The following is a 144,179-nucleotide window of genomic DNA, read 5'->3' on the forward strand; positions in this document are numbered from 1 at the left end:
AAGCAGAGTCAATAATTGCCCTGTCAACACCAGCCCCAGCCATCTACAAAAGATCCTTCCTACCCTTACCATATGAGATGCAAGATTGAGGTGTCCAAGTAGTACCTGAATCAATCTCACCGTAGCATTTTCTTTTCCAGCATCTCCTTCAGAAAAGCTATCACCCCCCATCTTTTGCCCTGCAGCACCCTGGCTTCATTCATCTCGGAATCCATTTCAATACCACAAATTGTCAACACTACAGCTGGCCCAACCATCTTTTTAGGCGACAACGGACCACAGCCTCCTACATCAAGACCTGAAAAGTTTAGAGCACTACCTGACATCATTCTGCAAATACAAGGAGATGATGGACGGAGCACTGAAACTTTTCAGACACTCACCCCAGTCACAGATCTGGGTTGAATCCATCCTCGTTCTTTAGCTCACTTCGCCACCCCAGTTCAGACACAGCTATATGCAAATCAGTCTTGACCCTGTGCCTCATGGGAACAGTCCAGCCCAAACTGCCAGGCCATGTATTTCCTGGACCAGAAACAAGCATCCTGGGACCGGTTACGGGCCAACAGCCCTCATCAGCCAGGCTAGCTTGAATCCAGTGGCAAAGTAAGCAAGGGACCCCCGTCTTGGCATACCCTGCCAACTTAGGGCGAACAAAGCAAACACAAGGAGATAATGGACTGAGCGCTGAAACTTTTCAGACACTCACCCCCAGTCACAGATCTGGGTTGAATTCTACATCCTGTGTCCTCAGAACAATAAAAGCATACATATAATGAGTGACACTCATTATGCTTTGGTCCCTCATAACACAATAAAAAACCCTCTGCAAGTCCCTCAGCAACAAAACAGCATCTTTCTGCTTGGTGTAAAACTGTAGCCAAAATCCCAGGACCTTCACTTTATCTGCCATAAGAGCCCTTCCCCAATTGTCCTTGTCCGTCCTCACCTCTCCCTACCTGAGCTGCCCCAAAACCACCTTGTGCCCCTGACTCCGCCTGGCTGAACCCGTTGGTAACTGCATGTTCTGCCCCACATTTGTAGAAGTTGTGCTGAAATTTGCAGAATTTCATGTTGCAAAAACCTATATTAGAACATTGGAAGCACTACCAAGGACAACAGAGTGCTCCGGGCTTCTAATGGCTGACAGAAGCTCGGAGCATCAACATTCCAATGTTTGCCTTTGTTCACAGGTGTTGCTGTGAACAAAGGCCTCACGGTGCCCCAGGGAATTCAACCCCCTTGGGCTCCGCAAGGCCTTTGCTTTACTATTTAGAACATTCTGCCCTCTCGGGCCAGAATGTTCTAATAGCCTTATAGCCCTTCATAGAAGGCTAAACCGGCCATTAAAGGTCAGAGCCGAAGGCTGGAGAAGGCCTTTAAGGACTGGTATAGCCCACTACGGCAGGCTCTAAGGCTATATTAAAGGCCCAACAGGTCTGGTCTTGCAAAGGTGGCCCTTTATCAAATCCGCTTATGAAAGGGATGGTAAATGATAGAGTATCTGCTAGCTGTAAGTCGTTGGTGCTGGTCTCATAGGCGCAATCCATTGAATTCAGTATCTAATTCTTCCCACTTATGGTTCACATGCTCTGTCAGTCTGGCTCGAAACTCCTCAAACCGATCCTCTAAATATCTTCTGACCTTTCTTAATGACGTCAATGTATATGAATTGTGCAACACTGCACTCTGGAACCTTTCCACAACATACACTGGCATTCATAAGAAAAGCAATGATCTAATTCTAAATTGATCCTGGCACCGAAGGCCTTTTGGATAGCTTTTCTTTTTTGGAATTCCCTTTTGCTTGTAGTTCTGCAAGCAATAACTTGAAAAAGTCAATGTATTCACTCTTCCAAATCTTCGCTTTAGTGACAGCCATCAAGTGGGCACTCAATAGATTTGTCACCTGCATATAAGGCACTTATTTAATGCATAAACTACTCGCTCTCCTTTTAGGGATGCAAGATTTTTCCCTTTCACATCCTCCATCACAACTGGGCCTGGGCGGAGTTCTGCTATGCCGAACTCTGCGAAGTGCGAAGTGCCGAAAAAACTCTGCAGCGCTCCGTGGAGTTCTACAAGCAGTGGGGTGTGGTAATTCATGCTGCTCGTGCCAATTTTTAGCGCAGGGAGTACTCCCATCGTCTTCTTCGGTGTTCAGTGTGTAAGTAAAAAAAAAAAATTGCTGAACACCGAAGAAGACGATGGGAGTACTCTCCCATTAATTAATCTATTTCCCTCTGGACTGGACCTGATTTATAGTCCCTTTGAGGTTTTTGACCATATATTAGGACAAACAACTGAACGATACGTGACCTATACGATGAATACTAATTATATTTAGTCTCCTGCTGTATGGGACCACAGACAGGTTATACCTGAAATGTGGTTAATTCTATTGCGAAGATTTATTGTGCCCTGATGAAGTCATCGGGTGATTGTTTCCCGAGACGAAACACGTGTCGGCTTTCTGGCTACATTATTTGTGATTTCAATCAACTTATCAACAAGAATCATCATTCTTTGAAATCTCTGCAATTGTGATGAAAACTGAAAGAGCAATAAAAGAATTCACTGTTTGAATATATTCTTGGACTGCTTCCTCCCCCCCCCCCCCCCCCCCCCCAATCTTTATTTGTGTTGTGCTCGGGAACAATAATTGTTTATTGCTTATTCATAGAGGATTTTTTGGAACATGGGTTGCCGTTGCCTTATAGTTCCCTGGAGCAATCTGTTATGGGATCTGTTACTAGTGTATTGGCTTTGCGCAAGGTGTAACCTAGACACTCTTCGCAGTCCATTTCTTAGTGATACCATGCCAGACCTCCACTGTGCGTGCGGTGGGCCCCGTGAGGTGAAGTTTGCAGGGGTTCATGTACAGTGCTCTGCTGTACCCTCCGCGATCTGTGCGGAAGTTCGGATCATCATACTCCCCATGAACTCATCTATTAACCGCAACCAGCTGAGACACCTGGTAATAGAGCCGCATATCGGGCAAGGAAATACCTCAGTCATACCACCCCATTGTAAGTTTGATCATGGCTATACGCGGCACCCGTCCCTCCATAGGAGTCCTTGCACATAGGAGTCCTCGCACAACGCTGTCAATACTTGTAAAGTATGCATTGGAGATCACATTGTGAATAATTTGCAGTGCATAGAGGAAGTACAATAGCGCTAGCATCTTGAAAAGCGATGCCCGCCCTAGAAGGGTCAACGGGCGGGTAGGCCAATATTTGGCATCTGATTTCTGACGAATCAAGGGCCCTAGCAGATTGGAATAATAAAATAGAGTCGGATCGGGGTAATGAAGATATCGAGATACTTGAAGCCTTGGGATGCCACAGGTATGTTGTATCCCCTAGGACTATGGGTGGTTCCCCCCACAAGACTTAAAGTTGGGACTTGGTCCAATTAATCGTAGACCCCGAATGACCAATTGGTTTCTTGGCGTTGATTCTGAGATCTGTTGAAGCCCTATTAGTTTATTGTGTACTTAAGTTTCGGTCTTAGGCTTGGGTAAATAACCTTGTATCGAGGAGCCTTCTGAATCTCAAAGGGTTTGTGCAGTCTCTGATGTCAGATGTAAGGGAGTTCCTGAATGTGGGTGTCAGTACTGCAAACCTGCATCCACCTTGGCGCTTCAGTTTGTAAGAGGGTGTGGCCAAATGGTTCATATAGGATGAGCGCAGTTTCAGAGTAGGTATATGCCTTTGAATAAGGTTGGAGATGAATTTTGGGCTTGTGCTGTGCAAGGATTTAAAGATAAGGCAGCCGACTTTGAATGCTGATCGTTGTGTTCCTCATGAGAGAGGGGAGACGTGTTGCCATCTAGGCTGCTGGAAGATCAATCTTGCTGCCTGGTTCTACACCAGTTGCAGTCTTTTAGTGAGATATAATAGAACGCCAAAATATAGAGCGTTGGCATAATCTATATGTGATATGATCATGGCTAGGACTGCATGTATCAATGCATCCCTATTAAGGAGTCTACTGTTCTTCCTGATCTTTCTCAACTGAAGGAAGTAGGTCGAGGTAACTGATCCAATCTGGGTTTTCATGGTCAGGTCGCTGTTAATTATCACCCGAGGCTCTTGGCTGAGGGGGATGGAATGGGGGCAGAGCCCAACTCAGTTGGCCAAAAATGGGAGCTCCATGGCTTCTGAGTGCCCCCTACCCTGCCTTAGGACTAGAAGGCCCACTTTAGTATTTTTGGGCACAGCACACAGGGATGTGTACCACGTTGACTCTTTGGTTTTGTCTGCACCAAGGCACGCAATCCGCAATGGCAGCATGCATGGCCTTGGTGAGGTGATCCTAGAGTGGCACAATTCATGCTGTTACCCTTGGGGTCCCTCTTCAGTGCCAATGCCCTAGGTACCATGGGTACCAAATACTAGGGACTTACAAGGGGTACTGGAGTTGTAACAATTGGGAAACAAAAGGTACAGTTTAGGGAAAGAGCTTCTGGCACAGGGGACCTGGTTGGCAGGGACCCTGTGCACTTCCAGTCGAAATTACATAATTTTCCAGGCGAAACGTGGGGGCTAACCATGTCCAAAGGAGGCACTTTCCTACATTGCTAATCTGCTTTGAGTAATATGCACCACACAGCTCCCCAAAGAATAAGATAATGTTCTGGGGAAACCAGCCACGCTTTCACCATGGTCTGGCTGGCACAGATGTGCCACAGAGTAGCGACAGGGAGCTCATTCACTGTGACTTCCTGAAAGGGACTCTCACCCTCAGGGATCACCTGCTTACCTTCAGGTTCCACTTCCATCTAAGTGACACAACAGCAAGCTAAACTCTATCCTTCTGGGGATAAAGCCACATGGGGTCCTCTGTGGCGCGCCCACCAGCGAGTGGTTTCCTGGTACAGGCAGGGTCTCCTGCTTGTGCCATGACTGGAAACAGTCATAATACCTGGGTTGGTTAAAGGGTGCCCTGGGCCCTCCCAACTTTTGCTCGGAAGGTGTATGAGAATGGTTTCTTTCCAAACTTTTTGGGGGTCATTCAGGAAACTTGTGCTTTAACCTTGCTTTCCCCTCTGTCTACTAAGGAGACCCGAATCACCCTTGCCTTTTTGGACACACTGGTGCTGATCCAGACATCAGCCTCTTTCCCAAGTTGTCTGGGCACCTTGAGCTCGGTATCTTCTAGGTGCTTATACAGCTCTGCAAAACAATTACTTAGAATGTGCTCCTTCATAAACAAACTGTACAGCCAATTATAATCATTCACTTTGCTGCCCTTCATCCAACCATCCAGTGCGTGACTGTAAGAATCCACAAAATCAACCCATTACTGGTGTGGCTGTTTCAGACTATCCCTGAACTTCAGGCAATACTTTTCTGGGGTTAAGCCAAACTCTGTAACAAGGGCTTCCTTCCTGTGGGGTATACATAATCTGGCCAGCCACCTTCACAGCCAATAGGGTATCCTTCCCAATGATTGTCATGTGCTTCCAACAGACTAGCCCCCTGTCCACCTCTGGAACTCTATGCATACGCATGGCCATCTTATATGCTGCAAACCACTTATCAATGTGATACCCCACCAGATAACCAGGCACTACGTTTTTGGAGATGTGGACTCTTAACTTGGTTAGGCACTTCATTGTCGCACTCCTTCGTAACAGGATTCAGAGGACCTCTTGGCCTTCAGGTCTAGCTCTCCCTTTGCATAGCAGTTCCCCTGCGCGTCGGTAGGTGTCGTCTGCGGCTCCGCGTCCGTCGTCTGCGTCGTTGGGGCCGGGATGATGTCGGAGTACTTAGACTCCGCCCTCACGCGCCGACATCAGTTCTTATACATAGCTTTTGCGCGCCAGAAACGGAGAGCTATGATAAAAACCAACACTGGTGCCATGAATCTAGGGCCCTGAAAGGGGATGAACTTAACCCTAGTGATCGGTTCGCAGAACGGGGAGGATGGGTGGGGCGGTAAGGAATCTAATACTAACTACTGTTTCTTACAGATCTATCGTTACCAAAGGTAAGTAACTTGTGCATCTGAAAGAAACAGGTTAGTATTAGATTTGTTACCTTAGAATAGATACCCCAGCAATACCAACCCCGGTGGTGGGTCTGCAAACCAATGATCACACCAGAAAGTCCAGGAGAACGGAACGGCCGAAAAAGCCAGCTCTCCGGACTTGGCTGTCCAGGCAGAAGTGTCTTGCAAACGTGTGCAGCGAGGCCCACGTAGCTGCCGGGGCCCGAGTGGAATGGGCCCTCAGCCCAACAGAAGGCTCCTTTTTAGCCAAAGAGTAGCATACCTTGATGCACAACACGACCCACCGAGAGATGGTCCGGCCGACCTTTCTTAGCACCCACGTAACCAAAAAGAGTTGGTCATCCACCCGGAACTGGCGTGTGCGATCCAAATAGAATGAGCGGTACAAAAGGAGGTGGTGATGGACGGAGCATCTGAACCAATCAAACACTCACACCCAGTCAACAGATCTGGGTTTAATCCATCACAGTTCTTTAGCCCACTCTGCCACCCCAGTTCAGACATGGCCATATGCAAATCAGTCTGACCCTGTGCCTCATGGGAACAATCCAGCCCGAACTGCCAAGCCATGCCTTCCCTGGACCGGAAACAAGCTTCTGAAGACCGGTTTCTGGCATTCCAGCCATCTTCAGCCCAGCTTGCTTGAATCCAGTGGCAAAGTGAGCAAGGGACTCAAGTCTGAGCATACCCTGCCAACTTATGGCGAACAAACGCTCCGTCCATTATCCCCTTTTGTATCGCTTTGTTCGCCCTAAGTTGGCAGGGCATGCTCAGACGTCAGTCCCTTGCTCACTTGGCCACTGGATTCAAGATAGCCTGGCTGATGAGGATTATGAATCCGAAACCGGTCCCAGGATGCTTGTTTCCAGTCCAGGGAAGACATGGCTTGGCAGTTCGGGCTGGACCGTTCCCATGAGGCACAGGGTCAGACTGATTTGCATATAGCCATGTCTGAACTGGGGTGGTGGAGTGAGCTAAAGAATGGTGATGGATTAAACCCAGATCAGTTGACTGGGGGCGAGTGTTTGATTTGCTCAAACGCTCCGTCCACCATCCCCTTTTGTACCGCCAAATAGAACGAGAGCGCACATTTTGGGTCCAGACGTAATGTCATCCAGTTAGCCCATACAGAAATCCTCCAACAAAACGAGTACCTGGTTCACCAGTCCCTGAAAAGTGGGAGGAGCATTCTTCAACACAAAGGGCATCACCATAAACGGATACAGTACTTCTAGCATTGAAAATGCAGTCTTCTCCTTAGTACTTGTTGTTAAAGCGATCTGCTAGTAATCACTGGTCGAATCAAAGGTGCTCTAGTTCTTTGAAGCATCTAACCCTTCCAGTAGCTCATCCGCTCTTGGGATTGGATGTTCATCAGTCTTTATCACCTCATTGAGGGTCTCAGTAGAACGCACACAACCACAAGTCAGTAGACCCTGGCTTTGGGTCTAGTGTTGCAGGACTAGACAATGAACTACAAGATCTCACAGAGACACCGAGGGCCAACATTTTGGCAACTTCTGCCTCAATGCATCGCTGAACCCGATCAGACATTCTGCCCTTCACCGGCAGACTACTTCCTGTGTCTACATCATGCACACAGATGGGTGACAACCCTAGAGCCAGTGAAAAGGAACTAGTAAAATGTCCCAATACCTCCCTACGATCTCTCTGATGCTCAGACGTTAACTCAGGGGGTAGGTGAACCCCTTTCACAGTGCTATACCCCCTGTCACGATGCAACTAGTAAGGAAAAGGCTCACCATCTTCAACTTACTCAGCCATAGCCATGCTATTCACTGGTAATCTCGCCGGAGGTAAGACTGCAACCAATTCACAAGGAACACCCTCTTGGGTTTCCTTGTGGCACCTGTGTCCATTAAGGGCCTAATTAGGAGTGTGGTGGTGCAGGAGTGGATCGCCAGATTACGAGTTTCTTTGTGTCCGGTGGGCTGTTTTTGGCAGTGCCTCTGAAAATAGGCACCGCAATGGGCATGCCAAAAACAGTCCCTGCACTGCATGGACTGTAATGTCCGTCCCATGCAGGAAATGGGGTGCATACGCACGGGGGGGGGCACATGTTGTACCCCCCGCATGCGTCCCCATGCAAATGGGTAACAGGGAGCCCTGTAAAGCCACATTTGTTTCAAGCCCACCTGCCTTTTCATAGAGGAAAACCTCATGACGCCGCTGGTGATCCTGAAACTCGTAATATGCCGCAGCAGCACCACCAGCATATTACTGAGGCCCTGACTGCTGTGCCACTGCTAGGTAATGGCCGTTCCATGGTGGTGCTGCAATGGCGATCCGACCACCCCATGTGTAATGGGGAGGTCGGACTGCAGTTGGGTGGACCGTGCCTGCCACAACCCCGTAAGTCTGGTGCTCCTTAGACCGCAAGACTCGTAATGAGGCCCTATGTAACTTACCTCAAAACTTCTGAACTACTTTGTATTGCCAACAACATTTGTCCTCCAAAGCCCTGGGACAAATTTGTTTTAACACCAACACTTCTTGATCTTCCTGATACCCAGTCAGCGTCGCTCTCTGGTCATAACATTCATTCATCAGCGCTGGGCTAGCCTAAAGGTTTTCCAATGCTTGACTCGCGTATTGCTCCATCAACTTACTCAGGCAAAACACAAAATCCACTACATCCTTCTGTGTAGACTGGCGTCCCTTTTCCACCCTTCTCCAACTAAGGGGAGTGGCCCCGCAAACCAGATGTCAATACAGAAGCTCAAAATGAATGCACACTACCCCTCTTAATGCAGAATCTCTCAGTATACAAACAAGAGACATGTCATGGGAAGATCCTCAGTTCCAATTCCTAAGTCAATGAGTGAGATCTTCCTAAGGTTCCCATTATGCTCTTGTGTTTTATTAAACTGCTTCACCAAACCATTAGTTTGTGGATGTTATTCTGTGGAGATATGGTATGTAATAAAAACTTGCTCCCACATCTTTCCGATGTAAGAAGAGTTGAAGTTTGTTACCCAGTCTGAGATTACCATCCTTGGAAATCCAACCTTAGAACTCTCTTCCGCCCCAGGAGAGCTCTTGCTACCACCCATGCAGTTAGGCTCCTGAGTCACTATTTCTGCATACCTGATGGCATGATCCACCACAACCAAGACCAGCCACTCACAGTCATACAGCATATGACAAAGATTGCACACCTTATGGAGGTCAATCCAAGAGAGCCTTCAATGACACTTGGGATCAAAACTCAATCAGTGGTTTGCTAAGGTTAAGTTTTGGAAAAAAGGAAATTAAGCTGAATGTTACATTTTGGTAGTCTTTTCCATATGACCGTATCAGCCATTCTTCAAAACCAAAGCCAAACTTAATTTATACTCTTCTCAATACACAATCCAGGCGACACCGGCTTGAGTCTTCCTCACTCAATGGATGGTTCTGCATCTATTGCGAGGGGCTTTGTGAGTTTTGGCTCAATGTAGGAGTGAAGCATTCAAAGAAGGACTATAACCAGTGCAACAAAATTAAAACTATGCAGTGTAATTCAGCACATTTTGTGATCTTACTTTTTATTAATTTATCATTAGGTCTCGCCTGACCCAGCACATGCGCGGCTCTGGCAAGACTTTTAGTAAGGGCTTCAGAAAATGCAACAACTGTGGCCTAGAGCTTGCGGTTACGCACGTGCACTTCCGTCATGGCTCATAAAGTGCATCGCTCGCGACGCTCGCGATCACCCTTATGAAAAGGGGAGCCTGTGCTTGAGGTCAGAGGTCTCTAGCCCTCAGTTTGCATTTTACTGTTCCCTACCTGTTTTCTTCAACTCCACCAGACCGCTTGCGGCACTCGCCACTCCCCTGACCACGCCCCTTTCATGACAGGCTTGAAAAAGCAGCTGGTAGCGCCCAGCAGCCATTCCCCTGGCCGTTTTATTCCAGACCTGGGCCAAAGACTCGCCTATTTCCATGAAGCACTTCTGGCCTTAAACGTCCCTGGTAAAACCATGCAATGCACCACCTGGTGCCCTAATACCTTACTGGAACCCGTTACTCCACTGGGCAAATCATGTAATAGAAGTGGGCGCTCACCACCTCACTTGAATCACTCATTGGCCATTAAACCAGTACTTTCTACCATTAAGGGAAAAGGTCACAAGGACTCCTCTCAGTTTAACTTCTCTTTTTTGAATAGCAGATCCTTAGTGAAGCAGTATTCTGTGAATTCTTACTAATGTACCTCATTGAAATAATGGTTGCGACAGAAACTTGGGTTGACCAATGCTCTGGCCCAGATATCATAGCAGCAGGTCATGATATATTTCCACTAGACAGAGAGAAAAAAAAAAAGGTGGAGGGCTAGCAGTGATTTTTTAGTGACCACCTATATGCAATTTCCCCCCCAGTTTTTGGGATAGATTTTGAGGCCGTACAGTTGAACATTGAGCTCACAAAATCACAAACATTTAATGGTATCCTTCTTGGACGTTGCCCGGGACCTAGGTCAATTTTTGCAGACCATATCAGCACTCTCATGGAGTCAAACATTCTTAAATAGGGGACTTTAATTTCCATTTGGAAAAGAAGTTCGACCTGCACTCGGGAAGACTAATAGACAAAATGATAGGGGTTCAAGCTCTCACTAAGAGCCAACAACTCCACCAATCGCATAGGCCACATGCTGGATGGGATCTTTTTTAATAACCCCCCCTTTTAATGACCAGATTACTATGCCATTAACCTGGATGGATCATTTTGCGGTTAACTGGCAAATAGAGACCCAGGGGAAACAATTGAGCATATTAGTGGATCATAACTCATTTTACAGAGATCAAAATGCATCTCAGCACTCATAGATACATGGCTAAGGCCACCAATAGTGTACAGCAAATGGTGTATAGCTACAATGACTGGATTGTAAATGCCTTGGATGGCGTGGCCCCCTTAAAAACAAGCATTGGCATAGCCAATAGGTCTAGCCTTTGGGACCCGCTGCTTAACTAAATGCTTATAAGGTCCCAAAGGAGAGACTTATTGGCTATGCCAATGCTTGCTTTTACATCTGTTAACACTGCCTGTGCAAAGGCTTTGCAGGATTAGTTTCAGTCTAACACCCAAGTGCAGCACTAAGCAACTGAAAGGTGACCAGTCACCATTTGTGATGAGCCTTCCACTCTGTGGCAACCAGTGTTGCTGCACTTTTAGTAACTTTTGTACCATTTGCACTAGAACATTTTTTTGGTGAAAATGTGCAGATGACGGATTATTTAGCAACTCATCGATTATGTGAAAAATGCAGTGGCCAAAGGATCCCATACAGATGATCAATGCTGAAAAACACAACAAGATACATTTGAGTACAACAACCACATGGCAGAATAATGCACAATATATGCACCTAGAACAGATTCATTCTGCAGTGTTGAGGCACCCAGTGACAATCTTTACACAACCACGCCTCAAACCATTGTACAGTGTTCTGTTGCTCTCTGGTGCTATATAAAATGCAAATAAGAAAAGAACTAAAAAATAAACGGATGATGAAATGTTAAACCTTGCTAATCAGAGAGCCTTTTTCATTCCGGCAAGGAGGAGGAATATTTAAAGGAGGAAACTATCTTAGGCACATACAGGAATGATAAAAAAGCTGGTCAATTGTGAGCACCAGGATTCGAGGGGGAGGGTCGGGTATAAAAGAATAAACTTGACCCTTCTTCTAATGCAGAACTCTACAGCTTCATGAGCGCCTTCTCCAGGTTTTGAACTACGGTCCTCTCAAGATAATATCTATGGATTTGTGAGGCGGTGGGCACACTGAAGAATGGCCAAATGACCTATGAAAACCAGTAGGATTATTAGAAGGATCCATCCGGAACATGGAGCCGAGTGATCTTGGCAACACAAGTAGGTCCAAGATCACCTGAAATGGATCATATCCATTAAGTTAGGGTCTTAGTCATCGCTCCAGCATCATTGTGCTGCATAAAGCCTAAGAGAGTTGGGTTCACTGCCGACATTTCTTCGGACCTGCATGAAATAAGTCTAAATCCTAACAAGGTCAAAAGAGCTTTTCCTCCTTTGTGGTAATACACTGAGCACCATTAAACAGGATAATAGTAACAATGTTTATTGATAGCGCTTAGTATTAGCAAAGTTGTGGTGTGAAGCATTCCAGTACCAAAGCAGTACTGTTCAGGAATCTCACACACAAACACTTGAATGTGTGAGATTTTACTAAGGTATACCACACAAAAGGTGCTGGGAGTCAGAGACGGAGTGAGCAATTTTGTCACTTCCAAACCAGCTGCAGGTATCCAAAAGCTATATATAGGTCACCTCACCCCCTTGTTATGGTGGCATGCTTCTTTGTTGGTTACCTACCCACCACAAGGTAGGTGGCAATCTCAACTGCTAGACAGGAGTTCAGATACATTAAACTGAATAATAGCAGGATCCAGAATTATTGTAAGAATATCTTGGGGCATACCTCAAAGGTATTTGTTGGGACACTCTAGATAGGATTAAAACCGTATATTGTAGAGGTCAGGTGAATTTTAATGAATCATTCATCCAATTTCATCTAACCAACATCTTTTGGCCTTCATCCATGCCCCTACGAGTCATCGGCCTCCGTCAAGACTTTAAGTAGTTCAGTATTCTCGCCTATGCTACAAAAAAAGGCAAATCGCTGTTCAACATACTTTGTTCAGATTGGTACCTCCAAAGATATTAAACAAAATGTTCAACAAATAGCTTTCTTAAATTGAAGACAGCACCCTGAGTGGAGTGGACTTGGGGAAACCCCATATAACAATAAATTATCCAAATGCACAGCGGTAGCTCTATTATTGCCACACAGCAAACCTATGTTCATGCATGTGTTTTCACACTCCTCTATTGTTCTCCCCCAACTTTGGCTTACTTTTGTGTTTAGGATAAGAGAGGGTTCTGCCCTACAGTCACTCACAATTGTAGCCCTGACGTTAGAAAAGAGACTCTAAAAGATGAACATCCATTTTAGTTCAACAAGACCTGAAGTGGCAACTGAAAGTAAACGTTGACTAGGTGGACTTATGACAGCAGACATAGACCAAACATTATAGATAATCGTGTGGGTTGCTTACTTTTTTCACATATCTGGTTTATCATGTGCTCCATGTGTATGTCATTTGTTGTTGAGACAAAACAATAACCATTCCCCACATACAGAAATAAAAGTATCAACTAGATGGGTTAATATCAGATTTTATTAGTTTGGCTTTTTGTCAGTTTCATTTGCTTCCTTCTTAGTCAAAGAGTTTCCTTCCTCTTCCTGCGTGTATCTCCTCTGAAGCGTAGCCCTGCTGCGCCTCAAGTTCCTCTATATATCAGCCACCACGACCTTGACTTTGTTTTTTAATTTAGAAATAGTTGCTGCCATGCTGCTCCTATTTCATGACACGCTTCAGCACACTTTATTCCACTTTTTTTTTACCACTCAAAGACTGCTTTGTCTTGGGGCGGTGAATAAATTACAAACTATACTAGAAGGATATCATTGTAGCAAGTGAAGTCCAACCCGTTAAGAGTACAAGTGAAACCTGTAAATAAGAATGTGCATCTTACAGGGGTCTGTCAGTTTGGTGTAGAAGCAATTTTGGGAATGATCTGGAAGCAGTAGATTGATAGTAGGACTGAAAATCTCTAATGCCATATATTGCAAGGCCCACTAAAAATCAGGATAGCGGCTTCCAAACAATGTTATTCTTTACAACAACCATTGATTTTTTGGGTCAAGGCTAAGGATTGTTCATTATTTAGAATATATTGCAATCAACATAAGAGTGTCAAAATAAAGAGAATTAGACTACAGAGGATGAAACACAAAACCAGTTTGTGCAAATAGACAGAATAGAAATTTACACCGTCTAAGAGTACTGAAATTTAGTAAAGAGATAGGGTGCACGTGCTCAGTGTAGAAAAAGGACCCTCAGGCACCAACTAAAAAAGTCGGTAGCCAGTTGTCTTCATTGGGTCCCTAAAGATTGAAAAAGAAACGGAAATGGTGATTAGAAAAGTGCTTTAAAAAGAGTATGGGCTACTCATCAAACAATGATTTTATTGAGAAGGTAGCTCTAACTCTAGTAAAAACAGTGAAAAAACAATGGACTGGTGATTGGTTGAGTTAGTTTGAACCAATAAGTCCTCACTGAAGTGACAAGTAAACATAGATGGTCAACATGTTTCTGCTAAGGAGCCCAGAGTCAGCTCAGCATTCGTCAGGACCAAAACACTCATTCATACTCCTTGGTGGGCACTCACTAAGGTGTCCTAGCCTAAGGTGTAGAAAAGAGAAAAAAATTTTTTTAAGAAACTAATACAACCTGATTAATGTAAAGCTTCCTACGATGGATGAATCTCCAAAAAGTCTTGCCTCATTAAGGGAGACAAATTTTTTTAAAAAGTCCGTTGTCGAACATCATGGGCTGGCGGTGGGGGGAAAACCTTCAGGCTCGGTCAATTTGCTCCGATGCGACTCCCCGCCTGTAAACCTGCTTGGACCACAACCGCCGCCCGCAACAACCATTATTTAGAATAGCCATAACCACACTAAAAAGGAATACACTACTCTACTAAAACTGGGTTCCCTCTTTAAGCCAATAATCCCAGAAAGAAATGTAACAAGAATCCACAGTGTGTTTTTGGAGAATTTCAAGTTTCCTCTAAAGTATTTGTGCCTTCTACCCTCCGAGTGAACAGATTATTCTGAGGTAGACGCATCTCAGCCAGTTCTAAGAACACCACCCAATCTATTAGGTTTAGTAACCAACCAACTCACATCACTCACCCTTATGGCTTAAGAGGTCTGAACTGTAGATTTCCTGCAGGTACACTCAAAGTCAAGGATAGATTATATCAGGATGTAAACTGAGAATTGGGTTACCGTACATGATTTAATAGGGGAACCCAGAGACGTAAATTTGAGTGCCATATTACAGAAGAAGATTGGTGATCTAATTTTAGGTTTATGCCTAGTTCCTCTATCCTCAAGTAAAATAATCAAGAACCAACAGAAAACACCAAGCAGTAGTTGTACCAGGTCTTCTATAGGGGGGAGAAAAAAAAAAGGAGCAGTGGACCACTGGACCCGATCTTTTTGCTCCATGATCCTTATCACTTATGGGTGGCCCCACAAACACTTAATAAACATACAGAGATGGCGTGATTTGTTCACGACAACTGGCTAAAAGCCACTACCTCCATTAAAACAAAGCATACATGGTCATCTAAAACTATCATCCGATTTAAGTGGTGGGCAGAATAGGAAGACTTTTCAGTAAATTGCTCTGCTCCAGGCTGAGGATTACCTTGAAATTATGAGATTGCTGATGGAACTGCCAAACTGATTTCAGACAATCAATACACCTTTGACCTTGGCGAGACACACTTCAATGAATATCAGCAAATCCACTACATTTGCAGAACACCATAGTGGAGTTTTTGGTCTTTGCAAATTTATAAAATAAGACCAGGCAACTGCTGTAGACTAGTAGCTGATCTACAACCAAAGGCTGTGCAGTACAGAACACATACAGACCTCCTTTTCCAACATATTTGCATTGTGTGCCACAAGACCTTACATGTTCCAGTACAACTGAATTATACTCATGAAACATCTTCATCTGCACAGTCAGGTTTAATACCTCAGAAAGCAAGTCAACAATACAAAATGTAAAAATGGCATGTTTTTCCTCTTTTCCCCCAACCTAATAATTAAACATGACAACAAAAATACTTACAGGAAAGGTTGCGGGTGGCAGAAGCTAGACAGAAGTCAGAAAAGGGCTTGGGGAAGGCACAAAGACAGAAGAGGTGGTAGCAGTGCCTGTTCACAAACATGAGTAAAGGGGGTGGGGCCCACGCCTGCTCACACAGGAAGTGGGGATGCAATAATACCTGCTCCCAAAGACACAGGATGACGAGCAAGTATGTTAACAGAGTATGTTCACACTGATACAAGATACAGCAAGAGCAACGCTCACAGAAAATGGATATCTGGAGAGCGACTGCATGCACACTGTATGTCAGGATCAGCTGTTTGCACAAACACTGGATGTACTGAGTGCCTGCTCACACTCTGTATGTTGAGACTGCCGAAACAGACATCGGGTTTTGTAGCAATCTCTGCACAAACAGACACAACAGGGATTTCTGCAGTGCCTGTTTGCACTGATTCAGGATATTGGGAGCACCAGTTCACATGGGCATAGAATCATGGCAGTGGATGCACACTCGAGACACTGGAGGGATGGTACATTGCCTGCCTACACACAAGCAGGGATGTTGGCAGAGCTTTGTCTCGGATGTGCACAGCTGTGAGTTCCTTTTCAAACAGAGGTAAACGCACCTGCTTGCACATATACTACAAGGAAGGTAACAGTACCTGCTTACACAGATATGAGCAATAAGAAACCGCTGCGGGTGGATGTCAGCACACAAACCTGTGGGTGCCTACTTGCACAGGCACATCAGGTATGATCTAATGATCCAATACCTGCTTGTATTGATAAGCAGGATTGTATGTGCACAAAGACATTTTGGAGATTGCTGGAAAACTTGCCTGCAATCAGACATGAGTTCTCATAGATAAAACGTGGGTGGCCAGTGTCTGCCAGCACAGACAGAGCTGAGATGAGCACCTGCTTGCAGAGAACAGTGGGGTGGTGGAACGCCTGCTTTTACAAATAAAGTGTTCATGTGCGGTGCACACAGACACAGTACAGATGGTAGGAATATCTCCTTTTAGACACAGGGAATCATAGGAGGTGCCTGCTGGCACAGGCAGTCCAAGGATAGTAATGCGCCTGCTCAAGCAGGCAAGGGATACAGAAGTCGGCCCTCCTTTTTCCCAAAGTTTCTTTTCCTCCTGAAATAGGGGGCAAACACTTTTGCAGTGTTTTTCTCTTGGTTTGGGATGACGGATCCAGGCTGGCATCACAAGTACATATTCAGCTGCACATCAACATCAATTGTCTTTCTTCTCAGTCTCCTTCTCGGTCTCTTTCTCACTTTCGGTGCCTTCAGAAGGTTCCTTTGGGCTCTCGTCATACCTGTGGACAAGGAAACGGAGAAATCATGTTATTCAAGCCATAAATCTCAAATCTTCTGCATCCGATCTGGGTTGGAGGCACTAGGTGGGAGCACACCACTGTCTGCCAAAAGGAGCCGATCAGGAGAGTGGTTTGGTAGGATTGGAAGGCTCTGCAGTGCACGGCTGAAGGCTTGCACAGCGGATCAGAAACGGACTGGGTATATGCACGGGGCCAGCCCATAGGCCAATCATGCACCAGCAATTCCTGGGCATAGCTGGTTTGAGCGAGTTAGGGTGCATCGCCTGCCCAGGCCATATTCTCTGCCCTAAGACTGCTGCATACCGACAAAAGTCATACAAAGTCCATGCACAGCTTATTTGGGTGGGACAGGGTTCAACATACAGAACCTGCTAGGGTGAGGATAGACGCAGGGTTTTGCCACAGGTTGTTTTTTTTTTGCATGACCAAGGGTAGTGCACATCTGGCATGAACGGAACAAGGCTGAGTGTGGTAGATCATAGAAAAAGAAATTCTACGAAAACCTTTGTTAAATGGTAGGTTGTGGTTACCTTTGCCGACATAAAATTAACATATGTTAATAAAACCCTCTAAAATGTCCTTTAGATAACTACCTATAAAATAGTGTTCTCGTTACAATGCAAAACCTACATAAAGAAAATTCCCCACTTATGGTAAGCTCAGCATGCCATAACTACCTGTGCTGCTCAAGAAAGCATTATGACATCTAAAATGACATCCATCACTTATGGGGGGGGGCAGTCCACAGTGTGTACCACTAGTAGGAGTAGTTAGTTTTGTGGACTTGAGGTTTTGGAGGTAAAAAAAATAAAAATAAAAAAAAGGGACAGGCACATGTACCAAAGAACAAGCTACATACCTACAGTAACAATGTATCTGTAAGAGACATTTATTAGTTATAGATTCCTTATCTTAGAATTACCCCCAGACTTCAGACTGGATCATGGGAATTGTTTTCTTACCAGTAACCCTGTGAGTCGGTAGGTGGCGTCAGTCAACCGCATCCGTCGTGATCCCTGGGATGACGTTGCGGTGTCTACTTAAGACTCCTCCGCCGCAGGCTCACGTCAGTTCGGACACGACTTTCCACGCCAGAAGCGCTGAGCCATGCAATACACTGACCACTGGTGCACAAAACTAGGGTCCTGCAAGGGAGTCCCTATAAGTCAGTTCGCAGAACAGGGAGGATGGGTGGAGTGGGAAGGAATCTATCACTAATATATGTCTCTTACAGATACATCGTTACCGAAGGTAAGTCAGTTGTTCATCTGAAATAGACTTATGAAAGTAAGTACTGTGTATTGGTTTAAAGATTATGATCTAAATAAACTTACCTTTTGACCTTGACCATTAGTTACAGATTCCTTACCTTAGAACAGATACCCCAGCAATACCAACCCCGAAGGTGGGTCTGTGAACTAAGTTCACACCAGGAAGTCCCGGAGAACAGAGGGGCGAAAAAGCTGTCTCTCTGGACTTGGCTGTCCAGGCAGTAATGCTTCGTAAATGTGTGCAAGGATGCCCATGGGGTTGAATGGCAGATGTGAACCAGCGGAACTCCACGTCCCAAAGCAGTAGTAGCTGCCATCGCCCTGGTAGAGTGGTGCGCAGTCCTACTGGTGGTTCCTTTTTAACCAAAGAATAGCATATCTTAATGCGTAGGACAACCCATCGAGAGATGGTACGTTTATGCACTGTCCAACCTTTCTTGGTGCCCACATAACCCACAAATAGTTGCTTGTCCACACGGAAGTCTTTAATGCGGTCAAGGTAGAAGGACAGCGCACGTTTTGGGTCCAGATGGTGGAGTCTCTCGTCTTTGGAAGGGTGTGGGGGGGGGGGGTGTGGGGGGGGGGGGGGGTGGGGGGGGGGGAAGAAGGTGGGCAATATGATGGTCTGACCTATGTGGAAGGAGGTAACCACTTTGGGCAGAAAAGAGGGTCTATTGTGAAGAATCACTTTATCCAGATGGACAGCAAGAAAGGGAGGTTTGGAAGATAAAACCTGAAGCTCACTCACCCTGAGAGCACAGGTGATAGCAAGCAACAAAGCAGTCTTCAAAGTAAAAAGACGAAGAGGACAATTATGTAGTGGCTCAAATGGAGTACACAAAAGATAAGTGAGGGCAAGATTCAAGTCCCACTGGGGCATTACGATAGGAGAAGGAGGAAAGAGAGGAGTAATGCCCTTCAGAAATCTGTTAACAATAGGGGACTTGAAAAGAGAAGACTGATTAGGAAGGCGACAAAAGGTCCAAATGGCTGAAAGATAACCTTTAAGAGTGCCCAGAGCAGAGCTCTGCTGGGCCAACAAAAGAAGGAAGAGGAGAAACTCTGAAAGGGGGCAGAAAGGGAACCCACAGCCTTTACTGTGCACCATGCCACAAATGTATTCTATCTACAGGAGTATACCGTTTTAGTGGAGGGAGGCCTGGCTGATAAGACTATGGGAGGAAGGTCGAAAGCTGTCAACTGTTGCCGCTCCACCTCCATGCAAGGAGGTGGAGCCTGGACAGGTTCGGGTGGAGGATCGTCCTGTGCTGCTGCGACAGAAGATCCTCCCAAAGAGGTTGTCTGATCGGAGGATCGATGGCCATGCTCAAGAGCTCAGGGTACCAGACTTTCTGTGGCCAGTCCAGAGCCACTAGAATGACTTGTGCCTGGTCGCGTTTGATCTTCTTCAAGTCTGGGCAGAAGTGGTACAGGCAAAAAGACGTACAGGAGGACAAAACTCCACTTGTAACAAAAAGAGTTGCTGGTCGAGAGACGCCTTGAAAACTTCAACGCGCAGAACTGCGGACATTGCGAGTTCTCTTCAGTGGCAAATCGATCTAACCAAGGTTCTCCCCACTGCTGAAAAAGACCTTGCACCACCTCAGAGTGAAGACGCCATTCGTGATCCATCAGGCACAGGCGGCTGAGTTCGTCCGCCCTGGTATTCAGGGAACCTGCCAGGTGTTGAACCGCCAGAAATATGCCCTGTTTCACCCATGTCCAAAGGCGAAGAGCCTCCTGACATAGGGTGCACTACCCCACCCCGCCCTGTTTGTTGCAGTACCACATGGCGGTGGTGTGGTCTGTCAACACCTGCACTACTCTTCTTTTGACAGACGGAAAAAATGCCTTCAGTGCAAGACTAATCGCCCAGAGCTCCAGAAAATGCGTAGCCCGGACTCCGTCGGACACCAAAGGCCTTTGATCTCCACCTCGCCCATATGGCTGCCCCATCCCAGGAGTGACGCATCCATCACTACTGTGAACTCTGGTTCGGGAAGGGAGAGGGATCTCGCGTTGACCCAATCCTGGTTCGTGAGCCTCCACTGCAATGGACTTGCAGTCCGCTCCGAGATCTAGACAACATCAATTCCCCTGGTGCTGCGCCCACTGGAACTTCAGGTCCGACTGCAAATCCAGCATATGCCATCTAGCATGATCCACCAGCAGAATGAAGGAGGCCATAAGGCCCAGCAGCCTCAGGGTCATTCTCACCAAAATCAAGGATAGAGGCTGAAACATCGGTATCATAGCCCGAATGTCCCGGACTCGATGCTCGGGAGGATAGGCCCGAAACTGCTCTGTATCCAGAGCTGCTCCGATGAAAAGGAGCTTCTGCAAGGGAATCAGGTGTGACTTCGGCATGTTGATAGTGTACCCCAGCGAATGAAGGAGGTCCGCCGTAGCTTGGATGTGGGGGGCGACAGCCTGGGGCGAGATAGGGGAAGACTGGAACCCCTAATCTGCGCAGATGGGCTGCGACTACAGCCATCACTTTCGTGAACACCCGAGGGGCGCTGGTAAGGCCAAAGGGGAGCACTGTAAACTAAAAATGCTCATGGCCTACCGTGAACCATAGGTTATGCCGCTGGGCAGGCAAGACGGGGATGTGAAAATAAGTGTCCTGCAAGTCCAACGCTACCATTCAGTCTCTAGGGTCGAGGGCAAAGAGGACCTGAGCCAGGCTTAACATTTTGAACTTCTCCTTCTGGAGGAAGCGATTGACGTCCCGGAGGTCCAAGATAGGATGCAGGCCTATGTCCTTCTAGGGGACCAGAAAGTAGTGGGAGCAACAACCACAAGCTACTTCTGGCACAAAGACTCGTTCAATAGCTCCCTTGGCTAAGAGAGCCGTAACTGCCTGACAGCAAAGGGCCAAGTGATCCTCTGACATGCGATGTAGAGTTGGTGGCACGGAGGGAGGGATAGTCTCGAAGGGGAGGGAGTAGCTACTTCAGACTATGTGCAAAACTCACCTGTCAGACTTGATGTTGTGCCAGTGGGGGAGGTGATGGCGAATCCTGCCGCCCACTGGCAACTGGTGGCCCTGAAAAGTCACACTAGGAAGTTTTGGAGGCTGTTGCAGCGGGGGCATTGTTGGACTGGCCTGCTCGCTGACCCCCAGACCAGCAACGCTGGGCCCCATGTCCGTAGCCACGAAAGGCAGACTGCAGGGAGCGAGAAGTTGCTGCAAGGCCCAAGGACCTGGCCATGGCCCTCAAGTCCTTTAAGCACTCGAGCACATGGACCGCAATGTCATTAAACGGGCGACGGCCATCAAAGGGCATGTCCAAAAGTGTGGATTGGACATGCCCAGAGAAGCCAGATGTTCTCAGCCAGCTGTAGCGCCTCAGTGCTACTGACATGGAAAGCATTCTACCCAGCGATTCGGCAGTATCCAGCCCACACTGATATGATGAATTTTGCTGCGTCTCGACCCTCAGCAACAGCGTGGGTGAACACTGCACCAGCCTCCTACGGGCACTGTGGCAGCACTTGCGCAACAGTATCCTACACTATGTGTGTAAACAGCCAAAGAGACATGCGGTGTTCACCGACCGCAGTCCTGAGCTGGCAGAAGATAACATCTTCTTACCAAGGTGGTCCAGCTTCTTGGACTCTATATCTGGGGAGCAGTAGGGAAAGCACCTTTTCAAGATGAGGCTAGGACCACCAAGCTCTCAGGGGTAGGGTATTGGGAGAGCAAAAGTGGGTCGCCCGGGGCTGAGCGGTGGCATCAGCAATCATCCTATCCACAGGAGTCCCTGTGCTGGGCTTGGACCAAGTGCCGAGAAGAATGTCAGTGAAAGCCTCATTAAAAGGCAGCAGGGGCTCCGAAGAGGCTGCTGCCGGCTGAAGCACCTCAGTCAGGTTAGTCCTGACAGCCATTGTAGGAAGCTCAGCCACCCCCCCCCCCCACCCCAACACCACAGCATAGGAAGCTCCCTTCTCCGTAGCCACGGTATGGGGAGACAGCATACCAAGGTCTGAGGAAGTATCCAGACCACTGGCATTATCCAACTTTTCGCGCCAGTCCGGATCCTCAAGTTGGTCTGCTAGAGTGTCAACAGATCCCCTGCCAGTCCTCCTCACCCTCCCCTCTGGCTGCCACTCGGGGCGATAGGGACGCCAGGGATTTACAGCGGTACGAAAGTACCCTCCAGCGCCGGTACAGACGTCGGACGACGCTGGTCCGGCACCGGGTCCACGTCGCTGGTGAGGCTGGGGTAGACGCCGGTTGGGGGCACAACCGGCGTCTGGGGCGTCGTCACTGAAATCAGCACTGGGGAAGGTGCTGTGAGATCAACTGGCGCCGATCCGGACACAGGCATGGATCCATGGGGGCCCTCAGGCACAGAGGCTGGAGCCGCTGACATTGCCCAGCAGAGTCTGCGGGCCCGAAGGCGTGCCAGCGGAGTCAGGCTGCCCAAAAATGCTATGGAGCATTGTAAAAGGCACAAAGTTGTGCAGGGGACGCTACGGCTCCGGGAAAGGGAGGGAAGCGCGGAACCGTCCCAGGAAGCTCCGGAGATGGAGCTGGAGAGTGACAACGCTCTGGGTGTTGCGTCAGCCGACGGACGGGGAGAAGGGGAAAAGCGACGATGCTTCTTAGCCTTCTTTTTGTGCTTCAACTTGCTAGAGGAGTGCGAAGACGTTGAGGAGGAACGGTGAGGATTCCACGACTGGTCCCACGACCTTCCTCTCGACTGGGACCTAGAGCGGCACGGAGCAGACTATCGGCCTCCAAAAGCTTTCGAGACCACTCCTGCAAAGACTTCAGGTTCATGGCCCAGCAGTTGGAGCAGGACTTCGGATCATGGTCGTGCTCCAGGCACCAAAAGGCACATGAGGTGCGGATCGGTAACCAACATCAACTTGTGACAGGAGTCACAGGGTTTGAAGCCGGTCCGACGATGGGACATCCCTCGTGCTACCAGGATTAGAAGACTCAAAAATGACATCGACAAAAGTCGAAAAAGGGTTAGTCAAAAAGTGACCAAGGGGCACACCTTCTCCACGTCTGAGAGGGGTGATGCGGAAAACGCAGTAACCGATGTCAGCACACAGGGTCGTCGTCTAAGTAGACACTGCATCATCATCCCGGCGATCACGACGCCAAACGTGGAGTCGACAGACACCACCTACTGACAAGCAGGGGTACTGCCAAGAAAAAAATTCTCCGGATCTCCGGATCCAGTCGGACGCCTGGGGGTAATTCTAAGGTAAGGAATCTATAACTAATAGTCTATTTCAAATAGGCAATACGCAGCTGCCTTTAAAAAGTTGACATTTATGACATCATTAGATGCAAAGCGTTCCCAGTCCACACTGCGTTTAGCCAAAGTTTGTGCTCAACGGGCTCCGTTGACTAACATTTGCTATATCCACAATTTCACCCCTTTTGTCAGGTTTGGTTACTTGGAAGTTCTTTGAAATTATACAGTGCTGCCTTTAAGCGTTTCTTGTGGTTACTTCTCGTTCACAAACATTACACATTATCCGAAGACTGTGAGAGGATCTAACCATTTTACATCACAACCACCACATCATGTTGAACTAAGTTGGCACTTTGCACGAGGCACTCTGAGCCCATGCATACAGTGGGAAAAAAATGAAACAGTTCTCAGAATTCTAAGAAAACCTGGTGCTAAAGCCAGAAGTGACTGCTGACTCCTAGACAGCGGATAACATTTTTTTATTTTTAATACGAGGGCACCTAGCAAAAATGAGCATTCCTGCTTCAAAGCACATTTTCCCAAGAACATTTTCAGAACATCATTGATCTTCACAGAAACATGCTAAAAAGGGCTGATTGAGCCGGAAACAGGCTTACCACAACACACCCCCTGGACATCTATTTTCACCTGTAGTGGAGGTCACCCCTACCTTGGGAGGCATGCCCTTATTTTATAAGGTCAGAAGAATGCTATACTGGGCTTGGAAGTCAGAGACTGACATGAAACCCCTGGATCGGAAGAATAGGCTTCTCTCAAAACCAGAGATGGGTCTTACCTCCCTGGAAAAAGGAATGGAGTTTTGGACTGCTCTCCTGGTGGGGTGGACAAACTTCTAAACAAAAGCATGGGTTTTCGGGCCCTTTTCGAGGAGCAGATTCAATTAAGACAAACCATCAGTATTCCCTACCTGGACAATGGGAGGAAAAGTGATAGGAGGGAGGGAACAGGCTCCCACCCCTACATGGTGCTGGGGTTGAGTTGCCGACGTCGGCGGGGAGAAGCAGACTTCTGCTGCATGGAGTTAGCGAGGCTGGCTGGAGAGCCGGAAACCGTAGGGAAGTGAGTGAGCCGTGGTGTGTGAGGCAAGATTTCAGTAGAAGATTCATAGCTGCAGAAAAGGAGCGTAGGACAGGAGTCAGACAGAGAAGGGGAGAGAAAGGGTGGACAGAAGGGGCGAGAAAAAGCGAGAAGGAAGAACATGTAAGAACGTTTCTACTTGCAGCCATTTTGCGTTCCACCCCTCCCGTCATTTTTTTTTCTCTGTAGTCACCTTCAGGTTTCATCTCATCCGCTAAGCACACCATTAACAAACTTTCATTGGCGCTGGCCTAAGGGTTAGTAGCCGAAACTTAAATTAATTAATATGGAGAGACAGCATTATTGGTAAAATGTCAATCCACAATAGATCACTTATAGATTTCACCAAACACATATTTACCTGATCTGCATTGCATTGAGGAGCTCCTCTCAAAGCTTTACAACAACTCTGTGTTAAGTTACTTTAGCTAGGATTCTGGGTTCTACGGAAATCTTCTGCACTAAGTTGCTGTAGAGGCAGAACCTGAAAGTCTGGATATTGTCTGAAGCAAGCACTTACCACTTCTGTTATAAAAGTTTAGTGCAAAAATCTGCTGCATGCCACTGTGATTTAGTGGGCACAAGTGATCAACCACAATGCACCAGGCAGCTACTATGAATTAAGCCCAACACCTTATAACTTTCCTTCATGGAGATGTAGTAATGTAAAAGCATAGCATAGAAATGTGGATAGTAAATAAAGTAATCAATGCTTAATTCGATGGATTATTATGTCTGAATAGATATTTATTTTGGGCAGTACAAATGATTTTTCCCAACCAGCACTGGTTAAAGTGGTTGGAAAATGACAGGGGAAAAAGTTCAGAGTCAAACTCGGAACAAGTGCTCATGTTTAAATATGAAAAACCCCAAGTCAATGCCACACCATTTTAATGTTATTCTTTTTGCAGTCACATGCGGCCTTCTGGAAGCTGCTCATTATGTTTCATTCCGTTAAGAGTTGGAAAAAATCCTTCATGTCTTCTTGACAACATCGCTTTCAAAACCTAATATAAATTTGGAGATCTGAAATCAAGGCACTCTCAATAGCCATGTGAAATTTTATTGTGGAATACATAAAATCATGAAAATAATTAGGTAGAATTTGCATACAGCTGCCTACTCCATTGGCTTTGAAAGGATATTTCTTTCATGGTTTTGAAATCACACAATGCCACTTGAGTCTAGATCCACTGGTTAGAGCCAGTCATGATGATTCAGAAGCAGATTTCCCTTTACAGTTCCAGAGAAATCATGATTGAGCTCGGTACCCAACTTTAAAGACCCTTTCCTAGATGGTATATATAAATATTGAGATAAAGTGCAGCTGCAAATGGAAAATCTTGACCACGACTGCCCCTTTGATGCATCTAGGTGCTAGATGAAGGAACTGAAAGACAAGTTTAATCCGCAACTGGTCAAATTAACTATATTCTTAGCGTCCCTAAGAAACTGGACACAGATTCTCTGCACCCTGAAACTGGTTTTTACTTTGACTTGGGTGTGACCACTGTTAGGAGGGGGGGGGTGAGTATAAGAGAATGGGCTTAAAGAATATAGGACTACTTTAACTGAAATCTCAGCAGCCTGTGGTTCAGCATACTGAATGGTCTTTATTAAACCCAGAGACAAAGACAGTGAAATAGTGTGCAGACGTAGAGCAATCCTGTTGCACTGTATTTCTAGGTGTGGCTATTCTTGTTACATTGACAGACATGGAGTAAAGCAGACGAGCCACAGAAATGGGCAACACTGAGAATAAAGATCCTATTGTTCGATGAGTAAGAGCATGTGTTGGACACTGAGTTACTAACAATTCCCATGCTTACTCAAATTACTAACCCCAACCACACTGTACTGCTAATTTTGTAACTGTTGGTGGCCCACTGAGACCGGTGCTTTGGCAAGGCAGCTCACTATGGGCTCTCTAAGGGGCCTCCTACAACAATTTCTCAAAACAACAATAGGGGAAGAGGAGAATGATTGGGATAGGGATAGTTATTTTGCATGATCTGACCTGAAACAGGAAGAGACAGTCGTCCCCCATCTGGAATTCTCAGGAATACAGATTTTTGTACATGTACAAAAGAAAAAGGGCGGATTTGGGGGATGAGTCTTTAGAGGACAGGACAGGATTGGCCTGCTTTGGTGGACTTGTCATATTTGTTTCCATTAAGTAGGGCTTTAAAGAAATGCATTATGTTTTGGCACATGAACATTTTTAATTAAAGTTCAGAGCCTCATCCATGCTTCAATGTTCAAAAAGAAAAATGTAAAAATATATATATATGATTCATTCACACCACCAAGGATTGTATTATCTCTCTCACCGAGACCCTTCACATGTTTTCTACTGCCAATCCCATCTTTCACCCCAAGCCTAACCCAACCCGTAGATCTAACTTTACCATTCACCCTCGATCTAAAACAAGTTTATCAAATCTACGATCTAAAACAAGTTGATGAAATCTAACTCGAACTGTAGCGCTCTCTCTCTTACCTTAACGCTTACCCCATTTATCTACCTTTTTCTCCAAACTTCTCAGTGCTCACTTTGTTTTCTCACTAATTGTTTTTCAAACCAGTTATTTAAAACCACGTATAATTTGAAATGAATTGACGCTATTTATGGACTGAATTGGATAAAGGTCTAGCGCAGTTAGACCCCTTGTATATAGCTTTTTCCTCATTCATCATGTCTCAACATTAAGGTTTAACCTATGTGCAGTTCGTCATTTTAGTCACATGGAGTAATCAACAGAACTTTCCCCAAATTTCATGCATGTCGCAGTTACTAAATAGGTTAGGATAGAAGTGAAAGATGTGTGGCTCTCCCAGGCCACCACAGCCCTAATAGTGCAGGAGGCTTTATGTCAGTATCTCCTTCCATTGCTGCCACTGACTTCCTCCTTGTCCACAACACTGAGGGTGCTCATGGAAGGAAGAGTGCCTCAACTAGAGTAACATCAGAGTCCATCTGGTTAGAGCAGCATTACCAAACAAAAAAACTTCCCAGACACTTACTGAGATGTGGGGCATAACACACATGCTAGGCTATTTTAATGTGGAGGATGCAGTGTGTGTCATCTAATCATTGAGAGTAACAAATTTGTCTATGGCTCCATGGACGTAACCTTGAACAATTTCTCCAACTGTAATACCAACAATGTTGTTTATGCCATTGTATGCCCATGTAATCAGATCTATAGAAGTCAAATAACTCAAAAAGTCAGGGTTCGAATTTGGCAGCAGAGCCGGCTAAGATGCCAAGCACTGAATGAACCACTGGTGGAACACCTTATCAGGCATGGACATACAGAGAAGGACTTGCAATGGAAAGTTATTAACGTGATTCAACCACTACCGCACAGCACAGACATCAACGGAATTCTCAATAAAGAGGAACTAAAGTGGATTCTGCGCACCAAGAGCCTACATACTGGCCTGAACCGCATGGAGGATTGGATAAACCTGATCTAATCCTTGTTTGAACCATGGCTGTTATAATCTTCCTTGGGTCCCTTTTGCATGAGCTTCTATGATCCCCTTCCAATCAAGAATCGGAGCACTTCACCAGGCTATTGATTTCCTGGTTCTATACAGTACTGATAACTATGGACATTGTCATCTGCCAATATATACTGTATACTTTACTCCTGCATACATATGAGACTGTAATCGATTAACCACTGTTGTTTATACATATGCTATCTACTATGGCCATGGTGTTGGTCCCCACTACTGCTGGCAGCATTTTTATCTGTGTATAATTCATTCTACAACCTGGATGTATATAGCCTTTTACATGACCCAGTTTTTGGTAAGTATATTGACTCCGTTTTTCACGTTCCCTCTACTTTTCCTGGGCCAAATACCTTCTGGCTTAGTCCTCCTGTACCTATTGAATTTCACACTTATATCCCTTCTCTCTAATTTCAGAAATGTTTCTAATAACGCCGCCCTTCTTCTATCTCTCGTTGACCCTCGACTGCCCTTATCCTCATTCAATACGGCACCTGCAGATCTCCACACCACTCGTCCTTCAGACACTGTTCTAAGTAGGGCATGCGTTCCTCTGAACGGTCACTCACTTTGGATTCACTGGCACACGCATTTGGCAATCTCCCGGCCAGGAGAGCTTTAAACTACTACCAGGTGGGTGACCTTCCAGGTGGCTTGGCGGAGATGTAATTTTTGTGACTCGCTTGCCATCGTCTTACTTTCCTCCTTTTCCCAAGTGCCCCTCCTACCGCCTCATTCAACGTGGACCACAGGGCACTTCGAGCAGGACATGGTTTCTTGACTTCCTTTCATTGTCACAGACACATTGGTTGTTTGTAAGTGGCTCTATTTTATTTTCACCCACCGTGGTTTCTACATCTAATTGCTTCCTGAGTCTAACCTCTGGGTCCTCTCCGAGATTGGACTTGCTCACCGAGGATCACTTAACACGGATCGCCTTCACACACACCAGGTCATCGTACCCAGGTCAGTTTCCTCTGGCTCCACCACCGAGCCACTTCACACGCAGTAGAGTACCTTGCCCTTCTATTGCGACGGCCGCAGCACTGTTTTACACCTGTTCATGTTCATGATAGCACTTATGTAGTCAGCACATATAAATCACTGCAGTACCATGCAGATCCGGCCTTGTATTGCGCGCTGACCACCGTGGTCCTTTTGGTCACTCTTCTGTCCATGATAAAGGCATGTTTTATATTTATATTTCACCACTCAACCGTCCCTTCCCTCACCCAGTTTCCTTTTTTCCTCCACCTCTCCTTGCCTCAATTCAGGCTCTCTCAGGCATTTTAAACCTTTAGCCCTAATGATCATCCCCCTCCATTTCAAGTAGGGATCGAAACGTCGTTGAAACCCACACCGTGACTCGTTATGTATGAAGATTTATGTGGAGCACAAGTTGTTTTTTCGCATTGTGACTGTTCTAAACATGTATCGTTAATGTCAGAACTTGAAGCAAATGCCTGAGGTCTGGAAATCGGTTGATTTCCATACCCCGCCACATTACCCACTGGATTGTTAATGTATTTGTTCCTTTTTAATGTATGTTTAAATAAATACAATCTTTTAAATTTGCATATACTAACACAGCTCTAATTGTAGTTCTGTGCTAATACTCTTATGTTGTCTGGTAGGGACCTAGGTCTCTTTCAATAATCAACTATAGTTCTAGTACAAAAATGATGGGCCATTTGCCTCACACTCCTTAGTCTGTTGTGAGTTACTCCCAGCATCCTAGGTAATAAATCCTGCTCTCAGCAACTTCACTTCACACAAGGCAGAACTGTTCATCTGCTGTTGACTGAATCTGGAAAATGGGGTGGCCGTTGTGAGATGGTTGAACAGGCTACGCTACAGTGCCACATTCAAGGGTCCTCTAGACGATCCTCTGGTTCATTCCTTTTTTCAGGGTCGCCACTGGCCGTAGCTGGTTTTGCCAGGGCACAGGCAGTTGGCAAACTAAAGTCTTCACTGGAGAGCACAAAAGTAATGGCCGTTCTGACCCCAGGCTGGGAACACCTCGCAATTAAATACATTTAACCCCAGGTTACGATTATTCCCTGAAAACAGTATTAATGTTTTCCATGAGTGCAAGTAGAAGACTTGCACACTAAAGAATCCTTGTTACAGATAATTACCAGCTTCCTTAAGCACCCACAACCAATGACTAAACAAAAGAAAATGTGCAGGAACTCCATTACCCAGGACCCAAGTCAAATAGCTTTGACTGCTCTGGCTTCAAAGACCATGCTAGAAGGAACCTTAAAAAAAACGAGTGGTTGAGCACTGGTGCACATATCGGCCCATGACTTCCATTAACATCCTTCTACGTATGCCATGCAGAGATGTGGACAAATATAAAAAACAAATGCAAGCAAACACGAAATACACAGCACACAATCATCCACTGTACAAAACACGACACCTGCAGGTATTCAAATTGCACTGTTTGGAATGAGTCTTACCTGAACATATCTGCGATTTCACCTTTCACAAGCGCCACCAGCAAGGGAAAACCAATACAGGCAGGAACCAGGTAGAGGAGAGCTGGCTGTGAGAACAAAGCCAAGAATGGATTAATGGATAATAAAGTACTATCAGAAACCAGCATCCGCAAAGCACAGGTGAAGCATTCATAATAGTTAATGACACACTCAGCCACTAATATGTTTTCTTTCAGGATAGCATCATGACACAACGGGGTAGGGGAAGAGTGTCTGCCTAGGAAAGGAAGGATTTCTATTGTGCTTCACTTTTACATATCTTCACACTGGCTTCAGCTGTCAAGCACAGATTAGCGACACAAATGGCTATAACAACAGAGAGGCCATACCTGTGCATGCTTGAAGGTGTGCATGACGAAGATGGTCAAGCCCAGTCCAAAGATATAAGCCAGGAAGCTGGTATAGAAGTAGGTGTGGGAATTCTTCTTCAGACTATGGAGAAAGGCAAATAGGCTTAGCTTCGAAACCATATATGGAGTTATACAGAAAAAGTAACAATGGCTTCAGATGACACAGGAATCCCATTTCCGCATTGTAGCCTCACCAAAATACATACCGATGCTCAGCTTTCAGAAATTGTTCACCCAATCATTCTCTTTGGATCACCACTGTCCTAATGTGCACAGCTATGTGGGCTGAAGTGGATCTGGGAGCCAGTGACTCCAGTATCACCTCTCCAGCATTCTTCCAGATCTAAAACTGGTTAAGCATTAAAACCCTGGTAAATCTGCATGTTCTTCCAGTTACCTTGGAAAACTGCTATTTTTGTATTCACTCCAGCACACATGTAGCTGTACATAACACAGGAGATAAGTAAACTTTTCCACCCATGTTTTTTACTTGCCTTTATGTGCCAAATCTTAAAACTCTTGTGTGAAGTTAAACAGGCTCACAACACGCACACCAGAAAAGTCTTGGCTAAACGTAAATATCTCAACACTTACCAAGATCATGGACTGAAGGATAAGGTGCTTTAAACTATAATATTTCTGTTTTCACCTTTATTGCTACAGTGCACTCACTAATCAAGCGCAGACGTAGCACCACAGCACCCGGACCACAGACGCACTGAGGAAGACGTGGGCAGTTACAAATCTCCACCCCAGTCCCACCACTACACCCGTGCCTAACTCGCAGCCCTGCTGCAACTCTGAGTCCACTGTGACCAGTCCACTTAAACTATTCCTTCGCTTCCAGAACTCTCATCAAAACCTCTATAGGCTAGGGCTCAATACAAATAATACAGCCTCATCAACATTCCTTCTTCATCCCTGCCCCAATTTACCTGACATCAAAGCGCAGAAGGAGGGCAATGAAGATCCCTGTTAAGGAAGCAAAAGAAAAAGCTTTTAAAAAAACACAACAAGACAACAGTAGGCAGGACAGAGTGCATGAACATAAAACTAAGACAGCTGCCTCCCAAGCCTCTGCGCATGTGAAGTTTGGAAAGAATCTTCATGACAAATAAAGTTAAAGCACTTGTTCCCAGGCAAAAGGCCTATTAGTTCAAGTATATTCCGCAATGACTGAAACATTCCACCATGTATTCATGGAGCAAACATGACTGGCATCCAACTAGCGTGGTGTTTAGAAGCAAAACAGAATTTTGCTTCTAATAGGAGAAACCCAGCAGTATTTGCCTATTGAGCACAAAATCATTAAATTCAGAATTCCATTAATGTGAACCAAATTTAAATAAAATAAAGCTCAGACATTTGGATGTCATAAATTGAATAAATTGCCATCTGTTATTTATGGTTAAATATTTTAATTATATAAATTGTGCTGGGAGGAAAGAAGAATAAGAGATATGCGAGCAAAAATTATACAGGAGTGCTTGTCACTGGAATTAAAATAAAAGAGGGTTCACCTTCGGTATGAAGAGACTTCTTTTGGTACTGTTCATCTAGTCAGCAAACAGAAGTCTACTACCAAACACGACTTGACTACTACAAAATGCTTTTTGGTACAAGTACGGTTCTTTTTTTTTTTTTTTTTTTGTTTCCTCATATACCATTATGGAATTCTTGAAAGGAACTTAGGCAGCTCAAACAGAAAGAGGTCAAACCTGTCCGGCCCTGATGTGAAATGACCAAATTCGGAAGAAACAAAGCCCGGTCCCTCAAGTTGCCACTGCTTCCCCAATCCACTCCTGTTCACGCCGTAACTGGCACCCAGGGCCGGCTCTAGGCTCATGGTGGCCCTGTGCAGGGAGCGTAGGTGGGGGCCCCGGAAGAGGGGGTCCGGACGGGGCGGAGCTCAGGAAGATGTTTTAATAATAATACGTCGGCACTGGGGTAAGGGTAGTCCCAGTTGCAAGAGAACACTTTCCTCCGGTGTGTCTAGCAACTAGGCCTCCACCCCCCACAAGCGCGGTGGCACAGCGGGATGGTTATTGTCCCCCTGTTTAGCTCCCTGGCAGTATTAACACTTTCTGCAGATAACCAACCCTCACACCTCCTCCAGCCCTTTATGAGCTGTTAAGAGGCACTTAAGGAGAGGGAGGGGCTGCAGCTAGAGGAGCTGGGGCATCTATTGAGATGCAGGCAGCCCTGAATGTGGATGTCTGTGCAAATTATTAGGTGCCTCGCAAATTTGCTTTCTGCCCAGGGCCCCCAGAATCCTTGAACCGACCCTGTAATGATTTAATGCAGCAGATATTCTTGGAAGTAGTGTTTTGGGCTAGGCAAAAAATGAATACACATACTTAAGACTACTGCCCTTTTAGAAGCTCAGCTCTACCAGGGCATGAAAATGCATGATGGATTTGTGGATATTCTGCAAAATAGACAAAACTCTGGGACCTGTAAGGAGAACCGATACACACGTAAAGGAATGAGACTGCATTATGCGTTCAGAAAGAGTTTGATGAGCAACACTGTTAGCACAAGCACCACTTTAAATATCGGGTGTTCCCGCAGATCCCAAAATAAATGAAGTTATTCCTGCCCTACATTACACATACCTGGGTGGAATCAGGGCTCCCGTGACCAGACCTCTGTTTTGAACAGAAGTAAGCACATGGTTTGCAGTTCATACCAGTGTCTCATTGGCTCTCAGTGACCCTCTGTCTAAATAAATTCACTGCCCCGAACTCCCCGGGGTCTCGCGCCTAGGAGTCTGGGAGCAGACCACCTCTATCTGCTGTCTCGGCCCTGGATCAAATAAGGAAGCCGGCTGCAGCGTGGGCCTGCATTGATACTGTGATTAGATCAGAAGATACTCTCTCCACAAAAACGAACATAGCTGCCAAGGTTTCAGATTGCTATGTGTGACATTTATATAATTTTGGTGCAATTATAAGTGACATTTCAACGACTATTAGTGACACACACTGTCTCCCGAGCAAAATCAAACAATTAAGACGATGGAAACATATATATATATAAACAATTACAACCATTTGAACAACGAGAAACTCTAAGCAGATCTTAAAAGAGTGAGTTCTGGTACCTGCAGGTCTGTGGGTTGATGCAGGGCTATAGCGGTTTCCGGGTCATAAGAACATAACATGAACTGTTATAAATCGTTTCTTCCACATTTATCTAGCAAGAATTGCTTTTCATTTATATCACTCAACAACACTAATGCAGGTTAGCATTTTGAGTGCTATAGTGCTTCGGGATTGTGAATTCAAAAGCTGAAACGCTAAATATAATACAGAACTTGCTTTAAATTAATTTAGAAAACAGCCACTGTACTTGGCACTTATTCAAGCAAAACACCAGCATTTTCCTCGTAAAGCTCAAGGTTAGCACATCTCAGTATCCACGTTACAATATTAACTACTTGTGAAGAAATTCTCTTACCATCATGCAGGTATGCTTCATGTCAAGTGCCCGCTAACGACCCTGGACACCTTCAGAAGTAGAAGATTAGTTGCCGAGCTCCTAAACCCTTTTAACCAAATGCTGAACTTTCTGGCTGCGCTCCATATTTACAGGCCGCAACTTTGGTCTGCAAGGCTGGCTGAAGGCAGGCTTAGGCTGCGAGCTACTGCGGAGGTCGTGGCAATTAGAGTTTGCCGCCCGGCCCGCCTCCTGTGATAACATCCAGGCCTGCCCGCAGTCCTGTCATGCTTGAGGTCTGACATGGCTTAGCCATGACTGTCATGGCTGTCAACGTGCCCAGTAGCATGTAGAGGTATTTCAGCCAATTCTGGTTTTTCAGCCATTGGCAGTAAGCGTTCTCTGTCCTACATGTTCATATTGCCTAGAACAGGTCAAAGAAAACAGAGTACGGTTTGCTGAAAAAACAGGATGGATTAAAAGTTTCTAGAATGACTTGAGCAACTGACAGCTACACTTGGGTAGCACAAGGAGATACAAGGATTATAATCATAAACTGTCTTTATATAGTGCGGACGACCCCTGACGAGGCTTTGAAGCGTTTAACGTTGACATTTTCCTTTGGTGTATGTATGCAGTGTCGGACTGGATATGGCGTAACTGCCAGAACACCCAACTATGGAGCTAGGCAACCAGGTTCGAGTCTCGGTGTTGACTCAACATCCTGTGATTTGGGGCAAATGACGTAATCTCCCCGTGCCTACCGAAAAACGCATGTGTCCTTGTGTGATGTACCTGGGCTCATGTAAAGCGCTCCAATACCATCGGGTGGATTTCTTGCTATATTAAAATGCAAAAAAGAATAAAAAATAGGACTGAGCCAAAAAAAAGTGTCCTCCATTAACAAATCAGCTAACAAACATTTATCAGATTTGCAAATCAGGGCAGTTGTAAAGACAAGCTGCATTAGTGATGTATAAGGTGTGGGAGACTGCGACTCAACCAGAAACAGCCACAAAGCCAGCCCATGCACTGATGTGTGAGCCCAGACCTTCTGGCACTGCCATTTTGCCCTAACGGCCAGTACGAGCCTGTATGTACGTTTGTATACATGTATTGTATTGTAATTGCATTTATAAAGCGCTTACTACCCCTGACGAGGCGGAAACCCATAAAGGATTAGTCGTGAGTTAGACTAGTGAAATGTGAAAGTTATTTGAGCGATGGATATGCGAGTCTATTATTTGTATAGCACGGACCTGGCCTAAAGGGTAGAGTGAAGCTGCACAGGTGCAAAATCAAATGTACTGTGTATACTGCTTGTGGAAATAGTGCGCCTTCAACTGTGCAAAGCTTGGGGGGGGGGTTGTCTCATATGATGTGGTGCTCTACACTTCTGACAGGACCCCAAGAATCCTGCATCCGGATCCAGCACCACCCACCCTGTGATCCTGGGCAGTTTACAAATCTACCTAAATCTCTTCTGCTGCGAAGTTGGAGCTCTTCAAAATGTCTGAAGTGCTTTATAAAATGCTGTTTACATTAATTCATCATAACAAGGAGCCGCGTCACTTCCTTTCATAGCCCCTCGAGAAAATGGGGGGCCGGTCTTCAAGACTTATCTCTAAATGACGTTAGTCCGACGTTGCAGCGGTTTTTTCCACGTTCCTTCTTATCTAGAGCACATATTCGGAAGTCATTTCGAATGAGAAGGAAGGGCATGGGATTGAGGCAGTCTGACCATTATCTTCATTCAGCAGCAAGCAGACTAAAGTCAGACATCTAAACTTAAGCAGTCTGGCTGTTTGTGGAATTGCCAGGAGATGTTGATTTTAGAATTTCCGAGAAAAAAAAATCTCGAAAACAATCTGCCCCAAATGTGAGACGGATGCATACAGGCGGCTGTCGACGGCTGTTTCTGATCTTTGAACGCGTTCAGAGGGAACGTATAAAGTCAGATTCTGGGTTGAACTGTCCTTTAACGTAATCTGGTTTATGCCTGTGGACCAAGCTGCATTCATGGTTTCGGGGCATTTGTGGTCTTTTCCTTTACTGTGCTTATTAGCGCCTCTAAAGCTGTATTTTGTGGGCACCATGTGTGCTGCAGGCCCTGCCCGAGTCATCTTGTAAACACACGCGGACACCTCACAGGCAACACGGCACAGCTCGCGCTCACAAGTGGGCGGGGTCTGCGAGATGGCCTGTGCATTTTCATTAATATTGAGCTTGTTAACATTAGGTTCATCTCAGCACTAGCTCATCATAATCCGTTTTCTCTTCCGGGAAATGCGAATGTAAGACATATTATCTTAAAAAGGGCTTGGAGCCTGCTTATTGCTTACCAGTTGTGTGCCCCATGGATGTAGGGGCATCCAGTGTCAGACGGTCTGTCCTGGCGGCCTCTGATTTACTAAATCCGTCTTCTGCTGCGGTAAAATACTGAATTCAGGGAAGGTGGGTAGGGGTTAGTAACAACAGCTGGTATGCAGCCACGAGGTGGTCCGGACCGGTGCGAACTCACGGCCGCCTCTGTAATTAACTGCAGTGCTCCCTCCGGGCATGATTATGTGCACGATTACGTGCCGCGCTGCCCCACAAACTAGCCAGCCGCCTTTATTTCTAACACCCAAAACGAATTCTCCTGGCGCCCAGGCAGCAAGCAGGATATGACGCCCCCCCACAATGACGTCAAATTGACAGGAAGAGCTGCGCCGCGGCCGTTGTAATGTTGAAACATTGTTGCAGTTGTGCTAATGCTGCGTTAGAGCAGCTGCAAACCTCAATCCTGCTGGAGCAACGTGTGTAAACCACAGCCAGGCAGTGCTGCCACAGGCTCTCACTTTTAGTCACTGCTTAAAACAACAACGCTCACGCGTCGCTGCCATTGCCCGGAGGCCGCCAAATCCTGTCAGGGGGCCGCCGTTGTCGTGGCGGCCCCTGGGGTTTGGCGGCCCTGTGCAGGTGCACACTTTGCACATGCCTAGGGCCGGCCCTGCTGGCACCCATCGTGACCTGGGAGATAAAGGGACCGGCAGGGCTCAGGATAAATCATAGGAAACCGGGTTTACCTGTCTTGCCATGCCACCAGGGGCTTCCAGATCTTATCAATGCTTGTGGGATCGCATGCCATATCTGATTTGCTGGTGAGAACAACGTGTTTAAGGCAATTAGAAAAGGAAGGAGGTAATGGATCCTTCCAAGCTCTGCATATTTCGCGTCTGGCAAGAAGTATAACATAGAAAATTAACCTTGTATTAAGATCATTTATGTTATAGGCAGCTACCAAGCCAAAACGAATAGTACTAGTAGTTATACCTATCGATATTTGGAGGACTTCTTCCAGGAAACCCTGAACCAAATTCCAATAATTCCTTATTTCTGGGCAAGCAGCCAGCATATGCACATCGTCGGCGGCCAAAAATCTGCATCTCGGGCAATAATATTCTAGATTGGAGAATTTCATAAGTTTATTGGGAGATATGTATGCCCTATACATGGTATATAAATGGTTCCGTTTTAGAGTGGCCGGCTTAACCACAGCCTGCAAGATGGTGAATGAATCAGTCCATAAACCCACAGAAATTTCATTATCTAGTGTTGGTGTATTATTCCACAGTTTTTGTAACTCAGGTTCGGAGATGTTCTCAGCTTCTAGCATAGCTTTATACCAGTACGAAATTTGATTTTTCCACCTATCTCTTCTGAATATCAAGTCAAATTTAGGGTTGGGTTTATTAAGATTCCAGGGTTTGGTTACCCACCATCTGGACAGCTGATGATATTTAAACCTCGTGAGGGTTCCTCCAGTCAGACTGTATAATGCATCCCAGCTAAGAAGCTGTGAATCTTCCTGTAGATCCCCCCAACACTCCAGCCCAGCCGCCCTAAGAGGACGAGATAACTGGTCTTGGAGGCAGGCCGGAGTTCCAGGTGATTCCCAAATCGGAGCCTGCTCTGCAAAGTAAGGAATATCAAGTTTCTGCCTCACAAAGACCCAATTTCTTATAGCTGTCCCCAGAATCTTAAGTCTTATTTTTTTAAAGAATTTAGGATCCCCATACTTAAAATGGAAATGTGATTGGCCCTGTGGTACCTCCTCCAATAGCGCTAAAAATAACAAACCTAAAGACGTTGCCTCTATCTTTCCGGCCAGAAATCTAAAGTTTTTAAAGTGAAACGCGTGACAGTACACGAGTAAATCGGGGAAAGCCAAACCTCCTGCTCTTAAAGTCCTCCTGAGCTTTTTCCAGGATAACCTTGACGCTTTTGAATTCCAAATAAAGGAACCTAGTTTCCCTTGCAGTTTTTTAATCGATAAAGCATGAAAAGATAAGGGGATAGAGTTAAATAAGAAAGTGAGTTTAGGAAGGATAATCATCTTAATCAGATTGACCCTCCAAAAGATGTTTAAAGGGAGGGATGACCATCTTTGCAGAAGGGCACAAACATCCCTGGATACTTTATCCAGGTTAATTTTAGTGATATCCTCAATCTTATGGGCCAACAGGACCCCTAAGTACCTCATTTTTAACTTGGCTCCCGCTGTGCTCACCTCTTGGTTCCACTCCATAATCTCGGTTTTATCTTTGTTTATGGAGTAACCGGAAACCTCACCAAATTTTTCAGCTAAAGATACCATTCTAGGTAGGGCAACCCCCGGATCTGAGGTATACATAAGAAGATCATCCGCGTATAATGCAAATTTCAATTCTAAATTATAAATCTTAAAGGGTTTAAATGCCAAATCAGATCTAAGTAAACAAACAAAAGGCTCCATATATAAATCAAACAACAAAGGAGACAATGGACAGCCCTGCCTAGTCCCGCGAGCAATTGGTACCCACTTAGTTAAGAGGCCATTAATTAATATTTTTGCGCGAGGGGAGCAATATAGAGACCTCATAGTGGTTATGAAGTTACTAGGAAAACCAAAAGCAGACAAAACCCTCCATAGATATAGCCAATCCACCTGATCAAACGCCTTGGCGGCATCTACTGCCGCCAAGGTTAAAGGGAGCTTCTTACTGACGGCAACGTCTATTGCTGCGATTACCTGAAATGTCAGCTCATTTAGCTGTCTATCTGGTATGAAGCCCCGTTGATCTTGATGGATAATTGTTTTAGCTGTTTTGGCCAATCTTGCTGCCAGCACCCCAGTAAAAACCTTATAATCGGTATTTAACAGCGAGATTGGCCTGTAAGATTCAATTCTTGAGGGGTCCTTATTTGGTTTTGGGATTAAGGTTACAGTAGCCTCTGCCCTGGAATCTGGGGCGCTCTCCCCTGCTATAAAGATTTTATTACATAAAATTGTGAGGACAGGGACTATTTGATCTATTGTTATCCTATAGATCTCTACAGGAAGTCTGTCGGGACCAGCTGCCTTCCCTTTCACCATTCTCATCAGCTGGATTCTAACCTCACCTTCTTTTATTTCTGAAGAGAGGAAGATCTTGTTCTCTTCGGACAAACAGGGAAGCCGTATTTTGCTGAGCCAGTCTTCTAACAGCTGGGGAGATTGATGTACTTTGGCGGTATATAACGTTTGGAAAAAAGATTCAGCCTCCTCCCTAATTTGCCCATCATCGCTTGAGATTATACCAGAAGATCCCAGGTGTAAACTGGTACAAGTACGGTTCTCATTACAATAAGAATTGAAGAGCAAGACGCAGTTTCCACCTCAAAAATGTGAACAATGTAAAAATGAAGAGTGGAACACAATATGATTAAAGTCCTACTATAAAAACACGCACACATTAGGAAGGGGCAGATTTTATTGTGCAATTAAATTTTCGCCATCGGCCCACAGAAGTCTGTCGTACAGTCAGTTTTGCTATGCCTTGATGGGTGCACTTAATATTTAAGGAAGGCCGTGAGTGGCCCAGGTGCAGGCAGAAATGGGTGCGGAGGGTTTACATGGCCAGCATAAACTTCCTGTTGAACTGCATCTGAATGAGCCAATGCTTGAGGGTCCCAGCAGGAAGCAGTCATAATGCAACAAGTATGCGAGAATCAGACGGGCAAGTGAAGGTGACAGGGGTGGAACTAAAACGGCCTCTGGGTAACAAACTCCCTGCTCATTGCTATCACAATCTGAACACCTCGAACAGGCACGACCGCTGACGTACTGATTCGGAGTAAAGTGCTCAGTTCGGATCTCTGTACAAACAAGCATTGGTGCATTATTTGCAAATCTGAGTCACGTGATAATAAACCCTCACTGTCTACATGCCCGCACCAACCCAGGTGCAACCTGCCAAAATGTATCAGAGAAAAGGGGCCAGGATTAGGGAACTGTGCTGAATTCGAGATTATAAATACAGATTTCAGATAGTATGCCACATTTCAAGCCAAATACTAGAAATAGGTGAGATATACCTATCCCTGAAAATACCTCTCTCCGGGCTAATTGTTTGAGTGCGGCAAATACTTCACTTTTTACGCGACCACGGGATGGGAGCACAAGCACTTCATGCGCCAACGCGGGATACAAATCTTGCTGCACTTGAGCTGTGTAGTTAACTGGCAACGTTGACGATTACCATGTAATGAGCATCATTACAGTGCGATTCAGCCTAAGTCTCAAGGGCTGATGGCCCTTGGTCCACTGTCTACAATGGACACTCGCTTTATTTTTTTCTGTGGCGTACTTTTATTGTTTGGTACAGTATCACTCTCATTGTACAGGGTGATTACAAGCAGACGCGTGTGAGCTCTCAAACACGTTTACTTGAATGCCCCCAAATATTTATTTAAAAAAAGAAAAATAAGAAGGAGGTGGCACAAGAGACTTGCTGTTCGCAAGTGCGAGCGTGGGGTGAGTGGGTGGTCTGCTTGGGAAACCTCACTGAAGGCAATGCAGCTCCAAACTACTACCAAGGATACATCCATCCCCCCCACCAATCACTGAGCGGGACATTTCAGTCAGCTCAGCTGTCTCTTAGAGAGGGTTCCTTCTGATGGCCAGAAAGCGCAGGTAAGACAGGGTTCCTGCCTGTTCTGGGTGTCATTGGCTGACAGCCTCCCTTTTGCTCTCTAGTATTCATTCTAGATACGTCTGACACCCATAGAGAAAATACCGCCCACTGTTCGTCCCACCGACGAACCCAAAACACAGCCCTAGAGAACGACTCACAAGAGTTGGGACATAGCGCCCTCGTGAGGGGGCGTGCATATTACAATATGTTAAAGATTTACAGTAAAAATAAAGAGGCTGCTGAGGCCAGAGGTAGACCGGACTACAATGTGGGCCAGGTCGGAGGGCAATTTTTGGTGAACGGACAAAGTTGTATGCTATGGTGTCGTTTCTGAAAATCTAAAAGTGCCAGTTCATTGTAGACTGATGACACAGCTTAAAGCCGGTAATACTGAAGGGCACGTGAATCTATTACAGACACACTGAAGGAGCACCACCATAGTCTGCCTCTGGGTGATCAACATACCTGGAATCACTATATCACCGAGCCCCAACATGGCGAAGTTATTCGCCAGCAGCCCCTTCTCCAGCAAGTCCTGGGGGAAAACCACTGGAAGAGAGAGAAAGCACAACCATTAACAGAGGGAGGAACAGTGACAGGGCAGAGAGAGAGGGATAAGCAATGCAAGAGGAAAGGGACAGAGCAAAGAGGTGTGAAGGGATGGGCAGGACAAGAGGGGAGAGACAGAACAGGTGTGAAGGGATGGGCAGGGCAAGAGGAAGGAGACAACATAAAGAGGCGTGAAGACATGGACAGCATAAGAGGAAAGGGGCACAACAAAGAGTGGTGAATGGATGGGCAAGACAAGAGGAAAGGGACAGAACAAAGAGGGGTGAAGAGATGGGCAGGAAAAGAGGAAAGGGACAGAACAAAGAGGTGTGAAGGGATGGGCAGGACAAGTGGAAAAGGGCAAGAACAGAGGTCAGAAGGGATGGGCAGGACACGAGCAAATGGACAGAACAAAGGTGAGAAGGGATGGATAGGACAAGAGGAAGGGGACAGAACAGAGGTGTGAAGGGATGGGCAGGAAAAGAGGAAAGAACAAAGAGGTCAGTTGGGATGGGCAGTACAATACGAAAGAGAGAACAAAGGCGTGAAGGGATGGGCAGAAGAGGAACGAGCAAAGGTGTGAAGGGATGGGCAGGACGAGTAAATGGACAGAACACAGAGGTGAGAAGGGCTGCGCAGGTCAAGAGGAAAGAGAACACAGAGGCGTGAAGGGATGGGTAAGACAAGAGCGAAGGGACAGAACAAAGAGGTGAGAAGGGATGGGCTGTACAATAGGAGAGTGGCAGAACAAAGGTGTGGAGGTGTGGGCAGGACAAGAGTAAAGAGTACAATGAGAGCAGTGCAGTGATGGGCAGGAGAAGAGGCAATGGAAAGAACAAAGAGGTGTGATAGGATGGGCAAAACAAAAGGAAAGCAACAAAGCATGATGAGGCGTTCAGGACTAAACAAGGCAGGGAAGGTACAGCAGAGCAGATGAAGGGCGAGATGAGATGGACAAGGCACAACGAGACTGAAGGACAAGGGCAATGTTTATTTGATGGGCAAAGTGGACAAAGAGTGATGTAGGGGGGCCACTGACAGAATGGGAAGAAGGAAAGAAAATATCTAGGAGTGGGTCTAATTGATATTAAAGACACTGGTGGAAACAGACAACAAGCACTTTCAATGCAATAGGTCTCGCTTTTGAGAGCGTTTAAGCGATTGGCATTGTAAATGACAATGCCTATTATTCATGAGTTTTAAACCAAACATATATAAAAACACAATGTTATTTTTAATGCCAATAGCTCAAACTCTCGCAAATGCGAGAGCACTTTAATTTTGGCCAAGGCCATTTATTTAGATGCTGCTCACGGTATTCAGATTACAGTGAGCAGCTTCTAAACAAAGGGGCACAGACAATATTCAAGTGAAAGCGCATATGGTGCGCTTTCACACAAAGTAAAAATAAATTAATTAAGAAATGTTGTGCGCGGCCACTGAAGTGAAAGTGGCCCACGCTATTAATTAATTAAGCGCAGCCGCTTAACTGAAAGCGGACTGCGCCGTAAATCAAATAAGTGAATAAGTGTGCCCTTATAGTTAAAGCAGACCACATAGTAATTTAAATAGATACAGTAGTAGGCGTGTTGCGATGTCATGTGTGGAATAGGGGAAGAGCATTAAGGTAAATAGTGCTCACCAACTTATAAAGCAGAGCATGTCACACCAGTAAAAGGTCAAGTCCTTATGGGAGGTAACTAAAGGAGACTAGGCGGTACCAAGGAGGGACTAACAAGCTGCATAATAAATCGGAAGCCAGCTTTCCCGAAGGACAATGGCACAAGCCAATTCAAAAAATGGATGGAGTGGGCGGGGCTTATAGTGCATAGCCTAATATAGCATGCCTTGCAGAGCAAGCAGTGGACAAGCGCTGCCGCTAGGCTCGACCTAAAAAGTGAGAAAGAAGAGGGTACCGAAATTGAATCAAAGAAACAAAAAGTAAAATATGCATTGACAAAGCCAACTCATCTGGCTTGTGTGTGAAGAGCTCTGCTGAGTTGCCTCAGGCGAACAGTCTTCAGTGGGATGGTGCTGGGTGAGTGCGCCCAGCATGGCTAGAAATCTCTAGTGTTAAGCCCCTGCGAGGGCTGAAGAAGCTCTTGCCTCATCACCAAAACTACAAGTAAAGTTAATGGCAGTGAAACCATTTGCAAAATGCTATGACTTCTTATTGATTACATAAGCACTCAGTTGTAACTACATGCTAGTGAAGAGCAAGGAGTGAAGGTGAGGATTGACAAACGGGTGAGAGGAGTCTACACAGGAATCAAGGAAGATGTCAAGTCAAGTCAAATGGATTTATATAGCGCGCTACATACCCAGAGGGTCTCAAGGCGCTTGAGGAAGGGTGGGGGGATTAATTGTCAAATATCCAAGTTTTCAGTTGCTTTCTGAATGCTAGATGGTTCTGAGTGAGACGAAGGTGAGTGGGGAGTGAGTTCCAGGTTTTAGCAGCCAGGTAGGAGAAGGATCTACCTCCCATGGTGGTTTTATTGATGCGAGGAACGGTAGCAAGGGCTTGGTTGGAGGAACGTAGCTGGCGGGGGGGGGGGGGGGGGGGGGGGTGGGGGGTGTAGAAGGAAAGTCGAGTGTTGAGGCAATCGGGTCCGAGTTCGTAAAGTGATTTGTGTGCGTGGGTTAAGAGGCGGAAAGTAATCCTCTTATTGACGGGGAGCCAGTGGAGTTTTTTCAGGTGATTGGAGATGTGGTCTTTATGTGGGATGTCAAGTATGAGTCGGGCTGATGCGTTCTGGATGCGTTGGAGTTTTTTCTGGAGTTTTGCGGTGGTGCCGGCGTATAGGGTGTTTCCATAGTCCAGGCGGCTTGTAACCAGTGCATGGGTGATCGTTTTTCTGGTTTCGGTGGGGATCCAGCAAAATGTTTTTTTGAGCATGCGAAGAATGTTGAAGCAAGATGATGAGACGGCGCTGACCTGTCTGGACATCGAGAGTGAGGAGTCTAAAATGACGCCTAAGTTCCGTGCGTGATCCGTCGGGATGGGTGCTTTTCCAAGAGCCTCTGGCCACCAGGAGTCATCCCAGGCAGAGTATTTTGCACCAGAGTAAGATGTCAAAAGAGGATTCCCAAAGGGAACAGGACAGAGGAGCCAATGAAACAAAAGAGGCTCGGTTAGGGCAGAGGACAGTCACTGGAAAGGTTCAGTGAGGGAAAGAGGCCATCTGGATAGGCAACAGAGAAGCCTAGCCAGGTGAAGTGATCAGATGAGAGAAAGTCCAAGTTATTAGACAGCAAGGATGAAAAAGAAGTAGGGAGTCAAACACTGGCATGCGAAGCGGAGGCCAAGCATAGGTACAGGGGTGGGGAGCATGGGGAAGAAAATATATACTTACATTTTATTGGTGCCTCAAATGATTTAGCAACAGTGACCATGACGTTTGTCCCAAACACCTAAGAAATGATTTAACAGATTGTTACAAATCAAAAAACACAAAGTTCCTCATTCACATATAAACACTTCCTATTGCTGTTCTTCTGCCCATCACCGTATCTCATGTTACTCTTATCAACCCAGTGGTGCTCCAAGCATCATGTGACTTCGGCTTCACTAACTCAAGGAGGAAGTCTGGACAGCAAAGGAGGTCACGACTTTGGTAAGTGGAGTATAGTTATAGCGGTTATGGTGAATAGCGTGGAAAAGACTTGCACACAGAAACACTAGACTGTTTTATATTCAGTGTTTTTGACAGTCACTTTAATGTGGAATTATTTATCCTCAACCAATTGACAACACCCAGAAGCTCGCATCAGGGATTCAAGGAGCTTTACATCTGCCAGAATTCATGAACAAGAACCACATATAGGCTGAATTAGACTTGCTTGCCCCTAAAGCCTGTGCCAGCTGGGAGCAATAACTAACCCCCTCCAAATTCTAGATCTGAGCAAGATTTGCCACAATCTTTATTTGTGCATTTTTTTTTTATATACAACACTATCATGTCTCCTGATAGCAACTCGTACCCAATTTGAGTAAAAAAAAAAAAAAAAAAAAGGTCATTAAGGGATAAAAAAAAAATCTTTAAAAAAAAAGAGAAGCGAAATCGAAAGAACTGAAAATCAATAGGTCACAAGCACCAATTTGCAGAAGATCTCAAAGTATAGCTGTTTCGCCGAGATTTTGACAGACATGACATAGCACCAGTAACCTCTGTCACAAGCAACTTGAAAAATGTAATATTCTTCAAAGTATTCATACGCAGATAACAGTTTTGTAGCCTGTTCATGAAATCACCCCTGTTCTATAAATCTCAAAGATACAGAAATGTAGGGTTCTCCTGTTCATATCAATTTTCGATATTTTGGATCGCAGTATATTCCGTAGAACGCCAAAGGTAAAATACAATTTGCTTTTGGAAAAGAAATCAAAAAGAAAATTGCTAGTACCAGAACAAAGGCTATCCCTAACTGACCTCAATTAAGAATGCGAGTCACTCCTTTGTGGACATGCGAAACAATTCAATTTGAACAATAGGTCAGATAGCTGAGCAGCAAGCATATGCGAGAAAAGCTTTAGTCTAAAAAGGCACACTCAAAAACATCACAAAAGATATACATTCACAATTCTTCCAATCACTAGCACAGAATAAATCTATTCCACCCATTAACCTATTCTATCAAATATGCCAATGAGTTCAGACCTGCTCCTGGATAAGTATGTGTCTTTTATGGGGAACCTTGACTTGACGGTTAATTTATCGAAGTCATATGTGATGGTAGTGGGCCCCAAGTCAACTAAAAGCAAGACCTTCAAGGTCACAAATTTTACTTTGGGCAAAGTTAAGGCTGTTCTCTTACTTGGCGGTCTTATTTGATGCTAACATTTGTTGGAAACCTCTGGTGCAGGCAAAAAGAGCAGAGTTTATCAGATCTACAGGTGGTTTTTAATTTGGCACAGAGGGTTTGCTCTAGCGTGCAGAGGAACCTGCTTAAAATATATCAGGCTAAGTACATCTCCCAGATACGATACAGCAGCGAGGTATGAGGGTATGCCAAGCTGGACCGAATCCAATCTGCCGAAAATAATTTTCTTTACAGATTGGTACAGGCCCCACACTCCACTCCAGCTTTCTATGTACAGGTGGAGCTTGAGCTTGGGCTTGTCCACACGTCCGATTTGATATCCCTTAGTCCGCGCCTGTATTGGATTAAGATTTGGAGCAGGGCGGTATTGTTAAATTGAATGATTTTAGCAGACTGTTTGGCTCTTGATCGGTCACACAGAATATCATGGATGGTCCATGTTAAAGCAGCTTTTTATCATATTGGTAGGTCAGATATTTTTGATGATCCCTCCGCTCGCTCAGAGCGGTAGCAAGGGCATTTCAAAAGGCTGTTCTAAGAACATTCACTCCTAGAGAGAGAGAAAAACTAGAGCTCCAGAAAACTTCAATTCGGTCCACATGCTGCTAACAACTAAGCAGGGATATGAGCTGTATCTTCCCACGGTCTGCTCACAGCACAATAGGTTTTTAGTGGCCAGATTCAACCAACTGCATTTTTTTCGGCTTCTCCTCCGGGGTGGACATGGCCTGAGGCAAGAGAACCCTGCGGTTTGCAAAAAAATGCCTCCGCAGGATATGCTGCATTTTACCATGTTTTGTTCTTACTATAGATGGCTAAGGAAGCAATTTTTAATCACTTTGCTGAAATCCCGGATTTTAATGAAGTTAGACCTGCCTTGATGCATCTACAGATGCGCCCAACAGATCAGGTCACCTTCACTGTCCTATCCTTTTTATGAGCAGCTTGGGCGTCTAGAACATAGAGATTTTATTATTTGCCTTATTACTCACTATTTATTATGTAATTCTATTTGTGATTTTATTCTCTCTCGATAGTAAAGTTTTGGTTTGCACTCTTTCCCTTTAGGATGATTGCATCACTTGAAATCAAAACTTTATGATGTACTCAATCCCTCAATATTAGGCACCTTATTAACCTAAATTGATCATGGAGTCATTAAAAATTGTGTTCACATAGAGTGGTTTTGTAATGAATATGCACTTTATGAAGGTTATTTATTGCAGCCTGGTACATTTTTATAGATTTTAAGGGATGGTACTTGTATTTGTATAACCTTGTATTTATAGAATATGCGTTAGTATCATATACTACACTGTAATGGATTATGCATTTTATCTGATGTTTGTGTGATATTTTCTGGCCAAAATTGACTGAATAAAGATATTTATCTATCTAAATCTATTCCACCCATCAGCTTGTTTTATCAAATATGCCTATGGATGCACGGATATACATCTGCGTTTGATAATTCAGATCCGCAACACATTCAGTTTAAAAAAAAAATACAAAAATGTTCAGAGATTAAAATTCCTACTCCTTCTCACAAAAAAAAAATCAAAAAAAAAAAATCAGGCAAGGAGGATCAGAGCATGTTAACAGTGCTTAGTGTGTCGGCCAAGATCAGATTTAGCTGCACTCAGTTAAAACACTGGCACGCAATATGTATTTACTAATATATTATGAAAGGCATGGAATTGCCTACATGCATTTAGATCCAAGTGTGTAATATTTAACAATTTTATATGGAGGTCCTGCATGCCAGAGTATTGGTTTTTTTTTTACAGAGAACTCGAATTGTACAAAATACTATAACACTTTTCCATCGTGAGATTCTTCTAATGCATTTGTAATAACGTTTCAGATATTCCTTTTAAACAATTGTTGTTTATTGTTTGCAAACTAGAGCTCAATTATGAGATAGGATGTGGAGAACTCCAAAGTCACCCCTGCCTCCTTGGCACGCCTCCCCAACGTCTAGTAGTCTAGACCTAGCCCCTCTGTTAAAGTCTGTCAACAACATTGCCCCAAATCCCTCCAGCACTACAGCTTTCATTGTCAATCGGTCGCGTCTAAGAGGGATTTGCTGGGATGAAGGGAGGGAGGGGCAGTATAGGAAAATCCTCAGGCTGCTGCATAAATTACCGTTTGTACTGAACACATTCCAATTCCTATAGGGAATAAACACTGCAAAATAAGAAAGCAGTTTTTCGGTGGGAGAGTACTTCTAAAAGTAGATGTTTGGCGTACAAGAATTCACCCAGTATCGGGGGAGGGGTGGGGGGCACATTAGTAAATACACATTACAACCAATCTCCTAGCAGACTAGGTGCAGAACAAACCACCAGAAAGGCCTAGGAGAGACACTAAGGCATAATAGCCCTCAAAACACAAGCACATATGAACATTTTGTGACCTAAAGCACATAGAAGTAGGTCAATAGATCGACTTCATGGGGCTTCATTTACACCCACATTCTAGGCTGTGATAATTTCACTCAAAACGAAAAACAACTGATTTGGCTCAGACTCAGCTGATGTTTGTGAGTCAACATGTTTTCAAAGCGGATAGGTGAACTGGAGAACAGCACCCACTTCACAGCATGCACAAAATTAGGTAAACAGCTTTTACAACGAAACTTTTACAACGCACTACCATTACAACGCACTACCATTACAACGCGGTCATTACAACGCAAACCATTACAACGCATTGTGCTCTAGGATAGGGAATAAGTTTAATTTTCTATCCAACACCTTCCCTAGTGTCCACGGGGACTGGAGTTTGAATAGAAAATTAAACTTTTCACTATCCAGCACCTCTAAGCGCTATGCGTTGTAAAGGTATGCAATGTAAAAACCGCGTTGTAACGGCAGGCGTTGTAATAACCTGCGTTGTAACATCATACATCCACAAAATTAAGCTCACCTCCCTCTCGTGGTGAGACCACAAAGCATTTACACCATCAACTGTGTCCCCACATGCTAAGTTCCAAAAGGCCCTAGGTATGATGTTGAGGATTTCTTCCCGCACCAGTTTTATGTGTAGTTAGAGGCCTCACCCAGAACACATCATACACAAAAAGTCCGCCAAGCAGTATGCAGCCTGTGCTGACGTTGTTCAGGTGCAGCAGCTCCACGCCATTGAGTGCAAACGCCAGGCCGAAGAGGTTATTTGCTATCCAATGCTGAAAAACAGAGAAGTCATCATGAGCTTACAATGAAAGAAAATGACACATGAAGGATTTGCATACATCGGCCTGTGTGGTCACCAACAGTCTCAGGCAGAGGGCCCCATCCACACATCAGCAATAAGTCTCAACCAACAAATTCTTTATTTAGAATCAGTAAAATAAGAGGCATCCCTCTTCTACAAAGATCTACAGCTGCCCAGAGGTAGACATTAGAGGCTTCCACAGAGCATTAGAATATTGGAGTAGAAGCGTAAGCGTACCGAGAAACACACTTCCATTCTTGAAAATTCTAGTGCAGAGATCATAAAAGGAGGAATCCTTTCATAGCAACGGTAGAACAGTTGCAACCCATCCCTAGAACTACACAATTCATCTGAAGTCTCACTGCCTAAAGTGGAAGTCCTCTACATCTGACCAGAGTACTGAAAAGATGGATTTGGCCAATAGGCCCCGAAAGGCCAACGATACGTGACCAATCAACAATTCACCTGCTACTCAGAGTGACTAAAAACCAAGACTGCTCACACCCAAAAACACAATCAACCTTTACTCTGGTGCAACAGCCAAAACACTCATAAAATTCAGCAACAACCAATACACAATGACTACTTCAAACACAATTTGTAACTAAAAACCACATACATGCATTTAACTAAAAAAGGTTCAGGGTTAAAATGGGACAACAGGAAGTAAGAAAAGGAAAGAATAAATAAATAACATCGGTATTTCAGGTCTTTCAGGTGCAAAGATTGACAGGATGAAAGAACGCATAATTCAGACATACCTATTTTTTGCAAATACTATTGAATCTGGGCGTCCAATACACTCTCATACACTTACCTTCTTTAGCATGTACCAGACCCCGACAATGCTGCTGAGGGCTACGCATACAAGGTCCTTGGTATCAAATTCATAGTTCAGAATTTCTGCAAAACAAAAATGATTTGTTTCAATTTGGAAACCATCTCCATTGCTCTCAAACAGGAAGCAACATGAAATTTCTGTAAAAAACTGCAAACTACGTTGCAGTAAGCAAAGAAGAGGAAATTAGCTGGAAGACTAACCAACAAAAAGATTATACCCAGTAAGACACTTCCAGGCAAAAATAATAAAACTAACAGTCAATAGCTGGCATTGCAATGGCTGGATTCTGTTATCCGGTGGACCCATCGGCTAACCAAACCAACCAACCAGCCAGCCAAAAAGCTAAGGAGAGCGAGGAAGCAAAAAAGTAATGAGGAAACAAATGTCCCCTGGTAGTGAGGCAGTGAAACCACACAGGTACTAAGCTAAGAGTGAAGAAAAGCGAAGACAACAGAATATGGGAACTATGACAAATAAGGCGATAATTCTTTTTGGTGTTTTGTGGGCCTTCTGATAGAAGTAGTCCATCACGCGGACTGGATCAATAGCAAATTGGGTCGAGTGACAATTTGTTTTCTGACTGGTGAGGACGAGTCCTGTGCAGAGGTAGGTTGTCTGACTTCATTCGATTATAGAGTGAATGCCCTGTTCAAGGTCCCGGATCTATAACAGCGGCGAGCCCTTAAAAGCAGTAATAAACTACCATATTATTCACTACAAAAAAAAACAAGAATGTTCTTATTCGTCAGGCAAACATAATCAATTGCTGGCCTCCCCACCAAAGACCTTCCTGCATCATTCTTATTCTTAAGGACAGAAAGGACACTGGGCTGGGTATCTACTCATGGTCGCTCAACACCAGAAAACCTAAATAATTGAGGTTAAGTGAGATGTTTTGCAGCACTTTCCATGGGACACTCACACTTGAGGGTGGCATCAGTTTGTGGTTTTTGTGTGCAAAGTTCAGATTTTGATCCATGTGGGGAAGTTTTAACATTTGGCAGCAGGCTATAATGGGAGGGTTTTAAGGCTGTGGGGGCTAGGCACCATCTTAGGTACGAAGTTAAGCTTCAATGTGCATTATTTGCATGAGCCAGCCATGTCTCACACTCCTTGTAATCTATCAGGTATCCTGTGTTGCTAAAAGATGGAATCCAGGAGCAGAGTGTTTAAATGTTTACTCAAAAAACATGATGCTTAGGATACCTATTGTTGCCCAGAAAATAGACGTTTGGTGCGAGAGGGTAAACGGCTGTACTCATTACTTACTAGTTTCTGCAGCACTGAATGTCATCTCATGAATACTTCAGAGTGTGGTGCAGATTAGAACACAGGTTTAGTAATTTAGGGTAGCTGGAATCAAACCAAATGAGTTGCATAACTGCTATCGATCAGTTCTCTCACTCACTCATAAGCATATTGTAAATCTTTATCCAATCACAGTTTTACAGAGTATATATTGTTTTAAGTTTTTTCTGAAATTAAGGTGATTAAGTTTAGTGGTCAAGACAGCAATCAAAGAAATTAAGAGTTTGGACCTCGCCTTTCAGTGATCTGCCTTCATGTTTAGTCGTCTGCAGGCCCATTGTTTTACAGGTTGGCTGATTGTAGGCGTTTGTGAAGGGTCTTGAGGGGAGCCAGGTTTTAAAGATTTGTGCCCTTTGGATGGTACAGAACATCTTGGAAGTTATCCTCAACTCTACCAGAAGTCAGTGGAGAGCTTTTAGGGGGGTGGTAATACAATATCGACTTTTAAATATCATCCTCCAACAATACTTACTGCAAGAAATTGACTTGCACAAAATTGGCAAGCAGTGCTTCAAGTTAGATGAACAGCGTTTGGGGGTATGGGGTCTCCTAAAGGGGCATGGTCAAAATAGTATAACTAGGAATCGTTTACAAGAGGCATGACCTATGCAATTAAGGGCGTGGCTTAAAACATGTTAAATAAAATCCTGTGCTTTACAAAGTGCGCCACGTGAACAGTATTTGGGTGCTTATTGAGTTTTCTGTTATTGCATCCAGCCATATCACACAGAAACGAATGTGCCAGAAAACAAGCCAGACCTATTGGCTTTGCCATGCATATTAACAATAGCAGATAAACCAGTAACAACGATTTTGTTGTGAATAATTAGAAGTGAAAATGTTTTAAATCTGAAAATGTGAGACAGAGGAGGTGGAAGGGGTCTTCGGAGTATCAGCGACTCATGTTCGCCCCGGCACATCTTTTTCATCCGCAGTCCCTCACTCGGTTAGTCACTTAGCTTAGCATTCGATGAAAGCCTTTGCTGGTTTTGGGTTGGGTTAGTTGAGCCATCAATTAAAGTCATCTATGAACAAAGTTTTATTTTGTTGGCCATTAGGCATAAGGCCAAATAAAGAATTGTGCTCTCCCGTGACTCACTCCGTTCCATTATATTGATAACCAAGTGCATTTTACCACTACTGTTTTTTGTTACCACTCGAAAAAGTCGCGAAGACTTAAAAGTAGCAGTCAAAAGTCCAGAAAACATTAACCAAACAGTACAATATCAGCAAGGAAAAAAGGGGGTGGGTGCTGGGGTCAGATATACACTGGGAATGGTTTCAAAGAGCCAAGAGAGAAGGACAGACGCTCAGACATACCTTCTTTGTTCTCCCCCGTTCCCTGTACAAAAAGCAGGTGGTATTGTTTATTGGGAAAGTTCTCTGGAAAAAATCTGGTCATGATAGGGCTGAAAAGAAAAGGGTGTGGAAAAAGCAAAAGAGAGTGGATCAGCAGACCAAAACCTGTATAAAATGAACAATGACGTTTATGCAGCATTTTTATCAAACATGTTCGATTGCATACTGGTGTGAAAAAGGATTTATGACAACTAAATTTTACTCATTTTATCAATCATGGGAGGAGAGAATGCTAAGCAAGCAAGTCGAACCGGTGGCCTGCAGGCTGCACACACACTAGCTTATCTCTCCAAGTAATCCTATGAGGTGCTTTCTAATCTACTTCCAGGAGGTCGTGGCTGACCATGAATCCTCCTTTGAAGCTAGGAACCTTGAGTTCATCCCTCTGTGCTTAAAGACATGGTGAGTGCTGTCTTGTCTGACTGTGCGACTGAAATTTTACTGCAAGTGATCACACCGACCGAAGCACAATCCAACTGAGACATCTGGGAACCAACACAAAACACAATTGTGTTGTTCATGCTTACTTACACAAAGTCTCCCAACAGGAAGCCCCAGATTGCAAAACTGCTGAAAGCGGTTACCTGATGGTGTGTGATAAGGCAAGGATGCCCAGGATGAAGAAATACATGGAGAGGAGGAGGTTGATGTACTCTTGGGAAAATATCTGAAATGAGAAGAAAATATCCATATTAATCAAGACGTCAAATGGGGTACTCATACCACAGGGCCATTCTCTTGCTGTAGTGCCATTGCTTACCTTGAAGAAGAGATAGAGTCCAAAAAGGGTGCAACTGGCAATAATGGGAAATCTGGCAGCATCCCGACTTGTGATAGTCTCTGGCATGTCTGCGGGGTTCTGCATGGAAAGTAAATTAGGCATTAAAATGTATACATCATACTTTACACACACATCAGCTAAATTCACTCATGCAACCCTAGACCAGAAGCCTTCAGGCCGTGGGGTTGGGGCATCGGACACATACCCAACCCCAGCCTACAGAACCGTAGTCAGCTCCTGAGGCAAAGCAGAGAGCACAAGCGCAAAGCTCCGAGATAAGCATACTGATCCCCAAAAGACAGTAACCAGATTTAACCACAGCAACAAGATCTATACAACATTACACAGTACACTGCAGATCCTGCTGTAAAACCGGTGTTTCATTATCACACCTCTGCATCTGGTGGACCCTTCAGTCACTTCGTTTTAAACCTTTGCAAAGATGTTTCATGCTACCCAGAACTTTGTGGGCATACTCCCTCCAAAGAGCAATTGTAGCAGTTTCCACAACTTTCATCCCTTAACGGTCCTGCAACATTTTGCCCCCATAAATCGTTGCTGAAAAGGTTCCAACTGAAATATTTACTTGTGCAGCCGGTCACCACCATCAGCCAAAAAAGCGAAGGAGGACCAAATCAATTGTCGGAATGTTTAGAACAAAAAGAAAACAAACCTGTGTAGGCCGAATTTCAGAATATAGACATATGTCACAAATAATATCTAGAACTGCTATCAAACACATGTTGGCGTCAAGAGATGAGAGAAACAGAAAAAGTAGATGTTAGATGTTGTGCCCCCTATTAGAGAGGAATATCTCAAAAAATGGGAAACCAAAAAGACCCTTGTAGGCTTAGGCAATTAAATAAGCAGGTAGCTGTGCCTACAAGGGATTGGTTCACATATATATATTTACAGCAATTGAGAAATTACAATCAGGTAAGCTCTATTAAAGTCGCTTCCAGTTGGATTACTCCGAAAACTATTTTGTTAAATTATCAATGAATCAAACATTATTATAGAAATACGGAGATGAGAACAACATGGGTGTAGGTATTCTGAAACTGAGTTTTATATTGATAAAAAAAACATTAGTTGTAAAGGGTACAAAATCAATAAATCAACACAATGTAGCCAGAAGTAAAACATTACACAGGGTTAAATAATCTTCATAGTTAGTTACAGTTGTGAACACCCTTTCACAAAGTATTTATAGGCAATCTGAAGAGTTAACACAATACCAAAATTGCCTGTAGTTCAATAAAATAAGGAATAGGTGTAAAAGTATTAGAGAGAGCAGTCAGGTATCTTAAGTCTACACTGGCCAAAATCCAAGAGTGCTAAAGAAGTTAGGTGTAATTTCTTTCCTGACAAAAGGTGCTTCCATTAATTACAATATTTCCTATTGAATGGATAGGAATATGAAAACGTGAGACACACGAAAGCCCATTGAGATCCTCTTGCACATGTATGTTAGGGTAGGGAAGGAACACATTCGCAGTCAGCTGACTGCATCAAAATAATTTCTTTAAGCCTTCCCACAAAAACACAGAAGGTACAGTGGCTAGTGATGCATTGGTACAATGAATCACGGTCTACCCCCCCCTTGATTCCTGGTTTATGCACTCGTGGGAATACCACTTCCTCCTTAGAGTACTGCAGTTACTAGGCCAGCCACTCAAATACTGTGCTTCTTACCATCTTCTTCCACATCACTTTAGTAGAAGTCCTAAGCAAAAGAGTACAGATGGAGTAATTACGATTGCGTCTTCCTCTCTACACTTCAATATAAATCTTGCTTGGTCTGAGGTTTACTCTAAATTCTCCATGATCCAGAAGTGTGCGTACTAAATAGGTCTTCCCATGTTACACTGCTTTCAATCACACACATAGGTTACATCACTTCATCTCAAAACTGCTGCTGTCCTTGGTTTGGATGGTAAGAAAGTAATGTACATTCCAATCATGGGTAAGCATGTACAACGCACCACCCCAACATGCATGCAAACACATCAAGCAGGAATGGTCCAAAATCTAAGTACACACATGTGCGCACTCAAAACAATAAGCAAACGTACTTGGCACAAGATGTTTTACTCGACAGACATCCGACATTTACAACGCAGTGTACATTAAAGAGCTCCTCCTTAAACATATCTAACATTGGATACGCACCACTGAAGTAGATGCATCCCACAGATAACATTTTGATCTTGAAGGAAACAAAAAAAATCTTTAACAGCTCTTTTGTGCATGTTGCCATCGCTGTGACTGTTTACTCTCCATCTCGAGCACTGTACTAGAAACTTACTTAAGGATACACAAAATGGATGGTCTCCCGTAGCACTAAGTAGAGAGTATCTACAGGTCCACGCCTCTTTTTTAGCATACACAAAAGAAATCTCGAGTTGTCTAACAAACTGCCAAAGTTTTAGGATGATGATGGTCTACAGTGGAGAGGAGGTTTCAGAAGGAGCTTAACTTGTAGACTTTAGACCTCAGTCTAAGATCACCACACTGAAAATTCTTATAAGAGCCTGCTGATTATGGACCACCAAGTTCTGCAGGCCAACAGTTAGCTAAGCAGTGGACAAATCTTTGGGTCGGATTCATTCATAATAAGTGGATGGAAAAGTGCCACAATGCACAGGAAACAAAGAAGTAGTCTGGCGCGATCCCTCTCGTTACTCATCCCTGTCAATATTTTCTCTGGCCCTCCATCTTGAACGGGCCACCTCCCACCATACCCATCTGGGATTGTTCCCTCTACTTCACCTCATTCTTTCTCCTAGCCGGACTTGCCTGCAGCCCTTATATTGTTTACCACACTGCATTAATAAGTTGACATTTAGAAAGATTTTTTTTAAAGGAACAGCCTTAGATAGTGATATTACACTGTGTTTCTCCTTTCTCCAATCATTCCACAGTCACGTAGATTATCTGGTAAAGGTCATGTTAAATAAAGTAATCTTCTCCAATGGAAACAAATTGGTCACTTTCCTGAAATTCACACGTTACCAAAGTTTTAAAGGGCCTCAATAATTAAATTAAAGTGTAAAGCTCTTCATCCCTTATGGCATCAAGACGTTTATCTTAAGAAAGACGAGTTAGATTGTAGGACCTGGGGCATATACAACTATTTAGAGTAACTTTGGCGGTGGAAGCGTGCTGGGGCAGTGGGCCTTAAACTTTTGAGGACACCCCCACATAATTATTACAACCCGGGGACCCCACTGAATCATGTTTGGAATCCGTGCACATGGCCTGAGCATTTTTGAATATTTCAACCGCACAACAATGCACATAAAAAAATCAAACACACAAATAATGAAATATTTTATTTGATTCCCAATTTTTTTATTTTATTTATTTAGATGAGAAGGCAGGAGCGTTTCGAAATTCAATTGAGGAAATTTATTGTCCTTCCTATATTCCGTTGTTCCTACAATCAGAGGATACTAACTTTATTTTTGCCTCCAATTTCAAATCCCTTCAGATTTACAGAATGTTTTAAAAAATAGAATTTTACATTATACTTCTTTAGTTATATACACGTTGTCTGTTAATATTATTTAATTTTAGAAGCATTCAGCGACACCCACCGAGGAGGCTTCACAAACCCTCTGGGTCCCCGTCCCAAAGGTTAAGAACCACTGTCCTAGCGGATTGTGCAACGGATTTCCAATATGATGCTTTCTCCAACAAACTGTCATTGATATAAGACGTGAGTAGAAGCTGTGCTTCATAATCATAGGTTACTGGGCTTCTAGGGTACAACACAATCCAAGGGGAAGAATTACAGTTACCCAATCCCATACATTGTTCATGCAAGGATAGAACTAGAATGTATGCAAACCTGTGGCAAGCAGGGTTTCCCCTAATGGGCTTGTCATACCAGTCTTCAGAGCGCTAAACAGGAAACAGCGTCTATGACTTCTGTTCCTCCTAGCATCAAACTATAAGAGATAGGCCAGCTGGGTAAAACAAGAGAATGCATGCAGATTATTCAAGAAATAATTTACCCTCTGTGATCACTGGTTAGAACCTGTGAAGAAAGAGTAGGCAGGGCAGACTGCAAAGCCTCGAAAGGCCGACAGGCTGCTGAGGTGGAGATCTTGAAGACTTACAGTCGTCTACTCTAGTCGAAGATTAGAAGGACAATAATGAACATATAGAAGCTGTCAACGAGCTACCAATTAAAATACTTAAAGATTCATTATTTGAGAAGAAAGGTGGAGAGGGCTGCAGGGGGATAAGATAGACAAATGACCAAAGAAAATGCCAGTAGTTTTGATATATGTATAGTAAAAGTACTAGCATACACGCATCAAAAATATTTCTAAACAGAAGATAAAAAAGAAATTACAAATGGATGCTAAAAAAAATGAACAAAAAAAAGTATTGCTTTATTTTCTCCAATATACATTTTGTCAGCGACTAAGCCTCTCCCCAGGACTGCTGGGCTAATTGCCCACTGATTTCAAATGTATGTTAGCACCCCATGTATTCTAAAGACGGAACTAAGGGCGCTGCCAACAGAACTAGTATTGGCAAAGACAAATCACGCCATTGAGATCTTTTGGGTCTACCAATTACTTTGATTCATGATGAGCAACGTTGGTCAAGGCAAACAAGGAGCATGGGAGCAGGGCAAAGGGAGAAGAAGCACATTCGGGTGGAAGCAGCAAGAAGGGTGGGCGAGAGGCACACAAGGGAGACCGTGAGGGTGAAGAGAGCAACAACATGGAGCAGTGGCTTGGGGTGGGATCACCCGGGCGTAAGACACCAGCATGAAGTGTAGGCGGAAAGAAGTACACACAGGCAGCAACATGTAGTACATGGGGCATGGGGGGGGGGTTAGAAAAGCACACATGCACTCTCATGGATTACTGATGCAAAAAAAAAAATGTTTTGAATGCAGTAGTTCCAAGAGCGAGCAGTAGAAGGAACACAAGAAGTGACTATACTCTGGGGGACAAACAAGATGGACAAGGCATGTCATCAAATATGAAGCAAGCAAATGAGAGTGGCAATAAAGCCAACCAATGGTAAGCAATGGGCAGGCTTTAGGCCCACTGTATGTTCTTTATAAGTTGACTATTAGTTTTTAACATTCAGCTTGTGCTGTCTTGTAGGCTTGACCTAAAAAAAAAAGGTGAAAACACTCATGTCAGCTGATGCAAGATGTAATGGAAATGTTTTAAGCCAATGCTGAAGGTTACAGAGAAAATAAAACAAATGACTGAAGGAGACTAGCCCAAAACTCCCAACAGAAGTTTAGAATACAATCTGTCCACAATGAATGGAGCAAGTGGCATAGGTGTAAAACCTAATAAAAACAGGGACAGAAAAGCAAAAGACAAAACGCAGGTTGTGAACAGAAAAAAAAAGTATAGGAATGAGTGAAATGAATAAGGGGTAAACTAAACTACGAGTGGGGGCAGATAAAAAGAAGAGGAAAGGAAAAGAGGGGTTGGGGAGAAGAAAGATGGGAGCCAAAGAGGAGCAAAAAGGAACAAGAGAGGTAAGCAAAAAAACAACAACAACAAAAAATAGAGGGGGTGGAATAAATTGGACCAAAAAAATAAGTCAAAATGACGAATCAACAGGCGAGAAAATATAGGGTAAAAGACAGCTGAGGTGTTCCTGTGGGCAGTAGACAAGCACAGGGTTGTAAATCTACTAACAGAAAGCGTGTAGTTGGGATGTAAAGGAAGGCCGAATGTGCATGGGCTGGTCTGAGTTGAGAAAGAGAAGGGCAGGTTGAGGAGTGGAGATGGTACTTTTATACATATGCTCTGTTCACGATATTGGGATGCTTAAGCAAAGTGTATGGCACACCTCACCCCCCCCCAAACACATCAACACACAAGCACAGTGCCTGAAAAGAGGCTAATGGTGTGGAAACCGCATGTCAAAATGCCAGTCCACCATGTCAAATTGGACATCTCCTCCTACCCCTGCTATATGTTCTGATCACGACATGTATGCAGAAACATACCACTGATGCCAGAAGACGGTGCAAAATGACCCAACTCTCCCCTGCACATACTGATGCAGGGTCCGTATCCTTTAGGGCAGTGATATTCAAACGACGGCCCGGGCTGCTGTTTACTCGACTCAACAATAACATTTCAAGAAATGCTAAATAAACCAACAAGATCATCGAAATCAGGGGTGGCTCCTCTGTTAAGGCGGAGGAACGTTGTCCCACTGCTTTATTTAAAGCAGTGCAATTGAAAAAAAAAATAATGATAATAACAGAAGTTATAATTTTATTTTTACTATTCCAGATGTGCCCAGGTTAGGGGAGAACAGGTGTGGGCTCCCCGCTTCACCGGCAGGAAGAGTGGCTAATGCTGCACCTAAAGCGCGCATGACTGTTTGATCGACCGTCTCTGGAGGCCAAACAGTCATGTACACTTTGCATGTACTCTTCAGTGAGAAGTGAGAAGAGGTGTGGCGCCGCGGCTAGGGCGACTGACTCCAGAATCTGGGGATCACGGTTCGATCCCCGGCACCGGCGGTAGATTAGCCCAGCACCATGTGACTCTGGGCAATAGCTTGCTTAATCTTCCCGACGGCCCCCAGCGCCTAGAGACCCTTAAGGGTGATTGTGCGCTTTACAAATGTGGATTATTATTCTCCATCCAGGCAGTATTACAACCTGGATGGAGAACATGCCCAGGCTCCCACCCCCTCTCTGAGAGTCGAACCACAACGCTTAGACCAAATCAGCAGAGTTGTGATTGGCTAGGGGAGTCTGGATGCCTGGGTGCTTCTTGTTTCTGGTTCCTGTGAGGAGAGGTGGCATTTGGCAACAGCGACCAGCAAGTACGTTTGCTTTTTTATATATTTCCTAACCCCCAACCTGCCCCCGCGAGTCACCTACCAGCCGCCACTGATTTAAACAAGCATTTACAATGCAATGGTTTCGCCTTTGGAAAAGTTAGAGCTATTGGCATTGTAAATGACAACATTTGTATTTATGTGTTGGTTTTGGAAACGGATAAATAAATGGCATTGTCATATACAATGGCAATAGCTTAATCTCTCGCAAATGTGAGACCTATTGCATTTGCACCCACAGATACACACAGAGTCACACACACACACACAGAGCCAGCCGCGCGCACGCACACACACTCACAGAGCCAGCCGCGCACACACACAGAGCCAGCCGCGAACACACACACACACAGCCAGCCGCGCGCACACACACACAGCCAGCCGCGCGCACACACACACAGCCAGCCGCGCGCGCACACACACACACAGCCAGCCGCGCGCGCACACACACACACAGCCAGCCGCGCGCGCACACACACACAGCCAGCCGCGCGCACACACACACACACAGCCAGCCGCGCGCACACACACACAGAGCCAGCCGCGCGCACACACACAGAGCCAGCCGCGCGCACACACACAGAGCCAGCCGCGCGCACACACACACAGCCAGCCGCGCGCACACACACACACACAGCCAGCCGCGCGCACACACACACACACACACACACAGCCAGCCGCACACACACACACACAGCTGCACACACACACACAGCTGCACACACACACACACACAGCCGCACACACACACAGCCAGCCGCACACACACAGCCAGCCGCACACACACAGCCAGCCGCACACACACAGCCAGCCGCACACACAGCCAGCCGCACACACACAGCCAGCCGCACACACACACACAGCCAGCCGCACACACACACACACAGCCAGCCGCACACACACAGCCAGCCGCACACACACAGCCAGCCGCACACACACAGCCAGCCGCACACACACAGCCAGCCACACACACACAGCCAGCCGCACACACACACACACACAGCCAGCCGCACACACACACACACACAGCCAGCCGCACACACACACACACACACACAGCCAGCCGCACACACACACACACAGCCAGCCGCACACACAGCCAGCCGCACATATATGCCCTTGCATTCTGGCCAATGTATAGCTTTCAAAAATTTAAAAACTTTTATCAAAGTATGCTTGGAAACCATACTCCTAGCAAACTTATAAGTATTTCTTTTTCACATGAGCAAATATACATGGTCCAAGATTTTAATCCTAAGAGGTAGGCTCAGCCTTTCTTTACAAGATTGATAACATGAGTGCCATTGATTGGGAAACAATAACCCAAGAGACCCCAGGGTGAAAGTGCCCCATCAAGAAATACAGGTGTATAAACATGCTATGTTATCTTATATTTGCTGATGCGGAAATCTGTGCGAATGCAAATTCATCCTTTCTACATCCCCTTTACACCCTCCCCCCCCCCCCCCCCAACCTGTGAATTTATTTTTTTACTCCTCCTCTCTACGGGAGTAAACTTTCAACCTTTTTTATTGTGGGAGAAGAGTAAAGAGGAGTTGGTGAAAACCCTTCAACGTAGAAGTTAGTGTGAACAGACTCAAAGGAATAGTACTCTGGATCTACTGCATAGTCAGTGAGGCTATCAAAGCTTTGATATATTGAGGATGCTGCCATAGTTTGTCACCTCACTACTTGGCACCAGCAGGGGCAAGCGGATGTTTTTTTTTTTTTTACAGTATCTGTAGTTTTCTGGCAAATTGCGGTCCACGGGCAGGTGGATATATTATAAAATTCCACACCCCTGAAAAAGGAAGCGAAAACAAAATAGAGGAAAACAGTAATAGAGAAAGAAAGCATGGACTAAAAAGGAATTAGTAGGAGTATGATAAAAGGACTGAAAGAAGAGGCATGAGATGGTACCAAGACTAAGCAGTCTTAGGTGTTCAGCAACCCCGGAATTCTGCAGCAATCGTGGCGTGAGCTAGGAAAAACTTTGGGCCCTGTATTTAAAAGTTTGCAAATTCAGCACTCGAGTGTTGTGCTCCAAGCATCTCCAATAGGTGTGCATCAACAATCGCCACAGGTGGGCTGGGAAGCGCAATGGATTCAAGCGGTCAATGGGTATTGCAGTTTGCCCAGTTCTATACCATAAGGCATTACCCTTTCAAAGTCATCTAATTGACCATCCCAAGACTGCTTGGGCGCAGACACATCAGCAAGAGTGCGTTTGCATCCACATAGAGATGCAAAAATACAGAAAGTATCTGTACAGTGGTAGCCGAATGGTACATCTCTCGGAGCTATGCATATATAGTGCTGGTAAAGTAGTATTTAAGGTTCTTACTCAGGGAAAGCCCTGCAGTGGAATCTACGGAGCACTCTAGGCACTGACCCTTTTGTTGGTTTAGTGACCATGCAAGTAATGAATTACCAATAATGTTGGTGCACAATTTAGTGTACAATAATTAAGTATTTGCATTTCTTCAGATTTCATATTTTCTCCAGAATAGATGCTTTGTGCTTTACAGTGATATTGCAATCACTTTGTTGACACGAAGGTGTTCCCCGTGTGCCCAATGACACAGTAATGAGTCTAGTGCGTACTGCTATTAGCAAAATCTATATCCGGCGTTATGATACAAAGGGTAAAAGGCATATTGTTATCTTTTCGTACATTCTTATCAAGGTAGCAAAAGTGACTACATAACACAGCCGTCGCTTATTTAGGAACTTAAAAAAGGAAAATTCAAAATGACTTGTATTACCTCGTCTAAAACTCATGTACCGACTGAGAGTTGAACAACATATTTGCATCATTCTCATGGCTATTAACAGGCCAATGCCTGAGAGTGGCTCTTTGTCAGTCTTCTTTCCAGTCTACAGCACTCGGCATGCTGGGACATGTAGTTTCACTTTCCACATAGCGCAGGTATGAATCTGCAAGTCCCAGTGTGTTTTTAGTCCTGTTGACTTAAAAATCAGAACACAATGCGATAAATGCGCAAGATACAGAAAGGAGGCACAAAAGGTATTAAAAATCGACAGTCAGTGCAAGGACCGGGTAGAAGCGAAACGCCTTTATTCAATTAAGCCTGGAGACACAATCAAGGCTCCCTTAATTAACATCACGCTGGAGGTCAGGCCCTGCAGATGGGGGTAACATTTGATAGGCAAACTACTAGAATGTTATGTATAGCAAAAAAAAGGTCCGGATTATGACAAAAGTGTGCGTTATCTGCAGAAAAATGCGCGTCACTTCTTGGTTTTAAAATAGGAAGTCGAATACTCCGACTTCGCTATCCTTAACCAATCCAACTCCTGACTCTTAAAAAAAAGTTTGAGGGCGACAGGTTCAATCTCTCGCTCTGCTTTGGGATTCTTCCGATTGTAGGGGTGAGAAACTCAAGGGGGCAGTAATGATGAGAAGAGACAACAACCTGGACATTCTTTCTTCATTTCACTCGGGGGATCTTATTCCAGCCTATTGAGTATTAACTCCTCTCCGCGAGCCAAAACACATCGCTTCCATGCGCCATATTGTGCATTGAAACAACTTCAAGAGTCCTGGCAAGACCGTGCTTTGTTGACGTGTGGTTAGAGGCGGGCGTTCGATTAAGGTTTTACAACGTAGCACGGCAATATTGCCTCTAGGCGCTACATTATGCAGCACAACATTGCCTCTGATTAGTTTTTTCTGGCTCGTAAAAATAATAGTGGGAGGAGGGGGTAGGTGGGAAGGAATGCATGAATGGTGTAGGGGACTGCCGCTTGAATTAACTGCACAATGCGAAATCCGTTTTGTTGAGCTGTCGTATTCTAGTGCCTTACAAGCTGTACCAGTGAAGCAAGTATTGAGTGAATGAAATAATGAACAGTCACCTGCCTTATATAGAACATTGTAATTGTCCCATGGCGCTACACTGTACCAAATGGCAGATGGGACAGCGCATGCCTGAGGACGTGTATTGGAGATGTTGAAAAAATGAATGAATGACTGAAAAAATGAAGGACTTCTACAGCACAACACCTAAAACTGTGAAAACTCTAGCGATACATTGTTCGAAAAATGACAGGAGTCTAGAAACATGTCTACCGTGGTGTATTGACTTAACAAAACTAATTAAGTAAAACACATCAACACAACGATTTGCAAGAGAAATGGTGTGATGGTATGTAGCGCCGCAGAGTGGGTGGAATGCTGCCTTATTGGCTCCGGAGTGCGGAATCAGTAAACAAATGAATGAATTCGAAGACTTGCATGGCACAAGACCCCAGACTGAATCCCGTCCAAGTGCCACTCTGCCCAGGGCTATAACTTTAGCATGCAGAGAGTTGTGCCGTGCTAATGTTGTTTGAGGGACTGAGGCAGACACGGGTGGAGAACGACCATTCAGAAAGAGAAAGATTGTATAGCAAGAAATCACCTCTAGGTGCTACATCGTTCTGTTCCGCAAGGGCAAGGTGTGGTAGATGGTGTCCTCCTGGCAGGGCGCGTGAATACATTAATGGGAGCACCACTGGGCGCTACATTACACGGTGGGACAAGCGCAAGGACCGAGTACAATATGTCCTCGCCCTTTGACGGGATGAGAGAAGGACGCATCGAATGAATGATTGAATGTGGACATCTGTACAGCACGATACTGAACGGCCTCGAGGTGCTAGACGGGCAGTATGGCCACTGAAGAGTTTCGATTGGTCAGAATATTGCCCATTGGCATGTGGACAGAATTGCATGCTGGACAAGTGAACTACTGAATGAAGAGGCTCGACTATCACATCAGCGCCACATGCCGAGGCGTCTCTGGGCGCTACATTGTATTTTAGGACCACTTGGGTGTCACGGGATCATGCCGTGTTAGCTCGGGGGTGGAGGCAGGCTTTCCGACGTAATGTGCGGATTAATGAGCACATTTGTATGTCACAGTGCCACGAATGAAGTGGAACTGTATTCGTTGTCTAGTGCCTGCATGCTGCAAATTCCATGCGAGCCGAGGGCTATTTGTTTATTTTCTTATCTCATGATGGAGCAAACTTAGATAAAGCACTATATCCAGAGAGTCATTTCTAGGCGCGAACACGGATGCACCATAGGAGTCGACATCACCCTCTACAGCTCGGAAGGGAGCTAATCCAACCTGAAGCAGAGCGCGCTCTTCATATGACACGGGTGTGAATCGCGTCTAGGCGCTAGGAACGGTCACCAGTAATGCGAGTTTCAAACATTTTGTATCTGTATATATATATATATATATTGCACATACCGCACATTCAGTAGATAGCGGCAGGCGAGGACGTACAGCATAAAAGGCACAGAAAAGCAAGTAGTAAATAATACTAACACGTAGCGCTGACTGTGATTAGAAACACCTCTGTTCGCCCTTTCATTGTGAAATAAAAACGCCTCTGTGCGCCCTTTCATTTTAAAAGGCGACACAACTGCGACCGTAGCCTGGGGTCTTCAATGTCATCTTGCTTCGTGCGTTGCTGGGTCTGCTTCTAAAGGCCCCAACCCCACGAATCTCTTAATTTCAGTGTTTCCCACTGTGTTTTGTGAAAAGTGCACCTTTCCTGCTCTCCTCCCCTTGGAGGGTGCAGCCTAGAAAGAGAAGACACGCATGCCGTATAATACGCCTGGTTGCATTCAGCCCTGATGTATATATACCATATGCTTTGAAAAATAGGCCACCGTTAAGTGCTCATCTATACATCTCCAGCTCTCCCTATAAATTGTTCATGATGTTTTTAACCGTAAATGCGCAGATTTTCACGCGTGCATAGCACCCGGGTTTGGGTTGTTTCTTAAGTGCTCGCAGCTTTAGTGACACGATAACAAACAGCGATGACCTTACTCGCTTGCCGAAGATCACACGTTGGGGTCACGCGAGAAGCCTGCATCAAAAATGAAGTTCATGGGTTCAAAACTCTCAACTTTACTCTCAATCGACTTCTTAGACAGGCAGTTTTAGGGCAGCCTTTCATCTTTTCAAGGCTGATGAAGCGAGGATCATTGGGCGGGAGAGGACGAGGGGGGCGGGAAAGGACACGGACGTCGGGAGGGAGGCGGGAAACGTGGGGACGGCGGGAGGAGGGACACAAGGCAGGACAGCAGCACGCACGGCCCGGCCGGACCAGACTAGGGGGCGTTCCCGGCGTCGCGTGACGTCGCCAAAGCCAAAGAATCTCGGGAACGCCCCCGTGTCTGGTCCGGCATTGATGGACAGGCCCCTCGTCCAATGGCTAGGCTCCATTTATGGAGCTAGCCAATGGGACGGGGGGGCGTGTTCCATAGTGCTTACTATACTCAATAGATTTCTCTGGAGGCGGAGCCTGCTCCGCCCCCCCAGCGAAACCTAAAAAGGAAGCAACTAGGGTGTCCTGCACCGCTAAAGTTTAGAAATACCTTCCTCATTTTTAAAGACATCTTGCAGCAAAAGGGTAAAAGTATGATATAGTCTATTCAAAATACATAAAGTGTATTTCATTAACAATGCAGAACCCTTTCATCTTAGTACAGCAGAGATCAGTACGTTGAAAAGTATTTTTTAAGTGATAATTATCAAACATGAATTTAGAAACATTCGTTCTTCCCCACCCGAACAATGCCAATAGTGAACCAAGAGGTAAGTCAGTTGTTATCTCTTTGGTAGCCTGGATTTCTATGATACATACATGAACAGGAATCAAACACAGAAGGTTTTAGAACACATCCTGAAGTTATGTATGTGATAATGAATAAAAAATGAGATACAGTGAAATAAAACAAATGCCTAAAATCACACTATTTGATTAAGTGGAGAAGCCGGGAATAATCCCAAACTTTGTTTCACATTGTGCAAATCAGAGACAAGTTGTATATGCTTTGCCTCCCCTACACCCACCTTGCCACAATCCCCCTCCCTCCTTTGCCCCGCCCAGCCCCCATCCTGCTGGCATCATTGCGGCCCTCGGCTTCATCACAGACCAAGCGTTGTGGCCCCTGGGAAAAGGTTTGCGAGTGCCCATGCTTTAGGGTGAGTGCGGACAGTACTGGCCCGTTTACTGTAGAGGGTACTTTGCCCTGCTAATCTAAGGAATGCACAGTAGGGTTCATCTGAGAATTCAAAGCGGACGGACACTGTAGCCATATAGTGCACAGTCCCAGCTTCCAATGAAAACATAGGGGCAGATGTTTACTGTCGCTTCAGTAGTCCACAGTCAAATCTTTCATGAGTCAGCTCTGGCCAAAGCGCGTACACAAACATTACTGAAGAGTTGGCACTTCACTGGAGGTCAGAACGCCAGTGAATGCAGGAAAGCGGCAGCCATGTTCAGATAGCAGCGTGGGGAGTAACTGCCACATGTAGAACCCCCTGCGCGGGCACAGCACACTGCCCCGTCTCCAGGCTCCTTTAGAGCCCCGCACACACCCTCCCTTCCAACACTTCATGTCCTCCCTAACAATATTCGGGAAAAACGGAACAAACACCAACAGTAAAGCAATCAACAGAAAGTGACATAAGCAATGCAAGCACAACAGGACAAAAACAGTATGACACTATATAGATCACGGCAAGTAATGCAAATGCGTCAGATGGGGCCTGTTTCTTCTGGAAGGACCATGCAATAGTTCATCCACAACCCTTCCCTTATCTGCCCCAATGCCTCTTTCCATTCTCTCTTTCTCACCAAAACAGGTATGGTGTACTCGTACAACCGTCTGCTGCACCACACCTCTCATCCACAGAAAGCACCTACTCGGGTTGCCACCTTCAAACGTGAGCACAAAGGTTTGTCTGCACACGTTCACGTCACTGACTAACGCCAATGATGCTGTGCCACGCCTAAGGTCAGGCTCGACACTGAACCAAGACAGCCAGCACTGCCTCTCGCAACGACCGTGGGAACGTTTACAGAATATGGTCGTTAATCGTTTCCAACTGTGTAGTCCTAATACTGTGCCAGGGGATACAACACAGCATCACAAACTATGACCTGTTTATACGTTAGTGCATTCCTAATACTGTGCTCGACCAGAGCACAAGCATCAAGCAGTGGCTGTGAAATGTTATGGAAAATTGTCGATTTTTTACACTATGTAGTTAGGGTATAATACTGTGCCTGGTCATAAAACACAGCATTACTAAATAACAGTGGAATATTTAAATAATAAGGAATATTTTGAGGGCTGTACAACACTCATCGAGCAATGGCTGCGAAACGTTTAATGACTATCGTTATATATATTTTTTTAAGTGCTAGATTATTCAACAAATGCAAACACCAATTGATTGAGCGAATGCTGAACAATGTCAAACATTCCCCCACAGTACAGCGATCTGGGTCTAAAGCCATCGTTTTTTTGCCCACAATGCCATCCAGTTCAGAGGCATATGCAATTTAGTCTTGACCCTGCTCCCCCTGGGAACAGTCCAGCCCAAAATGCCAAGCCAGGTCCTCCCTGGACCAGAAACAAGCATCCTGGGACCGGTTTCGGGGTATCACCCCTCCTCACCAGGCTAGCTCGAATCCAGTGGTGCAGTGAGCCCGGGAGCCAAGCCTGGGCATACCCATCCCACTTGGGGTGACAAATGCAAAAAGAACAATTGATAGACGGAATGCTGAACAATGTAAAGCATTCAACCCCAAATTGGAGTGGCATAGGGAGCAAAAGAACGATGGATTAAACCTAGATCTCTTGACTGGGGGTGAGTGGTTGGAAAGGCTTAGCACTCCGTCCATCGTCTTGTTGTGTTTGATTATTCAACGAGGCACCGAGCAATGTTAATAGAATACGGCCATGTAAGAAACTAGATTATTATTCCCCACTTCAAGAATAACAAACCTGCTCATGGTGAACCCTCAAATTCACTAAAGTAACCTTACCTCAACCGCCTGGTTGCTATGGCAGTGTAGACCGGCGTATCTGTGTGATGAGTAAATAGTTTATGCAGTACCAAAACAGAAATGAAGTCAAAATGTAAAAACAATAAAATAATCCCAAACAGAAACAATGCTACAGTCTCGCCTTTGCAAACGTTAGAGCTATTGGCATTGTAAATGACAACATTTTTATTTATGTGTTGGTTTTGAAAACAGATAAATAAATGGCATTGTCATTTACAATGCCAATAGCTTAATCTCTTCCAAATGCGAGACCTATTGCATTTACACACACACACACACACCCACAGAGAGCCACTCACACAGAGCCACACACACACAGAGCCACACACACACACACACACACACACAGAGCCACACACACACACACACACAGAGCCACACACACACACAGAGCCACACACAGAGCCACACACAGAGCCACACACAGAGCCACACACAGAGCCACACACAGAGCCACACACAGAGCCACACACACAGAGCCACACACACACAGAGCCACACACACACAGAGCCACACACACAGAGCCACACACACACACACAGAGCAACACACACACACAGAGCAACACACACAGCGCCACACACACACACACACACACACACACACACACAGCCACACACACAGCCACACACACACACAGCCACACACACAGCCACACACACACACAGAGCCCCAGAGCATAATTCAAGAGCCAATGCCGTTTTAACATTACTTGTGAAGAATCATCCGGGGCACTGTGGAGGCACTGACAGCTCCCACCTATCTTGACAGGACACTCTCCACCCTTCCTGACTGGTCACTTTCCACCCACCTTGTTATGCCACTTTCAATCCATTGTGATGCAACACCACCCATCGTGGCAAGTCACTTGTCAGGCGACCCTCTATCATTCACTTTCAGCTTTTCCAGACTGATTGCGTCCACCCGTCCTGACAAGTTACTCTGAGACTCTCCTGACAGCTGCTGTCTTCCAGTCGTCGTGACAGCATGCACCCATCCTGACAGGACGGCTCCCCCTGCAAAGTGCCCGCAGCACTCACTCCTCTCAGTGCTGGGGCAGGGGGCATAGCTCCTAGAAGCGGCGGGCAGCACTGTAAGAGAAGGCATGTACTCATCAGGAGCAGGGCGGCCGCCAGGGGCAGCAGCAGGGGGGGCGGCGGCTGTCCATGCCGGGGCAGGAGGCTGGGTGCTGCTTGAGGCGCTGCTGCCAGACGGGGAGTTCTTCTGTGCGCTGCCTCTCACTGCCCCTCCTTCTCCTCTCCTAGCCCTCCCTCCTTAATTCCCGGTAGCCGCTAAAGCTTCCTGAGCCTAGGTGCGGAGGTAGCGGTCGGGCTCCCTGCCAGTGCGCCGTGCACAGAAGCCCGGGGCACAGGCAGAGCTCGAGCCGGGCACAGGCAGAGCTCAAGCCGGGCACAGGCAGAGCTCAAGCCGGGCACAGGCTGCGCGCACGAGAGGGGGCTCAACGCCACAGGGGGGGGCGCTGAATAGCGGAGCGCGTGGAGGTACTGATGCTGTGCAGCGAGGGGGCACACTGGAGACACTGCGCGCTCGAGGGCAGAGACTCCGAGCTGAGAGGGGCGGGGGCGTTGGGGTTGTTAAAAGGAGTGAGCAGTGGATCACCCCCAAACAGGATGGGAGACACTTTGTGGGGTTAGAGTGTGTGGGGCAGCTCTGTTAGAGATAAAGTGTGGGGGCAGCTCTTTTGGGGATAGAGAGGGGGAGAGGCAGCTCTGCATGAACTGAGAGGGAGTGTGTGTGAAAATATAGAGGAGTGAGCAGTGGAACACCCACAAACAGGAAGGGCGACACTTTGGTGTTATAGTGAATGGGGTGGGGGGCAGCTCTGTTAGTGATAAAGTGTGTGGGGGCAGCTCTTTTGGGGATAGAGAGGTGGAGAGGCAGCTCTGCATGGAGTGAGCAGAGACCAGGGAGAGTGTGCAAATATAGAGAGGAAGCGGGTGTAAAAGGGAAAGTACACAAGGAAGCAGAGTGGGCCGAACACCTGACTGTGTGAGGTAATGAACCTGAGGAATGCACACGTCTGCGTGACGTAAGGGACGCCGGCGGCGCCATGAACCGCGCACAGTAGGAGCTCGCGGTACAGTGTACACAGAGCGCACGAGACAGGCCACAGGGGAGAGTGAGAGATTCGATGCAGATTGGTGCGCGAGGAAATGCACGAGCGCGCTCTGCTAGATGCGGAGAAGTGCACAGCATGCAAACGTTAGAATATGAAGGATGTGCACAAGAGGTGCCGCACATAAGAGATGCTTGAAGAAACACACAGGACGAGTGAGAGTAATTATAAAAGGCAGCATGAGGTAAGGCACAGAAGGTGCACACCTCAGAGGAATTATAAAGGACTGCACGAGGGAAGGCACAGAAAGTGCATGCCATGTACATGGATGGATGTGCATGAGACAGCACATGGGGATATACACACTTCTGAATTAGGGAGTTCCAGCATGGTGCAAGGGTGCATAGAGCCCGATAATATATCAGCGTGGTGCAGGGATCAGACTGTCTCGATCAGCACGGCGTTACAGAAAAAAACAAGCGTTGCCTTTTGTCTTTTAGCTCCGTCCTTTTCACCCTGGGCTCCCGGACTTCCTGCTGGGGTAAAAGGTTCCTTTTTTTTTTTTTTAAACCTTTATTGTGCATTTTAAGCGTACAAATACGGGCCCACAACCATACAGGCCGGCCTAGAAAGCAGTCAGCAGCACAACAAGTAAGAATAGATCAACCCAACGATCCCAAAGAAAACCCAAGTAATAAGTATCCAAGACGTGACTCAAATAAAGCGGGACCGCTAGGCACAGGAGAAATTAGGTTAATTTTTTTTAAAGCAGCAAAGGATAATAATCATCAGGATAGTTGCACAACATAACAGTACATGTTGGCCATTGCCCGCCCCCGGACTCAGTACACCCAAATCCACTAAAGTGACAATATCAACAGCGGAGAGAATAGGTATCACTACCCCGAAGCACCTGAGTGACCCAAAGGAAAAGAAAGAAAAGGAACCAATAAAGAACGAAAGAAATAAGGCCCATAGAAACTGAAACTTAAACAAAATCCCTACCCCCAGCCCCCCACCCTGCACGTATGCGGAGGCTACGGCCTACCCCCCCCCCCCCCCAACAACGTGCCTGTCGCCCACAAACCGAACCCGAAATTTAGAACAGAAAAGGGAAAAAGAGAAGAAAAAGAAAAAAACGTGATACACATAAGACCGAAGGAGGGCCAACGGATATTCCCAAAACTACCATCACATATCACTCCGGCCGCCCGATCCCAGACCCCGCGACCAATACAATACCCATGTTTGATATCCCCGGCAGTCCATCAGTGTTCCAGCAGTACAAGTGAAAACAGTCCTAACATGATGAGAGGCACATTCAACCCTGTCCGATGCGAAGCGGCGACGTAGTCCAGCCTCATAGCAGACATCTTGAAGGAGGCGAGCGAGCCAAGTATCCAGATCCGAGTGGGGTGATTACCAATAAAATCCGTCCGATACACGGCCATGTAGATATCAGTGACACAAGAAGGGACAGTGTATAACAAAGATCCTCGAGAAGTAACAAGCCCAGTCAATAGGAGCCGCGTCAGGATGGGGAAGCAAGTCATTCCGGGGACCTCAGGAAGGGTAGCTAAACATGGCGCCTGGCCACGTAGTTCCAGCCACATCGCACCTCCAGAAACTATAGTTCGCCCCAAGGATAGTAGAGCTGGCACCTCGACAACAGTAGGATCACGCACCCTCAGTGTGTCGATAGCAGCCTGAGAGGAGGAACAACCAAAGGCAGAAGCAGAGTGTGGCAGAGTGTCCTGCTCCCGGAGGCATCCATGATCAAGCAATGGTGTCGCAGTTGAAATCACATCCAGCCGGTCTTCCAATACACGGGTAGCAGTACGTAGAGCCACTCTTAGAGCAACTAGGGCGCCCAAAACGTCAGCGATCAGCACTGGTGCATCGGGGAGAGCGGATTCAGCAGTCCCCTACACGTAAGGTGAACAAATGCGGCACTGTCTCAGAAGCCGTCCACCATCTCCATTCGCAGCCAGCTAGGCACCGCGCAGACACGAGCCATGGCACAACCAGGCTTGAGGCACAGGGGAAGCACATTCCATGTGCGCAAAGTATCAGCGTGACGTGGGCAGACAGCAGTGTCGTCAGTAGCAGCTCAGGGTCCGCTGTCCCAAGAACGGAGAGCAAGCTGTAAAATGGCGCCCAGCCCGGCTCGTTGAGAGACAAAGTATCCAGCAAAGTCGTCTCCGAGTGAAGGACACGATACAATGTGTTCCCCGCATCGGCGGGGCGCGAGCCCGTGAAGTGATGAGACAGGTTGCAAGGAGCAGGACGAGCCTCACGCCGTCGTGTCCGATCCGCAGGTTCTGGTGGCTGTTAGTATGAACAGGGCCGGCCTCAGTCCGAGAACAAAGACCCGGCAACCGCCGCGCAGCGCCAGGAGGAGGCGGAGACGTTCCGGTAGTCTCACTGCCGGGATCGAGGAAGAAAACACACCGATAGATCCGGGGTCGCCTCCCGGTTCCGCCAACGTTACTCAATAGCAGGATAGGCAACAGGATAGAACGGAAAACGGGAGAAAGGCGAGAGGGTCAGCGGAGCCGAGGAATCAGGCGGCCATCATGGTTGCTGGTTACGCTCCTCCCCCGGTAAAAGGTTCCTTAACCACTTGGCTGCTAAGGTACAATTACTCTGGTGTTGTAATTTCCATTGAAATCAATGGAAAGTCCATGACGAGTTACCCTTGTCATTAGCGGCGAAGAGGTTAATCCTCTTTATGTGGCCATCTGGACCCATAAAGAAGATAAGAAACCTTTTACTTCAGCAGTAAGTCAAGGAACCCAATCTGAAAAGGACGGGGCTTAAAGAGAAAGAAGAATGTCACTAGGAAAACTTCTCCAATGGCTGGCCACCGTTTAGGAGGCCAGCCAATGGAGAAGATGGGCAGGGCTTAACCTTGCTAGTGATATTCTCTCTCTCTCTCTCATTAAATGTCGACAGCGAGACTGCGCAAGCGCAGCCATCGCAGGCTGAGACCTAAAAATAGTAAAATGTTATAAACAAAATTACAAAAATCAAACATGGGCAACAAGAGAAAGTTTTTTAAACATTTTTTTATTTAGGAAAGCAACAAAAAAGCAAGGAACCAGTGATATACTATGGTCGCTGTCGACCAGGACCTATGTGAAATTTCAAGATGACTGCGATGAAGCGCGAGTCAAATGCAACAACCAGGTTAGTTCCAGTGAAAGATTTTACCTTCTAATTTTAGTCTTTATGTCCCAATCAACCACAGGACTACACTTCTAAAGCTATCAAGCACATCAGGGGAAGCATTTAGAGACTCACAAGTTGACAAGCAAAGGCCAGGAACCAGGCCCAGTTCCCAATGTTCAGATGAGTACTTCCAGTAAGAGGCCTCTTATAGCTTTTTTCTCCCTGTAGCCACTCAGCAAGTCAATGAATTCTTCCTCTGAGCCCACTGCTTTCTCCTGGGTACAAGAAAGAGCAGGGCCAGTCCTTAAGGGGTCCAGTCTGCTTCTGATCTTCTGCAAATCCAGGAAGTGTTCTTAAGTGGGTGCCTGGAAAGTGTTTGCAGGAAATGTGGGACGAAAATGAATGTTTGCACCTGGGTGGTTCTACTTCTTATTCAGTACCAGCAACTCGTTCCGCCGGTGGTCATGACAGAGGCGGCCTTACCACCTTAGTAAATCTAGGTCTTAATTGTAGAGTAGAGGTTCTGAAGTCTAATTTGAAGACCATTCTGAGTATTCTTTTTGATTTACCAATAAGCGTAGATTGCTTTTTATAAATTTTTACAAGGCAGTCATGATGAAGTATGAGCCGGATGCTGACACCAGTCTCAAAGTATTTATTGATGACGTCTTTCAATCTGAATCCCCATTTCCTGTGACCATGCTAGCTGGGGATTTTAATTTGCATCCTTGTTATTCATGCCCAAATGAGCACTCATTTGTTAACCAGGTGCATTTTAAACATACTCACCAAGGTGATACTGCTAACAGTTTAATTTCTGAGTTTAACCTGATGAACTTAATGGATCTTAATAAGGAGAACCAGACTGAGAGAACACCAACATTTAAGGGGGGGGGGTGATGGTAGCTCTGAAATTGATTATATTTTTGTCTCTCTCCATCTATCCTCAGTTCTTTCAGAATTTAAAGTATTAAGGCACAGCCTGAGTGATCATAATCCCCTGAATGCTGTTTTTCACTGGGATAAAACAAAAAATCTATTGGAGAAGTATCTTTATATAGGGAGACAATCATTACGATTTATCAGGGACGAAGGGTGAGGTGGGCCTCTACTGTTATCTCAGTTTTTGAACAAAATGTGGTTTCCACTTGTCAAGCTGATTTTTATTCCCGTTTGTCTGAAGAAGAGTCAGTTCAGGGTATCATGAAGTCCTTTCTAAACATTAGCAGGTTTGTTAAACAGTGCTTTGTAGAGCAGGTGCACTCCCTGTGATCTGTGAAGAAAGATGGTTTGATGGATGTTGCTCCAAAGCACACAAGGATCTTTGGACCTTTTTGCATGTGACACCCAGGAGAAGGTCAAAAGAGCTAGGGATGCATATGGATTGGCCTGTAAGGATCGTAAAGCCCATCTCAAAGAGGAGGCCTGGGACAAGTTACTAACCTCTAGCGAGACAGTACCGCCTTTTGCAGAGTGGTTAACTGTCCTCTTTTTTAGCAATGATCATCTCTCTAACCAGGCTTGTATTATCACATCACAAGCCTGGGTTGATCACTTTAAGGCCATCTATAGCTCTGGAGTTGAGGATGGGGAATTGAAGGATACAATGAGTAATCCGCATATTGTTTTCACCTGAGGTCATAGCAGCTATTTCTCGACTACCATCAAACAAAGCACCTGGGCCTAAGGGGGTGCCAGGGGATCTTTTTAAAACTGATATAGACTTGTGGACTCCCTTGCTAATGATGCATTCAAACTCAGTAGTCAACTGACTTCTTTCACTAGCTTGATCTCAATCAATAATAGTCCCTGTTTTTAAAAAGAGCAACAGCTCAGACCCAGCTAGTTTCAGGCCAGTTTCTCCGATTGACTCAGGAGGTGAAAATGATTAGTCAGATCTTACTAGACCGTCTCTCAGACTGGGGGGGAGGAGAGAGGCTTTTTATCTGACCTACAGTAGGGCTACATGTCAGGACATCTGAACCTTTACCTACTGATTTGTAAGTACAGTAAGGTCATGAAGGGGGGGGAACTATTTGGCCTTCAAGGACCTTAGCTCTGCCTTCGACAGAGTCATTCATTCAAAACTATGGTCATTGATAGCTCAGATGGGAGTAGACTCTGCATTAATTAATTTTCTGTATGATTTGCACAAAGATCTCTCTGCTAGTGTTAGGTATGGCTCTAACGTGAAATTCACTGAGCACTTTAAACTGTGGCGTGGGGTTCGTCAAGGCTGTATTTTAGCAGCGTTTTTATTTATTTTTAATATTAACTAAATAGAACAAGCTTTGTCAGACCTGGGTGTGGATGTCCCCAAAGTAGGAGGCCGTTCTACACCGACCCTGCTTTACACAGATGACACAGTTTTAACTGCTCGAACAGCCAAGGGTTTACAAAAACTTCTTAACCTTTTTATCTATTTTATGAACAGACTTGACCTTACTACCAACCTCTCGAAATAACATTTAATGAAGTTTGGTCCGCCCAATACGAAAAACTATAAAAATTTGTAGTAGATGGACACCACGTCAGTCAGGTAGATAAGTTCAGATATTTAGTGGTCCAGATGGACTCTGGTCTAATATGGTACCCACTTATAACTCAGAATGTGAGGTCCTTCAATAGAGCCACGTTTAGCATTGGCGATTTCTCACGCCGGCTTGGGCGCACCCACATTAAATCGGTCTTGGAAATTTTGAGGGCTAAATGCATCCTACTAGCGAGTTATGGCAGTGGAATTTGGGGCTATGGCCCAGTCGCCTCGATTCAAGTAGCAGAAAACAATTTTTAAGGGGCCTACTGGGAGTCCCACAAAGTGTACCATATGAAATCGTCAAAGAAGAACTGTGATTAGGTTACATTATCAGCAAGATCCGACTTTGCCCCTTAAAACTTAGGCTATCAATTTGGACATAGGAGGAGCTTGGTTTTAATAGATTAATATTGCAGGATTGTTTAAAATTGGACAGGCCCTTTCGGATCCCTTTGGCTGGCTTATATCTCCCATAATATGATGTCTTTAGGGAGGCCCGAATTATATGCTAATCCCAGCAGCATAGTTAGCTCTGATCACAAATGGGTTGCAGCAGCATTAATGGAAAGATGGCAGCAGACCGGGAGGTTTCTGCAATATTGAAACTCTTAGCTCGACATGCGATCTTAGTGAAAACGGTTAGTAATTTAGAACACTATTTGACTTTGAACAGGACACGTCATCAGCGACACATTGATTTTTTTGGGTTTGAATCTATTTCCGCATTTAATTTTTTTAAATCATGGTTGTGTTAAGGATTTGGAATTGCCCTATGTGACTGTGACAATGTCTCAGTCAATGATACATTACACATTGTTATGATCTGTTCAAAATATAATACCCTATGATATAAGTTTTTGTGACTAATTTTAAGAATCAATGAATTTTACTCAAGTCAGTTAGGCTTTACTGTATTTACAGTTTTTAAATTCACCCAAAGTTTGTTATCTTTCAGAGGTTCTAAAGCAAGTGTGACTATGTGGATGCCAATTTTTGTTCTTTTTAACTGATCTGTCTTTATTTCTAAAATAGAATAAAGATTATGGCTGACTAACTGGGGAGCCTTGAGGCACCACATTTATGCCTGACACAAGCTAATGGGTAGTGGTGACCCCTGAGCACTCACTAACCAATAAGGTAAAAGGTCCCTGAGCCAACCCTAGCCACTCTTTTCAGTTGTTCCAGTTGGCCTTACTGCAAATAGGCTGAAAATACCATGTGCCAGTGCATTTTCAAGATGGCAAAAGCCTTCGGCCACTCTAAACTTGGGCTCTAAGGGTTGCATCTGTGTGGGAGTGTCGTAAGGAAATAATCAATGTCCTCGTGCATCTAACACTAAAAACCAGTTTAAAGCAGGCACTATACCTAAAACAAAACCAAAGAACAGCCAGACAGGCTATACACAAGAATTGTCTTGGCATCCTCTTCTCTCCCTTTCTAGTGTGCCCTAAGTGTTGCATGTGGCTTAACAGATCTGTCAAGCATGGTGTGGTGTCACATAATGCCCACAGCCCCAGTCTGAACATTTTGTGATGTTCAGGAGTCACCTGTGCCCATTCAGGGTAGCCTATTGTTAGTTTCGGGGAGCGGGGTCATGCCACATGTCATTCACACCTATTCAAGGCTGGGAGCTGGCAGAGGTTTATGCTTATTAGCAGCCTAACAGGCCAGACAGGTAAAGGGAACCTTTCCAAAACGAATTTTTCCTTAACATGTATTAAAAATTAGAACACAAGAATTGGATTTTTTTATAACAATTAAAACTAGTGATCCCATTATTTTTCTTGCTGGCTCCATTCCCGAGATAGCATATTAGTATTTTAATCTGTCCTTTGGTTTTCTTCCTCGGGGGAAGGTAGCAGTAATCTTCTATGTGTCTATTTTTAAATACCATGCACCCTACATTGAAGGCTACCAGGCTTACACAAGCTGAACATAAATTTAACCGCATCGCTGCGGCGGTTATTTTTCCCATACGCTGCTTTTTTCTAAAAGCCGCGTAAGATGACGAGCTCAGCTCGTCATCCGCACACGCCCCCCGTGGCTGATGACGAGCTGAGCTCGTCATCAGCATCGAAGGGCTTAAGAGGGCATTTTTACCAGTCAAAGGGTTATTTAAACAGGTTGCACTGCAGGTTTTACACTGCGGCAGCAAGGCTACTAAAAGGTAGGACTAAAGCCATGTTTCTACAGTTACTACAGTGGATGGCACAGCAAGTGCTCTCTCTCCTCAAGCAGAATTTAACTTCTAGGTCCTAGATACACTTTCTGCACCATATACTGGGGGCTTACAGGCATGTTAAATGTGCCAATTAGGAATAAGTCAATTCAACTATGTTTAAAGGGGGAGCAATGGCACTTCATTTCTGGTTAGCAGGGGTAAAGTGCATAGAGTTCTAAAGCCAGCACAAATATAGGTTCCAGCAAAAGAAGAAAAATCTGGGGTGACTATGTAGAAAAGCAAGATTTCCTACCGGCTTATAACATTGTGCAAGAGTTAACTGATGCCTAGTATTGTGTCTAGTTAGGCAACACAACATAAAGCAATAACTGAAATATTTATAGAATATTGTTTAGCAGGTGCACTTCATGCCTATTATTGTGCAAGGCCTACAGACACATCAAACAAGGACGGACATGTAAACATAATATTGCTTAAGTGTAATTTATGCATGCTATGGAACAAGTCATCGACATTTCACAAAGCAATGACTGTACTTTGTATCCAGTAGACACAGAGGTTTGCTATAGTAGCATATGTTTCCTTTCCAATACAATGACACTTATAGGCCTAGTGACACCACGAATAAGTCCAGCATATACCAGGACCACAAACCAGCAAAAATGTACAGCTCATTTTATTTCAAAAGGAAACTTTGGAAAACCTGGGAAATGTGTAGACGAGTGGCCTGCTCCCATGAGGATATTAACAAATAATATAAATAGTATTCTTGTATTTACATTTTTACCCTATTACAGTACATTCTACTGTTTACACAAACATCTCTGAGTTCAGCAGAAGAAAAATACATTTGTGATGAAAACAGGTGGGGGTGGGGTGGATGTATTTCTGCTAAGTACTTGTTATACACTAACAATATCTGAAGAAGAAAAGTATCAAAGACTTAAGGCCGTTCACTAATTTGAAGGATCTACGACTAGAAGCGCTGCGCTCCTCTTGTGGGGTAAATATTACTTGACAATGTATTTTGACAACTATTAAGTCTTTCATTTTATTTCAATAGTTTGTAATACAAGACATACACTGATACAGAATTGACACTCACCTCCACTTCGTAAACATTAACCTAAGTTATAGCCCCAACTCTGCTTTTCGAAAACTAAGAATTAAGACTCATAAGGGGTGTGTTTTTGCGAGGGGTTAAACACTTAAATAAGGTCAATATAAAAAGCTGTAAACACACTCCAAACGTCTATTTGCACAAGTACATTAAAATCAGTGTTTGGTCTTAACCGGTTCGTCCACATTTCCTTGCCAAATTGAGACATTAAATCCAAAACAGTGGAATTCTAGACCTGTTCGTGAATATTGTTTCAAAATGGAGATGATGGTGTAAAGTGACTTTTGGCGTCACATTACATTTCACAGCAAGACAGATATCAGCAACGTTTTAGAATGCATGTTGCTGGCGAATGATAGAGGTTCAAGACAACCGTTTTTCCCATAGCTGGGAAACCCCTTTAAGGATTTTTTTTTTTACAGAACTGCAGCGGATCAAAACCACAGGAAAAGCATGGGGGGGGGGGCAATAAGAAAATAAGCAAATGCACTAGATATCAAAACGCGAGGAATACATGACATTTGAGCTATGTTTCTTTTTGCAGATGGCTTTAGCAAACAACTAGGATCAAAAGCACCACAATTCTGAGACATATTCTGCCCATATTGGCGCCTCGGTCCAGTCTGCTTAATTTTCAAATACGCGTCTTTGCTACTCTCTCTGGCCAGTCTCTAAATCTCGCTCATCAGGCCCTCGTGTATCTCCCCAACCTTCTCTTTTCTTCAAGAATGACCCCTTTCCGACCTCTTTCTCCTTTGGCTAATATATGTTCATCCTTCCCATCCCCCCAGACTACAGTATTATGGATGATCTTCCGTCCATGGCCCTTATTTCGTCCTGATGCTCTGTGTCCGTCCTCGTCTCTCGAACTCAGCCCATTGTTTCTTCCTTTGTGTCTCCAATTGGTCCTAGCATCCCAATCCTTGGCTTGCCCCTTCATTTATATCCTGCACCCACATGGCCAGTCCACTCTCTTCCCACGTACACCATACCCCTTTCTAAGCTCCATACCTTGCTCTTGGCGCAGGTCACGCTCCGCAGGGCTCCGTAGAAGATGGGCAGCAGCGCCATGATCATCAGGCTCCCGTAGGCCAGCGCCGTCCCCTCGGGGGAGGCCGGCAGCCGGGCAGATGCGTTGGAAGCTGTGGGGTCCGAGTCGTTGATCAGGGATGGGGGAGGCTCTACCTCTGCCATGGCTGCAGGTTCGTGGGGCTGCGGGGGTTCAGGGAGGGCGGTCTGAAGGGAAGGTGCAGCGCCGGGGCTGCGTGGAGCTCTGTAGGAGGGCTCCGGGCAGGGAAGAGACTGCTCTGCCAAGCTCCGATGCTTTTTGGTACCGGTAAGGCCACGTTACCTAAACAACTAGGAAGTGACGTCCCTCCCGGATGAAGCACCGCGCACGCTCCACTTTGTCCTTAGCAACGGGTGGCAACGAAGGCGGGCCCGGTAACTAAGGAAGTGCATGTAGATGCAAACCAGTCTTACTGCACTTTTGAAAGGAGTCTGGTAAACGTGCCTAACCTCAAAGACAGACTGTACAGTAAAACCTTCATTTTATAAACCACAAGAAGTTTCGAAATTGAGATTGGAATTAACAGGTTGAACTGCCTTCTCGCTCGCACCAGGTTGAATGACACACCTGTTCTCGGGGGCGGGAGGGGGTGAGGTAAGGAACATCTGGTAATTTACCTCGTCACTAAAGTTAAATTGAAACATATATTCTCCCCAATTGCCTTTTTTTATTCGCTATATTTCCATTCTAATTGTAAATTATGCATGCAGTTTCAAGTTTAGTGCGGTTTTTAGCAGGCTCTAAAGATAGACACAACGACACCTTCCCACTACCTGTACCACAATAAATTGTTCTACAAACAAACTCTTCTGCACTCTCAATACAGCTCATCCTTATCTGTCACCAATCCTTTGCATACACTCCCTTTTACCGCCCAGCCCTTCCTTCCTCCTCTCCTCTCTCGAACACTCCTTTCACCATCTATAGACGTCTATGGTTTTGCATAACTGTATTTCAATCTGTCTACTCGTCAGTTTAACATCAAGGGCACACCTCATCCTTTCCCCATTAACGGCTTATCCTAAACCTTACTACCTAAACCATATTAATCTACTTCTAGTCACAAAATTGGCAGTGGACGTTTGCATGCATTCCAATAGACCCGATTCAGATGGGTTAATCCAGATTTTAGGAGCCAAACGTGGTTTTATTTTAGCTGTCTCCCTACCTCTTTAAAAATGTGATGTTTGCGTTTTCAGAGAGCACAAAAATAATTAAATAAAAAGTACTCTTCTACCCTAGTATCACTAATCTTGGGTTCTGGAGTAGCATGCTACCCACGCAAAGTACTTCAGTGCCTCACCAGGGGCAGTAAGCTCTATATAAATGCAAATGCAATTACATTTGCAATATGTCAACTAAACCGTGCTTAGGTGTGTAACCTGACCAGCGCTCTTTTGTAAAGATCGACAAGAAATTCAGGAACATCCAGTATTTTTCCCCATTTGAATTATAAGCTTAAAATGGCAACTATCATAAAGAATCACTTTAAACAATTTAGTATTAATGATCTTGTAGTAATTGAACCGAACACAGGATCAGGATAAGTCGAGTTTAATGGTAACTACATGGTCGTGGAGCCAGTAGGCAGATGCTCTACCAGGCTCAGCAGCCCAAGACCAACAGACAAGCATAAGCATTCTACAGCACTAAGCAACAGTCAAAGTTCTGTAGATAACATATAAAATATTCTACTATAGAACATTCTACACATTCCTACACACCTTCCCTTCTTCTAAAAAAAAAAATAAAAAAAATAAATAAATAAAAAAATATATACCTGAAACAAGCAGGTTTTGCACAAGATCTGGCACTCCTAATAATAACACTAGGTAACAAATTTTGTTGGATACATGAACCTGAAACATTAGAGTTTGGAACCACATTTGACAAATCATTAAGATTATGAGAAGCATTACAACCATGCACAACATTGGACACTTTGGACAAATCCCACCAATACCCACCCTCAACCTGAACAGTATTCTCATACATTATAATAATGTGGAGTGGTTTGCAAAATTTGCTTTCCCATTTCTTTGCATAGACTGTAGACTTGATTTTGACAAAATCGCCAACATCAAGATACGACAACTTAACACTTTTCTTGGCGTCAAACTCTTCCTTTTGTTTACACTGGGTCTCAAAAACATTTTCTTTAACCAGAGACATCAGTTTATCGACACTAGCCTCAGATCTCAAAACTTTTGACATCCACCCAGGTCTAAAAGTGGTGTTCGCCTGCCTTCCCCTCATGAGCACAAAATGTGCAACCTTAGTGGAGAAGTGAGGAGTGGTCCTGTAGAACCAAATCATGTAATTGAGGGCACGCACTACATCGTGATTCCCAGCTCTAGCCCATTTGACACACTCCCCAACAACACGATTCATTCTCTCAAAAAGTGCATTTGTCTGGGGATGATAGAGTGAGTTTCTCACATGTTTGACACCTGAAGACTGCAGGAAAAACTGAAATTCCCTGCTCACAAATTGCTTGCGATTATCAGAAATAATTATTCCGGAAACCCTTCCCTCAAGAACACATCTGTGAGAAAATCAATGATGACTTTAGTATTAGCATCCTTGACAAGTCTTATCTCAGGCGACTTGGAAGCGTAATTCATAAGAACTAGGATGTACTTATTCTGTCCCCATAAAACATCATATGGTCCCTGGACGTCAATCCGCACATTAACCCATGGACCATCAGGACATTCAAAAGGAAGTAAAAGAGGAGTGAACACTTTCAGACTCTTGTCCGAGGCATTACAAACGCAAAACTCACGGACCATGTTCTCCACGTCAGCCTCCATGCACAGCCACCAAAAGGTATCACAAATGCGACGTTTGGTAAGTGTGGCACCCAGGTGTCCTTCATGAGCATTTTTCATAATGTTTAACCTGAGGGCAGACGGATGAATGAGCTTTTCACCTCTCAACAATAAACCATCCTCTAAGGAGATTTCACTCTCAACCTTGCAAAAGGGTTACAACAAAGGAGAGAGAACCTTTTCACATGGCCAACCTTTCATTACCAATTCACCAACATCTTGGAGAACAGAATTGACAAGGAATACAGACCTCCATTCTTCTTCAGAACACACCCTGAGTTCAGGAATATCTAAAGTGGCAACCCAACAATCCTCACAGTCCTTGTCAACAAGATCTTAAGTTTAATTTCCTCTTGCTCATTACTACCAACTGGAATTCGAGACTGAAAATCTGCCCTGAAATTTTTCCCCCCAGAAATGTGCTTGACATCAAACTGATATTGTAACAGTCTAGTAACCATTCTTAGAATCCTGGGTGTACAGCACTTACTCATGTTGTCACCTAGAATGTCCACAAGATGTTCGTGGTCAGTGAGGAGCAAAAAGCGCCTACCGCAAACATGGGGGGAAACCTGCTCTGTGGCCCAACAACAAGCCAAATGTTCCTTTTCAATAACTGAGTATTAATGTTCGACTGCTCTCAACACTCTAGAGGCAAAACCAATTGTTTGTTCCACACCATCCACAGTTTGAGTCAATGTTGCCCCCAAACTGACCTGGCTGGCTTCGACAGTAATAAAGCATCTATGAGCAGGATCAAAGGGCTTGAGAGCTTTACAATCCCTCAACAGGGACTTAATACATTCCAAAGTATTCACACATTCATTACCCCATTCAAACAGCACACCTTTTTCTAGGAGAGCACTTATAGGGCGAACAATGGTGACGAAATCAGGGATGAACCTGGAATAATATTCACAAAGTCCTAATAAGGATTTCACTCCACACTTGTCAGAAGGGGAAGGAGCATTGATTATGGCTTCCAGTAAGCCCAGTTTAGGGCTCACTCCCTCCCGAGACACAACATGTCCCAGGTATTCCATCTTATCACAAGCAAACTCGCACTTCTCAGATTTCAGGACTACACCGTGATCCCTGAATAAGGACAAGACTTTGTGAATCATGAGTTTTAGTGTCCTCCCCAAAAACCAAGACATCATCTTGAAATACTAGGACGGAATCTAAGTCTTTAAGAATATTGTTCATGACCCTTTGGAAAACAGAGGCCGCAGACGCTAACCCAAAAGGCATGCAGCGGTACTGAAAAGTACCCAAGGAGGACACGAAAGCAGTGAGGTGCCTAGATTCAGGATGGAGCTCAACCTGATGGTATGCACTGGCAAGGTCAAGTTAGGAATGCACTTAGCACCCTTGGTGGCAGCAAACAGATCACATATTTTAGGTAGAGGGTGTGAATCGACCCATATTTTAGGTAGAGGGTGTGAATCGACCTATATTTCCTTGTTAAGGGATCCCAAGCCAACACAGACCCTGAGTTGGCCATTTTTCTTGCAGGCCACGACCAAGAGAGAAAGCCACAAGGAGGATTCAGCAGCTTGATTGACCCCCTTGGCACACAGATCCTTGAGTTCTTTCTCTAGGTCAGACCTAACACTATAAGGTACTCCTCTGAGTTTGTGCTTGCCAGGTGTAGCACCATCCTTGACCACAATTTTGTGTTTGAACCCTTTGATTATTCCTAGCTGTTCCCCGAATACAGAGGGAAATTTAGCTTTCCAAGTCTATTTGGTATCATAACCGCATTCCACCACCAACACTTGTTCAAGGGTACCAGGTCTTAAGATCATACCGAACAGACCCTGGTGAAACCAGCCAAGGATATTTAGACCCTTGACTGCAACATAAATCTTTCCCATGGTGCGCCTTCCTTTGAACAACATATCTTGCTCGAAAAATCCAAGTAAATCAATCTTGCGCCCTTCATAGGACACAAGGGCTCGATCAGGAGGAGACAAATCTATAGCATCACCCCAGGTTTCTTCAAATAACTTTTTAGTTATAATTGTTATGCGAGCACTTGAGTCAACAAGCAAAGAAAGAACCTTTTCCCCAACAGTATTCTCGACAATGGGGTCCAAACACATTGGGGATCACCCTCAGTGGCTTTAGTAAGGGAACTGACATGTTTATTTGCACCATACAAGGCAAATTCATGCTCTTCACAAATCACTGATATGACTTCGAAGTCACTCTCACAATCAGAATCAACAATGGACACAACCGTTTTTTTGGAGTTCCTTCTTTTGAGACTGACCTTGGCAAAATGTCCTACTCTCTTGCAATAATTGCATGTGACAGTAATGGCAGGACACCTACTATTCTTTTCATGTGGAGGATTACCACATCTCAGGCATATATTAGGATTAATACCTTCATGCTTGACCAGTTTGGGAAAAACCGTTGTACTAAAATTCTTGGCCTTAATCGGTGATTTACTAGTATTAACCACATTAACACTTTCATTAACCATATCATTACTTCTGCCATCGAGTTCTTTCAAAGAGACCATAGATATGTCTCATCTAGAGTAGGATCACCTAAACTTAAAAGGTTTTGTGTAATGTTTTTGTCTTTGCATTGACAGAGAAATTGGTCTCTTATGAGCTGATCTGTGAAATTTTCAAATTTGCAGACCGCTTCCAATCTCCTCAAGACTGATATGTAAGAGTCCACATCTTCATCATCTGTTTGTTTTCTCTTGAAAAATGTATGTCTTAAAACCATGAGACTGGGCTGTTTGTCGAATCTATTTCTCAATTTCAAAACAGTCTAGCGATACTCGTCCATGCCATCACCTTCTTGAGGAGACAAATTAGGTAAATGCTTGTAGATAGATCTCCTTTCAAACCCTAGTGAGTGAAGAAGAAGAAATTTTCTCCTGTCAGCACTATATCTGGTTGCCCCTATGGCTCCCAGGTAAGTTTCAAATGCATCACACCAGGGTTCCCATCGACCCGGGGGTTCACCTAAAGTGTCTAAAAATGCAGTAGGTGGGGAGACTGCTTGCATGATGCACATGCTGTAAATAGACTGAAATAGAACTAAAATAGAGAAGAGAAAAAACACAATAGTACACAATGCAAGAGAAGGATGGTGTGTGTATCACTATGTGACACACAAAAGAGAGGAAAATAAGTACCTTCAAAGTTGAGCTGGCTGTTATAGTCACAAGTTGTCCTTGTTTCTTAAAGGACAACTTGTGTGTTCCGCGCGCCTGCCCTCGTGCGCTATTGTCATGTGACACGTCACTTATCCTGGAGTTCTCGTTCGAACTCTGCTGCTCTGTAAGTGGCAGTTACTGCGGGGATACCAGGATGAGCGGTCGTGGGTTGTTGTGCTAAATATCACGCATGTAGCTAATAAAAGTGTTCAAACCTAACCCTGCTGAAGAACCATCATTTTATCGAAAGAACCCTCATTCTACATTTGGCGACGATACTGACGAAAGAACCTTCTCTTGCCACCTATGTTACCACGGGAAATCGGAAACTAAAGAACTCACAAGGTAAATCATTTTTCTTACTTTGAGCTGCGCATTTAAAAATCCTGGTATCCCACTCATCACAACCCACCGACTGACTCCAAAGCTCATTGTAAACACCTTCAAGCAACTTACTCTAAGCAACGTTAAGAACAGTAACTGGGAAAACTATGAGAGACCTTTTTACATGAACCTAACTTAGGATTTCGCACTGCCGCCTTAACGCTGACCACTTCATTTATCGCTATAACTCAAGTATACAGTTTTCTTTAAATTGCCTCCCGTTTGTCTCCAACTGCTCATTCACAGAGTTTGAGCACTTCTGTCCTTGCTGCCTGCACAATTAAAAAAACATTACGCTACTCTTTTCACATTGTTAATACCTGATCAGTGTACAAGATCAGCCCATTGGACTTCAACATAGCGTTTTGTTCACGAGGGGACACACCACATGTGACCTTATCCTCCTTCCAAGAGCGAATACCACAGTAAATGTAAATTTATGTATGTAAATGTATAGGCATTTAAATAGCGCACTACTTACCCGGAGGGTCCCAAGGCGCTTCGACCGCTGCGAAACCCTTCCTGGCTTCCCTGAGAGATGGTCCCTTAATGGGTATCTCCAGGGTGAGACCAGGCATCCCCGGCGGTCTGGTGGGGCCGTTAGTGAAGATGAGGCAAGCTAATGCCCAGAGTTGCCGAGTGTGAACGCTGATCAGAGTGGGCACCGAGGCGAGAGAATTATCGAGTCCGCTGACCCTGGTCCAGAAACCTGCCGCGCCGGGAATCGAACCCTGGTCCCGGGCCGTCCTCTGCTCTCGGGTCTGCCGCCTCTAACCAGTGAGCCACACTACTTCTTGTTTGTGGTGCAGTAACTTTTGGCATATGATATACGTATTCGAGCACCGGAGTCTGAGTTTACACATTGTGTGGTGGGCGTGGGCACTTTATTTTGGTGTTGTGGTGTCTGTCTGCTGTTGCACTTTGGCAGTTGGACCGCTTACTTTCAAACATTCCACAAGTCTCACATGTCAGCGCACACAGCGTTACCTTTTTCATGCTGCCTGCTTCATCCCACTGTGACGATTCGACTCTGCGTCACTACATCTGTAAGGATATATTTGGAGCCTGATTCTGCCGTGAGCCATCCTCCTCTACGTCCTTCAACGTGCCCTCATTTTGTTTTTCTCTGCAACTCTGCCCTGGAACTACGCTGTATAGTGAACTTCATCTTTCACCGTGTGTGGCGCCAACCACGTTTTGCCAATCACGCATTGCGTTGAAGTTACTGTGAACTATTTTCTTAAATTTTTCTTCTGCTCTACATCAACTGTGATCCTCCCTGAGGCACATATGACTGTTTTCAGCGCTCACCGATCCGTTTATGGATGTCTCCTAACAACCGTTGTCTTCAGCTACAACATAAGACACTGTTATCCAGCAGACAGGCTGAATTATCCAGCAAGACCACGGTGACCACTTTATTTATTTTAATTTATTATTTTTGGGAAACAGTATTTCTTCTATACTTTGCAATCCGTATAATTCTATTGAGAAAGCCTAATTGTTCATGGGAATCATATCAAATTATTTCTTACCACAATCTTATTTAGGATTTTTCAATGGGAGTGATATTTTTAGCAGTTTTATTTAAAGATCGGTATTTTCTCAATTTTTTAACGTTCATATTTGAAATAAGTCATTTCATGAAGTGCATGCTCAGTTTTTCTGTTTAGGATTGGTGTAATTCTACGGGGTTACATTATTCTATGAGGCATTGTTTACCATATGCTACACCCAGTTTTACAGTAATATTACAGTTACGTTATTTTATATGGTGTACATTTACCCTAATTTATTTCCTGTTTTACAGTTTGCATATAATGTTTATTACCATGTGGTTTGTACAACACACCTAAATATACTCATACACATTTTTGTTTTCTTCAGTGGGCCATGCCCACACTTCATATGTACCTTTTGTTTTGTTCAGTGTGCCATGTTCACACTTCATATGTACATTTTGTTTTGTTCAGTGTGCCATGTTCACACTTCGTATGTACATTTTGTTTTGTTCAGTGTGCCATGTTCACACCTCATACGTACATTCTGTTTTGTGCAGTGTGCCATGTTGACACTTTATATGTGCATTTTGTGTTGTTCAGTGTGCCATGTTCACATTTCACACGCACATTTTGTTTTGTTCAGTGTGCCATGTACACACTTCATATGTTCATTTTGTGTTGTTCAGTGTGCCATGTACACACTTCATATGTACTTTACACCTCATCTGTGCATTTTACACATTGTTTCTTGGTGCACTAGTAGTTTGATCGTTCCACCCTCAGTGGATTCATCACTTACAATGTATTCTACTATTTACAGGTAGTTTGACCATTCCAAGCCTCTGTGGATTCATCAATTTCATTGATCGTTCCACTCTCTTGTGGATTCGTCACTTAAAGCTTCATATTTAATACACTTTACTTCACAGTGTTTCAGTTAAACTATGTTTCTTACTACTGCTTAACACCACTTCATTGTGCTTGTTCTGTTCATGCCAGTCCTCCACTCTTTCATTGCTTCTTGCACTCTTTTCATCTTATCACTCCTTCAACATATTGCCTCAACCCTGTACTTTACTCTTGTCAGCCTGGCCAGCTCTCATTATGTTTGTACTTAGGTTGTTGTTTTATTTTATTTGTGTGAGGGAGTGGGTGCTTATCTTTTGTGAGAAAAATGCATGAGTTGGTTGTTTTATCTTTCTTGCTTTTCTTCTTTCATTTTCATAAACTCTTTTTATTCTCATGTGCAACTTCTGTTCTATTGCTCTTTTCTGTTCTCATTTCATTGCATTTGTCTGCTCTGTGCTTTTAGTTAAATTTGACTTTTGCACTGCTTGCTAATAATTAAGGCTCCCGGTTTTCCGTTTAAATGGATTTTTACATATAAATACAGACGGAAAAATATTTTTTTCCGTCTGTATTTATACATAGAAACGGAATAATACAACCAAATTGGATTCTGAGAATTGTTCGATCTGTGCTGCAGCCCAGGGATGCCTCCCCACGCCCCTCGTCCTGATTGCCCTGTATGCCTGGCCAATTTAACACCTGCTGGGGCCATTAATCTTTGTTAGGCGCGGGAAAACATTTCCTAAGACCTCTTGCCTCTGACCTGCCCCCACAGCCCTGATGACGTGCCTGTTACATTCTTTTAGCAAATCAGCTGATCACTCATCAGCTCCGCAGCTTCACCTCTGTAGTGAGCGGAGCAGTCTGTTTAAGTCACAGTAAAGTGAAAAGGTGGGGGTGGAGGTGAACTTGCATTTCACGGTTTGCACCTCTACGCAGTTCAACTTTAAGGAGGCGGGGGATGGTGTTAGCAGCGCGAGTACTTCGCACAAATGTAGGACTGGCAGAAATGAATGTGACCCAAAAAGGTCACAAAGTCCGGTGGCATTAACACATTAGGGAAATTAGGCAGCATTCGCTTCGGGATACCTTCAGGCCTTAAAGTGAAATTCTAAATGTGTTTATTATGGCCTGTGAGTGTTTTCAATATTGTAACACAGCAGCAGCTGACACTAATATTACTTCAAGTAATCTCTGCAACACCTTCCCATTTCACATATGCAGGTCCTGTTTTGATCGAATAGAAATGTTTTTTGTGAAAGTTGTATGAAACACACACAACATTGGTCTTCCAAATGTCTATGTTAGACTCTCACACATTGTATTGTGTTTATTTAATTTAGAGCATATATACATATAGCTAAACCAATAAAAAACTGTGCACTGCCTATTTAAATAAATGTGGAAAAATACTAGTTGCAGCATCCTTTTTTGTTTGAGACAAAAATAAATGCGGATATATACAGATAAAATGACAAAAAAATAAATATGGATAAATACAGACGGAAATGTTAAAAAAATAAATACCATAAAACCGGGAGCCCTACTAATAATGCTCTTTTTCTTTTCTGTAAAAAAAGAGGGTGATGTTATAGTCACAAGTTTTCCTTGTTTCTTAAAGGACAACTTGTGTGTTCCGCGCGCCTGCCCTCGGGCGCTATTGTTATGTGAAACGTCACTTATCCTGGAGTTCTCGTTCGAACTCTGCTGCTCTGTAAGTGGCAGTTACTGCTTGGATACCAGGATGAGCGGTCGTAGGTTGTTGTGCTATATATCACGCATGTAGCTAATAAAGGTGTTCAAACCTAACTCTGCTGAAGAAACATTATTTTATCGAAAGAACCCTCACTCTACACTGGCGTGGTGGAGAAGTGACAAGTGTGTCGTCGAAAAGTAAGAAACAGGATGTGTGTATCACCAAGTGACACACAACACAATTAAAAAAAAATCGAAGTCGATCCCACAAAGATCTGGCGATGCTGTGGGTTTGGAGAAAGAAATTCCCCAAACAAAGATGGCCGCCAGACCGTGATGTGATGTGATGAAGTGATGCGGCATGGTGTTGTGTGACGTAACGCAACGCCGTGATGCAGAGAAGAGGAGAAGCTGAGGGATGAAGAGCTCTAGGTTGCTAAGTCCGTAGTTGCCAGGTAAGGAAAAATGCCTGAGAATGCCTTAATTGCGGTTTAAAAGATGCTGTGCGTCAGGCAGGGTAAGCGCGAGGACTTTCGTGGTGCGTTGGGCTCGAGGAGCGAGCATGAGAAACAAAGTAATGTTTCCCAAAGAAAGGCAAATATATGGGGTAATATAAGCTGAGCCAAACAATGCAGAGGTGCGCTGCTGAATAGCAAAGAGAAAGAGTCACTCGGTGGCTAAAGATGGAAATGCTAGCGCCCTACCGTAGAATATGAGTCCACGCACTAGAAGAGACCACTCCAAAAGATTTATCTGTAGGGTCCACACAAGGGGAGGCGCCGCTCCACACGATGAGTGTGTTGGTGTGGGAAGTAACAGCTTGGATAGGTAGAGACTTCTTGCTTCTTTGAAGAACAGGAAGCTCTTCGCAAGATAGGTGACAAAGTGAAGGTTGTTGCACGCAGGGTGTGAACATGCAGTTTTCCAGCTCGTCGCCAAATTTCTGTAGTTATTAAGCCAGCCACAGGATCGGTATCAGTTGAGATTAATGGTAACTACATGGTCGTGGAGCCAGTAGGCAGAGGCTCCACCAGGCTCAGCAGCCCAAGACCAAGAGGCAAGCATAAACGTTCTACATCACTAAGCAACAGGCAAAGTTCTGTAGATAACATAGAAAACATTCTACTATAAAACATGCTACACATTAATACAGATTTCCAAAAGATTATTACAGTAAAATAAAAGGGCAAATCGTGCTACAAAAGAATACAGAGAATTACAATAATAATAATAATCTTTATTGTATATGGTTATTTAAAAACTTTTAGAAATATGAAAAAAGGGGCATCCATATTAAAAAAGTACAAATAATTTTGTAATAAAAACAAGTTTAAGGTGAATACATAAAATACCAGATAATTTTCAAGCCCCTTCAGGTACTAGCAGCATTATAATTGCGTTTAACAAGTCTGTGCAAGAGCTGAGAGATTCTTAGTCGTCGACCAGAGAAAACAATCCATATTATATAAATTGACTGAACACATTATAAAACAGGTTATTATTATGTGCGTAAAATCCCAATCTGTTATCAAAAAGCCTTCAAAATGCATGCAGCAGTATGCTTATATGTAACCACTCTGAAAGGAAAGCAGGGGGTCAGTGGTGTAGTTGGCCTGGTCACTACGTTTGCCACCCCATGGCGGCCGCACTGAAAGGGGGAGGAGCTATTGCTCCTTTTTGTATGACACCCAGCGGCGGCCGATTGAAGAGCGTGGGGGTGGGAGTGGATTGCCACCCGGGATGGCAGGTAAGAGTGGGTGAGGCCGCCGCCCCCCCAAAACTTGTGCTGCCTGGGGGGACCACCCCATCTTGCTACACCACTGCAGGGCATTATGTAAAAGATAGTTGTTTTACAGGCTGGACTTACTGGATGGCCACCTAAAGACCTGAACCTTTTGTATGCCTGATGAATACATTTAGTCAAACAGATATTTCGGGCCTTGTTTTGGGGCTTAATACTGCTGTAATGCTCTTCTGACAGGTTCAGACTCCCAATTGGTTCTACTCAGCCCTAACACTTAATTTACGCGAATCCATCATCACTGGGCAGATGTACAGTATGCGTTCCAAGGATTTGCCGAACATGCCAAAGCCCCTACATTTGGTTTCTTGTGTTGGACGGCACCAGCAGGCTAAATGTTTCAAAAAGAGCCACTCACGCAGTCTTAGAGCCATGATTCTTAGTTTTAAGTGCAAGGAGTATGTGCAAACAAGGTATGAGGATGGAGAACCTGGCTGGTATGAGTTATTTACCGCCCAAGCGTGCTTGCGTTTGGCTAAGATTGCTCTGTCTGCGTTATAGGAACAAAGATGGATACGTTTCTTTATACTTGATTTGAAAGCCTTTTGATTTGAATTTAAGTTCCACAGTTGATTCGCAGTCAATTGTTGCACACAATAATTTAAGAGAATGTAAATAAATACTTCTCTAGCTAATATCCCATGAGAAAGGAGGCAATATTTGGCCCTGCTGTGTTCAGTCCAGTTCCTGACAGTTGAAAAGGCAGCAGCACCTGCAATACATGGTGATTCAGCGCTTTGATTGAAAAACTGTCTCACAAACGCTACCTATCACCTCAATACTCACCATTAATCATCAAACACTTATACAGGCCCATAACACCAATGAGACAAATTCTGAGCAGCTAAATCAGGTGATCTGATTAATCAAACTATTCACAATATATTTACATTATTATATACAACTGCAGTTTATCTTTCTTTACCATGGATTCAAACATTTATTATTCATTAATCAAACCACTTAAGGCGATTGGATCAACTGATGGAAACTAGACCATGAATAAACAAGACCAGCTTGTCTTTTCAAATCTAATTTTATTAACTTTATTTTTCATAAGGAAAAAGCATATACGTTTTAGAATCTTTATTTTATAAGCAAATAAGAAAGCAGCATTTTAATAAGGAAATAAATTATAAACTGACATCTTCAAAGTAGGTTCAGAACTATGAAATATTAGCAGAATAACAGTTTCCATTCCCTAAGTCTATTTCCCTGACTATTTCACTCTTTACCTAAAAGGAAAGAATTATTTAAAGTCTGCTGTCCTTACATGCGCCAAAGGTCCATCAGCATGTCACGTCATTCAGGAATCGGAAAGTAAGAGTTTTTTTCCCTGCTCATTGTGTCAGGTTTTATACCTTTTTCTCTAGCTAACCTTTCTACATTTTACATTCTTCTATGAAAATCCGAGCTTTTCATTGGCTGTCCTGTGTCAGTCCACGATAAAATTATTAGGTCATCTCCGACTCTTGACCAAGTCCAGGCTTCACATAAGCCCTATTGTCTTTTACTTCCACGTTTTTCAGTTTCCTCAAGAAAGTAACTTTTCCTCGAGTTTGAACGTTCACTTCCTAACCTTGGCAGACAAATCAAGTTCCTGTCCTTGGGCCATCTCTCCATGAGCACGTTCAACGCGACCAAAGAACTGCTTTTTAATTCACAATGACAATGCAGCAAAAATCTTCTCAGTTGCGCATGTGTAAAGAGTTCACTCTGGACAAGCTTTTGCGTCTGCAGCTCTGTCAGCCATATTTTCTGAACCATCTTTAGGCCTCACTTTGGAAACTATTATTAAACAAACACAAGACATCAATTAATTAAAGAATTGAAACCCATTCTGTTACCCTCCCCCTTTACTAATTAATCCTGTTAATTATGTTACCTAGCAAAGCACATACAGGCAGCATTATAATTACTTTTCCTTTTCGAACTGCACGAACTCCACGAGCTTTTCATCACAAAAAGACATAACATAAGCACATAAAATAAGCACATGCCATTATCTTAACTGCCGCATTTAATACTGACAAAGGCAATAGACAAGGTTAGTTTATTATTTTCTTTTGCGTTTGCAACATAAAAGCACATTAGTTTATCCCACTTAAACTAAGTTGATTAATAATTTCACCACAAATTTATTAATCTGATTACTTTGCTATGAGAGATTAACTTCACAAGTTTGAACAAAATCTTGTTCTTCACCTTGCTCCATCAACTCCCTCATCTGGTGATTTCTAAATCACCAAATAATACCCAACATTTTTAAATTTTCAACCCTTGAACATGTTTTGGACTTTCTTAATATTAGTATTTCTAGACTTTAGATTCACCTGATTTTCTGCATTTCTCATATTGAGTTCTACAAAACTCTTCTAATTCTATTTCTTTTTCTTTTCTCAGTTTGCAAATTCTTTTCTTTTCTATTACATGTTTTCTTCTCTTGTGTATCATGCAACTAATTTTTAACAAAAGTATTAATATAGCTATGATTATTAAAGGAAAAACTATGTTACCTATAATTGAACTACCAATCCCTTGAAACCAGTATTTAATTACTGCAATTCTTTTTCTTAAACTTTCTGAAAAACTCTCATCTTCTAAAGGTTCTATTTCACTATGCAACTCAGTTATGTTCTTTATATACATTTCTATATTCTGACTTTTATCAGGTATGTAAGTACAGCAATGTTGAACGTGCAAAATTCCACAGACTCCACCCTCTTTTACCAGCAAAATGTCTAGTGCAAGACGATTCTGCATCACCATAGTTCTCATAGCAATAAGTTCTGTGTTCACTAATTGAAATCCACTTGCAGTGTCTGTTGATAATCTATCAACAATTGTGGACATTTTTCTAATTTTGTTTGCATTCAGGGTTATTCCTACCATAGGTATTAATGCACCAAATATATCTCCCAATATTTCTGTAAAGCTTTCCCTTCTAAATCTATTCAAATGATTGCTAATCTCGAACGAACCTTTTGCATTTCTATTGACATGAACATTTTTTGGAAAAACTAAACCTACAAAGCACGTCCCATACCAGTGGTCTGGGAGATTGTAATAAGCTTTATTTCCACAAATAAAATAAATTCCAGGGAAAATTGGATCTTTGCCTCCTTTAAATCCCCAACCCCCTATAATACGGTAAGTGTCTTCACATTGACTTGCACCTACAAAATAATTATCAAACAAACTATTATCTCTTCTTATACAACATTTTCCACTAAAAGGTTTATCTATATGAATTGCAACATTTTCATTTCTATCATTAAGTTTTTCATCTTCCATCTGCCAAAATTTTGACTTAGTAGGTTTTAACATCTCATTTCGCTTGTAAATTGCCCTTCTCTCTTCCACCATATTTAAGAACGACTTCTGTTCTCAATTTACATGTTAAATTATTTCTAAAAGCATACTCATAAGTGAGTTCACTAGTTGTTAGGAAAAATCCCCTCATCTGTTTAGCTTGTTTCACTTTATTCAAACTATCTACAACTTTTAAATTTGCAAAAATTTCATCAAAATCAGAATAATAGTATTCCAAACGTCCAGTCTTATAAAACAAACTAGCTATTACACTACATTTTATACCATAAGTAAGAGGAAGCATATTATATGTAACAATTTCAGACACAGAAGTAGGTAATTTCACACAGATGTAACAGTCCTTTGTATCCATCATCCTTAACATATTCAGAAAAAAGTCTTGAAAAGGTATTGCTAGAAAAATCTCCCACAGATCTATCTTGATGAATCTCTGGTTTATGTACAATATTTTTTTTAGTCTTATCAATTTTGTCATGATTATCTCACATTTTACTAATTTTACTAGTTATGTTAGCTTTATACATCTCTTTATCTATTCCAAAAGGAAAAATGACAGCTAAAATTAACCAAACTAAAATGATCAAAATTACACATATTGAAGACAATTTGCAACATCTTTTGAGAATTGAGCATATCGAATTATTATTAGTATAAGGCATCTTTACTTTCAATCAAAAGCCTTAAAAGAAAAAGAAACAAATGAAAAATTACTAAATATACTCCCCTCTTTTTTTTCAGATAACTTTATTTACTAACAGGTTTTCTACGACCTTATGTCATACATCAATGTGTTTTCCAGCTAACACAATTTCTTCGACCTTGTGTCACCTAACACAATTTCTTCAACCTTGTGTCACCTAATGAACAAAATCAATCATTATCACAATCATCATCTAAATTTCTTTGACTACTATTTACTTCTTCTACTGGTGGTATTATTATGTAGGTCCACTCAGGTGATTTGTACTTCTGATTTGGCTTTATTATTCTTTTTGCTCTGCTGTTGATCACTTCTATTTTCTTTCCTGCTTGTTTTTCTTATTTAAGTCTTCTTCTTTTTGACTTGTGATCTCATTCACCTGTTCCTTTGCTTTATTCACTAATTTAAATTTCAGGCCTTCATTTTCATTTGGCCAATTATCTCCTTTTCTTGTTAACCTCCTTTTTGGTTCCGCTAAATGATACTCCACTCTCCAAGCTCTTTTCCTTGATCTTTTCAATTTTGATTCATCTCCACTGTCATCTGTTTTACTTTCTGTGTTATCAGTTGATTCATTAATAATCAGTTTTATTGTGCGCTGGGACGCTCCCGGGCAGCCATGCGCTATAGAAATCCCAAATTCATTCATTCAAATTCATTCATTGTGTCAGATTCTTCTTCAGATTCAGGTACTTCTTTACTCGGCAGTTTCACTTTGTTAGGAACAGCATCCTTATAGTTGGTACTCGGAATTTCTTCTTCTTCTTCTTCTTCAATTACTTCCAATTCACCAGTTTCAGAATCTTCGTTCCTTCTTCCAAAGTTTCCAATCTGCTTTTCAATACTCTCCTGATCTTGATCTTGAATTACTTCTTGTTCAGTTTCTATTTCTGCTTCCTGATCTAGCAGATCTTTGTCATTTTCTTCTTCAGAATCTTGTTTCTTCATTCAATGCCTCATTCGCATTTGAATCTTCCAGATGTCGACTTTCTTGTCGATCTTCAGAATCTGGATTTCTTTCAGGCTCTTCTTCGGAATCTGAATCAGCTGTTGTTTCACCTTCGTCGGGATTCTCAGGTGCTGGCACACGTATGGTATGGCTAGCATGAATCCATCTCTTCAATCCCCTACACTTTACTGCATTGTCATGACCAATATCACCTGTCTTGCCTTCTGCTACCTTGGTACTAGGCAATTTCTTCTTCGATGTACCTTTATCCTTACCCAGTCTCCTGGTAACAGATCATGAGCTTGTTTTTTCTCTTTTGTAAATACTTCAGTTCCTACCTGATGGAACACAGAAGTCACCACGTCAGATAGATTTTTGCAGTAATCCATAATGACGTTATCATTAATGCTCAACAGTTTATCAACTGGAACAAATGCTTGCCTCATGACCCTGCCCATTAGTATTTCGTGAGGGCTCAATCCTGTTTTTCTATCTGGAATGCTTCTCAAAGACATCAATACAAGTGGAAGTGCATCTGTCCACTTCATTCCTGTTGCTAAACACATTTTAGCTAGCCTGTTTTTTATTGTACCATTTACTTGCTCAACAACACCTGATGCTTCTGGTCTGTAAGCACAATGTAATTTTTGCTTTATATCCAGTGCTTCACAAATCAATTTCAGCAATCTGTTTTCAAAATGTGTGCCGCGATCTGTCTCGATCGACACTGGAAATCCATACCTTGGTATGATTTCTCTCAAAAGCAATTTTGCCACAGTAATTGAATCATTGTGACGTGTTGGAAATGCTTCCACCCATCTTGAAAACAGATTATCACCAAGACATATCTGAGTTTGTTGTGAGGTGGCATGTCAATGAAATCAAGCTGTATTCTGGTAAATGGACCACCCTCCCGTCCTATGGTTCCCATGCTAACAACAGTTTTTAGGTCTCGCCTGTCGATGCGCATGCGCATCGAGCAAGCAAGACTATGGGGGCTTATCCACTCTTTGTCCAACTTGCAAGGAATCGTGGCGATTCCTTGCAGTGCCCGTGACTTTTAAGCTCAATGCGCATGTGCATTGAGCTTAAAAGCGCGTGCACATGCCCCCAGCCGCCTGCCTTGCCTACTCTGCCGCCCCCTCACTTCTTGATTGCACGGCCGCTAGGCCGTGCCTCCCCTACTCTCCTCCTCCTACTCTCCTCCCCTCGCCGTCTTTTCCCGCACTCCTCCCACACCCCCGCTCCGCCCCCTCCCCTGCCTGCCATGTCATTGCCAAAAATACGTGCTCTTTGCTGATGCCTCGTCGTTTGTATTATCATGCGGGAAAAAAAAATGGTTGCTGATCGATCTCCCTCGGGTTTAGAATATTTAAATTAAACAACTACTGCAAATCGTCTACAATGGTGTTAGAGCGTCTACACTACTGATCTCTAGGCGCAATCTAGCCCCGCACTATATACAGCTTAGTGGTGTTGTGTGCGAAAAAGATACATAATGAATTTTTTTTTCATAAAAGCGGTGGCCGGGGCGTGATTAATTCCAATAGGACCAAACGCGTTCCTGTCTACATTAAGCGCATACCGCATGCATCTATCTAGTTATACCCTCCCGGGTTGGCATCTTACAACCAAACGCCCCTCGCCGTCTGTTCCCGCACTCCTCCCACACCCCCGCTCCGCCCCCTCCCCTGCCTGCCATGTCATTGCCAAAAATACAAAAATACGTGCTCTTTGCTGATGCCTCGTCGTTTGTATTATCATGCGGGAAAAAAAAATGGTTGCTGATCGATCTCCCTCGGGTTTAGAATATTTAAATTAAACAACTACTGCAAATCGTCTACAACGGTGTTAGAGCGTCTACACTACTGATCTCTAGGCGCAATCTAGCCCCGCACTAAATACAGCTTAGTGGTGTCGTGTGCGAAAAAGATACATAATGAATTTTTTTTTCATAAAAGCGGTGGCCGGGGCGTGATTAATTCCAATAGGACCAAACGCGTTCCTGTCTACATTAAGCGCATACCGCACGCATCTATCTAGTTATACCCTCCCGGGTTGGCATCTTACAACCAAACGCCCCTCGCCGTCTGTTCCCGCACTCCTCCCACACCCCCGCTCCGCCCCCTCCCCTGCCTGCCATGTCATTGCCAAAAATACGTGCTCTTTGCTGATGCCTCGTCGTTTGTATTATCATGCGGGAAAAAAAATGGTTGCTGATCGATCTCCCTCGGGTTTAGAATATTTAAATTAAACAACTACTGCAAATCGTCTACAATGGTGTTAGAGCGTCTACACTACTGATCTCTAGGCGCAATCTAGCCCCGCACTATATACAGCTTAGTGGTGTCATGTGCGAAAAAGATACATAATGATTTTTTTTTTCATAAAAGCGGTGGCCGGGGCGTGATTAATTCCAATAGGACCAAACGCGTTCCTGTCTACATTAAGCGCATACCGCACGCATCTATCTAGTTATACCCTCCCGGGTTGGCATCTTACAACCAAACGCCCCTCGCCGTCTGTTCCCGCACTCCTCCCACACCCCCGCTCTGCCCCCGCCCCTGCCTGCCATGTCATTGCCAAAAATACAAAAATACGTGCTCTTTGCTGATGCCTCGTCGTTTGTATTATCATGCGGGAAAAAAAAATGGTTGCTGATCGATCTCCCTCGGGTTTAGAATATTTAAATTAAACAACTACTGCAAATCGTCTACAACGGTGTTAGAGCGTCTACACTACTGATCTCTAGGCGCAATCTAGCCCCGCACTATATACAGCTTAGTGGTGTCGTGTGCGAAAAAGATACATAATGAATTTTTTTTTCATAAAAGCGGTGGCCAGGGCGTGATTAATTCCAATAGGACCAAACGCGTTCCTGTCTACATTAAGCGCATACCGCACGCATCTATCTAGTTATACCCTCCCGGGTTGGCATCTTACAACCAAACGCCCCTCGCCGTCTGTTCCCGCACTCCTCCCACACCCCCGCTCCGCCCCCTCCCCTGCCTGCCATGTCATTGCCAAAAATACAAAAATACGTGCTCTTTGCTGATGCCTCGTCGTTTGTATTATCATGCGGGAAAAAAAAATGGTTGCTGATCGATCTCCCTCGGGTTTAGAATATTTAAATTAAACAACTACTGCAAATCGTCTACAACGGTGTTAGAGCGTCTACACTACTGATCTCTAGGCGCAATCTAGCCCCGCACTATATACAGCTTAGTGGTGTCATGTGCGAAAAAGATACATAATGAATTTTTTTTTCATAAAAGCGGTGGCCGGGGCGTGATTAATTCCAATAGGACCAAACGCGTTCCTGTCTACATTAAGCGCATACCGCACGCATCTATCTAGTTATACCCTCCCGGGTTGGCATCTTACAACCAAACGGGGAAAAAACAACAACATGAACACCGCGTGGTAGTAGCGTACCTTGGATTAGATGGACGGCCTCCCTGTCATCATTCGTCGGTACAGCTTCCGGATATGGATGGTTACCATAACCGAGGTCGCGGTTAAAAGGGCCCGTCTTCGGGGTCAGAGGTCAAGTATCCCCGACTCCTATAAGTTGCTAACATTTTGCTCTCTAATTCCAGATTATATAATAAGACGGAGAAACAATGCTTCCCTTTCAGTTGTAAATAAATTTGTCCTTAGTTTGGAGGCATTATATGAATTAATTTTTCTCGAGGAAAAACTACACCCTCTGCATAACAACACCTCTCACACCCTCACTCACCCTCACACACACTCATACTGACGCAACGTCACACACCCGAAGCCTCACACCCCCTCACTCACACTCACCCTCACACCCCCTAACCCGCACAGCCCCTAACGCTCACACCCCCTAACGCTCACACCCCCTAACGCTCACACCCCCTAACCCTCACCCCCTAACCCTCACCCCACACCCTCACCCCCTCACCCTCACCCCTCACCCTCACCCTCATCCCCTCACCCTCACCCCCCCACCCTCACCCTCCACCCTCACTCACCCTCAACCCCTCACCCTCACACCCTCAACCCTTCACCCTCAACCTCTCACTCACCCTCACTCACCCTCAACACCTCAGCCTCACCCTCACCCTCACTCACCCTCAACCCCCCACACTCACTCACCCTCACCCTCACTCACCCTCAACTCCTCACCCTCACTCACACTCACCCTCACCCACACTCACCCTCCCTCAACCCCTCACCCTCACTCACCCTCACCCTCAAACCTTCACCCTTCAGCTTTAAGAAATGTTTATGGCTTTTTGTATTTGTAATTCTTTAGCATTGGCTACAGGAAACAAAAAAGCTAAACATTTACAAAAAAAACCCATAAACAATTCTAAAAGCACTAACTCTAATGGTGCGAGACCTATTGCATTTCCAATGCTTGTTCTGTTTGGGTTAATCTGTTGGCAGATAAGACATCTTTGACAAAAGGATTCTGCAATTATTCAGAATTTTGGATTGTACCATATTTGCCTAAATAATCTGATCATTGAATCTCTTCCAATATGTCCTGGACCATCGTACATGCGTGCCATGTCAGAAATCATACTATCTGGCATTACTGCTCTGTCATCTCTGTAGACCCAAACCTCATCTTCTTCTCTTTGTCTGCATCCTGCTTTTAACCATGTGTCTTTCTCCTCATCACTCGCCTCATCTTGCAGCTGTTTTACTCCTTGCCAAGTCTCAACTACAGATAGTAGCATAAGTAGTTCAAAACATGTTAATTTTCTTTTTTCCGATTAACTGACACATTATGTTTTGCACAAAATGTTTCTATTGAATCAGCATATGAGTTTCCTTTTGTTATGTAATCCTCTCCTTTCTTATATGCTGTGCATTTTACTACTGCAATTTTTTCTGGTAACTGAATTCCATCAATTAATCTTTTGATTAGCTGAGCATTTCTTATTGGTGATCCTGCAGAAGTTAAATATCCTCTTTGAGACCAGAGCAGGCCATAGTCATGGACTACACCATAAGCATATTGACTATCAGTTTTTTTGCTCTTTTCCCAATTCACATGCACAATTCAAAGCAATTAATTCTGCTACTTGAGCTGAACGAATTCCTTTGAGACTGGAAGCTTCAATCACATCTGCAACTGTACACACCGAATACGCTGCACTTAGAACACCTTCATCTGTTCTTAAGCATGAACCATCAACAAACAAAACATAATCTGATTCAGATAATGGGGCATCATTAATGTCTTGTCTTGGTTTAGTGCAATATTCTAATACATCCAGGCATTCATGATCAACCTCATCTCTGATTTCTGTTTCAGTAGTGTCAGGTAATAATGTGGAAGGATTTAAATTCACACATCTCACAATTGAAACATTATCTGATCCAAGAATAACCTTTTCATATTTTGTTAACCTATTGTTTGTCAAATGTTGTGTTTTGCTTCTAGTGAGGAGAATTTCAACTGAGTGTGGCACATATACTTTTACTGGAAATCCCATTATTATTCCTTCACTTTGTTCCATACTTACACTTGTTGCAGCTACTGCTTTTAAGCAACCTGGTAATGCTTTTGCAACAGGGTCAAGAACAGCTGAGAAATATGCTATTTGCTTTCTCAGTTTTCCATGTCTTTGAATCAGAACTGATAATGCACATCCTTCTCTTTCACTGCAATACAGCTCAAATTCTTTTTCATAATCAGGCATTTCCAATGCTGGAGCTTCACACAAACTTTTCTTTAACTGTTCAAAAGCTTCTAATTCAGTTTTTGTTAGGCTATTCGGGTCTTTTATGTCTGCTTTTGTCAGTCTCTGCAGTGGTTTTGTGATTACTGAAAATCCACTAATCCATTGGCGACAATAACCTACGATTGCTAGAAACATTCTAACCTGTCTCTGTGTTTTTGGAGGTTGCATTGCTTGAATCATTTTTATTCTTTCTGTTGTCACTTGTCTGATTCCCTTTGCAATTCTGTGACCAAGATATTTTACTTCTTGTTTCCAAAACTGTAATTTCGCAAGAGATACTTTATGTCCTTCATCTGCTAGATGATTTAAAAGAGTAATGGTATTTGTTACACAATTATCTCTTGTTTTTGCAGCCACAAGGAGATCATCAATATACTACACTAACGTAGATTTTCCAGGTAAATCTAGATTTTCCAATGATTTCTTTAAAAACTGATTAAAAATGGATGGACTTTCGGTTTACCCTTGAGGGATTCTACACCATGCTAGAATACGCTCTTTGAACCGGAACGCAAAACTTCGTTGGCTTTCTGGATGCAATGGAACAGTAAAGAATGTGTTACATAAATCAATAACTGTATACCATTCTGCATCATGCGGAATCTGATATAAAATTACCGCTGGATTTGGTACAACTGGGCAACATGGGACAACAATTTTATTAACCTTTCTCAGGTCCTGAACAATTCTGAAAGTTCCGTTTGGCTTTTTAATTCCCATAATCGGTGAATTACATGGGCTACTCTCAATTTCTTTTAGAACACCTTGTTTTATGAATTTATCTATTACAGGAGTTACCCCTTCAATAACTTCTGCTTTCATTTTATACTGAGGAATGTTTGGATAATCTGCTCCTTGTTTTACCGATATTTGTACTGGGTCTACATTTTTCATCAAACCCATTTCATCTCCAGTGAAATCCTAATTTTTACATTCACTGTGTCTTTTAATTCTTCAGGTAAATTATTCTTATCAAACACAGGAAATAATTTACTTTCTTCTGCCTCAACCATTGACATTGTTAATTTGTAAAGCCCATCTTCTTCTGGAGTCTGAAGCTCTATACCATCCGGTGAGCAATATATTGCACAGTTCATTTTACAAAGAATATCCCTACCTAATAGATTTACAGGACTGCTATCACAAACTACAAATCTATGCATGTCTTTAAATTAATTTACCTATTTCAACTTCAACTGGTTCAGTTAGATCTGTTTTTATTTTATGATTTGCTACACCTACTACTTGGATCTTTTCTCCAGAGAGAGTAAGGTTTTCTATTTCCACTGATCTAACAGTAGAACGGGTAGCACCTGTATCCACTAGGAAAGTAATTTCTACATCATTCACTTTACCATTTACAAATGGACCAGATTGATCTCCCTCAAGAGTGGCTCCAAGCACACACTTTTCCTCCTCTCTCAGGCACCGTCAGAAGTAATCCTCAGATTCACTCCCTCCATCTTCTTTCAACCAATATTGTTGAGACACATACGACACATTCACTCTTGGTGATCTGTTTACCTGTTCACCTCTGCTGAATCCTGTTTCTGCACTGTATCTCTGCAAATTTACACAGTTTGGAAGTGGCGGTTGTGGTAACTGACTTTGCTGATTCACTACCTGTCGCTGTAGCTGTTGCTGCTCATTTATCTCATTCTGCATCTGTGGATTTAATAATGTATTTTTTAAATAAGTTCTGGGCGGATTCTTACACTCGCGCTTCCAGTGTCCAATTTCGCCACAATTAAAACATGGGAGTTTCTGTTTTAATTCTTCTATATTTCCCATCAATTTTGGTTTATCATAATTACCTTTAAATTTCCCTTGGTTCTGATCAACATTTTTATTTCCTAAAGTTGCTATTTGTTGTTCAGCCACTTTCACCTGTGCCCACATTGCTTTTTCTTTCAGCTTCTTTTGTTTAGCTTCTATTTCATCACTGCAGTATTTTGTTTTTCTCAAAATATCATCTACTGTGTGTGACTGCCAACCAACTATTCCAGTTCTTACCATTTCACTAATTTCAAGTCTCAAGCCATATACAAATCTGCATATAAAATGGCTCATGTCCTTTTCACTTAAATGTTCATAACCACTGTATTGTTTAAATACCAGCAGTAATCTTTTATAAAATGAATGTACTGATTATTTTGACTCTTGAATTGTTCTATCTATTTTAACTCAATCTATCTCTTTTGGGGGAATCTTGTTTTTCAAAAACACAAATACTTGTTCATACTTTCTCATTACCTCTGGAGAAGGAGCACCTGTTACTTTATCTCGTTCATATTCTTCTCTAGGCCAACCTATAGTAGTTTTACATTCTGTCCAAAGGTCTGATGGGACAACTATGTCAAATAATCCATCAAGATCAACCCACAAAACTTTTGAAACTTTCACAAATCTTTCTACCTGTCGATACCATTCTACAGGTTTTTCTCTTAATCGGGGAAAATCATTTGTAAACAGTAAAATGTCCTGTCTTGTCCATGGGACATGCACATATCCTCCTCCTGCTATTTCTCGCATTGGAATCTCATTTGCTACTTTTTCTTTTTCTCTGACTGGAAAAGCTAAACTTGTTCTGTCTTCATCTCTTTTCTTTGTCCATTTTGCTCTCCATTTACTTAATTCACCCAATTTTCTCAAAATGACAATCAAATCTTTTATATGAGTAATTCTTCCTGTGGTATTCATATTTTCAATGTCTTTTTCAGAGAAATCCACTCTATAATTTTTCTGCAAATTTTTCTGTTTACTTAAATCTACTTCTAATTCAAGAGACATATCTTCTAATTGATCATATTTGTTTTTCGTTTTCCATGTTATGCTTTTGCACATAAATAATAATTCATCATCCTGATATGCTTTCAAACTGTCATTTCCGATTGTACCAATTATTAATTCCTCTAAATCTGCTTTCAATTTTCCAACATCAAGTAATTTACATTCTGGGGTTTGTGTTAAATCTATTTTACTCAGACTCTTTTCTGGAGTTCCAGAGTCAGAATCTGCACCAGTTGGAGTTTTACATGACAAACTTTGATTAAAAGTTAAGTCTGGTATCATTATTTTATCTCGATGTATTTCAGACAAGTCTGAATAAAATTTTTCAGTCACTTTCTGTATTTCTGAATTTAATGGAACAGTTAAAGCTGAATGCCTAATTTCCTTTTGATCAAATACTGGAAGAACAGGTCCAATCGTTACAGGCACTGTTACTACTTCCATGCTTTTAGTTAACTGCTGTATTAATTCATTCGCAGAACGAATATATTCTGAAGTATCTGGTAATTCCTCATATCTTTCTGTTTTATTTCCATTTCTTGGGGTTTCATTTCTTTGAACTGGAGTTTCAGTAAAATTACTATTTTCTCCTGATATATTTGAATTACATCCTGTTTCTACTCTTTCAGGTGTTTTTCTATTATTCAGGTTTATTTCAGGAGATGTCTCATCAATTATTTCTCTTTGTGGGGCACTTGGAGAAGTCCATGTACAAACTGGTTGATAAGGTGGCGGTTTTTTAGTATAAATTTCTTCTAATACCGCATCTTCTGAATCACTTTCTTCACTAATATTATTTTTCTTTTGGGAATGCTTTTTTCCAGTTACCTCATCAATTAATCTCACTGGGTACAAGCCATCACACATGTCTGCACTTCTCCATCGACGCATCCTATCTTGATGTGTTTCTCTATCAAGACCTAATCTTGTTCCCTTTGGTATTCCTCTACTCTCTCGTTCTAATTCATGCATTTCGTCTTCCATTCAACTAAAGCTTCAAATTGAGTAGGTCTAGGCCTTGGTACAAGTTTCATCATTCTTTCACTTAAATTTTTCAAAACCGCTATGTTAAATGATCCGTCTTCTGACCATGCTAACACACCATCATTTTCAGTATACTTCATCCAATTCTCAATCCAAAGACCAGTATGATAACCATATTCACCCAACATAGAAGCTGCTGGTGTTTTATACTTATGAATTAATCTCCCACCTCGCGTTGAAATTTTCTTGTCAGGTTTAATTTTGTTTTTCAATTTCTGAAACCATGAGAGCTTCTTTTTCTCCTTCATGTAATAATAATCCATATTTTTAAACAATTTCCCTTACTTCGGAAAAGATCGTAACAACTTCCTTGTTATTCCGCAACACCAACCAATCCGTGCGCGAAACTAAATATTAAACAAATCAGGTTAAGCTTCGTCACTATTCTGCTCAACCAATAGAATTGCTTTTTTTTTTAGGACGAACCAATCAGCTGTAAGCTTGCCTAGTCACATGGACCAATCTGTGCGTGAATATTGTGACGTATGTTAACCAATCACAGCGCGACTCTTGTGACGAATGCTACTGCTGCAGCTACTCTGTCTCTCACTTCGCTCCTTAAACTGACCCCTCCTTTACAAACATTTTTCACAATGCCATATTTACAAAACTTTTAATTGAATTCAGTTAATAACTTCACAAAAACAAACCATTTGACTGTTTCGCTAAAATAAAGTGATAGCTTTCCCAAACATTCAAGTATTCTTTTTACGTGAAATAGACAACGCTGTTTTCACAGAATATTTAAATTCGTCGATAAAGTAAGGCTATTTTACCCTTTTAGCAGGTAATAACGAACTTGTTTCTCTCTAAATGCACATACAGAGATTTTTACACCTCCTTAGAGACAATTTAGAGTTTCACTCGATCGTACATTACAAATTCATTTATGCACATTCATACGGAAAAATCCCTAACCATGCATACAAAAATTTTTAGTAGGACTTTAACCTACACATAAAAATTCTCATTCGCCAGTAAGTAGACGACGCTTCCTTACCCTTCACTCAAGCAAACAGGACAGAAGTCCCAATACTCAAAAGCTACGATTTCATAGACAATCCTCACTATGCATTCTACCTTGCACACCTAAAATCCCTAAACTTGTGTTGTACGACCACAACACTTGTGATATACGACGATACCACTATTTTGAAACAGAACAAATGAACTGTGTAACTTCACCTGTCACACTACTCATGCCGGCACAAATCAGGAATTTTCACACTGCTGGAAAAAACCTTTCGACTACATATAACAACTGAACAAACTTAACATGTTTTAGACATTAATCCTATATGTTACCATGTAACATGCTAGTTACCATAGTAACCGTACCTCTGATTCCAAATAATTGATCCAGCGCTCTGATTGAAAAACTGTCTCACAAACGCTACCTATCACCTCAATACTCACCATTAATCATCAAACACTTATACAGGCCCATAACACCAATGAGACAAATTTTGAGCAGCTGAATCAGGTGGTCTGATTAATCAAACTATTCACAATATATTTACATTATTATATACAACTGCAGTTTATCTTTCTTTACCATGGATTCAAACATTTATTATTCATTAATCAAACCACTTAAGACGATTGGATCAACTGATGGAAACTAGACCATGAATAAACAAGACCAGCTTGTCTTTTCAAATCTAATATTATTAACTTTATTTTTCATAAGGAAAAAGCATATACGTTTTAGAATCTTTATTTTATAAGCTGTTAGACCCGGCTTCCTGGGCACCAGGGCACTCAGGGGTAACTGCGCTCCAATCGCATCAACTGGAGTGTTCCGTCACTGGTGTCCTGGGGCCTCAGTACTAAGGGACCCAAAACTGGATAACCAAATACTCCTCTCCAGCACTTGACTCTCTCAGGGTAGCGAGAAGAGCAGTCCAAGGCTTACTCAAGGAGGTGAGGTGGGGTTAGACATTCAGAATACAGTGTAAACCGTACTACCAGCTGATAAACTCAATGTCCAGTCAGTGCTTTACTTTTTATAAAAGAAAAGTACTTTAATACACATAAGATAATTATTCTACACATAAAACTAGGATAAACAGTGAAAACCAGAAGTCTCTACAACCCTCTGGGGCAGAGTTCTGACCCCAAACAGTATTATAGCGCACTATAAAAACACAGTTAACATGAAAACACACAGTAAGCATTGCATATTACAGATCATGTTACACAGGGCTGTTCTCATTCACTAGAGCCTTGATACCAAACTTTGTATTGAAAGGATATAGTTTCAGCATATGATGTGAAGTCAAATGTACGTGATCAGCCCCATAACCCCCCACCCAAAGCAACAGAAGTGCCCTCCCATTGTGAGTGAGGACACCGCCCTAGTGGTGTCAGGGATCTGATCAGAGGTGCCGGATGTCTTGGCACAGTTTACTGGAATCCCACTAGTCCAGTAGTCACTGGCTAGCTGAAGAAGGGTAGTGGCTGGGCAGAGTGCCAGTTCACCCTGATACCCTCAGAGTTCACAAAAAGAAAGGTGGGGGCTGCTTCACTGGCCTCTATTCCCAGTTACTGCTTGTACAGGCTCCCACAGCGCAAGGGAGGAGCCTAGAGGGGATTTGACCTCACCTTCAAAGACTAGAATCAAGCATCCTCCTCTCTCTGGCTCTCGTCATGTGCTGCAAGCTTCTTTCCACCAGCCTCTGTGATGTGCTGTAAGCTTCCTCTCCACACTGGGTGATGTGCCACAAGCTTCCTTCCCACACCTTGGGCAGCTGTCTGTAATTTCCTTGGTCCAAAGCGAATGCTCCTCCAAGCCTCACAAACAGCTCGTCCTTAATGATGCTGTTGCCTTCCTTCCAGACCGCAGTGAACTGTCTTATCTCCTGTCTTCACACTGCGGGGTCCGTGCCTGGCTATCTTCTCTGTCATAGACCAGTCTTTGAACAACAGCTGACCACTCAGGCCAGACTTTTATCACCTCTGATTGATAGGCTCATCCAATCAGAGGGTCTGCCGCTCTCTGCATTCTGAATACACCTCCAATCACAGACCATTCACCGAGTGTTCAATGCATGGGTAAAGCATGTAGCAGGTCCTGTTCTGGTATCAGGCTGTGCAACCCTCTAGAGAGGAATTTTAATTAACTCCAGCCCAGGAGGCCCTGAACAGTGGGGGAGGGTCATCTCCACACAGTTAGTGCAGCTAACCCCAGATAAGAGCTGAGTGTCTCCCCCAGCCCACCAGGCCTTTCCAAGGAAATAGGGAGGGGCGCGGGGGAGCTGGGATGTCCAGCAGAACAGCTCGCATTCCTCACACTGGCTCAAATCCCCATTCTTCCCCTGTACACCTATGGGCTCTCAAACACACATCAGTCAGACAAAGGCAACAGGCCCACATGCATGGCAAACTGCACAGACTTGGTCAGGAGGGTGCCTAGGGACTCACCCCTCCTGACTATAGATTTATTGCTGCCACCACTGTCAGTCTACCACAGCCTTAATAGAGAGGGCAGTAGCCACTCTCTGAAAAATAGAGGTGCACTAGGCATGCTCCCTCGACCTCAGAGCCAAGCTCTAGGGTTTCAATCCATGTGAACAGGGAGACCCTCAGTGGACATGTATGATTGTCATGCTCACTGAGGTAGGATCTAGAAACTATACAGTAGCTTTTGAGTGACTTGCCTGGAGATTAGCATAAGGCAGGGGAAGCACTCTCTCCAGAGACATGCAGGAGACTTCCCGTCCCAACAGAAGCAAATAAGAAAGCAGCATTTTAATAAGGAAATGAATTATAAACTGACATCTTCAAAGTAGGTTCAGAACTATGAAATATTAGCAGAATAACAGTTTTCATTCCCTAAGTCTATTTCCCTGACCATTTCTCTCTTTACCTAAAAGGAAAGAATTATTTAAAGTCTGCTGTCCTTACATGCGCCAAAGGTCCATCAGCATGTCACGTCATTCAGGAATCGGAAAGTAAGAGTTTTTTTCCCTGCTCATTGTGTCAGGTTTTATACCTTTTTCTCTAGCTAAACTTTCTACATTTTACATTCTTCTATGAAAATCCGAGCTTTTCATTGGCTGTCCTGTGTCAGTCCACGATAAAATTATTAGGTCATCTCCGACTCTTGACCAAGTCCAGGCTTGACATAAGCCCTATTGTCTTTTACTTCCACGTTTTTCAGTTTCCTCAAGAAAGTAACTTTTCCTCGAGTTTGGAACGTTCACTTCCTAACCTTGGCAGACAAATCAAGTTCCTGTCCATGGGCCATCTCTCCATGAGCACCTTCAACGTGACCAAAGAACTGCTTTTTAATTCACAATGACAATGCAGCAAAAATCTTCTCAGCTGCGCATGTGTAAAGAGTTCGCTCTGGACAAGCTTTTGAGTCTGCAGCTCTGTCAGCCATATTTTCTGAACCATCTTTAGGCCTCACTTTGGAAACTATTATTAAACAAACACAAGACATCAATTAATTAAAGAATTGAGACCCATTCTGTTACCCTCCCCCTTTACTAATTAATCCTGTTAATTATGTTACCTAGCAAAGCACATACAGGCAGCATTATAATTACTTTTCCTTTTCGAACTGCACAAACTCCATGAGCTTTTTATCACAAAAAGACATAACATAAGCACATAAAATAAGCACATGCCATTATCTTAACTACCGCATTTAATACTGACAAAGACAATAGACAAGGTTAGTTTATTATTTTCTTTTGCGTTTGCAACATAAAAGCACATTAGTTTATCCCGCGTGTAATGATGAATGTATTCTTAAACTAAGTTGATTAATAATTTCACCACAAACTTATTAATCTGATTACTTTGTTATGAGAGATTAACTTCACAAGTTTGAACAAAATCTTGTTCTTCACCTTGCTTCATCAATGGTCGACCTCATGCAGTACCTTCAACACAGCAGCACTCTTCTGCTCTACATGGAGATAATGACATATTGTGTGCATTTAATTTTATCTTTTCTGGTCAGATGTAGGTCAGGTTTATTTAATAGAAACTGTTTGTTGTATATGGCATCCACTGGTAGCCTTCATCATGAAGAACCAGATCGGTATCCGGTTATTCACTACAGTGACGTTGCAACAGTGGTTAACAAACATGGTTACCACTGTTGTGACGTCACGCAATGGAGAGCTTGCTTCGCTATTGTTCCACTGCCTTGTTTGGGCCTTCAGAGACCCGAAAGCAACAGTGGAATGACAATGTCGCCCACCTTCTTCCTCCTCTTCTGGATCTCCATATATAGGCAGGAGAATAGGGGCGGCGTTGTGCCTGCATTAGTTACCTTCTTACCTGTCAGCGCTGGTTCCGACAGACCCTATCTCAAAGAGCCTCTGTCAGTGCTGTGCCAGGTCTCTCTTCTCAAAATGAGAGTGGAGAGCACAACTTTCGGCTGGGAGTGTGTGGGATAACGTAATGATGTGATGGTGGGGGAGAGAGTCTGTCGCAGGAGGCCAGTGTAGTACGCTGTAAGTATCCTTTTTGTATTGTACCTTAAATATTAGAGTGTTCATCTTAGAATTCAGTTATGTCATTCAGAACCTTTCTAGTGTCAGATATTACCTGACCAGCTACCTTCTTACAGCTCTTGCTGTGGGCTCCTTTATCTACTTTACTCACGAATAAATGTAGAAGCTTTTATCTGCAATCAAGCTTGCCTCGGGCGTCTTTATGTTCTCCACTACACATTGGTACCAGGAGAGGGGTTTTTCAAGTTTTGCTGGCTGCATTATTAATTTTGTAAGGAGCCCACCGGACCGATCCTTCAATTATTTCTACGATCCTGTTTACGGACTTCTAACTACTGAAAATAAGGTCGGTCATAATGTTTCTTCAGTTCTGCTCACAGATTTATATATTTTCTTGATCTACTCCCTTTGGGAACTGTTAACTGTTGAAGAGAGCAATTTTTAAACGTCTCTTACTTGTCTCGCTCCTTCCATTCCATTCTTTCTTTGTGGAGTCTTGCCGATCCATCCTTCTAACCACACGACCTTTGTCACAGCCAAGGATCCAATGCATGCTGGGAAGACGTTGTGACGTCATGCGTCATCAGCTGCCATTTTGGATCGAATTGTGGCCAATTCAAGTACTGTTATCGCATCAGCAAATTACTTCACTACGAAGAACTCTATCGGAACTGTCATCGCATCGGTAAATTACTTCACTACAAAGAATTTCATCAGTAACTGTGAGTCAGATTGATATCATTTTACAGTGAATTTCATCGGTGATTCGCACACCTTTTACTTTTATTTTATATATAATTACTCAGTGCGAATTATTTCACCAGAGACTTGTTTCACTTTGGGACATCTTATCGGTGATTCGTAAACCATTAATATCTCATATAAAATACTCATTGCAGATTATTTTCCCGGTGATTTGCACACCATCATATCCTACTAATTGCTCAGTGCAGATTTTTTTACGGTGACTTGCACACCACTGTACTGCCGACGTTAATAATTCTTGTTTGTTTTCTTTAGTTTTCTCAGAAATTTTCTCTTGAGAAATAATTTTTTTGCATTCTCCTTCAGCATTTTGAGAGTCTTTTACAATATCAGTTCTCATATGCGTAGTGTGCTATAATTTTGCATAAGCTTGTGCATACTTATTTCAATGTTTAATATACAGTATTTCATGTAATTAATTAATTAATTATTCATATTTCTTTTCAAGTTCACATCATGGCTTCAAGTCAGGGAGTCATCCAGCTGTCACCCTTTTTACAAAAACCTGGCAAACCTGAATTAAAATGGTCTGAATGGCTGAGAGATTTTGAGAATTATCTCACAGCCATTGATGCAGACGGCTACACACCTTAAAGGAAAATGGCACTATTAGTAAATCATCTTGGCACAGCTGGCCGTAGAGTTTTTGAAAACTTACCACACTATCCACCTCCTATAGAAGAAAATGCCACATGGAATGTTTTCATCGTAGCAAAATTACGTATGGGTAAACAATATTCAGATGCTACAAGTGTTTTATTGGAAAGATTTAATTTTGCCATGTGTAAACAATCTCCAGAAAAATCAGTAGAAGATTACATAGCGTCACTCAGAGTTTTAGCCGAAAAATGTGATTTTGGTGCTAATGTAGATATATACATAAGAGATCAATTTGTCTTCTACTGTCACTTTAAGAAAATACGAGGTCTTCTTACTTCCATTAAGCCTACCTTGGTTGAAACCATTGATATTGCCAAAAGTATTCAAAGATCTATAGTTACTTCCAAAGTTCTTTTCACTCCTGCCATCCAAGCTGCTGCTATCCCTAACCAATCCTCTGGTTCTACTAATGTCAGTTTAATTTCAGTTGAAAATTCTATTTGTGCCATAAATACAAAGCCTACATACAATACTGTTAATACCAAACAAACATTTACTAGGAAACCTTATAGGAATCCACCACAGAGAACTCAACCATTCTGTTTCAGATGTGGTTCTAAAGCTCATATAGGAAACAATCCTAACTGCCCTGCTTTAGGGAAAAATGCACTAAATGTTCAGACATTTTCAAGGTTTATGTAGAAGTGTTAGACACGGATGATGCTCAAGACTGTACTTCTCAATTCTCGAATTTTATAGTCACTGTTGAAGTTCCTGATTGTGATGACAAACCTATTAAGGGGCCCTTAACTGACATTTCTATTAATGGTATAACTATTTTAGCAAGGGCAGATTCAGGAGCTCCTGTAACTATTTTAGCAGACATCACATTTTATAAATTTTGGCCTACTACATTCAATCTACTTGCACCCGACATAAATCCTAAAGCAGTCGGAGAACAAGATATTGATCTCATCTGCTATTTTTGGGATATTTTGGAGTGTTTGGGAAGATACATTAGAACTAAGATTTATGGGGCTATCAAAGGTAGAGATATCATTGGTTGGGAAGACCTTGCTAGATTAGGCATTATTTTACGACCTGGACAAGACCCACCAATAATTTTAGGTAACTTGCCGTCTTCCATTTTAGCTATTGATCAACCTGTTAACAATATTGGGAGCCTAACTAAACTTTATCCTGTTGTATTCCAAGATGTGGTCGGCACAGTCAAAGGTTATGAACACAAAATAATTTTGAAAGAGAATGCCGTTCCTATAATAAACAAGGTCAGACCAGTACCACTGAGTGTTAGAGATGACTTAAAAGCATTACTCAATAACCGTCAGTCTCAAGGTATCATTCCTCCAATAGATTCCTCACAATGGATTTCTCCGGTAGTTTTACGGAAGAAAAGCAACGGGGATTTAAGGCTCTGTGTGGATCTAAGATCTTTGAATCAAAATAACCTGGTTGATTGTCACCCTTTACCCCTTATACAGGAAATGTTAGCTAACATTGGGAAGTTAAAAAAGGTTTCCACCATAGACCTCCACTCTGCCTTTTATCAAATTCCACTTTCTCATGACTGCCAAGCACTTACTGCTTTTGTAACACCATTTGGTGCATTCAAATACCTTAAACTTCCTTTTGGCCTCGCATCTGCTGCAAGTGTTTTCCAAAAGGTTATGGACAGTTTTTTTTGCGAATTCACTCAAGTACAGGCTTTTCAAGATGACATTTTAATTCACACTGAGACAGAAGAACATTTACACATACTCAACAAGGTTCTTAAAACCTTGCAGGATAAATTTATGACAGTTAAAGCTAACAAATGCAAACTACTTGTTAATGAGGTTGAATATTTGGGCCACACTATATCCAACAAAGGCATTAAACCTACATTTTCCAACATAGAAGCTATTCAAAATGCTCCACACCCTTATGATAAAGATTCATTAAGGTCCTTCTTAGGACTTTGTGAATATTATGCCAGATTTGTACCTGGTTATGCACAACTTGTACAACCATTAAGAGATCTGCTTAAAAAAGGCGTAACATTTGAATGGAATGACACTTTAAGGGATGTATTTAGTAAAATAAAATCACTTGTCATTAGTGCTCCTGCATTACAACCTTTTGTTTCTAATGCCAAGTCATTTGTATCTGTAGATACTAGTCAGAAGGGTCTAGGAGCAGTATTTGGTCAGTGGGTTGATGACAAAGAAAATACCATCGCCTTACAATTGAACGAGAAGCTCTGGCCATTGTTTGGGCAGTCAAGAAATTCAAGACCTATATTTGGGGCAATCAATGTGATATATTTACAGATCATAAATCCTTGGTATCTTTACTTTCTGGGAATGGATTAGGTAAGTCTTCAGCAAGGTTAGTAAGACTTCTGTCAAAATCACAAGAATATAATCTTATTGTTAAATATGTTCAAGGAGGAAAAAACATCTGTGTGAATTGTCTTTCTCGCATTCCGTTACCTGATTGCACTGAAGGTGAAACTGATGTTAACAAAGATTTTGTAGTTGGTATTATCAATGTGATTTCCAAGTTCCAAGGTACCATATCACAAGGAGAGTGGTTATCAGTTATAGAAGCAGATGAAACTCTCAAACAAGTGGAGAAGTTTATTAAAAGTAAATGGCCTAATAGCAAAAACTCAAGTAATGAAATTAAACAATTTCCTCAAATAAGCGAACAAATGTCTTTCGAAAATGGTATTTGCATCAAGAATGGGTTATTTGTACCTCCCACATCCCTTAAAGAAAAAATTATTAACATCTGGCATGAAGGTCACTTGGGTATCTCTGCGATCTGCAAAAGAATTAAAGACATTTATTGGTGGCCAGGAATTGATAAATAGGTTGCTACTTTCATTGACAAATGTCCCAGTTGTGTAGTTTCAGATAAACACTGGAAAACTCCCAAAAAACCTTTACGGACAGTTCCATTCCCAGATTCCCCTTGGGAAAAAATTTCATTGGATTTTTGAGGGCCATTCAACCTCCACCTTCAGACAAAAGATACTGTTTGGTGGCCATTAATGATTACTCTAAATGGATATATTATTCTTTTGTGTAAGCTGCTAATTCATCCATTGTATTTTCGTTTCTCCAAAGGTTGTTCAATATTGAAGTTACCCCTAATTGTATTATTACTGATAATGGCCAACATTTCCTATCTGAATCAGTCACCAATTTTATGGTAAGTCATGAAATTAAACACTGTCAAGTTACACTATATAGTCCTTCTTCTAATGGACTTGTTGAAAGACTTCACTTTCAGTGTAATGGCGTCAGTCCGCCATGTGCGCGATCATCATTACATTGACAAAAAATACCTCTGGTGGTAGCTGAAGCTCTTCTCCACCTCCCAAGGCAAACAAAATAAAAAGGAAATCCCTCTGCTGTTTACAGCAGTGGGATTTTGTGGTGGTGTTCCGAGGACGTAACGATTACGTCCTTAGCACACCAGCAACACACCGAGGACGAGGACATAAACATTACTTCCTCGCTACCGAACCAGTTAAGTAATCCCTCATAGCTCTTGGCAGCTATTTTCTGTTTTATTTTCATACACACTTTCAATCACTTTTGTCACTTCATCAAAGAAGGAGTTCAAACTGCTTTAGCAGTTAATGCTGATGTAGGTGGTTTCCTGCAAGAGAAATTTGGGCCTATTTAACAACACCTCACTCAACTACTGGGGTTTTGCCTTTTAAAGCTCTTAGAGGCAGGGAAGCTAGAACCAAACTTGTACCCAAATGTTTTTCTAATTTAGTGACTGGTTCTTAATTAATCAATAAGAGAAATACCCTACTAGATACACATGTCATCAAGGGTAAAGTTACTTACAAACAACTTACAATAGTTTTTATGGTTCATTCTGCCCTAACATCAAGACTAATGATTGGGTTCTTATCAAAAAAACCATATAAAATCTCTAAAGGTCAATCTAAGTTTGCATTACCTGTTCGGGTTATCAGAGTCACCAAATCCTCTGTTCAATAAGAGAATAAAGGTTGGTCGAATAAAAACAACGTTGTAAAAGTTAGAGATAATCAGGTAAACATTTTCAATGAAGTTTATGCCAATAGAATGGATGAAAATTATAAAGATTTTACTTTTTGGACCTGGTTTTGATATTTACAATCATTCTAATGACTCTCATTTTATTGATCATTCACAACAATCCACTAATGTTTCTCCTAGGTGTTCTGTTACTCCATGTGCCATACCATCTGTACGTGATCATTGCAATTGCAGAATACCTGTTGGATTTAACGATTATGTATTATATTAATTGTTTTGTTATAAGGGGGGCATGTAGTATGCTGTAAGTATCCTTTGGTATTGTACCTTTAAATATTAGAGTGTTCATCTTAGAATTCTGGGCGGATCTTATGGAAGCGAGCACGGGCAGGGATGCCAGAGGTTTTTGGAACCTTATAAGATCTAGGAATAGGCCAGACAGCACCCTGATAACGTGTAATATCCCAGCCCAGAACTGGTTCAACCATTTCTTGTCCCTCTATACCCCTATTGAAGTGGCTTCTCATACCACCTTTTCCCTAGCTGACTGTATAGGGGATACTGAGGGTGCTCCCTTCACTGCTAGAGAGGTGGAAGGTGTAATTGAATCATTGGTGCCCCTAAAAGCAGCTGGGCCCGATGGGATACCGGGCGACCTGCTACGCACAAACCCCAAGGAGTGGTGGAAGCGGGTTTCGTTACTGCTCAAAGCTATCAATAGCGGTGCGCCTGTACCTGAATCCTGGAAGGGGGCGGAGGTTGTCCCGATATTCAAAAAGGGGTGTCGGGACAACCCCGCCAACTATAGGCCCATAAGTCTCATCGACTCATCACAAAAAGTGGCGATTTTGGGGAGTGTGCTTCAGTGGGTGGACGACAATAACATCTTGTCGGACTTCCAAGCTGGATTTCGCTCTGGAACTGGGACCATTGAACAGGCGTTTAGACTGGCTCTCTTGTACTGGAAGGTGGTGGTGCTGGGCAAAGGCAGTCTGTATTTGGCCTTTATAGACCTTAAGACTGCCTTTGACCTGGTACCAAGGGAGGAGTTGTGGAAGGTTTTGTTAGAACTGGGGCTGCCTCCGTATATCCTATCCCTCCTTGTGAGACTACACGCTGGCAATTTTGCGCAGGTGCGATGGGGCACGAATGGTGAAAAAACTAACAGGATCCCTGTGGGAAGGGGCGTCTGCCAGGGATGTGTGCTAGCTCCCACTCTGTTCTCTCTCTAGGTGAACGGAGTGGTTGAGCATCTGTTAAGAAATCCCTCGGATGCTCCGTCCCTGGCGGGCAAACGGATCCCAACATTGCTCTTTGCAGATGATACCCTTCTTATCTCAAATACCCCCATGGGCCGCCAGAGTCTCCTAAATAGCTTTCAGGAGTTCTGCTCATTAAGGGGATTGGTAATCAATACTGAAAAAATCAAGTATTTGATTATAAATCCGCCTAATAAACCTGGGCGTCCCCCGGCTTTGAATTCTGTCCCATTGGAGAGGGTATCCGAGTTCGATTATCCGGGCCTCCGCCTCAACGACTCATTGAGCTGGACCCCACACATCCAAAAAATGCTCCTTAGTCATAAAAGGGTGGGTGGTGTATTACTTAAGGAGCAACGCTCCTCCACAAGTAAACCTATCGCCCAAGTTGTGGAGATATACAAAGCCAGAGGGGTTAGTTCTGCCTTGTACGGGGCGGAGTTGTGGGGCACTTGCAACCTGGACGCACTAGCAAAATCGGAGAGCAAATTTCTGAAAGATCTGATGGCTCTCCCGCTGAGTACACCTACAGTACCCGTGCTATTGGACCTAGGTTGCAGATCGATTAAGGACCAAGCCCAACTCCGCCCCTTGCTTCTTTGGACTCGGTTGTGGCGGGTGCCCGAATTAGCCTCCTATGCAGAGGCGCTATCAGAGGTCAAGGCCATGGAAGGCTGGTTCAGGATTAAATAGTTGAGGGATGTAAAATGGCTATTAGTGGAGTCAGGGCTTGGTGACGCGTGGGCATCGAGAACTGCCCCACCTAAAGCCATGATAAAGAAATTGTATTGGAATTGGGTCTCTTCTAAACTATCTTCAGATCCACGTCATTGTAATTCCACTGTAGCCTTTGTGAGGATTAAAGATGTGGTGGCTTATGAACCTTATCTAGATATGATCTCCATCCCTTTTGACCGGGCCCTGTATTTTAAGTTCAGAGTGGGGACCCTACCTGTAGGTGAACTAATTGCCCAATGGAAATCCTCTCACCAGATCTCCCCCTTTTGTGCGTGTTGTCCCACTCGAGTAGAGTCGGTAGCCCACATTCTTTTCGAATGTCCGGATTACTGTGCACCTAGGAGGCGCTGGCTCAAACTCTTATGTAGACTTTTAGGCACCCGCCAGCACACAGTGGCACTACGCATTCTAATGTCTGACACATCCGCTTTGGTTGTTGCGGTGTTTCAACATTTTTAAAGTGGACATGGTTGATTTGTGTAAGAAGGCTGTCCCTGTCAATTTAATTCTTGTTTTAACTGTTTTAACATTTTATTCCCTTTTTTTCCTTTTTGTGTAATTAGGAAGTGATTGCTGTAAATGTTGTGTTTTATAATTGTTGAACAAGCTTTTATGATATTTTTATATCGAAATAAAGCCTATAAATCAATCAGAATTCTGTTATGTCATTCAGAACCTTTCTAGTGTCAGATATTACCTGACCAGCTACCTTCTTACAGCTCTTGCTGTGGGCTCCTTTATCTACTTTACTCACGAATAAATGTAGAAGCTTTTATCTGCAATCAAGCTTGCCTCGGTCGTCTTTGTGTTCCCCACTACAGCGAGGGAATTATTTTAAAGTTTGGATAGAGGGGGACTCTGGAGAGGGTGACATGGGTGGGTAGCAGGAGTTCAAGAATTTTGTTTGGTCGACTTTGGTCGAAGAGGGGGGTGGGGTAGAGGTATTTACAGAAGGTGGTGTGGGTGGTGCCTGAAGCCAAGGTGTTTTTTTTAAATGATTTGGAGATGGGCAGAAGAGGGTATTTCCAGAAAGTGGTGGGGTGGATGTCCGGAGGCCAGGTATTTATTTTTCAAAATTTGGGAAGGAGGTGGGTATATGTTAAGGGTGGTGGGCATCAGAAAGACAGTTTTTAAAAAAAACTATTTTTTGCTTGTTACATATGGTTCCCCCGTTACTCTTCTACCCCTCGGTGAAAAACATCCCTTTATTCACAGTTACCCATCTACAATTCTATGTTTTGTATGGCTTTCACTAAGAGCTACTCTTGTGAATGTCAGATTCTCAATAAGGTTATTCACTTCTAGGACATGGCAACAGTGGAAAACAAAAGTTGTTTCCCACTGCTGCTGTGTCATAAAGGAATTTTAAGCTGGACTGGCTAGACTTTTAAAGAGGATGTCAGTGTTGTGCTGGCTCCAGCACAGCTTTAGGAGAGAAGAGGGTGAGAAGGCATAGAGGATGGTTGTCGTGGTTGGAGGGAGGCTAGTTCTTTTTCATTTGGAACAGGCAAGAGAGGCTATTGTGCATGATTCCCCCGTTACTCCTCTGCTCCTGCCTGGAAGATGAAACCAAGGCAGATGATATTGTGGACCAAGCATAAAATAGCTTTATAGATGAATAAAAATATAATAATAGAGAGCTATTTTAAAACTCTGGGTTGTGAGCAACATCATAGAAGATTCAATCTTCACTCTTGTTGTCTATTGATGTCACTCCCTCTCTTAAAAACATTCCATTATGTTTTGTTGCCCATCTATAACTCTATATATTATCAGATTTGTTTCACACTAATTTTGAGATTTTTAAACCATTTTTCCAATGTCACACAATGTGGAAACATTGGTGTGAATGGTTATGTGAAAGTCCTTCTTGTGACATCATCAAATGTGTTAAAACTTTAGAGGTGTAATTTATTTACCAAAACCTGTCCATCTGAGGTAAATGCAAAAAGAACAATTGATGGACAGAATGCAGAACAATGGCATACATTCACCCCAGTACAGAGATCTGGGCCTAAATCCCTGAGGCACAGGGTCAGACTGATTTGCATATGGCCATGTCTGAACTGGGGTGGTGGAGTGAGCTAAAGAATGATGATGGATTAAACCCAGATTAGTTGATTGGGGGTGAGTGTTTGATGTGCTCAAACGCTCCGTCCATCATCCCCTTTGGTATCGCTTTGTTCGCCCTAAGTTGGCAGGGTGTGCCCAGACGAGGGTCCCTTTCTCACTTTGCCACTGGATTCAAGATAGCCTGGCTGATGAGGGTTATGAACCCGAAACCGGTTCCAGGATTCTTGTTTCCGGTCCTGGGAAGACATGGCTTGGCAGTTCGGGCTGGACTAGACACAGGGTCAGACTGATTTGCATATGGCCATGTCTGAACTGGGGTGGTGGAATGAGCTTAAGAATGATGATGGATGAAACCCAGATCAGTTACCCAGAACAGTGATTTGCTCAAATGCTCCGTCCATCATCCCCCAGGTGTCTAGTTCTCAGAAATGTCTGGGTTTGGTAGATTTCCCTAGATAGCCACCAACCCGTGACCAAAAATTCTGGTGCCCCCTATCTATCACAAAACAACCTGTTTTTGCAAGGGGGGTCACCTGCATTTTTTGCCCCAGGATCGGGGGCCATCCAAGGAAACCTACCAAATCCAGACATTTCTGAAAACTAGATATCCAGGAGAGTCCAAAGAGGTGTTGCTTGCATGGATCCCCCAATGTTTTTTTACCCAGAATCGCCTGCAAACCTTAAATGTAGCTAAAGAAAATCATGTTTTCCACAAATTTGGGTGGGAAAGTTGTGGGATCATCGAGCCCGAACAAACTTCCTACCACCTAGCGTTCCCCCAGGTCTTCCGATAACAATGGTACCTCTCTTGTGGGTGGGCCAAGGGCCAGCGACAGGGAAGGGCTCAAAACTTATTGTAGTGGCATCAAAAATGATCAATCACAAAACAGTCTGGTTCAAAAGTGGGTCACCTGCGTTTTTGGTCCCGGACTCGTAGGCTATCTAGGAAAACCTACTAAACCCAGACAGTTCTGAAAACTAGCCTCCCAGAGGAGTCCAGGGAGGTGTGGCTTGTGTGAATCCCCCAAGGTTTTCTTACCCAGAATCCCCTGCAAACCTCAAAGTTTGCTAAAAAAAATCTAATTTTCCTCAGGTTTCTGTGTGGGAAAGTGGTGGGATCACTGGTTCGATACAAATTTCCTACCACCCAGTGTTCCCCCAGGACTCCCAATAAAAATAGTACCTCACTTGTGTGGGTGGGCCAAAAGCCTGATACAGAGAAGGGCCCAAAACATATTGTGGAGACATCAATATTATCTATCACAAAACTACCTGGTTTTGCAAGGGGGCATCTGCGTTTTTGGTCCCTGGCTCGACGGCTGTCTTGGGAAAGCTAGCAAATCCAGACATTTCTGAAAGCTAGACACCCAGAGGAATCCAAGGATGTGTAGCTTGCGTGGGTCCCTCAACTTCTTCTTACAAGGAATCTCCAACAAATCTCAAATTTAGCTAAAAAATCAAATATTTCTCACATTTGTGTGTGGGAGCAACATGCCCGCACAGATTTCCTACCACCTAGCATTCCCCTCGGTCTCCTGAGTAAAATGATACCTCAGGTGTGTGGGAGACCCAAGGGCCTGCAACTGGGAAAGGCCAAAAACGTAGAGATTGAGGGCATAGCACAGCAAGCTATAAGCGCTATATTTCTTTTAATATACACTATTAGGCTGATTCTGCATTTGTCACTGACACAAGTGAGGTATTATTTTTATCAGGAGACCAAGGGGAACTCTGGATGGTAGGAAATGTGTGCCGGCATGGTGATCTCATACAAAAACGTGAGGAAAATGTGATTTTTTTTAGCAACATTTGAGATTTGCGGGGATTCTGGTTAAGAAAACATTGGGCGATCCACGCAAACCATACATCCCTAGACTCCCCCTGAGGTCTAGTCTTCAGAAATCTCTGGGATTTGTAGGTTTCCTTAGATGGCCGCCGAGCCCAGGACCAACGACGCAGGTGCCCCTGTTTCAAAACCAGGTCTTTTTGTGATAGATAATTTTAATGTCTCCATGATACGTTTTGGGTCCCTCCTTGTCACGGGCACTTGGTCCATACAAGTGAGGTACCATTTTTATTGGGAGACCTGGAGTAACGCTGTGTGGTAGGAAATTTGTGTCAGCCCAGTGATCCCACAACTTTCTCACACAGAAATATGAGGAAAATGTAAAACAATGTTTGCAAATTTTGAGGTTTGCAGGAGATTCTGAGTAAGTAAACTTTGGGGGATCCACGTAAGACACACCTCCCTGGACTCCCTGGGTGTCTAGTTTTCAGAAATGTCTGGATTTGGTGGGTTTCCCTAGATGGCATCCAAGCCCGGGACCAAAAAGGCAGGTGCCACCTTTTCAAAACCAGGTAATTTTGTGATACACAATTTTGATGTCTTCACAGTACATTTTGGGTCTCTTCCTGTTGCGGGCAATTAGCCCACCCCTACCAGTGAGGTACCATTTTTATCGGAAGACCCGGAGGGATGCTGGGTGGTAGGAAATTAGTGTCAGCCCAGCGATCCCACAACTTTCCCACACAGATATGTGAGGTTAATGTAATTTGTTTTACCAAAATTTGAGGTTTGCAGAGGATTCTGGGTAGGAGACCATTGAGGGATTCACACAAGCCACACCTCCCTGGATTCCCCTGGGTGTCTAGTGTTCCAAAATGACTCGGTTTGGTAGGTTTCCCTAGATGTCTGTCGAGCCCAGGACCAAAAACGCAGATGACCCCCTTGAAAAATGATGTCTTTTTGTGATCGATAATTTTGGAGTCTCAACAGTAGGTTTTGGGCCATTTCCTGTCACAGGCACTAGGTCTGCCACACAAGTGAGGTACCATTTTTATTTGGAAACTTGGAAGAATGCTGGATGGTTGGAATTTTTTGTCTCCCCACAGATTCCAGAACTTTCCGACATAGAAATGTGAGAAAAATGTGGTTATGTTGACAAAGTTTGAGGTTTGCAAGGGATTCTGGGTAACAGAACCTGGAGAGAGCCATGCAGGTCTCCTCGTTCTGGATTCTCCTGCGTGTCTATTTTTCTAAAATAAAATGTACAGGTTTGCTAGGTATCCCTACGTGCCGGCTGAGCTAGTGTCCAAAATCCACAGCTAGGCACATTGCGAAAAATGGGTCAGTTTTCTTTGGAAAAAAGTATGTGTCCACGTTGCCTTTTGGGCCGCTTCCTGTCAAGGGCACTTGTCCTATCCACATAAGTGAGGTACTATTTTTATTGGGAAACTTGGGGAAATGCTGGGTGGGAGGAGGTTTGAGGCTCCCTGCAGATTTTTGCACTTTCCATCACAGAAATGTGGGGAAAATGTGTTTTTTTCACAAAGTGTGAGGTTTGTAGGGATTTTGGGTAACAGAACCTGGGGAGAGCCATAAAAAAATCACCCATCCTGGATTCCCCTAAGTGTCTAGTTTTAAAAAAAAGCACAGGTTTGCTAGGTTTCCCTAGGTGCCAGCCGAGCTAGGCCCCAAAATCCACAACTAGGCACATTGCAAAAAGGGTCCGTTTTTGTGGAAAAATGTAACGTGTCCCTGTTGCGTTTTGAGCCGTTTCCTGTCACAGGCACTAGGCCCACCCGCACAAGTGAGGTACCATTTTTATTGGGAGACTTGGGGAAACTCTGAATGGGTGGCTTTACTCAGATTCCACTACTTTCCATCACAGAATTGTGAGGACATTTTTTATTTTTGGGACAAAGTTTGAGGTTTGCATGGAATCTTGGGTAGCAGAACCTGGTGAGAGCCACACAAGTCACCCCACCCTGGATTCCCCTGTGTGTCTAGGTTTAAAACATTTAGAGGTTTGTTAGGTTTCCTTAGGTGCTGGCAGAGCTAGGGCCCAAAATCCACAGCTAGGCACATTGCAAAAAAAGTTATGTTTTCTGTGGAAACATGCGATGTGTCCATGTTGCGTTTTGGGCCGTTTCCTGTTGCTGAACAAGGCCTACCCACACAAGTGAGGTACCATTTGTATCAGGATACTTGGGGGAATACTGGGTGGGTGTGGCTTCCTGCAAATTCCAGAACTTTCCATCACAGAAATGTGAGGAAAATGTGATTTTTCTTTTTATAAATTTGGAGGTTTGCATGGGATTCTGGGTAACATAACCTGGTGAAAGCTGCAAAAGACACTACATCCTCGATTCCCCTGAGTGTCTAATTTTAAAAAATGTACAGGTTTGCTAGGACTCCTTAGGTGCTGGCTAAGATTTGGCCTAAAATCCACAGGTAGGCACTTTGCAAAAAAAAGGGGCAGTTTTCTGTGGAAAAATGTGATGTATCCACATTGCGTTTTGGGCCGTTTCCTATCACAGAACTAGGCCTACCCACACAAGGGAGGTACCATTTGTATCAGGATACTTGGGGGAATGCTGGGTCTGTGGCGGTTTGTGGCTCCCCGCAAATTCCAGAACTTTCCATCACAGAAATGCGAGGAAAATGTGATTTTTCTTTTTACAAATTTGGAGGTTTGCAAGGGATTCTGGGTAACATAACCTGGTGAAAGCTGCAAATGTCACTACATCCTGGATTCCCCCGAGTGTCTAATTTTTAAAAATGCACAGGTTTGCTAGGTCTCCTTAAGTGCTGGCTAAGATTTGGCCTAAAATCCACAGGTAGGCACTTTGCAAAAAAAGGGTCAGTTTTCTGTGGAAAATTGTGACGCATCCACATTGCGATTTGGGCCGTTTCCTGTCACGGGCACTAGGACTACCCACTGAAGTGAGGTACCATTTTTATCGGAAGACTTGGGGAATGCTGGGTGGGTGGGAGTTTATGGCTTCCTGCAGATTCCAGAACTTTCCAACATAGAAATGTGAGAAAAAAGTTTGTGATTATGTTTACAAATTTCGAGGTTTGCAAGTGATTCTGTGTAACAGAGCCTGGTGAGAGACACACAAGTGACCTGATCCTGGATTCCCCTGGGTGTCTAGTTTTACAAAATGTACAGGTTTGCTAGGTCTCTTTAAGTGCCCCTTGAGCTAGGGCTCAAAATCCACAGCTAGGCACATTGTACACAAAGAGTCAGTTTTCAGTGGAAAAATGTGATGTGTCCATGTTGCGTTTTGACCAATTTCCTGTCGCGGACACTAGGCCTACCCACACAAGTGAGGTACTGTTTTTATTGAGAGACTTAGGGGAATACAGAATAGTAGAACAAGTGTTTTTACCAGTTGTCTTTCTATGCACTTCTGCCTTCCAAATATAAGACAGTGTTTAAGAGATGTGCACATAACCACTGCTTCTAAACTCCATATCTTGTTCCCTTTTCCTAAATACGTAGGTTTCCTTGATGCCTATTTTTCACTAATTATATTTTACCAAATGAATTGCTGTATACCCGGTACACAATGAAAAACCATTGCAAGGTGCAGCTCAGTGTTTGGCTCTGGGTATCTCGGGTTCTCAGTAAACTTACACACCTGATATATCCCCACAACCATAAGGGTCGGCAGACGTAGCGGTATATTGTTTAAAAAAATCTAGCATAGTTAGAAGAAGTTACAGGTGAAAATGTAGGCACAAATGGCTGTTTTTTCAACTCAATTTCAATATTATTTTATTTCAACTTCTACTTTCTATAGGAAAACCTTGAAGGGTCTACACAAATGCCCCTTGCTGAATTCAAAATGTTGTCTTCTTTTCAGAAATGTTTAGCTTTCAGGGATTCATTATTGGTTTCACAGTCATATCTACCACTAAATGGACGGAGGTTGAAAGCACAAAAAATAGGAAAAATAGGCTATGTCCCAGTAAAACGCCAAAACTGTGTAGAAAATTTGGGTTTTCTGACAAACCTCTTCCTGTTCCTGAAAGCTGGGAAGATGGTGATTTTAGCACCACAAACCCTTTGTTGATACCATTTGCAGGGAAATACCCAGATGCCGTAGTCTGCAGCACTTTTTCCCATAAAACCAAAAATATAGCTATATTTTGCATAATTTCTCGGTTCCCTCCAGGGGAATCCACAAACACTGGGTATCCTTAGAATCCTCAGGATGTTGGAAGAAAAGGATGCAAATTTGGCCTGGATACCTTATGTGGACAAAAAGGTATGAGGGCCTAAGTGTGAACTCCCCCAAATAGCCAAAAAAGGGCATGGCACAGGGGGTGAAAGGCCTGACAGCGAAGGAGTTAAGAAGATCTGTATTCCAGTATTTTAGATTCCAACATTTGGGCAGTTCGCAAGTGTCACACATCTTGTGTTAGACTAACGCATGTTGGAAAATTTCCCACATCTCCACAAGGTGTTAGATTTCACACATAATCAGCTGAACATGGATGAAAGCATATTCTTTTAGACATTATTTCTTTTAATAAGTATTTTTATTTTGTTTTGAGAATAAAACAACACATCAAACAGAGCATGAATACACAATAGACAATGAATGACATTCCACACTGGCCGTGTGGGGCAGTTATAAGAGCAAAATATCTGTCGCAATTGAATCTGCAAAGGGGGTTGAGCAGCATGGGCGCACAAAGAAGTAGGGTCCCAGTTATATTGCCCAGAATTTAGCTATATCCCGTTTGGCCACTACCAACCCCAAGTTGGCTAGTACAAGTTTGCGTCGCGGGATGTCTACGTCTGTCGGAATTCCCAAAAGGAGAAACCTTGGCTCCAGCTCTATTTGGACTTCCAGTATGTGATTGAGCTCCCCCACAATCATCCGCCAATAGGCCTCTTTTAGACATCATTGTCTCTGTGTGCGCCACCCCACAGCTGCCATATTCAACCAATCCGAAGGGTTGTTACACCATTGCTATGATAGGGCATGTAGGTTCTCACCCCTTGTGAGTGCCCTGATCCTGAGTAATCATTCTCACCTTCTCATACCTGGAAATGAGAGAGGGAGGTGTGTAAGCTGCCCACTGCTTAACGTACGTCTTCTGATAATGGTGTGGAATGGTGTAGTCAGTTTAAGGCAAGGCTAACTGCTCAGATCCTAACTGACTCGGCGTTACTACAACATGCCAACATACCAGATTCAGGTGGGATACTGACAATTGTTTAAGCCACGAATGGCTTACTTTTAGCAGTCTGCCACCTAATATTGCCTCGGTTTCAGTAGAAGTCAATGGGGAAAATATGTTCCTCCGATTTCTTTTCATAATCTTCCACTTTCCCATTTTAGAATGTTATGTTGCTATGACACACTGGACTGGGGGGCGGGGACATAAAAATCATTTAAAAAAAACAAGTATAAATAAATAAAATATAACTTACCTGGTCTGACGGCCGCCTCTTTGCTCCCAATTCTCGTGTCCTTGTCAGGAGCCTGCTGCACACTGCCTAGGCTCCCAATCCCAGCGCTGCTCACATGCTGGGAATGCTATTCCCAGCACGTGAGCAGCGATGGGATTGGTCTGAGCACCTCGATTAGGTTCTCAGACATAGACAGGCCGGACTGGCCATAGCGGGCACCGGGCAATCCCCCGGTGCGCCGCACGGGTGGGGGCCGGTATTGGGCCCTTAGGGCCGTTTTTGTTACAGGGCCGTTTTTGTTACAGGGCCCTATACCAAAATCGACCAAAAACCCGCCCCGGCAAAGAGCTCGGCAGCACTACCAACCCCTTCCCCCCCGCCCCCTCCCCTTCCCGAGTGGGGAAGGGGGGGCCGGCCGAGCACTTTGCCAGGGCTGGTTGTGGTTCCCAGTCCAGCCCTGGATATAGACTGCGAACCTGTGTTGGTTTCTCCACCCAGCTGTACACCACAGCTCGCTCGGTGGAGAAAGGCTAAGTGCGCATGACTGCTTGCCCAGCCCCAGAGCGCCGGCCAAACCGTCATGAGCACTTGGCAGTTCCCATCACTCTCTCCCTCCTCCCTGGTGCTACAGCTCCAGGCTGGGAAGCCACGCCCTGCCTCGGCTCGCAGCCTGCAAGGCTAAAAATACAATTATAATAAATATGTTTTATTATCATTTTATTTTTGTCCTTTGCCTCTGCTGGCTTTCAGTGGGGAGGGGGAACGCTCCTCCGCGATGACGGTGGAGCCGCCCCTGGGAGTAACCCTGACTGTAAGACCCAGCCCTTGGCACTGACAGACAGCACAGCACATCTTTGTGTACTCTGTCATATAGCATGAGGTGTTCATGACAGGGTTGCATTTCTGTTCACTCAGACACTGTGAAGTGTTCAGTCAGAGGGACATTAATTTATCAGTCTTACACCATGCATCTGGCAGCCCATTGGAGGAGCTCTTCCCTTGCCTGTGCTGACTCCCTCCTCTGAGGCAGAGCCTCGCGCAGCTGGGCCACCACCTGGATCGAGATGTTTAATCATCGCAAAACCTAAGGGGCTGATAAAGCATGTCAAGGCAATTCTGGCCAAGACTGAAAATAGAGATAAAAATATCAGCAGAAGTACCCATTTTATTGTGGAATTTTTTCCCTATAGGGAAAGATTATGTGAAGACTTTTTCTGCATTTTATATTTAGCTCAATCTATTACATAGCAAACATTTCCTTTAATCTTTTTTTTTTAGTTATATATACCGTGAACTAGACCCTAGACATGGGTATCAGAGCGCTTTACATGAGCACCAGGTACGTTACACAAGGACACATTCATTAGGTCTCGTTCGAGACCTATTGTTATTAAGTCGGCTCTCAAGGGACGTAGACAGGGGCACGCGCGGCGATTTCACAGCGTTGACACGCATGCCCCGCCCCCTGGAGCTGTGCACATCTCCAGATTGCCAGCCATGCCTCTCTCAGTCACGTGCGCGCGCACAACCACACACACGCAAGCACACACACTCTCACACACACAGGCGCACCCCCCAACCTGCTCACACACACACAGTCACACACGCACATCCATACACTCCAAGTGCCCATCTCTGTCTCGCTAGCCTGATGCACCAAAAAACACGTCCCCCCTACTCACCGGGCTGACTCAGGACTCCCCCGCTGCTCTCCAGGCCGGTCTTTCCTCCTCAGGTGTGTGTCAGCGGCTCAGGCTTGGCAGCAGGCGGGGCTCTCCATGATCACGCACCGCAAATCTTCCGCTGGCTTCGCAGATGACGAGTTTCCTAGACGTCCAATGTGCACGCTCACGGTACACGGAACCACGCACAGCGTGACTGAGTGTGTGCCCGTACAGCTGAGGCGCATGCTTGCACGATCACGACATTATCCTTCGCTCGCTCCCTCCCTTCAGCAGGGCCGCACTGGGAAGGCAGGCACTGAGCGATGATGGGTATTAGGGTGGTTAGTTGTGTTTTTAGGTGCTCCGTTACAGCCCACGGCTACCGTTGTTTCCTTCATGTTGCTGGAGCAGTAGGAGCTCGGTGTTTTTTCTGACCCCTTCCCTTGTCACCTCGGCCCCAATGTCTTCCAGGCCTTGGTGGATGAGCGGTGTGTTTGCCTAGGCCTGCTGCAACAACACCTTTCCCAAAGGAACAGGCGTGCTTTCTCTTCCGTTTGTTTTCCATGCGACGTTGTCCGTGCCCTATTTACTCCCTCCCCCCCTTGTCCGTGATCTCTTTACTCCCTCCCCCTTGTCCGTGATCTCTTTACTCCCTCCCCCCCTTGTCCGTTATCTCTTTACTCCCGCCCGTTGTCCGTGATCTCTTCACTCCCGCCTCCCTCCCATTGTCCCTGCTGTCTTTACTCCCGCCCCCCACCCGTTGTCCGTGATCTCTTCACTCCCGCCCCCCATCCGTTGTCCGTGATCTCTTTACTCCCGCCTGTTGCCCGTGCACGTCACGTGGTCTGCAGCATGACCCTGGGACGGGGCTGCAAATACAACAGTGGCACCTGGTACTGTCACTGCCAGTGCTGATGGAGGGAGAGGACAGGAAGGACCCTTGCTCATGTGAAGGTCATGTGAATGGCATGTTAGCACAGACAGGAAATACAGAGTGTGAGCTGAGCCTCCAGCTGAAATGGGCGGGACCAACAAAGGTAAGTGACAGGCGTCCAGGCTGACATTGTATAAAGTATATAAAGTGTTGAAATTAATTGAAAGTCTATATAAACCACCTCCCTCCATGAGAACATAACATATCATAACATTACATAACATAACATAGCATAACATTACATGACATAACATAGCATAACATACCATAGCATATCATACATTTATCAATCGCGCATTCATCCCCTGGGACATCTTGGCACTAAATAACAGGTGCGTTTGTTATCCAACTCAGTGGTACTCATTTTATCATTCTTGTAAGGATGAAAGTTTGAGTGGACCTTTGGCCATTGGCCCAAACACAGACTCCTGGAGGGGACGCATTAGTCCACTGAGCTACCGGACCTGGGTATGACCATTAATAAACCATAAACCTCTACGCTCCTTAAGTATAAACAATACATATACATCAATGTAAGCGTTCCTAAACCATGGATAACCAAACTTACAATGTCTACATCATGTACGTCCACGCCCAGTGTGCATCAACCCAGCGTGACCTTCATGGCAGTTTATAATCTGCAGACAATCATCCCCACTTATCATGTATAGACAATGTACGTCACTGCTGATTGCGTATCACACAAGGACATCTCTGCTGGTCCCACATGAGACATAAACAGCCATAGTGACTGCGTATGGATAATTGACACCGCTTATAAGTAAGTATAAATGATTGCTATGTATGTCGTACCATGTATAAACCATGGACATCCATGCCATACAATGTGTAACCCACGAGCTTCCAAGCCAGACCACGTATGAACCAGGAGTAACAGCCCATGTATGACCTGCTGACATTCATCTGCTCTGAACATGTATGAAGCATACGTATCTCTGCTTCCATGCTGCTCATGCACGAACCTTTACTAACTTTGCTGACCATTTATAACCTGAATGATGGATGGAATGCTGAATGATTCATACATTGACCCCCAGTCACAGATCTGGATTAAATCCATTGTTCTTGTGCTCCCCATGCCACCTCAGTTCAGACCCAGCATTATGCAAATCAGTCTTGACCCCCACCCAGTGACCGTGCCCTATTTACTCCCGCCCCCACCCGTTGTCCGTGATCTCTTCACTCCCGCCCCCCACCCGTTGTCCGTGATCTCTTTACTCCTGCCTCCCTCCCATTGTCCCTGCTGTCTTTACTCCCACCCCCCACCCGTTGTCCGTGATCTCTTTACTCCTGCCTCCCTCCCATTGTCCCTGCTGTCTTTACTCCCGCCCCCCACCCGTTGTCCGTGATCTCTTCACCACCGCCCCCCACCTGTTGTCCGTGATCTCTTTACTCCTGCCTCCCAACCATTGTCCCTGCTGTCTTTACTCTCGCCCCCCACCCGTTGTCCATGATCTCTTTACTCCTGCCTCCCTCCCATTGTCCCTGCGGTCTTTACTCCCGCCCCCCACCCGTTGTCCGTGATCTCTTTACTCCTGCCTCCCTCCCATTGTCCCTGCTGTCTTTACTCCCGCCCCCACCCGTTGTCTGTGATCTCTTTACTCCTGCCTCCCTCCCGATGTCCCTGATCTCTTTACTCCTGCCTTCCTCCCATTGTCCCTGCTGTCTTTACTCCCGCCCCCCACCCGTTGTCCGTGATCTCTTTACTCCTGCCTCCCTCCCATTGTCCCTGCTGTCTTTACTCCCGCCCCCCACCCGTTGTCCGTGATCTCTTTACTCCTGCCTCCCTCCCATTGTCCCTGCTGTCTTTACTCCCACCCCCCACCCGTTGTCCGTGATCTCTTTACTCCTGCCTCCCTCCCATTGTCCCTGCTGTCTTTACTCCCGCCCCCCACCCGTTGTCCGTGATCTCTTCACTACCGCCCCCCACCTGTTGTCCGTGATCTCTTTACTCCTGCCTCCCTACCATTGTCCCTGCTGTCTTTACTCTCGCCCCCACCCGTTGTCCATGATCTCTTTACTCCTGCCTCCCTCCCATTGTCCCTGCGGTCTTTACTCCCGCCCCCCACCCGTTGTCCGTGATCTCTTTACTCCTGCCTCCCTCCCATTGTCCCTGCTGTCTTTACTCCCGCCCCCACCCGTTGTCCGTGATCTCTTTACTCCTGCCTCCCTCCCGATGTCCCTGATCTCTTTACTCCTGCCTTCCTCCCATTGTCCCTGCTGTCTTTATTCCCGCCCCCCACCCGTTGTCCGTGATCTCTTTACTCCTGCCTCCCTCCCATTGTCCCTGCTGTCTTTACTCCCGCCCCCCACCCGTTGTCCGTGATCTCTTCACTCCCGCCCCCCACCTGTTGTCCGTGATCTCTTTACTCCTGCCTCCCTCCCATTGTCCCTGCTGTCTTTACTCCCGCCCCCACCCGTTGTCCGTGATCTCTTTACTCCTGCCTCCCTCCCATTGTCCCTGCTGTCTTTACTCCCGCCCCCCACCCGTTGTCCGTGATCTCTTCACTCCCGCCCCCCATCCGTTGTCCGTGATCTCTTTACTCCTGCCTCCCTCCCATTGTCCCTGCTGTCTTTACTCCCGCCCCCCACCCGTTGTCCGTGATCTCTTTACTCCTGCCTCCCTCCCATTGTCCCTGCTGTCTTAACTCCCGCCCCCCACCCGTTGTCCGTGATCTCTTTACTCCCTCCCCCCGCCCGTTGTCCGTGCCCTATTTACTCCCGCCCCCACCCGTTGTCTGTGATCACTTTACTCCCGCCCGTTGCCCGTGCCCTCTTTATAAAGTTGTCCGTGATCTCTTCACTCCCGCCCATTGTCCCTTCTGTCTTTACTCCCGCCCCCTTCCTCACTTACTGGATTTGCAAGCTAAACGAAGGTGCGGATTGGAAGGTAATGCGCAAACACATACAAGTTTCACTGCTAAATAGATATTCACGTTGGCTTTCCTTTACCAGCATTTGCAGTACAGTAAGTACAACAAAGAGCATTCACTTTGTTTTCGGTGAAAATACCATACACAATGTTCCAGCCCGTCCATAGGTTAATATTTTATTGAGCAGTAAATATAGAAAAATAACACACAACAAAAAAATGTATTTAATTCTAAAAACATTACACATCATATCACTACTCACCACGACATTCCACACCATGCCACTGTCCTCACGTCACTATACTAAGCACAACTTGCACACAAACTTTACAGTACTGAACACAGCAGATACGTTGCTCTACAACATACCTTACAAACGTTGCCAATATCTGTGACTCAACACTTATAAGGTCCCCTTCAGCACTCGCAAAACACGTTATTTCACCGACCAGTACATTACAGATGGGACACGCTACTTCACGTCCCTTCAGCACCCCCTCAGCCCCCTCACCTTCACACACCCTCACTCACCCACACACCCTCACTCACCCTCACACACCCCACCCTCACACCCCCTCACCCTCACCCCCCCTCACCCTCACACCCCCTCACCCTCACCCCCCCTCACCCTCACCCCCCCTCAACCTCACACCCCCTCACCCTCACATACCCTCACACAGCCTCAACCTCACACCCCCTCAACCTCACACCCCCTCAACCTCACACCCTCTCAACCTCACACCTCCTCACCCTCACATACCCTCACCCACACATCCCCTCAACCCCACACCCCCTCACCCTCACACCCCATCACCCTTACCCTCACCCTCACACACCCTCACTCACACTCTCTCACACTCTCACTCACTCTCACCCCCTCTCACCCCCTCTCACCCTCACAGCCCCTCACTCACCCTCACCCGCCCTCTCACCCTCACAGCCCCTCACCCGCCCTCTCACCCTCTCACCCTCACACACCCTCTCACCCTCTCTCACCCTCTCTCACCCTCACACACCCTCACACACCCTCTCACCCTCACACACCCTCTCAACCCCTCACCCACCCTCCCACCCCCTCACCCTCACTCACCCTCTCACCCCCCTCATCCTCACCCTCACATACCCTCACCCACACACCCTCTCAACCTCACACACCCTCACCCTCACATACCTGCACCCTTACCCTCACACCCCCTCACCCTTACCCTCACACCCCCTCACCCTTACCCTCACCCTCACACACCCTCACTCACACTCTCTCACCCTCGCACACACTCTCACTCCCTCTCACCCTCAACCCCCTCACACCCCCTCTCACCCTCACACCCCCTCTCACCCTCACACCCCCTTTCACCCTCACACCCCCTTTCACCCTCACACCCCCTCTCACCCTCACACCCCCTCTCACCCTCACACGCCCTCACACACCCTCTCACCCTCACACACCCTTGCACCCCATCACCCTCGCACCCCCTCATCCTCACACCCCCTCACCCCCCTCAACCTCACATCCCCTCACTCTCAAACTCCCTCACACCCCCACTCCCTCACACCACACACACCCCCGCACACTCACACCCCCGCACACTCACACCCTCACACCCCTCACCCTCACACCCCCTCACCCACCCTCACTCTCACACACCCTCATTCACACACACCCTCACACACCCTCACCCTCTCACACACCATCACCACTCTATTGCCCTCACTCTACTGCCCTCACACTACTGCCCTCCCTCTACCGCCCTCCCTCTACCGCCCGCCCTCACTCTACCGCCCTCACTCTACCGCCCTCACTTTACCGCCCTCACTCTACCACTCTACCGCCCTCACTCACTCTACCGCCCTCACTCACTCTATCGCCCTACCTCTATCTATCTATTGCCCTCCCTCACTCTTATCTATTGCCCTCCCTCACTCTTATCTATTGCCCTCCCTCACTCTTATCTATCGCCCTCCCTCACTCTTATCTATCGCCCTCCCTCACTCTTATCTATCGCCCTCCCTAACTCTTATCTATCGCCCTCCCTCACTCTTATCTATCGCCCTTCCTCACTCTATCTATCTATCGCCCTCCCTCTATATCGATAGCCCTCCTTCTATCTATCCCCCTCCCTCCCTCTATCTATCCCCCTCCCTCCCTCTATCTATCGCCCTCCTTCTATCTATCGCCCTCCCTCTATCTATCGCCCTCCCTCTATCTATCGCCCTCACTCTATCGCCCACCCTCCCTCTATCTATCTATCTATCTATCTATCTATCGCCCTCCCTCTCTTCCACCGCCTCCTTCTTTAACTCTCTGTTCTCTTTTGCTGATCTGCTGCTCTCTTCCACGCCGCCTCCTTCTTTAACTCCCTGTTCTCTTCTCCTGTGCTGATCTGCTGCTCTCATCCACCCCACCTCCTTCTTTAACTCCCTGTTATCTTCTCCTGTGCTGATCTGCTTCTCTCGTCCACCCCAGCTCCTTCTTTAACTCCCTGTTCGCTTCTCTTCTCCTGTTCTGATCTGCTGTTCTCTTTCACCCCGCCTCCTTCTCTAACTCCCTGTTCTCTTCTCCTGTGCTAATATGTTGTTCTCTTCCACCCGCTTCCTTCCTTAACTCCCTGTTCTCTTCTCCTGTGCTGAACTGCTGCTCTCTTCCAACCCGCCTCCTTCTTTAACTCCCTGTTCTCTTCACCTGCGCTGATCTGCTGCTCTCTTCCACCGCCTCCTTCTTTAACTCTATGTTCTCTTCTGCTGCGCTGTTATGCTGCTCTCTTCCACCCACCTCCCTCTCCAACTCCTTGTTCTCTTCTCCCAAGCTGATCTGCTGCTCTCTTCCACCCGCCTTCTTCTTTATATCCATGTTCTCTTCACCTGTGCTGATCTGCTGCTCTCTTCCACCCCGCCTCCTTCTTGAACTCTGTTCTTTTCTCCTGTGCTGATCTGCTGTTTCCTTCCACCACCTGCTTCTCTAACTCCCTGTTCTCTTCTCCCATGCTGATCTGCTGTTCTCTTCCACCCCGCCTCCTTCTTTAACTCTGTTCTTTTCTCCTGTGCTAATCTTCTGTCTCTTCCACCTGCCTCCTTCTTTAACTCCCTGTTCTCTTCTCCTGTGCTGATCTGCTGCTCTCTTCCACCCCACATCCTTCTTTAACTCCCTGTTCTCTTCTCTTCTCCTGTGCTGATCTCCTACTCTCTTCCACCCTCCTCCTACTTTAACTCCCTGTTCTGTTCTCCCGTGCTGATCTGCTGCTCTCTTCCACCCGCCTCCTTCTCTTACTCCCTGTTCTATTCTCTTCTCCTGTGCTGATCTGCTGCTCTCTTCCACCCCACCTCCTTCTTTAACTCCCTGTTCTCTTCTGCTGTGCTGATCTGTTCCTCTCTTCCACCCACCTCCTTCTCTAACTCCTTGTTCTCTTCTCCTGTGCTGATCTGCTGCTCTCTTCCACCCCACCTCCTTCTTTAACTCCCTGTTCTCTTCTGCTGTGCTGATCTGTTCCTCTCTTCCACCGTGCCTCCTTCTCTAACTCCCTGTTCTCTTCTCTTTTCCAGTGCTGATCTGCTGCTCTCTTCCACCCCACCTCCTTCTTTAACTAACTGTTCTCTTTTACCGTGCTGATCTGCTGCTCTCTTCCAGCCCACCTCCTTCTTTAACTCCCTGTTCTCTTCTCCTGTGCTGATCTGCTGCTCTCTTCCACCCGCCTCCTGCTTTAACTCCCTGTTCTCTTTTGCTGTGCTGATCTGCTGCTCTCTTCCACCAACCTCCTTCTCTAATTCCCCGTTCTCTTCTATTCTTCCGTACTGATCTGCTGCTCTCTTCCACCGCCTCCCTCGCTAGCTCCCTGTTCTGTTCTCTTCTCCTGTACCGATCTGCTATTCTCTTCCACCCGCCTCCTTCTTTAACTCCCTGTTCTCTTCTGCTGTGCTGATCTGCTGCTCTCTTCCACATACATCCTTCTGTAACCGCACACACACATACATACAACCACGCACACACACATACAACTGCACACACAACCACACAAACACACACAACCACACATACACAACCACACAAACATCACCCCACACACAAACATCACCCCACCCACAAACATCACCCCACACACAAACATCGCCCCACACACAAACATCGCCCCACACACAAACATCGCCCCACACACAAACATCACCCCACACACAAACATCACTACACGCAAAACCACATGCACAACCACACGTTCACCACACGCTCACCACACGCTCAACCACACGCTCAACCACACGCTCAACCACACGCTCAGCCACACGCACAGCCACACGCTCAGCCACACGCACAGCCACACGCACAGCCACACGCACAGCCAACCACACAGCCAACCACACACACAACCACACACACAACCACACACACAACCACACACACAACCACACACAACCACACACCCAACCACACACACAACCACACACATCTTTCTATTGCCCTCACTCTATCTATCGCCCTCACGCTATCTACCTATCGCCCTCACGCTATCTATCTTTCGCCCTCACTCTAATTATCTTTCGCCCTCCCTCTAGCTGCCCCAGACCATCAGACAGGCCAGTTCATGGACCTGTTTCAGAAAGTATCTGAAAACCTGGTTGTTTCCTAGGATGGAAAACTAGTTCTTTCACTGCCTATTACGGGCTGGTAACGTGCTGACCATCACCATTTCTAAAAGCGCCAGGATACCCGTAGGGTGACAGTTTTTGCGCTATATAAGTGATTTTTACATTACATTACATTACATCTATCGCCCTCCCTCTAGCTATCTTTCGCCCTCCCTCTAGCTATCTATCACACTCACTCTATCTATTGCATCACCACAGCATCACTTAGGGGTACCACAGCATCACTCAGGGGCACCACAACATCACTATGCGCCACCACAGCATCACTGAACGCCACAGCATCACTCGTCGCCACCACAACATCCCTGAGCGCCAACACAGCATCAATCTGTGCAACCATTCAACAACAACTGGTTCAAATATTTTCTCTCAATGTTTCAAGCTTTATTACAAATGTCATAAAAAGATGTTAATATTTCACTTCTGTTCTTGGATTTTCGTTACAATAAAATACACTGAACATAATCTTCACAAAAGTTATTTACAAAAGTTTAAGCTATTGCCATTATAAATTACAATAACTTTTATTTAAGTATTAATTATTTAGAAAAATTAAAAGCCATTGTTATTTGTAATATCAATACATCTAAGTCACATAAATACAAAACATGTTGCATTACAAATGCTATAGGTGTCACATTTGCAAATGATAAAAGTATTGGCATTGCAAATGGCAAAGCTATTAATTTCGCTATTTTCAAAACCAACACCTAAATAAAAAATGTGTCATTTATAAGACCAATAGCTCAAACTTTCCTAATACGAGACCTATTGCATTGCAAATGCTTGTTTTTATTAGGCACGGGGAGATTAAGTGATTTGCCCAGAATCACAGGATGTTGAGCGTCATTGCCGAGACTCTTTGAGGTCGACCACTCTAGCCATAAGGATGCATCCCCTCCCCAATCTGGTCATACATTTATTAAATGTTGTCAAATATATAAATTCACAACTTTGTAGATATTCACAAATATTCTCAATGCTCTTTCCCACCTTTATTGCACCATTATTATTATTTCTAAAAGCAACGTTGCAGTAAACAATTTGAGTGAGGAAGTGCCCCACACAGGTACTATTATTTTCAGTTCATTTCTCAATTAGGACTCCTTGATACAGCTCAGACTTTACTAAAACATTTTCAAGTGTGATGCCCTGCTACCTTGCTATATCGTTAAAATCAATGTGAAATCTTGTACCAGCCCAACCCATGTGAAGAGTTCAGACCCAGACTCCATCAGACTAGCAAAAAGCCTCATCAGCCACGTTCCTACCAATCAATCTTAAAATCTCCTTGCATTTCATCGGATTACATTGTTTAAATGCAGTTCCAACATGGGTTCCACAGGCTTCTTGTTGAGCTCTCAATAATACTCTTTGATCTGAGCGAGGGTCGCTCTGGCTCCTGGAAAATGAGGGAGGCACGAAGTTGACCCTGGCTCCGTCTCCGTGGAACTCTGCCTATAGCGTTGGTGCTCCTTACCTGCTTCGTCCCAGTCATTTTCACCTCGACAGTCGAGGTGAAAATGAAGTCGGCTTCAACTTCTTCTTCTTCTTGTGCCTCTTCCCTGAGGGTCCCGACAACCTCGAGTGGTACTAAGAGGACTTTGGGCTCAGAGAGTGGTCCTGCGAACTCCTCTTCCTTGATCGGGACCGGGAACTCCACGGAATCTCGCTTGACAGTGTCGTCTGGTGGACCGCAAGGAGCTTCAAAGCCCACTCCCGTACAGTCTTAGGAGCCATGGTGCGACAGTCTCGCTCTCGAGACACCAGAGGCAGAGGACAGGCTCCGCACAGCTTAAATCCTGTCTTCCGCAATGACATTCTTGCACATGATGGAAAACAATCTGGAAGTCGACAAAAAGTCGAGAAAAATCCTGTCAAAAAGCGACAGAGGGGTAGCTCTTCCCGGATTGGCGCTTAACTGACGCGGAAAGAACTGATGTCCCTGTGCCTGGGTACCACCATATAGGTACCGCAACGTCATAACTGACGCTAACGACACCGACAGAGTCACACGGAGACCAATGGAGCCACTGACGGCTCGCGCAGGGCTTATTGCTCAACAACAGTTTCCGGATCCAGCCTGATGCCTGGGAAATTCAAAGGTAAGGAATCTGCAGCTACCAGATAATGCATTACAGAAGGTAAGTAACTTGTTCTTCTGTGCTTAACATGAGGTGTGGGAAGCCTCATATATTCAGAGTGACTCTGACTGATAGTTGTTGTCTGCATGTGCCTGCCATGGGTATTGAAGAAGTTAATGGGTTGTTTTCGGATGAATAACTAAGCTAGACATGTTGGAGATTGAGTGATTGTGAATAATTGGCCTTGTACTTTCTATGCAAAGGAACGGCTGCTCTTTGTATGAAAAAGAGGGGCATAGAATACGCATAGTATAGTGTGTTCCCATTCCCTGTATGTCTGAGCTGGTGCCAGAAACGCAAAGTGAATGCTGTAATAGAATGTTGATGTGTGGTGTGGAGGGGAAGCTAGGAGATGGGACACCTAGAAAGAGGGTGGAGCCCTGACCGGGTCTGCCTGCTGTTGCTGTAATCTAGGGGCCTACTTGAATGGCTCCAAACCGTTGTATGAAGACCTTTACTTCTTACTACAACACATACACCATGCAAATGGAGACCATTCAAAACCTGCACACCCACATGCACAAGAACAACCATGCATACATTTTAGAAGCAATGTATTCAAGGGTCTCGCAGTTGCAAATCCGCCAGCATCACCTACTTCACTCAATGCAAGAAATGTCCCAGGGAACAGTAAGTCTAAGGGCCCGATGTAGGTAAATCTAATTTACCACTTCTAAAATACCAAATCATACCGATTCAGTATTTAAGAAGTCGTAA

The 144,179-nt window shown here is 44.3% G+C and overlaps 1 protein-coding gene across 2 annotated transcripts; it reads right to left on the bottom strand.

Moving 5' to 3' along the window:
* Positions 1-15,650: 15,650 nt before the first annotated feature.
* Positions 15,651-82,568, bottom strand: HM13 (histocompatibility minor 13). Of its 2 annotated transcripts, XM_086932706.1 has the most exons (13): positions 82,189-82,538; positions 54,338-54,436; positions 54,162-54,244; positions 53,539-53,627; positions 50,887-50,972; positions 49,915-50,040; positions 45,386-45,443; positions 41,949-42,032; positions 32,004-32,040; positions 31,048-31,150; positions 30,680-30,765; positions 24,523-24,723; positions 15,651-17,083 (listed from the first exon to the last, which is right to left on the bottom strand). In XM_086932706.1, the coding sequence occupies exons 1-12, from the start codon at positions 82,369-82,371 to the stop codon at positions 24,573-24,575; spliced, it is 1,185 nt and encodes a 394-aa protein (XP_086788832.1). In that variant the 5' UTR covers positions 82,372-82,538; the 3' UTR covers positions 15,651-17,083; positions 24,523-24,572. The 2 variants fall into 2 exon arrangements, with proteins under 2 accessions (XP_086788832.1, XP_086788833.1); XM_086932707.1 differs by lacking the exon at positions 24,523-24,723 and having other exon boundaries at positions 82,189-82,568.
* Positions 82,569-144,179: the final 61,611 nt, after the last annotated feature.

This window comes from Lissotriton vulgaris, chromosome 7 (genome assembly GCF_964263255.1).
Source record: "Lissotriton vulgaris chromosome 7, aLisVul1.2, whole genome shotgun sequence".
NCBI classification, from domain to species: Eukaryota; Metazoa; Chordata; class Amphibia; order Caudata; family Salamandridae; genus Lissotriton; species Lissotriton vulgaris.

Bases quoted from the DNA above. Each gene is read 5' to 3' on its own strand.
- HM13 (XM_086932706.1), bottom strand. From the start codon at position 82,371: ATGGCAGAGGTAGAGCCTCCCCCATCCCTGATCAACGACTCGGACCCC. The intron at 42,033-45,385 runs GTAAGTATATAT...TCTCTCTTCCAG, and splicing joins ATTTGAGGCACCAATAAAAT to TGGTTTTCCCCCAGGACTTG. The intron at 31,151-32,003 runs GTAAATTGGGGC...CTTTCTCCATAG, and splicing joins CTTCTGCGCTTTGATGTCAG to TCTGAAGAAGAATTCCCACA.